The 144,179-nt window shown below is 42.7% G+C and overlaps 2 protein-coding genes across 4 annotated transcripts; both read right to left on the minus strand.

The window, feature by feature from the left end:
* Nucleotides 1–27,454: 27,454 nt before the first annotated feature.
* On the minus strand, nt 27,455–95,974 carry GCGR (glucagon receptor). 3 transcript variants are annotated; one of them, XM_063456215.1, is made up of 15 exons: nt 95,911–95,938; nt 58,807–58,869; nt 51,876–52,001; nt 49,602–49,698; nt 45,989–46,096; nt 45,670–45,791; nt 43,359–43,465; nt 38,936–39,089; nt 38,134–38,287; nt 34,654–34,714; nt 30,987–31,056; nt 30,660–30,748; nt 30,361–30,499; nt 30,191–30,232; nt 27,455–28,421 (listed from the first exon to the last, which is right to left on the minus strand). In XM_063456215.1, exons 3-15 carry the CDS (start codon nt 51,927–51,929, stop codon nt 28,143–28,145), a joined length of 1,476 nt encoding a protein of 491 aa, XP_063312285.1. In that variant the 5' UTR covers nt 51,930–52,001; nt 58,807–58,869; nt 95,911–95,938; the 3' UTR covers nt 27,455–28,142. The 3 variants fall into 3 exon arrangements, with proteins under 3 accessions (XP_063312285.1, XP_063312286.1, XP_063312283.1); XM_063456216.1 differs by lacking the exon at nt 58,807–58,869 and having other exon boundaries at nt 30,681–30,748; nt 95,911–95,974; XM_063456213.1 differs by lacking the exon at nt 58,807–58,869 and having other exon boundaries at nt 95,911–95,974.
* An 18,164-nt stretch (nt 95,975–114,138) lies between these two features.
* SLC25A10 (solute carrier family 25 member 10) lies at nt 114,139–132,685 on the minus strand. The gene is made up of 11 exons (XM_063456219.1): nt 132,551–132,685; nt 129,184–129,303; nt 128,227–128,341; nt 127,260–127,308; nt 124,840–124,881; nt 122,017–122,060; nt 121,602–121,672; nt 118,475–118,567; nt 118,150–118,227; nt 117,175–117,231; nt 114,139–115,120 (listed from the first exon to the last, which is right to left on the minus strand). The coding sequence occupies exons 1-11, from the start codon at nt 132,638–132,640 to the stop codon at nt 115,019–115,021; spliced, it is 861 nt and encodes a 286-aa protein (XP_063312289.1). The 5' UTR covers nt 132,641–132,685; the 3' UTR covers nt 114,139–115,018.
* Between the last annotated feature and the right edge of the window lie 11,494 nt (nt 132,686–144,179).

Below are 144,179 nucleotides of genomic sequence, written 5' to 3' on the forward strand. Positions count from 1 at the left end.
ATTTTTATATAGTTGTCTCTCTTTCTCTATCTTTTTGGCTGGCCTGCTCACATAATGCAACATATCAACAAAATATCATATTTAGAAACTTACATTAACAGTACATATATTGTCTCCTGTCACCAACGATCGATTTCCTTTGTAAGACAGTCAGCAAAAAAGGCCATAATGATCACAGTTTGTATTGTATTTAAATAACTGCATTGAAAAACTCTGAGGTTATTGATGGACATCGTAGGGGTTTATTAACTGAACATTGAACTGGCCACAGACCTACATCATGTATTCCCAAATAACGTCCAGAGTATTGAAAGACGCGGCCTATACTTGCATTGTGATCTGCTTGTCGGCAATGCACTGTTTAGTGAATACACCACTTGATAAAATGTCACTGCTTGCATAAGATGGGCTGATTGGCACCTGCCAGGTGACAGACTGTATGCCGTAGGCACAGACTGCCAAGATAGGAGGGGACTACCAGGGTGGAATCATATGTTATTAAGGCATAAGTGTGTCTTGGGGGTGTGCGTCTCCTGGAAGGGGTTTTATTGCAGTAACAATGACTCAAACGATACAAATAGATGGCAAGCCTCACCGCACACATTACACCGCGTACAGGATAACATGCCCTGGGGATGCATTCAATTACATTACACTCCCATACAGCATGCAGCGTGTGCGACCGCTAGAACCTTATAGGTTTTCCTTGGAACAGTGATGGCCCGTCTCATATTTCTGAATTACAACTACCATGACGTTCAGACATCAGGAGAATATACCTGGAGAAGGGAACGTTGTCTCCATGTAGAAATTATATGGAATATTAACACTAGTGAGATGTTTGGAGAAAAAAAAGTTAAAAGTGTGTTGGGTAACATTTTGGTTTTTAATATTGTGTTCACTGATATGGTTTTATAGGAATCTCAGCAATTTAAATTGTATCCCATTCTGGAAAGAGACCAGGGAAGGTGTAGATATAATATTGTACACGAATGGTTCACCAACATACCTCCTACATTGGAGTCAAACTGGTAATGGGGGCAATCAGGACTATCCCTCTGAAACAGGGAACGTTGGGTGGTATGACCCTGAGGATGATTTAAACATAACAAGGGTCCCTGTAAAAAAAAGAATTCAGTACCACTGGAGAAAATACATTTTATTTTGCTTTTTGTTTTCATTTTTCAAACTTAAATCTGGGCTTGTATTTAAAATAAAATATATATATATATATTGACCATTACCAAGAAATAAAATACATTTTATTCAAAAAGACCCTGTAGTTGAGTTTCCAAACTTGTTGTTTGTTGTTGTTGCAATCTAATCTTTCACCAGTAGGGGTGCGTGTAGGACCTTGAGTAATAAGATGGAGTACCTGGTATAGTATTATAGGCAGACAGAGTCAGTAACTTGTCTGTCAGTTTTAATGAAGCTTACAATGAAGAGAGATAAGATTATAAATAAACACAATAGATTTTCCTGATCATTTTCATTTAAAACTAAATTGTTCTTTGAATCCATCTGTAAACGCCCTGCTATCCCTGCAGCCTGCAGCCCTGGTTTTCTATCTTCAGACAATGATCAGTAGGAGGCGATTTATTTAAATGTCTGTACCCCATCTATTAGAAATGTGTCCCGCGTGATTTGCAACCAGTCACAAACACTCGTAGAACCAAACAATGACATATAGGTGAATCATTTGTGGTGGTTATTGTGTCTAGGTACCAGGTTGAGTTTTCGGCCCAGTTATTTAAGAGTGCTATGACAAAAACCAGGGGTCTCCCTGAAACCTATATACTGCTGGATTGTGGACAGCCGGTAAGTAAAGTTTAGGAAATAGCAGAAATATTTATAGAAATTATCACTCCTGTAGCCTATCATCACGTCCTGGTTCGGTATATAGGGTGTAGAAATGACCCCATTAAATAAAACATTGGAAATCATCTACGTTTTTTTTTTTCATGCGATGCTCAGTTTTCTTTAAAATGCATATTATATTTAGCAAGTGACATCACAATCCAGTAGAATTGTGCATTTGTATTCAAGCAAATTGCTATTCGTCGGAATTTTGGGGCGATTGTCAGTTTGTCTGAATTCCCAAACTCCGAAAAGCTTTATGGACGAATCATGAAGCAAACAAAGCTGACAATTAAAAAAAAACTTTTCATTTGATTCTTGATTCGGAGTTTGGTCTATGGGGCCAAATTAAAAGATGATTCATGGGAAAAGAAGGTGATCGATAGCTGGGGAACGCTGGTCAATTTTCGCACTCCTTTGGTTTGTCCAAATTGTTTTCCCTTGAAACGATTGCATGGTTGAAATTCGTACACATTAAAAAAAAGCCACATGGACAAATCCCGAATCGCTCCAAAAAAGTCTACAACCCAGTTCAGGCAAGGCACAGCCAGGGCACGCAATGCAAATGAAGAGAACAGAAACATGGTTTTCGTTTCTCTTCTTCCACTATGTTGACTGGTAGAAAAGGGCAACATTTGTTATTATGCTTGACAGGAAGCCACAACGGAGACGTCCAGTTCCAACATCCATATAAATATAGCACTGTGGATTTCAGCACTATTGATATTTTCTAGACCTTATAAACACTTAATTTGCAAAATATAGGAGACAAGTAAAGATAATATTAAGTTCCTTGGTAATTGACCATTCCCTTTAAAACATTGTCAAAATTATCCACCTATTCACTAAAAGGTAAATTGTGGGGACGCTTGTGAAGATTTCTCGCCAGTGACAAGAAAACTGAACTGCAAAACTTTCTGTTTAGTGAATAAACCCTTGAGAGAGGGTGCATCGAATTGATGCCAGTCTGGGAGCTCCGATGGAGCGTGTCTCGGTTCAGACTTTGCTCTCCAGCCTTGCACTTTGCCTGGTATTTCACACTACGTCCCGCTGCCTGGCCGGCTGTTTACCGCCTGAGTCTCGTGTTTGTGTATGATTCTGCTAAAAGGGTTAATGAGTAAAAATAATTTGTCAGCCAGTATCCAGCACGGAGAAATAAATGGTTGCAAACAAAGTGTGTACGCCTCTTCAGACGGGAGGAGTAATTGTCGATCTAAGTGCGCCAAGCAGAGACATAATGACTTCTCCAAGATAATGGATCGTGAAGAAAACAACGCTTATCCTTCTGTTTGGAGAACCGGCATTATGACATCACAAATACGTCTTCTTTCCATCCTCACCTGGCTGTGCGAATCACAGGACATGTATGACCACAGAGACTCTCACTATACTTTGGCACATATTGTTAGGAGAAGTGTGCCCAGCCTCAGAGGGAGAGGGTCCTCCTGAGAGGGTCCTATTCACTAAATGGTGACTAACAAGAATGTTTTCACTAAATAATAAATTGTGAAATGGCAAATAAAAGGCCAATAACATCTTACAAAAAGAGAAGTCCTGCGCTCACTCCCATCACTACTGGGCCGGCAGCAAGGACCACAGTACACATCAGCCCCAATATATCGTAAAAACCAAAGAAAAGAAAAAGTTACCTGCGCTCTCTCCTTAATCCCTATGCATATTTAGACAAATGGAGGTCATTTCGTTGCTCCAATGGCCATTGGAGGGAATGCCCGCCTGCCAACGTCAAGGCAGACCCCCCCCTAAGCGGGTCCTAACACTGACCCTTCAGCCTGCTTCCTTGAGCTTCTGGCAAAGACATCTCTAATGAGACAGAGAGGGGTATTTTTTATATGCACCCCTATATACTTATTAACCCTTAATAGGGAACACATGGGATGGGCGGCAGCATTGTAACCAGGCTTTGTGACACAAAGTAAATACAAATACAAAAAGAGAAGTCCTGCGCTCACTCCCATCACTACTGGGCCGGCAGCAAGGACCACAGTACACATCAGCCCCAATATATAGTAAAAACCAAAGAAAAGAAAAAGTTACCTGCGCTCTCTCCTTAATCCCTATGTATTTTTAGACAAATGGAGGTCATTTAGTTGCACCAATGACCAAATAACATCTTAACTTCAGATATTTAGTTCTTAAACTTCTCTGCTCAATGCAACTCATTGCTTAGTGGATAAACCCCTTTGTATGCCTCCGTAAGGCACATGTCAAGCTTTTTAATTGTTTTTAGTTATTTTGTTTTTGTGAATGGCACAGGTTATTACAGGATCGTCCTGGCCTGTCGGTCTTGCTACTTGTGGCACAGTGACGCAGAATTTAGCCACGTCAATGGGGTAACTCTATCCACCTTCCTGTACAGGCCATCTCGTTTCTCCACCTCCGACATTTCCTCGTGTTTACAAACAGCCCTGGCTTCATCTGCTTTTTGTGCAGACAGATAATCGCCCTCTGCAATTATTTAAAGAGCTGTTTTGAGCTAAGTTGTATTGTGGGATTTGTAAGTAGATTGCGAACTGCAAGCGCCGGGCCTGTGGGATTTATATAGCCTTTTGTCTTCCAGTTTCTAAACCTGAATACTCATTGTTCCAGTTGTTTGAGTTTGACCCTTCCTGGGGGATCATTTTTGTGCTTGGGATCAATGAGCGGGCGCTGCACCTGGAAAGCGTCTGATGAGGTCATCCATAGGACCTTGAATTGTGCTTTTCATTTTTCTCTTTCTAACCATCTTTTTTGTTGCGCTGACACACTGTAGGGCGGTTTACCTTTTCTTTAATAAACTATTGTTTAAACAAAATAAATTTGCGCCGTAATATAATCTTATGGCAGTGTGGGGATCCTACTGCTGCTGGGCATCATGGGAAATGTAGTCCCCCGAAGCTGAAGAAGCTCAGGTTAGCCAGAACAGGTCTAATAGCTATATGTACACATTGCAGCCTCCAGCTAAACTGAATGGAAATTACGTAAAATAGCATAGACCAGGTAACAAGCAGCCAAAAACTATTCAAAACCGCAGGTAGGAGAGAGTCGACATAATGGCCCAGCATTAGGGTGGTCTTAGCACATCCAGCATAACACTTACCCACACTGTAACTGGTATCCACTTTTAGGAGAATATTCACAGGTTTGAAGGGAGGTCAGCTCAGGTAGTTCTATCTCACTGGCAAAATAAACACAATGCAGGGAATTCTGCATGTCTTTATATACGTGCCCGAATGAGTTCTAAAGTAAGTTAACCTCTGAATTGAAAATTAAACTTTTTTTTTTTCATGCAGCCTTCGTGAGTCACAGCCAGGGGAAGTGTGACTAGGGCTGCATAAGCAGTGAGATTTCACTAGCATATCTATACACAAAAGCTGCCTCATTACGCTAAAGTTGTTTTGATGCCTAAGGTATCCCTTTAAATTTCTGGCAAATCATGACTATTGTAACAACTTCAAAATCCATTGTGTATATGATCCCCATTCGCCCCTCCTCAATGCTTCTTACAGACCCCATTACAAGAGCAAGGAATCTGTCCAGCAATTGGTGAAAATAGTTGCTATAAGTGCTTTGGCTACCTTTGAAGAAACCTAAAAAATTATTTCTAAGATCATCTCCCCAGGATCTCACATATAACCCCCCTCCTCTCCCAACGGTTAAAACTTGGAGTGAAAGGGAGTAATAATTTGTATATCATGAACAATTCGGTAACCTGCGCCGTAAACGGGGGGTTAACCTTTTCACTGCCAGGAGGCCAATTTCTTGCGTTCTGATCACTTTTAGTGATGTTTGGTGTACGCGTTTGGCAAGGAAGGTGTTAACTAATTCTCCTTATTTTACGATTGAGGCAATTCAGACTTTAGTTGGAGAGGTTTTACTGTTAGACTATTTCAGATCAAAATGTGAAAGCTGTGTCCAAGCCAATCTTTTCCCAGGGTCTGCTTTGTGTTATGTACATAATCCACTGACTGTAGTACTTTGTGAGTACCCTCACATCTTTTTTTAATACCTATACGCTGGCAGAGAGACTTCAACTTCGAGACCAGAACAGCGCCAAACTGACCAGGCCTCGGAGGTCCAAACTGTCCAGCCCATGCTCAGGTTCTCGTCATTGGTCCTTTTGGATCACAAACCACATTTTTGTAGAAAAAGCTGTTTTTAAAACAGCACTTAATGTGCTCGTTTGCATAAACCTCAGGGCATTCTGGGAGAATTGTGAAGACATGATTTCAGATCACTTTTTCCCAAATCCCTGACTTGTCATACGTACGTGATGCACATTAGCAAATTTAAATCCACTTTGAATTCCTAACGTCACAGCGCAGTGATTAACCCTGAATATCTGAGAAGCATTGATCGATAGATTATCTATAGATCATTATTAGATGCTTTCTTCTGTTTGTCCTCTCTCTGTGCTCTTTCTATGCAGATTGGCCAGGAGTCAAGATGGAGGCTCTCCATTTCAGGAAACAGGTAAAGGTAGATGATGGATTTCCAACGTCTATTCTTGTTTTTTATAAAAATGGTGCATAAGTCTTCGTAAAATCTAAATTTCTACGAAATCATGGTTCCCCTTTAAATCCCTCGTCTCTGGCAATAAATTAGCACATCAAACCTGTCACTACAACAAGGTATTTGCCTATCTCTGGTCCTGAAAGAGTTAAAGCAAGTTAAATCTATTTTAGAAATCAGCTAGGTACAGAGTGCATTAATTAATCATTAGACCGAATAAAGGACCTATTCCGAATCTTGAGCCAGTAGGATATAAATACTTTTATTGCAAGATATGTTGTTTATCTTTCTAAGTAATCATTCTGTCTTTCCTTCTATAGCTAATGACAAATTTCAGGCAAATCTTACTGATTTGGAAAAATTCCCCAACCCCTCGACAATCACAGCTTGACTATTTTGGCCTATTTCATTTCCCTTCTGATTTGAGTTCACCATAATTCAGAAAAAAAAACAAATAATACCTAAATTACACAAATATAAATAATTTAACCAAGAAACATCTACATTTTAGAAATAATTTTAGAAGAAAAATCCTTGATTTTATTTTCCCTGTAAGTTTTTTGGGGAACCCCCCTGTGTAAGTTAAGGGGTTCAGCAACCTGTTTTGGACAGGTGAGTGTCTATATAAACTGCAGATTGTTTGATCAGTCGTTTTCACTCAGCAGAGGTATAATCCCGCGTTACCGTGACGATCTAGACAAGATAATAGCGAGTAATTATATTTACCTCACCAGAAAGTGCCTGGTGCAGTGATAATTTACTTCAATTACTCACTTGTATCCGAGAGAGAGCGGGAGAAAGCTTTCTGTGATGTCAGCTCGGCCCAAATATATATTTTTCTGTGTATTCCTCTTAAACTAGACAGAGGAGGGGGGAAGTGGGTATCTATTGGGCAGGGGCACTGCTCCTAACCCTCTAATCGCCACAGAGGAATATACATCGGAGTTTAAAATGGTGAGTTTTATTACAGCCCTACTCATTAGAACACAACTTTTAATAGCAGGGTTTTGGAGAGTACCATAGTAACCGCCCTTGCTAGGGATATGGTGAAAAACATGGCTAGGGTTATCTGGCACACATGTGGTACCCCTCTGATAGGACTATGGGGAGCACCACGCTACCCCCCTGGTTAGGGTTATGGGGAGCACCACGCTACCCCACCCCCTCCCCGGTTATGGGGAGCACCACGTTACCCCCCATTTGGGGTTATGGGGAGCACCACGGTACCCCCTGTATAAGGTTATTGTGATCACCACGCTACCCATGGTTAGGGTTATGGGGAGCACCACGTTACCCCCCATTTGGGGTTATGGTTAGACCACGGTACCCCCTGTATAAGGTTATTGTGATCACCACGCTACACCCCTGGTTAGGGTTATGGGGAGCACCACGCTACCCCCCATTTGGGGTTATGGGGAGCACCACGGTACCCCCTGTATAAGGTTATTGTGATCACCACGCTACCCATGGTTAGGGTTATGGGTAGCACCACGCAACCCCCCATTTGGGGTTATGCGTAGACCACGGTACCCCCTGTATAAGGTTATTGTGATCACCACGCTACACCCCTGGTTAGGGTTATGGGGAGCACCACGCTACCCCCCTGTATAAGGTTATTGGGAACACCACGCTACTCACGGTTAGGGTTATCGAAAGCACCAGGCAACCCCCCTTTGGGGGTTATGGGGTGCACCAGGCTACCCCCCATTTGGGGTTATGGGAAGCACCACGGTACCCCTTGTATAAGGTTATTATGAGCCCCACGCTACCCACGGTTAGGGTTATGGGGATCACAACTGTATCCCTTAAATAAGGTTACGCATAGCACCATGGTACCCCTTGGATAAGGTTATGGGGAACACCACAGTACCCCCTGGTTAGCGTTAAGGTGACACTATGGTACCCACCCAGTTAGGGTAATGGGGAGCACCATAATACTCCCTGAATAGGTTTAAGTGGTAAAACAAAGTCCTCTACCACTACCCTACCCCTTAGTTTAATGCTAAAATAACATAGCAGTGCTTGGTGGGCTATAAAACATCATTACTTCGTGCTAGTCATCCTGCAAGGAAAATGCCACATGTGCAAATCATTCTGGGACGCCGCTGAGTGCACTGCAGAATTCGCTTTGTTTCCCGAAGCAGCCATTACCTAACGATATTATTTAATCTATAACTTGCTATCAGTTTCACTGTGGCAGATAGATACCTGCATTACTTTGTAACAGTTACCAGAAATTACATAGTTACATGAAAAGAGACTTGTGTCCATCAAGTTCAGCCTTCCTCACATATGTTTTTGCTGTTGATCCAAAAGAAGGCAAAAAAAAAACAGTTTGAAGCTATTCCAATTTTGCCACAAACTAGGAAAAAAATATTTTTTGACCCCAAAATGGCAGTCAGATATGTCCTTGGATCAAGCAGCTATTACCCCACTAATTAGAAATGATATCACGGTATGTTATGTTTTTGGAAGTATTTATCCAATTGCAGTTTAAACATCTGTATGGACTCTGATAAAACCACAGTTTGTGGGTGACAGCTCCAATTTATTCTGATTTATAGCATAGCGCTACCTACGAGAGCATTAACCCTGTGTGTGCCAAAAAATATACACCATACCGGGGGAGAAATGACCAGGTCTTCGGGATACGGTAAAGGTTCTCAACTCTTTGAAAGCAGCAAGAGGGGTAAGAAATCCTCTCTGAGTCACAGCATTCTACCCTTCAATTCTTTATGTATAAATACATTTAATTAAAAGATACTGTATCTGTAACATGTAACCCATTCTCTCTCCACGAACGTATTTTTCCCTCTTATTGGAAAGTGTCTTTCATTACCCCGGCACGCACCTTCCCTGGGGCGGAATAACGGCGGGGACATGTCCTTCCTAATTGAATAATCTCCGAGCATACTAGCCCTAATATAATGTTTCCTAAACGCTTTTGGGATCTGAGACATTCTCTGAATTAACAAGGTTACAGGACAATTCAAGCCTCCAGAACAATCTCGACCTGCCCAGTGACACTCCAAGCCGCGAGTCGAATTTAGCTCATACCAAGTACACACATTTTTTAAAGGGCTGGGGAGGGGGCGGTTGGATTGTTTTTCTATTAGAGTCCAGGAAGTGTTCGTAAATCTGATGCCTTTTGTAATTCATGTTTTCAATATATCGGGAGACCTTATGAATTTGTTTTAAAACACAACCAGTTCGATTTGGAATTAGTCAAACTGCTTGTAAACTTACATTTATAATGGATATTTACTGCTTGTTATGCATTGTGGTGTACAAGTGGTGCATCGTGGGAGAACAGGAATTAAAAAAAAAATCTTTTGATCTATACCGTTACTACCAATTTCAGTAACTTAATCTGCAAATCTTTTTTTTACCCCAATATAAAGCGGACATTTAATCATTCGCATTAACACTTAAAAGGACTCTCTAAGCACCATAAAGATTCATTGTATTGTATCGGTTATGGTGGTTTTTTGACTTAGGATAGTCTATCCATTTTTGTCACACTTGCTTGAAACAGCCCCCAAAGACTGGCCCCACTGCTGTCTCTGGTCCACCTAAAAATGTAAGAGGGACTAGACTCATAAGCAATACGATTCAACACAATCTTTTTTAAACTGCATATTAAGTTATTGAAATTGTTGGCAACTGTATAGATCAAATGATAATAAGTCCTGTTCTCCTACAAGTAAAGACATCTGTACTCCACAATTAGTGTGAAGAGCACTTTATTGAGGTTAACCCTCCACACTAAACATGAGTTTATATTCCATTTAGAGCTGAAAGTGCATTCTCCTTATTGTTATATGCCGGGATATGTTTATTGTCATTGAAGAATATTCCCCAATATAAAAGGCCGTGTTTGGGTTTCATAAAATGTGTGTTATCCATCTGTGTTGAAAGGTGTTTAGTTCCCAGCTCAGTCTGCTCTGTGTTAGATTCATTGCCCAGAAAGGAGACGGCAAGTGGAGAAAATTTATCTGTCGCAAAGACGTTATGTCTTAAAAATGTCCGGATCTTATCTAATTGTCTCTAATTAGTAGACGGTTTATGTGCTTTTTGAGAACCCGTCCAAGAAATAAAAATATCCTGCAGTCGGGTTATGTGGTTTTGATTTAAATTGTATCCGTGGCTGCTTCATCCAGACAGCAAATGGAAAAGCTACTTTTGCAAATATATATCTAACTTTGTATTTAGGGTATGTGAAATAAGAATATAGGGGTTGAGAATATGGGGGTTGTCCTCCAGGGCTTTTGAATTTTGGCACACCCAAATGTTGGTTATCTATAACTTCAAAAATTCTCCCTGAGACGAAGACTGGAAAAGAATTATGGGACTTGTATTCTGTTAGTTGGTTTCCATCACAACTCTCGGGAAATGCCCCAACCCCAATTTTTAATGCCTAACATAGACGATGCTTCAAAAATATGTTGTTGTTTTTTTAAATGGAGTAAAATTACTTTCCTATAAAGTTCCTAAAGTTTTTAAAGCTGCTGGAAGACTCCTCCCTCATCAAGCAGATGATCCACCCGCCAGGAGCCTTCCATTACGTTATATTTGGTTTGAGTCTGTGATTAGTCAGTGATTATTCCTCACTCTCAAGAAGTGATAGAAGATATGAGAAATATGAGTTCATGTTCATTAAATGCCCTTTCTGCTTTGATTAAAGATGTCACATCAAAGTGAAATGACTACTTTTATTGACAAAATTAAAAAATGCTACCTCTGTGACAGTACATCACACCTGGACTACTCCTGAACAGGAGGCTGCTGTAAGAACCCAAAAAGGAATGACTTGTCCCTTTTGTCCTGAAAAAAAAGGAGAGTTATTTTAATTATGTGGATTTGTTGCTGTCCGCAATACATTGTCTGATTTATATAATACACTAGCTCAAAGTCTATAAGGACCATGGAATGTTAAGAGCTTCTTAACAGTAAACACCAGCTCTGGTCTTGTTACCCACCTGGCAAATCGGAGTTTAACTGGGACACATCCCAGAGAAACTAATTGGTGACTAATTAGTGTGCAAGACGGCAGATGAAAGGCCTGTTATGTTTGACTTTTTGTTACAGAATTTGCCTAGATAAGGCAAAAGGTTTGCCAAGAAAACCAAGCAGGACACATTGCTAACGCTTGGGTCGTCATACCTACCTTTTAACTGATAACGTTATCGAATAATTCCCCTGGATGTTAAAATAGAACCCAGACGAATAGGTCTTTCATAAACGAATCTGTCAATCTGGTCAGCCTATTAGATGACTGAATAGAAGAATTATGGCCAGGTGAGAAGGTGTCACGTAATCGCATCTCCACCACATCTTAACCTTCCTATATACTCGATGATCTAAACATCTGATGGGCTTTAGGCATCCACCTCAGACTAATGCAAGCTATGATAAAGCATGTAGAGAGGCTCAACCTCACCACCCATAATTCCTTATAACCGCACATGTCTGTCACTTATCAGAACCCATGTCCGACATAGGTTTCAAAGACTATCGTTACACAAACAAATAATTTTGCCAGTTCTGACTGCAATCATACATTTTACGAAAGAGAGGCTAATATTTTGTTAATAACATTTTCAGTTGTTTTTAAGGCATTGAATTAATCATTGAGCCTTTATAATGAGGGTTTCCAACTTGCTCCGACTGGTGATCTGAAGGCCAACGTTGAAGACCAATCATGTGATTAGGAGCAAAGCTTTTTGTAGCCATTTCACAATGTGCTTTCAGGCTGCTGGAGCAAAGGCTTTGTGTGTGGAAACAGGAGGGGAGGGGGGGTCAAAACATAATTATTATTTTGTTAATAATGTTGTAGCGTGCGTAATTTTTCTTGTCTGTGTTCCAAGAGGATGCAGCCTCCATTTTCTTTTCTTCATGCGATTTTTCCATCAGCACGCAAGTCCAAGTCACATGACGGCGGGTCTTTACAAAGTGTTAATCCAGCCGGAAGCAGTTCTAAAAAAAGAAGAGAGGCAAAAGACAGTATAATTAGTTTGTTTATTAGCATGTTAATTAGCATGACACAAGATTTGCAAAGTTGGCTTCTTCACTTTTGGGGAGTGCTTTGTTTTTTGGGGGTTGGGGGGTCAGTACATAGTTTGCAGGTATTTTTTATGTTTGCATTTTGTGATCTATAAAAGTGGATATTTTTTTTTAAAACTGTTTGCATTTTCCACTGGTGTATGCAATCCGCTGCCTACTTATTGAGTTGCAGAGGGTTAACATTGCAGGGTCGGCAAATATGAGCTATTGCAAGACTTCTGAGTGAAATATTAACCAGTTATAACTTATTAAAGAGCAAAAATAGCTACATTTATTCCTAGAGGAAGCTAGGTTTTACCTGGTACTAAAACAGGTGGGCACATCATAATCGCTTTTCCCTTTGGCGTGACAGTGACTCTCTGAAGATGTTATGAATGTGAAGTCGTGGTAGGGTATTCTGTAGTCAATGATGCAGATACGAAGTCACAGGTTTAGAAGTTCGTGAACCGTTTACAAAGTCATATTTGGTCATGAAGTTGCTTGTGCAAATACAAGACTTATCATCAATTATAATACTCGATTTTGTCCACCATGTAATGCCATTCACTGTCAGATTGAAGTGTTGGCCTGTGATCAGAAAAGTTATGGTAAAGTTGATAAATGGTGAAACTGTTGATACTGGACAATTCCAATTCCAGTTGAGAAGATGATGAAAGACATAATTTGCGACCATGGGAGGTCTTATTCCAAAGAGACCAGGGCTTGCCCTTATGTCTGTTGGCGTCCTGTGCAGAAAATCTTCACAGTAGTGAAGTTAGTAGTTAGTGAATGCAGTGTGTGTGTATGTGTGTTTAGTAGTGTATGCATGTAAATGTAATAAAAGTTATTCCCCCCTCCCTGTTTCTTACCTGGTTCAGGGAGGGGAGAAGATTCTATGATCCCTGGTGGTCCAGTGCCATTGTGGGGCCCCCCCGCTCCCTATACTTGCAGAGGGGGCCCAGCGGACTGCAGCTGTACTTTACAGCATTTCCCTCGCTCTAACTCCCGCGAGATGTGGTGTGCGCGCCGCGCGGAGCGTTGCCGCATGTCTCGCTGGAGTTAGAGCGAGGAAATGCTGTAAAGTACAGCTGCATTCCGCTGGGCCCCCTCTGCAAGTATAGGGAGCGGGGGGCCCGCGGCTGCACCTATATATAGCGATCATCGCTATATATAGGTGCAGAGAGTAATTGTGGGGCCCTGGACTGCCAAAGCAGTCAGGGCCCCCCAGGACCGCCGGGCCCGTGACAACCGTCAAGGTTGTCACCCCCTGATGGCGGCCGGGCGCGCTCTTAAAGGGACAGTGGGAGCCGAAATGTGAAACGGTCTCCCATTGGCCCATGTCATTCCACATTCCCCATACACTCACGTTTTGGGGATGTGGATATGACAGGGGCCAATCAAATTGAATACTAGGGTATTTATACTTACCTCTCCCTTAACTCCCTGCCCTATCGTGGTTTCTGATTCAGTTCCCTTTAGTGCTTGTATCGTTCAGTTGTGGTTTTTTCGTGCTTGACCTTGGCTTTATATTTGACTCCGTCTTTCTCTTTATCCCTGCTTTGTCTTGTTTGCCGGCTTACTGATTTCTGTGTACCAGACCTTGGCTAGTTCTTGTTTTCGCTATCTCTCTGTTCCCTTGACCTCGGCTCGTTCCTGACTCTGTCACTTCTCTGTACTACGTTGAGTCCAGCCATTCTAAGGCCCGGTAAGATGTACCTGCTTTATCTTGTCTCTTGTTGGACTAATTCTTGCGTGTTGGGGTACACTACCGTGACACACACACACAGTCGCAATACAGGCAGTCACACACACACAGTCAGAGTTACACACATTTACGTACATACAATTACAGGCAGACAGTCACCCACACACAAACACACAGACAGTAAGGCACACACAGTTACAGGCAGGCAGTCATGGCCCCTGCATGTGTGAACTATGTTGACCGCCTGCTGGGCTGATGGGGTTAAAACACCTTCAGCCACTTACCTTTCTCCAGCGCTGGGGAACTCTCTTCCTCCTGCCGACGTCAGCGCTGAATGCTTATGCTTTTTTATGGACGTCAGCATCTTCTCACTGTGAGAATCGCGAAGCGGCCTATAGTGGCTGTCAGTGAGACAGCCACTAGAGGCTGGATTAACCCTCAAAGTAAATAAACATAGCGGTTTCTCTGAAACTGCTGTGTTTTCAGCTCCAGGGTTAAAATCAGAGGGACCTGGCACCCAGACCTCTTCATTGAGTTGAAGTGGTCTGGGTACCTATAGTGGTCCTTTCATTTAGTGGTTCTGGTGTCTATAGCATATCCCTGAAGGTATTTTAATGCAAACACTGCCTTTACAGAGAACACCTCTGCTGCCTAGTAGCACCTCCAGTGGCAGTCACTTATACGGCCACTAGAGGTACTTCCTGGGTCAGTGCTGAACACTGTGCAGCAGTGACATTCAGCGTCTTCATGCTCTGCATGGAGGTGCTGAATGTTCCTCATAGAGATGCATTTATTCAATGTATCTCTATGAGGAGATGCTGATTGGCGCAGAGTGGTGTTTTGCCGCACATGTGCAATAGCCTTTCAATGCTTACCTATGGGAAAGCATTGGATTGGCTGAGATCATCAATTTTGATGATCTCAGCCAAGGAGACGGAACAAGGACGGAGCCAGCCATGGTGGGCCTGCGTGGTGCTGGAATAAAGATGAGTTTTTTAAACTTATTTTTAAAGGGGGCAAGGTTGGGCCAGCAACCTTAAGTAGGTTTTTAGCACTGTAGTGTCAGGAATACATGTTTGTCCTGACACTATATTGTTCCTTTAACCATACTTTTGGCATTGTCTGCATCAATTGACAATATTGTGTAGCTTTAATTTACAGTCATATTGGGGGGGAAACGATCTGCCCTCTTGTGTCATAAACCCTGAATTCTTCTTCTTATTATTATTTATAAAGCGCCAACAGATTCTGCAGCGCTGTACAACAGGTGGACTAACAGACAAGTAGTGTATTTGCAACAAAACAAGTGGAGGGTCCTGTTTAAACAAGCTCACATTCTAGGGGGTGGGTGGGGTAAAGTGACACAAGAGGTGAGGGTAGGTGTAAATAATTATATTGGTTTCCATGGTAATTGGTGTAAATAATTATATTGGTTTCCATGGTAATTGCCTCTAATTTAGCACTTGGTCCTTGAATAGCACCTCTTCTCCCTTTTAAAAGATAACCTCAGATGTTGAAACCTTTTTAAAATGGATAATCAAGTTTATATTAAATCAATACATTACTGGGAAATCACGTGAGAAAGCCCATTACATTTGTGACAAGGTGACAGCGACGTGCAAAGTTTATATTAATATAACAGAGCTGGGAAAAATAATCTAATTAAACAGATTCTTTTCTAACTTGCATTTAGTCTGCATTGTGCAAATCAGTAGCCAGTCTAACCCCACTCACTGTTTAGTGCTAAAACCACTGAGCGTATAAAAGCAGCATCCTGTTAGAGTAATGTACGTCAGGCAGAACACGGCCTGGCTATAGCAGTGAGTGCGTAAAGAGGACCATTTCCTGCTATTGTGACAGCGGACTGAGGATCTGACATGTAATATGTTCTAATGGATAATTAGGGGTAATTTGAGGTATTTAGCAAAGGAAGATGAACAGCGGCAAATTAAAGGGAAATTATATATTTCTACCGCTTTTGCTCTTTTACCTTTTTAACATGAATATCATACTTTAAAATGTTTTTTTTTAATATAAAGCACCAAGCTACACTGAAGACCTGCATAATATGTAATTTTCATGGCGCCTTCCTCTAAAAACAAAACAAAAATATATACCGGTATATCATATTTTGGAGAAGTTTACTGCTATTCATTGGGCTAGATTGTGGGTCGGTTGCAATACGCCGTTACTTTTTAAAATATATATTTATCGCTAGGTTTGTCAGCTTGGCAGTGTAATAGCAGGGGCGCTGCTAAGTTTAAATTGTCTGCCATGGGTAGATTGTCTGTCTTCTTTTGCCCTTTATGCTTTTTTTGCTGTTTAAAACTTTGCCTATTGTATGTTAAGTAATTACATGATTTTGTGATACAGTGAAAAGGCAGTGTTTACATTGTTGCCTAGTAACACCTCTAGTGACTGTCACTCAGATAACCACTAGAGAGACTTCCTGGGTTCAGTCCTGTATCATGAGATTGTTATTAGCGCAGTGCAGAATTGTGTCTCTCTATGGGAAAGAATTGGATTGGCTGATCTCCGTCAAGAAGGCGTGGTGGCCACTGAGAGACCAATGCAATATGGAATGACAGTTAAGTAAAACTTACTTTTATTTGACTTCACAATAGGGGTCGAACAACTAAACAGGTACCTGGCCACTATAGCATCAGGGATACATGTTTTACTACAACGGTATAATATTATTTTTACTGTGCTCATATAGCATTTAATTGCTTCCAAATATATAGCATTTCATTGCTTACAGTTGCGTGCCATCTCATGTAATTTGGCAAGAAAAGACTAGCATTGCTGGAGTGCCGATATCGTAGCTTTGCATGTGGGTGTTTTCACAATGCGGGCCTGAACAGTAAATTTTGCAGTGGATACAGGGGGGATGTAGAAGAGAAGTAAATAGACAAAGCTGTTCAATTAATTTGTCAAGTCTTATTTTACCATTAGAACGGTAGACCGGGGTCAGAATGAGTGCATGGACCTCATACTGCGAAACATTGAGAAGGATGAAATGGGACAGGGTGGGGGGGAGAGGATTTTGTCAGCCAGATAGCTAACATGGCCTGTCTGCGTCCAGAGCATGGCGTTAGCGTGCGCAGAAATGCAGTACATCAGCATCTCGCTGGGATGCACAATTATTGATGTGCTCGCTGTTATTGTTGGTGGGAAATGCGTGCTGAATCAGGACTGCCCTGCAACATCTAGGACAAGTGGGATGTATGATTCAAGAAGGGAAAAAGTCCATCACGTTTTTTCAATGCCTCATGAGTCGTTCTAGAGAGATACCAGGGGCTGTGATTTCCAGTAAGCATTGAACTAGTTTTTACCAAGAAACCCAACCAGGAATGCTTTGTATAAGATATGTGAAACAGAATCCCTCACTTACAACTAATGGCGCTCAAATTCGATCAGCCTTAATAGAACACAGCAGCTGCTGGATACAGCTTTTGAATAATCAATAAAAAGACATTTATGCTTTTAGAACATTTTTTTCCCCCCCTTTGATGAATTCATGTGTCTCTCTTTTCGATTCCCTGACTCTTATTGCAAATAAGCAGAACGGAGCTAACAAATCAACCGTATTGCACAGTTTTTACAGGAGATCCCAATTTGAGCCCTCAGTCTTACCCCTTGGAATGCAAGCAGGGGTGAGGGGGCCTGAATTTCAAATTTATGTCACATTATTATTATTTATATAGCGCCAACACATTCCGCAGCGCTGTACAATGGGTAAATTCACCTTCTCTTTATTGTTGGACATATTGATTGACTGGAAAAGGAACCGGAATCTATGGGTATTGAACTAAATTTCTGAACCTTTATCCCAGTCCAAGATGGATGTCAGACACCATATTGTACTGAAGCTCATATGAAATGATGCTGTGTACATCGCTAAAATGACAGGGCTGTAAAGATGTGCTATAGAGGCCAATAAGATTCATCGTTAGGACATCTCTGTCCCAATTCTAGTAACACATATTTTTTTTAAATATCTACTTTTACTGCCAGTGACATTTATAGAAGTAATGTATCAGATCCAGCATAAATCATTTCCCGTCAACATTTTAAAGCTAAGTAAGTGGGTGAGTACGGGTTCTTGTTTGTAAGAGAGAAATATATTGAGTGTCAGCATTGGTGCGTGTTATATTATGGGCTTAAACCTCAGCGCAGATAAAAATCTACAGAACGCATCACCACAAAACAGATCCATATACATATATGTCTGGATAGCAACGCGGTAGCTTAGGTTGATAAATGATCTGATACACGATGGGTATATACAAGGATTGCAGGAATTCCTTTGCGTGAGTCTGTAAGAAGAGTTTACAAGGTGATGTTGTCTTTAGAAAGTTAAGTCAATTCACATGGAATGCATGGTCTAAACACATTGTGTAAATAAAGAACATTCGACAATTTGCAGCCCTCCATCCGTACACCTAACACTCCCCACACCCTCAGCCACCCTTCGCTGGTGTACCTGGACCTCTGGTGTTTATTTAATGAAATTGCCTATAAAATATTAGACGTTTTGCTTTTTCTCGTGATCAGGAAAATTGTCTGAATTTGGATGTGTCTTGTCACGGACATTAGTTCGGGACACTTTATGGCGCTACCAAATAGGGCAGGGTATACCGGCTTCTATCGTATTCCAGAGTAAAGGAACATTATTCATCTCAGTGAAGTGATCTGGGTGCTACGTGCAGAACTCCAGAGACATGGACTTGTGAGGGAGATAAAGGTAAGTTAAATCACCTTTTAAACCCTGGTAGCAGGGGTCCGGTCACCTAAATGAACACACGTACAGGAATTTGTATTTTATAACACTATAGTGTCCCTTTAATAATCATGCAAAGAATGAAAGAGTCATGTCTCACATTTGTAAGGTCATTTTAGCAGGGACGTCATCGCCCCTTCTTCAAGTCTGTCGAAAGTATCACCTTATGTTGTAAATCTGTTGCACAGAATATATTGGAAAGACTATGGTTGGTAGATTGGAAATGGCTAGAGAACCCGCAGGTAATCGAGCATTTTCTTTATGTAACACAATACAACTGTAGTCTTTAACCCCTTAAGGACACATGACATGTGTGACATGTCATCATTCCCTTTTTAGTTTGGTCCTTAAGAGGTTAAAAGACAGAAAAATAATCGATCCCCTAAATAAAACAGTTCTCTCAGCCCTGGTGCGGCTCTTGAGCCAGAAGGCGGCAAATCCAGAAGAAATGGCCGAATGTGACCACAAAAGGGGACAGAATTTCTTGTTTTACCTACGTTGGTAATTTGGTTTCCCCTGGAGTAACAAGCTATTATTACAGGATCACGATTATTAAAGGAACACTATAGTGCTAAAAATACAAAATAGGAAGGCAATGACTCAATGCTTTCGTATGGGGGGATTTGAAGACACTAAGTTTCTACGTCCAGCGGCATTTCACAGAGTTAAACTTCGTGAGAAGCCAGGAAGTGCATCTAGTGGCTGTTTTGAAAACAGCTATTAGAGGGGGAGTTAGCCCTGCAATGTGCTTATTGCAGTTTTAATGTGGGATTAAGGGGACAGGGACACTGCACCCACACCACTTTAATGAGCTCAAGTGGTCTTGGTGCCAATAGTTTTGCTTTGGCACCGTAGCATAAAGGGTCACCTTGGCACCATAACAAGTTTGCATACTTGTTATGTTGTACAGAACAGCCCCCACCATACCTCTCAACAATGGGTTGAAGTACATGGGACGGAGGACATGGTGACAGTCGGTGGGTCTGCTTGGGAAAGGGACGGCCCATCCATAAAGCGTCACAAACCCCTATAATGAGAGATTTCGGATTTGTGAAATCCCATTCCTGCACAGAGAGGGGTCGATCATCCTGTGAAAATGCAGCCATTCTAAGACCTTTGAAGGGAAGTATGTTTATATAGATGTATATATTCATGCATTATGTATATAATAGATGTAAAAAAATGGGAGAACCGTAAATACTGCTTTTCAAAAAAATAAAAAAAATCTATTTTTGAAAGGCTTCTATTGAATTGATAAAGAAGCCTCTCTAGGCAAAACGCTCTGCATCCTCATTGTTCTTGTAAAAGGACTGTAAAGAACTCCCTCAGCTGTTGCATTCCCTGTACTGGAGCACAAACAATGCGCATCAATAAATCGAGAAATAATTCGCACTCCAGGTGATCACGGAATGTACGTGCTATACATGATATACAATATACAGAACAACCAAACAGATGGAATAATATAAATTAATGCAGTTACTCGTTGATCCCCGTCACAGAGTTATTTAAAGCAGGAAGGATATTGCTTACCCCAACTGTCACAATATCATCCGCATCGGAGGGGACTGCAAGACCGTAATACTGATGGAGGATGTGGTCCACCCCAAAAATTGTCTGCAGTGTAATAACCCTAAAATACTACCTTTATAATACATTAGAAATAAATGTTTTTATTAGGAGATAAAAGGTGCGTAACTTGTAAGCGACAGCATCTCTTGATGCATTTTAGATCTCTTAACACTCACATTGTTCTTTTACTATATTATTTGTTATATTATTTATGTCCCAATATTTCAAACCAACGGATTCGATGTTGGGCGCATGCCTGATTAGTGGGGTGCATTTCCAGTTCCTCTGCATAATGCTGTTGTTATGCAGAGGGACTGAAAATGTGGTTCCCACTTGCTATGTCAGAAGTATTTACATGTGTTGTTAATCCATTGTACAGCACTGTGGAATATGTTGGATCTTTACAAATAATAATGATTTGAGAGCCCGAGTAAAAAAAAAAGACTTTGCAGCTAGAGAGACTATGGTTGGCTGAGGATTTTGCCATACATTCATACAATGATGGATTCGAGCAGAGTGGAAGAGACTCTGGTCGCATTGAGGGTTTTATATATATATATATATATATGCAGGATGTAATGCTCTATAATAAATCTATAATAAACTTGGTACATGTGTTTTCTGTATGTAGACATTACACTATAGCTTTGTAAAAACGTTTAGTGCAACTTTGTTCCACTCACACACATTGCTTATCACTGTGAGCTTTTTTGTCGTGGAGCTCTGTGATATATGCATGGACCCTGACTTTATTAAGTTGTATTTTGATCTCCCTTGATATCACTTGCTAAAATATTGTGATACAATACTTATCCCTTTGTTGCAAGGTGTGGCACTCTTCCAAGTTAGCAGAAAGTCTTTTAAGATCTAAAACGCTATGAAGATAAGTTGGGGTCCCTATAGGTTTGGTATTTATTTGTGTTCAATGTTTTTGTGTCCCTCTTTTCTAATAGTGCAGTATATTTAGTGTGTCTGCGTGTATAACAGAGCTTCACCGAGCTGCACCCCCAATTTGAAACCGCGTTCCGAGCTGCCTAAGTCACATGTGCCAGGGGTGCAACAAGCCCCCAGCAACCAAAAGGCTGCACATCCAGACTCCTACCACCAGGACAACTTCTAAAAGTAGAAGTGGTGATGGTGGTTTGAGCAATCCTTTAAATTTGAAATTCACTTGGAATTCTCACTCTAGCAAAGTGTTCCTCTTACTTTTTGTCACATTCCGATCTTATTGTATGCTGCTCCAAGGCTTGAGCCCCACCTCACCTCCTGTTTCTGTTCCTTGTGCCACTTTTTCGTTCGATAGACCTCCCCACCTACGCAAAACTATGCACTACTTCTCAGATACATCCTACCGTTTTCCACTCTGAAAGAGGCACTTATAATGATTTTCCTTAAAAGCAAATCAATATTCTATTCACTAAAAGGCTTGCATTTAGCAGAAACCAATACACGCACAGTACATGCTTGCGTTAATAATGCATAATGCGCCCAGATTAATAGAAATGTATATACATATATTATATATACACACACAGTCCAGCACCATATGTATTGTGTAAGTAATGCATACAGTGGTCACGCTAATATTTTTATACATACACACACACAATCCCACACTGTATGTATTGTCTTAGTAACGCACACTGTGTATATTTGGGTCTGCGCCATATACAGGGGTGTAGTAAAACACAGTGCTCTCAGTTTGTATATGCAGTCCTCCACTGTATGTAGGGTTCTAGCAATGCACAGTGTATCTACTCTCCTGCAATGTGTGTATTATTTTTTTTTAAATATTACTAATATTTATATAGCGTCAACTAATTCCGCAGCACTGTACAATAGGTGGACTAATAGACACAGAAACGGGGGGAGTTAGAGGGAGGGAGAGGAGGGTTTGAGGTTCTTGCTCACATGAGCTTACATTCTAGAGGGAGTAGGGTAAAGAGACACACAAGGTAAGGGTAGGGTAGTAAAGTAGGTTGCTAGAATAATTTTGAATAAAGGCTGTACATTTTTTTTTGGGATGGAAGTTGCAGAAGAGGAAGCAAGGTTCGTTAGCAAGGAAATAGATTTCTTTCCCAGTTTAAGGCATAGTTTCATTCATTAAAAAAAAAAAAATGAAACTACTTTACCGGCTAATAAAAGCAAAGTGTTCCTGCAGTAGAGACATTCTGATAAAAAGTTGCAAGAAATCAGTTCAGCCTCGTCCTGTAGTTATCCATCTAAATAACACCCTTTTTGCTTTGCCCTCAGCCCACATCACATCTCAACCTAAAGTGCAAACTCTGCATTTATCCTCCCGTCATACAACCCCCAACTTCTGTCTTTCCGGCCTTGCATAAAGCAGGAACTTTTAACACTTTAATGGTTAAAGAGCAAAAAAGTCTCATTAACTGCAAATCAATGTCCAATTCTTTCCTAGGGAAAGAAAACTCATTATTCAGATATTTTCTTAGCCTCTGAGTACACAGCCTGATCAATGCTCTCATGAACATTGTACTTTTTCCATTTAGAAGGCCATATTTTCTCCAGACCACCCTGCGTAATGTAACTCATGGAATTTTGTCACAAGAAAAGTATTAATGCGACTTTCTCATGACAAACGAGGGAAAGTCTTGTTTTTAAATACATTGAATGTTACCTCTGCATTTCGCTAGTCAAATAGTTAGAACATCAGTAAATACAGGGGTTTAATCCCTAAGTAATGAATTGTATTTACAATCAAATTGAACAAATTGGATTATTCATAGTCCCAGATTTAGTATTTTAGCCTAAATTTTGCAGTTTGGATAAAATGATACAATTCGGGTTTTAATTCATTACAGTTTGGAGTTAAGGAAATCAACTTCAAAGTTTTCAAGCAACATTTTATCATCTACACTTTGATAATAATGACCGATGGGCCGATCCTCAATGGGGAAAGATTACAAATACAGCCGCAGCTGCCCACATGTGTTGCATCAGCTATTTTGGATTAGGAAGAAACAGGCTAGAATTTCAATAAATCTATACATGGAAATCGTGGAAACACAGTCTTCTTTGAGAGATATTTATTAACAATATTCTGCAGAGCAACCAGATTTGTACATAGAAAATTGAACATTATATACTTTAATATATATACATATTTACACATTTTTAATAGGTTTATTAACAGACGAGGCCATACTTAGCAGATCTGCACCGTGCTCCCAAGACCAGATGTCCATGTACAATATATCAGTGTAGGCAACATGACCACTACAGCTTAGTGCATGGGTCCTCAAACTCCAACCCCCCAGATGTTGCTGAACTACAACTCCCATGATTCTTTGGATTACATAGATAGCCAGAGAATCATGGGAGTTGTAGTTCAGCAACATCTGGGGGGCCGGAGTTTGGGGACCCATGGCTTAGTGTATTATTACAGCCTGGTGGAGTGCTTATGTTGGAGTGGGCACCCCGATTATTTTGTTAAATTGTTTGGGAATGGTTTAACAAGAAGCGGGGCTCTCTAATGCACTCAGAGCCTGTCCCCCTTCTCGGTTGCACTGATAATATGTAATTTGCACTACCGCATTAATAATGTCTTTGGTAAATTAGCTGAACATGCTGGGCTAATGCTCCCTCAGCATTCTCTACCTTTCACTGCCATCCAGTTTGGACAGAATAGACACCCAAAATGAAGAATTGTACATTCTGTATTATCAATGCAGCTAAGGAAGGTCTCAATTCTTGAGAAAACAATCTCAACATGTTGGAAAAAGAATTATGAAAAAGTACACACAGATACTTGGCAACATAACCACTACATGGGGCTGTAGTAATGCACCAAGCTGTGGTGTATAAAGTGTCCCATTAATTCAGTAGACACCCTGTGCCCTTACAGGTTTACTTAATTTTGTAATGGCATTGAACCCGGCACCCTAGATATTTAACTACATTCTATATGATGCCCAACCTGAGCTCGGGGTAATTGTTAGGGATGTGTACGGGTGAAAAAAATGTTTTGTTGAAACAATGAAGGTGGCAGTCACAATGTACCAGTTTAGAGAGTTATTTGCTAAAATATCAAAATTAAGAAAAGTCCTGTTCTTAATTTTAATCTTTCAGCTGTTTACTAGACTCCCTGATTCCCTATCCTTAAAGGACCACTCTAGTGCCAGGAAAGCATACTCGTTTTCCTGGCACTAGAGTGCCCTGAGGGTGCCCCCACCCTCAGGGACCCACTCCCGCCCGGCTCTGGAAAGGGGAAAGAGGTAAAAACGTACCTTTTTCCAGCGATGGGCGGGGAGCTCTCCTCCTCCTCTCCGCCTCCGTTCCTCCCCGTCGGCTGAATGCGCACGCGCGGCAAGAGCTGCGCGCGCATTCAGCCGGTCACATAGGAAAGCATTCATAATGCTTTCCTATGGACGCTTGCGTGCTCTCACTGTGATTTTCACAGTGAGAATCACGCAAGCGCCTCTAGCGGCTGTCAGTGAGACAGCCACTAGAGAATTAGGGGGAAGGCTTAACTAATTGATAAACATAGCAGTTTCTCTGAAACTGCTATGTTTATAAAACAATTAGTTAACCCTAGCTGGACCTGGCACCCAGACCACTTCATTAAGCTGAAGTGGTCTGGGTGCCTAGAGTGGTCCTTTAAGTGGGATTGCCACAAGGATACTAATTACCAAATAAGGGAGTTATCTTCTAAACAGATGAAAGAGATTATTAGGAAAAGCCCTTATTTGCTCTCTTTACCAAATCCAATGGGTTTGAAATAATGAATTTCGTATTCATTCAATTAAGTTTCTGTTAAGTCAGAAATGTAGATGTTTTCAAATTCAGAACCAAAAAAATGCACGTTTCTAATAATGGTCAAGTTTGGGTACTTTGCAGTATCGGGGGGGGAATGTAAAAATACAAAGCAAATTTAAGGTGAGCATTCAATTCTGATCATTACTTCTGTGACTTGCGGACTGGACTCCGTAATCCTACTGGATCCGTTTGTCTGTCAAACCTGATATTGTTTTCATACCTTTTGCTGAAGGTATCCAGAGCTTTGGAATGTAGCAGAACCATATAAATAGATTATTGATAATAGATTATTGATAATGGTCTCTGCTTCACCAAAAATGGTTAAAAAGGTTATCGCCTTGTGACCTATATAAAAGGTTTTCAGTGTAGCATTGGTTCATGTTTTATTTCAGCAGACACTGCGCTTGTGAGCTCAACAGCCAGGAACGCCGGGCAATAAGGGCAGTGCTGGCAATCTTCCTAGGTCTTACAACGCAACCCGATATTACTGCCCCCAGAGAAAAGACCCAATGCGAAAAGTTAACTAAAGGGACACTCTTAGCACCAAAACCAGCACATCTTAAAGTAAGGAAAAATGTAGCAGTTTCAGAGAAATGTCAATGTTGAGATTTGAGAATGTGCCTCTAGTGGCTGTCATTGTGTCAACCACTGGAGCCTCTTCCTCAAAAACTGATCGTCGTCATGTCCGGTGCTAAATACATCCAATGATATGAGAAACCTAGACTTGCACCAAGATCATCACAGATGATGGGTTACATCAGGCTCACAATCTTAATAGGGGAAGGGGGACTCATGATGTAAATGAATGGACACACCAAGAGTAGAAATATTTAGACCTAGTCTTGGAATGTTCCTTCAATTTGCACGACATTTTTCAGGAGACGACTGTGATGTCAGAATTTAGTTTTGCCATATGAAATTTTAAACCATGTATTATGCAGCCACACAAGTAATCGTTGCTTATGGTTGCTAATTAAAAACAAATAAAATGCTCTTATCCCTAAGGTGTCAGTTCCTCTTTGGCGGTTGGAAATGTGGTGATGATGTGGTCAGAGTTTAAGTTGATGCATGGATGTACAACATCCTGCAGGCAGTTAACATGTTAAACACGCTTATGCGTTAAAGCCTGAAAACAAGGCAGAAGAGGGTCACGGTCAGTAAAGGGGGGTGGGGAGGAATTGGGAGAATCTGCTGTTAGTTTGGACACCAGTCAAAAAGGTCTTTCCAGAAGTTGCTTGCGTGGTGACAGAATTTACATTTAGGAGATAAAAGGAAGGGAGGGGGTGATATATCTGAGCAGAGCCAGATACAGAATCATGGGACTGATGGAAAAAGCCGAGAGATTCTTAGAAAAACCTGGAGGGGGACCATGCGCGGAGAGGAGGGGGGAAGAGCAGACATAAGGTCAGGAGAAGCGACAGAATATTCACAGAAACAGTGGGAACCGGGGTAAAGAGGAACACTGTATCCAAGTCGGTTCTGTTTAAGGAACAAAGATCAACTAGTGGGTTAGGGAAGGGATGGGGATACAGGATAAGAAATGCCCTTCTCTACCATCCATAAGAAATAAAATACAATTATTTTGGAAAATATTGCAAAATGGTGGAATCTGCAACATCAGACCGGACCTCTCAGATTAGTAAAAATATCAAAGTCAGCTTTTTATAGAGCCCTACCTAACACGACTTCTAGATAATAGGCTAAGTGTATAAAAACATAAATAGGTACCATGATAGGGTAATTTGGTTTAAATTATGTGCCTGACAGAAAAACTAGAGAGGTAGTTTAGATCTGCTTAGGATCCCAGAGCAGGTAAATATATAGTCAGTACAAACTATTCATTAAACATTGACAATGGCCAATGACCTAGAGATCACAGTCTGTTCTTTGTGTGCCATAGAATCGGAGGGGTGCTGGAACACAGACCATCATATAGCTTGCGGGGGGCACAGGGCAAAGAGTTCATTGCAGGTGGCTGGTTGTAATGCGTGTCTTCTCCAATTAAATTCAATTGCTTCTGGAGTTGTGAAGCCACTAATGGTAATCAAGATACATTGTGCCTCTCTAGTTGACTTGTTTGTAATTAGTATAGTATTTTTTTTTTTTTAATTAAGTCAGTTACTCTTCAGTTTAATCTTAGTTGTTGTTGATGTCTAGCTGAAGCAAAAAATAAAAAATATTAATAAAAGTCTAGCAGACATGAGGCTCTCCAAACGTTCATCATTCGTTTTAACTCCCTGAATCCTCTGAGCAATAATGAAATAGCAGTCCAACAATAGATAGCTTATCATAGTTTGTCAACCCTTGAAGGTCATAGAACAAAAGCAAACGTTTATTTTAATCTATGTATCTCCGCACTTTGCTTACAGCTTATTATCTCTTCTCTAAGCTAAGGATAATGGCCCCTGGCAGCGACTCAGTGATGGGTGGTGAAAGGAACATGATTTAAGAAGTTCATCAAAGGGATAGGAGTTTATCCAAGACTGTGCCCAACAGATAGAAAGCTGATGTGATATCAATGCCAGTCAGTTACCAAAGATAGAGCAGGAGTGTGTCCACAGCAGGCGTTGCAGGTTCACGGAGTCTGGAAAACGGGTGGAAAATTTGGTGGTAAAACACAGATGTTGTCCCTGTATTGGAATTGGCAAAAAAAAAATAAAAAATACCAGCTATTTTGATTTCATTGCTTTGTTATCTGCAGCCAAGGGAAAAGATAAAGATTCATTTTCAACTCTTTCTCAGGAATTTCCATATTGGAATGACAGTGCATCGTGGCTTCTTGGACATTAGGAATCGGGCATTTTGGCTATTCCATTTGATATTTTCCCCCATGTTGTGTAATGCAGGACTCGTTCACTGAAATACACAGCGCTCGGCTCTCCTCTCTCCCTCGGCTCACAGAACGTTCTCCGCACTGTCCGGATCGTCATAGCTGAATCGCCTGTCACTCAGCGTGATGTTCTCGGTGATGCTGCTTATCTTCTCGTGGTCCCGCTGGCTGGAACCGTGCTTGGATTTGCCTGTACCGTTCGTACAAGTGCCAACAAGTTTGTATTTTTCACACATGCTGCCCATGCCAGGGCGGGGTGTTTGGCTGTTTGTATGCTTATATTCGTCTTCAATGTCTTTCCCAAGCTTCCAACGCTTCCATTTCTTTAGGAGTTCTGATTGAACCTGGGTCAGAATGGAACAAACAGATCTTTGAGGAAGGAATTAAGAGAGAGCCCTGTCTAACATAATATGTTGCCTGGGAAACTTCAATGAATCAAATCATTGCCAGACATAATATATACAGACAACACTATTGCCTGGGCACTGCTATTCATTTTCTACTTTCTTTGTCCAAACTAACATTGCCCCGTTTTACTTCCTACAACCTCCTGCTCAGAAAGTTTGTCAACACAACCACCACCTACTCAGATGCTCTCCTCTTCTCTTCCTCCACCCTCCTGGCATTGAGATGTTGACCCATATTCTCTTAACACTTAAGAGCCAAAACATTGCCTCACTACTCAGCCTTTCTCAACCGATCTCCCGTTATCTCCTACCTACTAAGATTCTATCCCACGGTTCTCCCCTATACCTCCAGCCTCTAAAGCATCAACTGCCCTCCTGCTTATGTCCCCTCAGATACTGGAGTAGAGTCTGAAAGAAAATGGAACACACATTCTAGGCATTCTTATTTTAACCTCAATTGGACACTTTTTCTCAGATTCTCTCCATTTACTCCAGAGTCACTCTGTCCCTCTCACTCCCTCCCTAGTGTCTTGCTGAGATCTGGACCCCTGTGATTCTAGACAAACTCCACCTCTGGTTTAGACACTGTACCCCTCACCATTTCCATTAGAACTTGGCTTGAGTTTCCAGATAGAGGAAAATGTTATATATTTCTCCATAAATAATGATGCAGATGTTCTGAGCAGGAAGCGGACTCTGTGCACGAGTGACAGTTCAGAGTTATGGCATATGTCGCTTGTGACAGGAGTTAAAGTTGCACTGACACCTAAAAATGAAATCCGGCTTGTGCACATCTAAAATCGCACGTACTCTAAACAAAAGCTTTTCTTTATAGAGGAGTGTGAGTGTTGTGCTCTCACTTCGCTGCTACTGTGGTTATTTGTTTATAGAAGAAAGAAGGCTTTATCCTTGGGAGCAGATCAAGCGGCAAGAGAAATTCTTCCCCCCAGCCCCTGATAATATGTGGGAAACAATACGGAGCAGATCCATCCCCGTCATAAAAATCAAAGTTTAAGGGGCACACTATACACCATAACCACTGCAGACTCTCATAATCCCCATTCGGCTTCGCACAGGTCCAGTACAGCACAGACTGAGGGTGCCCTAGCTCCTCGCTTGATAACTTGAAGAAGTTACACTTTCATATTGAGTCCAAATTTTAACGGCATTCAGCTGACATGCTAAGCCAATGAATGCCTTCCAAGTTTGGACAAAAAATAGTATTGCTAATGCAGAAGTCCAACCCCTGCAAGAGGCCAAGGAAGTGGCTGAACTCCAGGCACCAGAGGGTAAAAGATTACGACTTGAAGAAAGTTGGGAAAATGTCGGCTCTGGCACAATTGTGAAAAACAGCTGTAATATAAAAAATAAATAAAGAAATCACAATTTTATTGTACCAGAGGATGCTGGATGTTCAGTAGCATGTGTCATCCACTTGTGCTTTTTCTGAAGGTATTTATAATGTCAAACTGGCCCATGTCGAATTCACCAGTGAACTGCAAATTTAAGGTCCAAATGGCTACGCTGGAAGCATTTTCCCAGTTTGGCTATTTTGGTAAAACAAAGCTGTATTCCTGGCACTATATCTCCCTCTGCCTCCCCCCTCCCTCGCACTACCCATTGCTAGATTATATTGTCTTTATAGACCTCTAGATATCCCTGTGAAGAAAATATAGATAATACTGACTGTAATACATTAAACTTACCTCCTTGTTCACAAAACAGTACAGCACTGCCACCAGCATGCCCTACAGAAGATGAAAACCATCAGAAATATTTACTGATCACAGACGGACACTAATGGGTTCAGTAGAAGGTAAGACGAATTAGGGGTGGGATTCTAATAGGAAGACATTATTTAATAAGAGAGACTCACCTGGAAGGAACTAAGAAAGAGGTCGAAGAATAATTTGACCATGCGCAGTGTACCCTTTACGTTTTCGTCTGTGGCAAAGGCAAACACCAGTTCGTTGATACCCAGCAGTGGAATAAGAGTCAACGTGGATCTAGCCAATCTGGAGAGATGGAATAAGACAAGCATCTGTCTACACCCACCTCTACTCAACAGTTGCTGCTCAGTGTAAGCGGTGGGCACAGTATGCACTGCCCACCACCCAGTACCACTGAAGAATGCCCGTAAAAATAAAATTTCTTCAGGTTTTGCAAGTCTCTCACCTGAATTTATAGTCTGTATACCTCATCTGATGAGCTCGCATCTTGGACACCAGAATCTGGATAATCCGAACAAAAATTACAAAGTTGATCTAGAAGAAAAAAAATAAAAAAAATAAGAAATTTAAAATGACGGAAAGCATAAATCAATACCCTTATGCTAAAATTAAGTACTTTAGGTATTTCAAGGCCATAACATTATGACAATGTGAAATTCCATGAACAAACATGAAGCACCCAACGCGTTTCACACTGCCTTCATGGGAATGAATTTCACAAATGGCTGGCGCTCAAAACATCCCTTCCATACACAATTTACTTACAACATACCAGAATAGTAACAAAGACAGGAGATCTCAGGATCCACCAGTACGCCATGTTATCGTTCTGGGTCCAACACCTGAAGAAGGGTCAAACAAAAAGGCAACCAGTAAGCTAAACATGTCATTACGTAACAGAAAATCACCTAACTGTCTGAACCGCTTTGAAATCATTGTATAGGAAAGAGGATGACATATTTATATTTAATTGTAATGCCTTCTCTCCCCACTGTTGATATCAATTGAGCATCCACATATGCAAACGAGCTGATAATGTCACTTAGGTACAAAGCAGCCAATTAATGTTGAACTATATTTCCCATGAGGTCTAGCATGAACTGAAGCTCACACGTGTGTGGTGCCAAGATTGCCCATCTGTGCTTTGCAAGAAGCAGCTTGTCAAACCGCACAGTGCCTTTGTGTTATCTGTTAATAGAAAGATCTCAATAAAGGAAACCGGTCACCTAAAAATTGCCATTATCGATCATTAATACTTCAAGAACTAACAAAGGAACTTCTGGGGGTTTCTTTCATTGTATCCATTTGTAATGTCAACACTGGGACTCCCTAAATGGAAAATGCAATGTTAAATATTTAATTTACCTAAAGGGCTACGTGTGTTTTTTTCAAAGACTGCCATGGCTGTAACTTTATACCTAGCCTGACTACTAAATAAGTCATTGACAGCCACGTAGCGATGGGAAATATGCGCTAAAGAAGGGGTGGGGAACCTTTTATCTGCCAAGGGCCATTTGGATATTTAAAACATCATTCACGGGCCATACAAAATTATCAACTTAAAAATTAGCCTGCTGTATTTGGTCAAACTTTTAATTAACTCATTCCTAAGGCTTACTTCACTGTTTTCTTCCTGCGAGCATGGTGCTGTTGGAGCGTTGCCATGGTAACGTTGCCTACTGGGTCCTAGCTCCCTTACTCTCCCTTAACAAACTGCCTGGAGACCGGTGAGGGAGATCCACTGGCCCGAAAAAGCAGACAGCAGGGCCGGCCCAAATGATTTAAGGCCCACGGGCCGGAAGTTCCCCCACTCTTGTTTTAAAGGAACAATCCAAACACCTAAAGTACTATCGTTTACTGAAGTGCTTCATTTGTCCTCTTTTTCTCATTTTACAAAAAGTGCAGATTTCAATCGAAACTGATGCTTTTATAAACAAACCTTTTATAAATGAACACGTTTATAAACACCTCCCTGGCTGTCAATCAGACAATCGGTACTGTTACTTCCTGGTTTGGTTAGTTCAATGGATCTAAATTCAAGAGTCAGGCAATTACCCAGAGCACCTGCCTTGCAAAGACTTCTCATTGAGCTGCATTGGGAAGTCTGTGTTTGGACAGTCACAGAAAGCCACGGAAAAATTATTATTATTTTTTTTTATTTGGGCATTAGGGTGCCCTTTAATAGTTTACCCTGTGGGTACATCCTATTCAGAAAACCGCAAGCAAGGAGTGTCGACTAACACATTATCAGATCAAACTGATCTCACCACAGGCAGCATGCAAGGCAAAAGCCAGGGAAGTTCTCTCTGCACAATATACATATTTTAAACCTTGCTCCTCATTACAGTCGGTGACAGGCTTTGTCGGCCATGTATGTGTGACACAACCTGCAAGGGGTCTAGCTATGGATTACTCTTTTAGATCTGGGGATAAGTAAGTAAAACAACAGCAAATTGGGTGTTTTGCTCAAAACAGCCAAACATGGTTAAGCAAAACAGCCCCAGCCAAAACGCACTCACAGCAACTACAATGACAGGTCTTCCCTGTATGAGCGATACACACTCTCTTTTACAGTCTGTTTGTAAAGAGTTTGCCCTTCCTGCATTTCAAGCAATGTTAAAATACTAATATAAAAGGCCACATTTTCTAAACCTTTTGCCACTCAGAGGGATACTTGTAACCCCCCTTCGTGCTGACACTGATGTGTTATGAAGCAGTTTGCTGGCTGGATCCTCTCCAGGGTTTCCGGAAATTGGATTGTCTCTCTGACAGCAGCTAATGAGTCTTATCAAGAACAGCGTCTAGATAAACAGATGTGATTCCATGTGAGTGGACTAGTGTGATTCTTCACCTGCTGTATGTTTTGCTAATGTTATTTTATAGCTAATTCCTAGTCATACTCCATCTCTTGACTCCAAAAATCGTGATACGGAGCGATAGCTTTAAATTAAGAAGTGCTGGCTAATTACCTACAGATAAGACAATCCCCCAAGGTATCACATGCTAACATTAACCCACACACCCTCGGGATCCTCGCAGTCATTGAATTATAGGGATGGCTCAACTGTTGTAGAACTATACCACCTGTTATGCCAGCCTCAAGACTTGCAAAGCATTGTGGGAGATGGGGGGTATAGCTTTTGGCCATCACTAGTCTTGCAACCTTTGGCATTCTAAGTGCTGGGCATCACTTAATGAATGCCTGCTCGGCATCATGGGAGCTGGAATCCACGGCAGCTGGATTGCCAGAGGCTAAACATTTCTAAGCTAACTTCAACTCTCCTTTGAAAGAATCAGCAAACACTAGAATGAATACATAGGTTACTTTATGTTTCCCCAAGGAGGACATAAAAGCAGCATTCTTTTAAAAAATTGAGCTCTTTATTGCATGTTTTTTTTTTTTTTTTAAGGATAATATTCTTTTTAGTGTTTATTCTGCTGCTAACCTCTAAACATTATAGTTTGCGGCAGAAGCCATGCTAGCAGCGAGCCGTGCTATTTGCGTCTTGCGGTTGATTAGCCCTACTAAGATATGGAAGTTTCGTGACGATGGGGATATGAATACAGAAATGCTAATTTAAACAACTTTATATAAAACATTTAATTCCTGTGTATTTTGAAACTGACCACTTTTTAATGTGAAAACCTTGCGTTTGCATGTTGCTCTGATTGAACAGAGACAAACAGGTGGAGGAAATTATATTATGATAGATTATCTAAGTGATCTGATTCCCCCCACACGCATAGAATTTGCTATCCATGTGAACAACGGTCTCAGATATACAAGTCTTTTCTCTTTATTACAGGATGTGGTGTATATGGTCGACAATGATATGACTGCCTTTCACCTTATTATCAGTCATCTTTTAAAGTTTTATAGCAAATAAACCCATGTTCTGAGAATGTCATTTATCGTTAGTTTGTATCTAAATGAAACTATAAATGTGCATTTTTTTTATTATCTTTACATTTTAATAAAGATAATGGACACATCTATCTTCCGTTAAGGTTCAATATTCATATTCTGCAAAACATCACAAACGCTAACTGTACCCTCTTCTGGCACAGAACCCATAGGCCGTGTTACAGGGGTTCAGGGTAGAGATGTGAGTGAATTTTCTGAACCCATTGAAAAAGCCAATTTGCGAGGGTTCTTTTTATTCAGTAGGAGGCAAATTTTATCAATATGTATTCTATTCATTTCTTATTACAATTAAACGTGAGCAGTATTCTTATTAAGGTGCATGATTTTACAGAGCATCAAACAGTGGCCCAACACAATGTCATCCTCTGTAGATGGTGGTTTTGGCAGAGCCAGGCTCATTAATTGCCCAGCTCAGTAGGCACCTCTCCAGCTTCATAGATTTCCTTAAGGACTTTGCCCTGCAAATTATGCAGATAACCTTATTACCTATATAAACATACATACAGGTACTTACGCTTTATTTTCATACATATATTTCATGACTACCCAAGGGATGATGAACAGCACTGGGGCACCTGCAAGAGAACAGCATAATTATTACTCAAGTGTCAATGGAGTTATTGGGAAAATATTGATACTCACTTATACATGGTCTATTATAATTGCAGCTATGAGGTTATGGTGTAAGGAGGTCCCCTGTCTCCCCGCACACAGTGTATTATAAATGCAGCTATAAGGTTATGGTGTAAGGAGGTCCCATGTCTCCCCTCACACAGTGTATTATAAATGCAGCTATAAGGTTATGGTGTAAGGAGGTCCCCTGTCTCCCAGCACACAGTGTATTATAACTGCAGCTATAAGGTTATGGTGTAAGGAGGTCCGCTGTCTCCCCTCACACAGTGTATTATAACTGTAGCTATAAGGTTATGGTGTAAGGAGGTCCCCTGTCTCCCCTCACACAGTGTATTATAACTGCAGCTATGAGGTTATGGTGTAAGGAGGTCCGCTGTCTCCCCGCACACAGTGTAATATAACTGCAGCTATAAGGTTATGGTGTAAGGAGGTCCCCTGTCTCCCCTCACACAGTGTATTATAACTGCAGCTATGAGGTTATGGTGTAAGGAGGTCCGCTGTCTCCCCGCACACAGTGTATTATAACTGCAGCTATAAGGTTATGGTGTAAGGAGGTCCCCTGTCTCCCCGCACACAGTGTATTATAAATGCAGCTATAAGGTTATGGTGTAAGGAGGTCCCATGTCTCCCCTCACACAGTGTATTATAACTGCAGCTATAAGGTTATGGTGTAAGGAGGTCCCCTGTCTCCCAGCACACAGTGTATTATAACTGCAGCTATAAGGTTATGGTGTAAGGAGGTCCGCTGTCTCCCCTCACACAGTGTATTATAACTGTAGCTATAAGGTTATGGTGTAAGGAGGTCCCCTGTCTCCCCTCACACAGTGTATTATAACTGCAGCTATGAGGTTATGGTGTAAGGAGGTCCGCTGTCTCCCCGCACACAGTGTAATATAACTGCAGCTATAAGGTTATGGTGTAAGGAGGTCCCCTGTCTCCCCGCACACAGTGTATTATAACTGCAGCTATAAGGTTATGGTGTAAGGAGGTCGCCTGTCTCCCCGCACACAGTGTATTATAACGGCAGCTATGAGGTTATGGTGTAAGGAGGTCCCCTGTCTCCCCGCACACAATGCATTATAACTGCAGCTATAAGGTTATGGTGTAAGGAGGTCCCCTGTCTCCCGAGCACAGTGTATTATAACTGCAGCTATAAGGTTATGGTGTAAGGAGGTCCCCTGTCTCCCCGCACACAGTGTATTATAACTGCAGCTATAAGGTTATGGTGTAAGGAGGTCCGCTGTCTCCCCTCACACAGTGTATTATAACTGCAGCTATAAGGTTATGGCGTAAGGAGGTCCCCTGTCTCCCCGCACACAGTGTATTATAACTGCAGCTATAAGGTTATGGTGTAAGGAGGTCCCCTGTCTCCCCTCACACAGTGTATTATAACTGCAGCTATGAGGTTATGGTGTAAGGAGGTCCGCTGTCTCCCCTCACACAGTGTATTATAACTGCAGCTATAAGGTTATGGTGTAAGGAGGTCCCCTGTCTCCCCGCACACAATGTATTATAACTGCAGCTATAAGGTTATGGTGTAAGAAGGTCCCCTGTCTCCCCTCACACAGTGTATTATAACTGCAGCTATAAGGTTATGGTGTAAGGAGGTCCCCTGTCTCCCGAGCACAGTGTATTATAACTGCAGCTATAAGGTTATGGTGTAAGGAGGTCCCCTGTCTCCCCGCACACAGTGTATTATAACTGCAGCTATAAGGTTATGGTGTAAGGAGGTCCGCTGTCTCCCCTCACACAGTGTATTATAACTGCAGCTATAAGGTTATGGCGTAAGGAGGTCCCCTGTCTCCCCGCACACAGTGTATTATAACTGCAGCTATAAGGTTATGGTGTAAGGAGGTCCCCTGTCTCCCCTCACACAGTGTATTATAACTGCAGCTATGAGGTTATGGTGTAAGGAGGTCCGCTGTCTCCCCTCACACAGTGTATTATTACTGCAGCTATAAGGTTATGGTGTAAGGAGGTCCCCTGTCTCCCCGCACACAATGTATTATAACTGCAGCTATAAGGTTATGGTGTAAGGAGGTCCCCTGTCTCCCCTCACACAGTGTATTATAACTGCAGCTATAAGGTTATGGTGTAAGGAGGTCCCCTGTCTCCCAGCACACAGTGTATTATAACTGCAGGTGTAAGGAGGTCCCCTGTCTCCCCTCACACAGTGTATTATAACTGCAGCTATAAGGTTATGGTGTAAGGAGGTCCCCTGTCTCCCCGCACACAGTGTATTATAACTGCAGCTATAAGGTTATGGTGTAAGGAGGTCCCCTGTCTCCCCGCACACAGTGTAATATAACTGCAGCTATAAGGTTATGGTGTAAGTAGGTCCCCTGTCTCCCCGAGCACAGTGTATTATAACTGCAGCTATAAGGTTATGGTGTAAGGAGGTCCCCTGTCTCCCCGCACACAGTGTATTATAACTGCAGCTATGAGGTTATGGTGTAAGGAGGTCCCCTGTCTCCCCGCACACATTGCATTATAACTGCAGCTATAAGGTTATGGTGTAAGGAGGTCCCCTGTCTCCCCTCATACAGTGTATTATAACTGCAGCTATAAGGTTATGGTGTAAGGAGGTCCCCTGTCTCCCCGCACACAGTGTATTATAACTGCAGCTATAAGGTTATGGTGTAAGGAGGTCCCCTGTCTCCCCGCACACAGTGTATAACTGCGGCTATACGGTTATGGTGTAAGGAGGTCCCCTGTTCCTGTCTCCCTGCACACGTATTATAACTGCAGCTATAAGGTTATGGTGTAAGTAGATCCCCTGTTTCCCTGCACACAGTGTATTATAACTCCAGCTATAAGGTTATGGTGTCAGGAGGTCCCCTGTTCATGTCTCCCTGCACACGTATTATAACTGCAGCTGTAAGTTACAGTGTTTTATACCCGCTGCAATTTGGAAAAATTAAATAACTTTAGCTATAAGTCTTTCTCTCACTGAATAGGGGCTTCTTCCATTGCCTAAAATCAAATTTGTTCTTCCACTGCCTGTCTAAATATGTGTACCATGTGTGGACCCTTTTATTATTTAAACAGCACAAGCATATTTTACAGAGCTTTACAATTTTGCAATGGGAATATAAAATAACAAACACGAATTGAACAGATAAAAGAGGGGAACAGATCACAATCTATGAGAACGTGAGATAGAGAGGAGCAGTCAGCGGTGAACACAGGCTAATATCAGACACCCAACAAATTTGTATTTATTTGTATTACGTATTTTGAATGCATTATATATAAAATACATTAAACTGGAGTAATTTCCAGACTGGAGTCCCCCGTTAACAAGTGAGAGGTCCCCAATGCCCCTGTTCAGTTCATTTGGAATGTCGAATGAATAACTCACCCCAACCAATACAGACATAAAGCGCAAAGTAGCTCCTCTCCGAGAAGACCGCGAGAACCAGCAGATTGTGCAGGTAGATGCCCTCCACCAGTAGCCAGCAATAGTTTGCAATAATTCCATAATGCATAAGGACTGTGGTAGCCTGACATCCAGCCTTAGGAAAGAGCACAGAGAGGTAGAGGATAGGACCCAGTATTTAAATACAAAATATCCAGTCAATATAAAGTGTGAATGTTTAGTATGTGCCCACGGGATGACCTTCCTGTTATAAAGCTGTAGGTTCTCTCGTTCTAGGGTTATCAGAATAGAAATAGGTGCAATACACCGAACGGATATAAAGTGCTAGAAACAGAAAGCACGGTTCCTGTACTTCACATGCTGGGTAACCTCTTCTAGTAATAATAATTCAAATGGATTAAACAGAATTCTAAAGGTGACTATGTAGCACTCCGGAATCGTATGGCCTTTCCTATCTGCCCAGAGACTTTTTGAAAATACCCATTTACCCCGAAACCAGATAAAATTAGCATATGTACCCCAACAACCAAAGGATTTGCCTATTTACTCTAACCGCCTTGACAATCCCACCTCGAATGTTTCTCCAACCACCAGCAGACAAAGGAAATGCTCCTACACACTGCCCATTTACCATGAAATCCACCAATTTTATGTGAAACTACAAGCTAAATCCCTGACATCCCAGCTGGGATTGTAAATGGACTTTTTCCATCCAGGTGTTTTTAGGATATATTATTTTATAAGGGCGGTAAACAGTTCACTTAATGCTTTTATAAACTCTCACCTCATTGTCTGACCAGTGCTGTACAGAATTGTCATCCAATATCTCGGTGTAAATATTTTTCAAAAGACTGTCATTTACTAGGACGGAAACAGCCCGGAGGATGAACGAGGAGAACAGGTTAATGTGGATGTAGTTCCTCATACAATGTAGCTTACTGTAGGAAACACAGAGCAGGGAGGTGTTTGGTAAGAAACAAGGAGAGTAAATCAGCAGAATAATCAATTACTACAGCGGAGAAATAAGATGAAACCATAACAGTGAAAATATATATTTTTAAAGATTTCGTTAAGATTACAATTATAATATAGCAAAAAAGGAAAATACAAACAAACACATTTTGCAGTATTATTACATGTACACTACATATTATCAAAGAATGTTGGTAATGGTGGACAGTACAATAGGTTGGGAAGCAAAACTAGGTTAGTGGAAATAGGTTTTCTGGAGGGAATAAATTGATAATTTCCTAAATCACTGAAATAATGAAACAGTCCTAGAAAAATTATATTTTATCAATAAGTCTCCCATGTTGTAATTATTTATAGAGTCTGCAATCCATACTGTCCTTAATAAACTACTATGTCCTTTTATGTCAGTCTGCCAGAAAAATAAAGAAAGGCTTAAGAAAACAGAACTAAAAGTCAAAATTCTCATGTCACGGCAGTGATGTAAAACTGCGTATAATATCACCCCATCCGTGACCGAACCAGCCACACAGCCCATGCCAGACCAAACCATCCATGAGCCAGCCAGCCACAATGCACATGCCAGACCACACCATCTGTGAGCCGGCCAGCCACACAGCCCATGCCAGAACACACCATCCGTGATCCGGCCAGTCACACAGCACATGCCAGACAACATTACCCGTGACCCGGTCAGTCATACAGCACATGCCAGACCACCCCATCCATGACCCGGCCAGCCACACAGTACATACCAGACAACCCCATCCGTGACCCGGCCAGCCACACAGAGGCAGCAATAGCACTTGGCTTAACCAATCAGAACTATAGTCTGGGAGGTCAGGCTCTGGAGGTACCACTAGTCAATGGGAAATGCTTGCGTAACTAAGCTGGACAGCCACCGTGGGAAAAAATGGACTGTACCTTAGAAATTATACAACAGATTGCAACTTGCCGAACCTTAGATTTTTTATTTCCTTTATTTATAACAAAACTATGGGTACACTTCTTTCACGTTTACTGCATTTGGGTAATAATACAATTCTTACATCTATGGTCATTGGGAAGGGACAATACAGAGAGATTATATATAACGCAAGTCTACCACTGCTCTTAAGGTGCAGACTCTGCAAAGAGGACTCCGAGACAATCCAGCATATAGTAGCCGGGTGCAAGATGTTAGCACGGACAGCACATACAGAGGCACAACTGCCGGGATTTTGTACCGAAACATCTGCATAGAATATGGGAGATGCCGCAAAGGGGTAGTTGAGAATGAATGGCCGATATCCTGTGGGACTACCCAATCCAGACAGACAAGCAAGTAATGTCCAACCAAGCCAACATAGTGCTGGTAGACAAGGAACGGAAGACTGCGGTGATGGTGGATGTGGCAATAACCAGTGACCATGACATCTTCAAGACGAAGGAACATGAGATGGTGGACAAATACCAAGTGTTGAAAGAGCAGCTAGAAAGGATGTGGAAAGGGACGGTAGTAGCCCCAGTGGTGGGAGGAACACTCTGGGCTGTAAGATTATAAAATAAGGAGTCTGGAAAATAGATATGGCATGAATGTGAGGCCGCTGAGAGCAGCGCACCCTTAAAGGAATCGCAAAAGCATACGCCCAAGGCAGGCTTGACTTTCAGGCCTACCTCCTTTGATTTATGTGCTTCCACTGTGGAAGCCGGGTCTTCTATAGCACCAATTAACCCTTTCAGACCCATGTGAGTGCAAGGCCAACGCATTGTTTGTAAACAAACGGCTCTACAAATGTTAGAACTGGGTAGACGATTTTAACAAGAATCCTCTCTTGATCAGGCGTTGAATGAAAGCATGCAGCTCACAGTGACTACAAATCATAAATATCTGCCATATGAAAAAGAGGCCGCAGTCCAAGAGATAATTAAAATGCTGCGTGACGATAAAAAAAGTTTGAAAAGCGAAATGCGTTACAGACCAGAGTCTAGAGTATTTTATTTTTATTATATTGAAATATTGGTTTTCAATGCACCTGTCTCCGTCCCTGTCCTGCTAGCCTGAGTATTACTCCAGCTTGTACAGTGTGTCTGCATCTGGAATGTGCGTGACTGCCTATGGATGTGCGGAATGAGTATCAATACAAACAGGGATTCATTTCTGACTGGCGTTTGAGGAAAACTAAAAAAACAAACTAACAAAAAAAAAAAACTTTAATAAATGCCAGAGACCTGAATTGCTTCATTTTTTGGGGGGTCAATCTTTCTTTTAGCGAGGCATTTGAGTATCACAATACAGGAAGAAGAAAGAGGAGTTACATGTCAGGAATCAAAAGATTGTCATAGCACAAGGAAATAAACTCCTGGTTAAGGCAGCCTCATATTTACAATAATACATAACAAAGCAAAACGAGCTAGGCAAACATGTCAAAGTGCGTGGTAGAGGCAGCCAGCCATCGTGAAGATGCAAGACATGGTGAGTACTATGTGGGTGAATGAAGAGGGATGCAGGCAGAAAACGTACGTTGGATCTAGAAGGACATTTCTCACTAAAGTGAATAACCCTGTTGACTAACAGTGATGGGAGTTGCAGCCTGACAGGATCAGAACAGCCACAGGCTTATCCAACCCTGAAGCACACCCAACTGTTCCACGTAAGTATCTTGATACAAATAGAATGAGTCATGTGAATCCGTGTGTTGCCTGGATATAGTGGGGAACCCGCGATTTGCCAACTGTCGATACAACAACAAAGAAATGGAAGCGGGATAAGGCAGATTAGTTGGCTGTGAACGTCCCCAGTCTGGAACAAAGTTGTTTCTGTTTCAGTAAGTCGTCATGTTGCAATCCGCTCTGAAGAGGTCAAACGATCTTGATTGCCAGCCATGTGTTTATCAGGTCACTAGGGTTTTAGTTAGAACACTCAAAAATATCCAAAAGGCTCTGCTCTGCGAGAAACCAGCGAAGACATAATGAATGGGCGGCTTTGGAAGGGGATGGAAAAAAGGTATATCCCCCAACTGCAGCAGGACTATTATCAACCAGAGCCAGCAAAGCAAAATGAGAGTAAACAAATGTATTTTGGATCTTATTGAAGAAAATTCACACCCCTACTCTCCTGAAAGAGAAGGCAGTTTATGTGCGGTTTCTATCATTGATTTCCAAATAAAAAAAACGGCCCAGCACTGTATGTATTGTCACAAATACTGATGGTTTATTGAAATAAATACATGTGATGCTCTGTATCTGGGGGACCCTCGGCTTGTGCGGAACTACACGTTCCAAGATGCTTTGCTAGTCTTACAACCTACCATTAACTAGCTTTTTTTTCAGTTTTCTCCACTTTATAAAAGCAAGTAAGTCTTCCCTTGTATGTTAACAAAAAATGAAAAGTGATTTTTTTCATCAAAGATCCCAAGTGCATTTTAAAAATAACAACTTTTGCATCTAGTGTTTAAAATACTGATTTGGGTTCATCGGCATTTACTTTTTTGGCAAACCCAAATATAAACTGTTTAAACTGAATTAATGACTACAAATGTTCCAAACACTTGCCTTCAGAGTTCAATTTGTAAATGTTGATTTTTGAGCGGAGTGAGTGGAAGAGCACAGTACCATGATAGCTACTTTTACATATGCTAGAGTCGCCACACACAGTGCAAAGCAGTAAAGTAATCATACATCATGATCGTGCCCGGGTACATTATGTTTCCCCGAAGCCATGTGGAAAACTGGATGTCTGAGAGTAATGGGAGTTACAGCCCGAAACGTACTGTGTGCAGATGCATCCTAACCCTAAATCCTCCAGAAACCTTTACTAGCGTAACCAGCATTGTAACCAAAACTGACCTCTTTTAGAAATGTTGCAACTTAACTAGCCGGTATGATGCACTGCGTGATAAACTTGACATTTTTATGGAATGTTTCAAATGCATTAAAGAGGAAAATATGTTGTTTTTTTTGCTGCAGGACACTGGCAGATTCCTATTGACTGTAGGAGTCATCTTAATTTACCCCAGCCAATAGGAATTTGAGCTTACATACATTGATGTCTGGAATTTGCATTATTGATATTTTCAAGTTAGTAAAATACCTAATTATAGTATAATTAGAGGTATTAATAATTATTATATATATATATATATATATATATATATATATATATATATAATATATATATTTAATAATGCTATAACCTATTCCACAGAGCTGTACAATGGGTTACGCTTACTTCAGGCTTAGATATCTCTTGAACTCACCTGAAGCCTACGAGGATGGCCAAAGCTAATATGAGAGATCCCAGCGATACAGAGTATCCAACAGTGTACATGATTTTAAAGCTGTCATAGACTTTGCCGTATCTCTCCTGCAAACAAGACAAAAGATTATTCTCAAACATTGAAAAACAAATAAACTTCAAATTTGCACCAAACTCTTTAAAATCAATTATTTACCTTTTCCCATGCCACTGCTATAAGGTCCTCTGCTTCTAATCTTTGTGCAATGCTCCCTCTCTCCTGACCACTTTGACAGCTTTATTTTTTTATTCAAGGTTTTGCATAAAACCAGTTTCAAATTCATGGGATCTTTCCTGACCTTTGGTTTTTAATTGTAGAAAAAACATTTCTCCAGTCCAGAAGCTACCCCACACCTCTGTATCATAATTCCTATCCATTTCAAATCTGTCTACTCTACTCTCTCTCCCATCATGACCCTATACAGGTCAACTATCTCATGAGGTTTCTTTGGAGACCTCCCAGTCATTATTATTATTATAATCAAACACTAGCTTGTTTCTGACTTATCTACTTTTGCGTCAACCTACTTGAGTGCTGTCCATAGTTTGCCTCTGACCTAGATCGATCTCTCTCTCCTGGCTATTCTACGTGCTACTACGAGTTTCTCATATTTTCTTAAGAGCCATCTTCTGGGTAGTCATTGGAGAACGACCCCAGTATATCACATTACAAAAGTCCTGGGAATGGAAAGCTTGCCCTATGTATCATTCCCATCGGACTGGATATGACATTGTCCCCTTTATTAGTAGAACAGTCTGACAGAGCTTGGGATGAGGGTGGACTGGAGTAGAGATACTAAATGTGGGGCTGAGATAAACATGACGAAGATTCGCTACTTAATAAATTGCTTGTTTAACTCTGCATGTTCTCTCTTGGCAACAACAGGAAGTAAAGACTTAAAACAGATTTTGGCAGCTTTATTGTAGAAGCCTGAAGTCAAGCATCCACCAGGAATGAAGATCGGGAGTGGATATATCATGAAACAGAGCTGTCCACCCATAAGTCCCAGGAGACAAATACCAGCAATGAATAGCTTTCTCATTCTTTCAGGCATGGGGTCAGGGAAGACTCAAAAAAATGTAAAGTAAAAAGTATTAGAGTTTAGTTGACAAAAAAAAAAAAAAAAAGTCCGTTCTCAGAATAGGTCATGTTCAGGGGTCTGCGTACAAGATAAAATAAGGTGAAAGAACTTTTCATGGAGATGTAGACATAAGGCACAGGGCAGAGAAAGAGCTGTGCAGATGGGAAATATGTTTAAATAAACAATAAATAAAAAACACACACACAAAAATAACGGCAGCACTCACGGATCTTTGTCTGAAAACGTTTTTTCTTTTCGTTTTATTGCATTGTCGGGTACATGCAGGTGAATCAAAAATTCAGTCCAGAGACTTTTATCAAGACAATGTGTACGTCACAAACCTCTCATTAAATAACACTAACACAATCAAAATGAGGACAACCCCAATTTAAAAACCTGTGGATTAAAAATGACTAGACCCTCTTACATAACAAAATATATTGATATAACTCTTGTATTTACAATATTTTATGTAAGATAACATTGGCAAAAAATGCTGTTAGGTTTTTTCTTTTTTTTTATTCACCCAAAGAGGGATAATTAAAGGGTTTTGTAATTCTTAATCCAGTACAGTTTTTTATTGCGTTTGGCTAGAAGCCTCAGTGTGAGTATTACTGGAAATTATAATTTGTGATTGACGCAGTGACTTGATAAAAGTCTCAGGATTAAAACATTGATTCGTGTACTTGAGAATGCAATAAAGTGCAAAGAAAAACCTTTTTTTGAAGAAAAAGACCTGTGTGTGGTGCCATTATTTTATTTCTACGACCTGGATGAGCACCTGGGTGTAAACAAGGTATCAATATATATTTTATTATTTAATGTTCCGCTCCATGATAGGTCCACCTTATGTAGAATAGGTCCTCGGAATCCTTCTCATTTATTTTTTGTGTCTGATGATTCTACTGTTGTGGACCTCTAAATGCCAATGGTTACTGCATGGAACTATGGGACTTGTAGTTCACAGACGCTGAAGTGCTTATGATTTGTCTGGCTTGTGGAACTAAAAAGTGACACAGTTATAATGTGATTACAAACTTCCTAATGCACTAACAATGTTACCAACAAGCAGATCTGTACTTCTTATGTAAAAGACTTCTGACAAACACCGAACAATGCTTTAACTTTAATTTCTCATAATCTAATCTCTTGAATACAGTAGAACATACTGAATATTGAAATTAGAAATACCTGGGGGTTCTGATCGTTTATGTCCCGTTCACACTCCCGAGCATCCCGATTTAGTTGTCCATTCACCTTTGGCTGCCAATGCCCATCTGGTCCACAGATCTTGTAGACAAAGCCGTGCTGCACTAAGAGTGGAGCAAAATGTATTAATGGTGCAGAGATGGGTGCATGAGTGGGCTACACAAGAATGGGCTGATCTGTTGGTCCCCAGCTTTTGGGCCATTACTCCATCATGGTCAGCTAGCTTCTGATTGCCCACCTCTGGAATAGTCTATAGGTTTTTGTGTGGAAGTGTAAACTCAATTGTGTGATGGCATCTTACCTTTCTTATACCAAGGCAGGTACCAGGGACAAGACATGTTGACTGTGGTATTGGGTAATGTGTCCGGCCAACATGCAAATTTATCGAATGTTCGGTTACAGACCAGATCTGGGAATATACAAAGAGAGGGTAACTTGCAGTGTCTGTATATTGAGTACATATATGGCTAGTCAGCTGTGAATGTGCATTCCCATACAGGTATATCACTGTGTATTATTAAGCATTTACCCAATTGTCCCCAGATTATGTATGAACCACATCCTCTTGCAATGTAAGCCTAGCAGACTGCAAGACATTACAGTTAGTCTGGAGTTATACGGCCGGCTGCATGCAATGAGTGCCCACAGTTACACTGCCAGATCAGGCTGTGAGTGCCAGTGGACAGGCAGGGATCAGGCAGTGAGTGTCAGTGGACAGGCAGCCTGATCAGACAGTGAGTGTCTGTGGACAGGCAGCCGGATCAGACAGTAAGTGCAAGTGGACAGACAGCCAAATCAGGCAGTGAGTGCCCATGTACAGGCAGTTCCTGTGGACATAAAGCTAGATCAGGCAGTGAGCCCCGTGGATAGGGAGAGAGTTCCTGTGGACATTAAGCTAGATCAGGCAGTGAGCCCCGTGGATAGGGAGAGAGTTCCTGTGGACATTAAGCTATATCAGGCAGGGAGCCCCGTGGATAGGGAGAGAGTTCCTGTGGACATTAAGTTAGATCAGGCAGTGAATCCTGTGGATAAGGAGAGAGTTCCTGTGGACATTAAGCTAGATCAGGCAGTGAGCCCCGTGGATAGGGAGAGAGTTCCTGTGGACATTAAGCTATATCAGGCAGTGAGCCCCGTGCATAGGGAGAGAGTTCCTGTGGACATTAAGCTAGATCAGGCAGTGAGCCCTGTGGATAGGGAGAGAGTTCCTGTGGACATTAAGCTAGATCAGGCAGTGAGTCCCGTGGATAGGGAGAGATTTCCTGTGGAGATTAAGCTAGATCAGGCAGTGAGCTCAGTGGATAGGGAGAGAGTTCCTGTGGACATTAAGCTAGATCAGGCAGTGAGCCCCGTGGATAGGGAGAGAGTTCCTGTGGACATTAAGCTATATCAGGCAGTGAGCCCCGTGCATAGGGAGAGAGTTCCTGTGGACATTAAGCTATATCAGGCAGTGAGCCCCGTGGATAGAGAGAGAGTTCCTGTGGATATTAAGCTAGATCAGACAGTGAGCCCCGTGCATACGGAGAGAGTTCCTGTGGACATTAAAAGCTAGATCAGGCAGTGAGCCCTGTGGATAGGGAGAGAGTTCCTGTGGACATTATGCTAGATCAGGCAGTGAATCCCGTGGATAAGGAGAGAGTTCCTGTGGACATTAAGCTAGATCAGGCAGTGAGCCCTGTGGATAGGGAGAGAGTTCCTGTGGACATTAAGCTAGATCAGGCAGTGAGCCCCGTGGATAGGGAGAGAGTTCCTGTGGACATTAAGCTATATCAGGCAGTGAGCCCCGTGCATAGGGAGAGAGTTCCTGTGGACATTAAGCTATATCAGGCAGTGAGCCCCGTGGATAGGGAGAGAGTTCCTGTGGATATTAAGCTAGATCAGACAGTGAGCCCCGTGCATACGGAGAGAGTTCCTGTGGACATTAAAAGCTAGATCAGGCAGTGAGCCCTGTGGATAGGGAGAGAGTTCCTTTGGACATTATGCTATATCAGGCAGTGAGCCCCGTGTATAGGGAGAGAGTTCCTGTGGACATTAAGTTAGATCAGGCAGTGAGCCCTGTGGATAGGGAAAGAGTTCCTGTGGACATTATGCTATATCAGGCAGTGAGCCCCGTGTATAGGGAGAGAGTTCCTGTGGACATTAAGTTAGATCAGGCAGTGAATCCCGTGGATAAGGAGAGAGTTCCTGTGGACATTAAGCTAGATCAGGCAGTGAGCCCCGTGGATAGGGAGAGAGTTCCTGTGGACATTAAGCTAGATCAGGCAGTGAGCCCCGTGGATAGGGAGAGAGTTCCTGTGGACATTAAGCTATATCAGGCAGTGAGCCCCGTGGATAGGGAAAGAGTTCCTGTGGACATTATGCTATATCAGGCAGTGAGCCCCATGGATAGGGAGAGAGTTCCTGTGGACATTAAGTTAGATCAGGCAGTGAATCCCGTGGATAAGGAGAGAGTTCCTGTGGACATTAAGCTAGATCAGGCAGTGAGCCCCATGGATAGGGAGAGAGTTCCTGTGGACATTAAGCTAGATCAGGCAGTGAGCCCCGTGCATAGGGAGAGAGTTCCTGTGGACATTAAGCTAGATCAGGCAGTGAGCCCTGTGGATAGGGAGAGAGTTCCTGTGGACATTAAGCTAGATCAGGCAGTGAGTCCCGTGGATAGGGAGAGATTTCCTGTGGAGATTAAGCTAGATCAGGCAGTGAGCTCAGTGGATAGGGAGAGAGTTCCTGTGGACATTAAGTTAGATCAGGCAGTGAATCCCGTGGATAAGGAGAGAGTTCCTGTGGACATTAAGCTAGATCAGGCAGTGAGCCCCGTGGATAGGGAGAGAGTTCCTGTGGACATTAAGCTAGATCAGGCAGTGAGCCCCGTGGATAGGGAGAGAGTTCCTGTGGACATTAAGCTATATCAGGCAGTGAGCCCCGTGCATAGGGAGAGAGTTCCTGTGGACATTAAGCTATATCAGGCAGTGAGCCCCGTGGATAGGGAGAGAGTTCCTGTGGATATTAAGCTAGATCAGACAGTGAGCCCCATGCATAGGGAGAGAGTTCCTGTGGACATTAAAAGCTAGATCAGGCAGTGAGCCCTGTGGATAGGGAGAGAGTTCCTGTGGACATTAAGCTAGATCAGGCAGTAAGTCCCGTGGATAGGGAGAGATTTCCTGTGGAGATTAAGCTAGATCAGGCAGTGAGCTCAGTGGATAGGGAGAGAGTTCCTGTGGACATAAAGCTAGATCAGGCAGTGAGCCCCGTGGATAAGGAGAGAGTTCCTGTGGTCATTAAGCTAGATCAGACAGTGAGCCCCGTGGATAGGGAGAGAGTTCCTGTGGACATTAAGCTAGATCAGACAGTGAGCCCCGTGGATAGGGAGAGAGTTCCTGTGGACATTAAGCTAGATCAGGCAGTGAGCCCTGTGGATAGGGAGAGAGTTCCTGTGGACATTAAGCTAGATCAGGCAGTGAGCCCCGTGGATAGGGAGAGAGTTCCTGTGGACATTAAGCTAGATCAGACAGTGAGCCCCGTGGATAGGGAGAGAGTTCCTGTGGACATTAAGCTAGATCAGACAGTGAGCCCCGTGGATAAGGAGAGAGTTCCTGTGGACATTAATCTAGATCAGGCAGTGAGCCCCGTGGATAGGGAGAGAGTTCCTGTGGACATTAAGCTAGATCAGGCAGTGAGCCCCGTGGATAGGGAGAGAGTTCCTGTGGACATTAAGCTAGATCAGGCAATGAGCACCTATGGACCTGCAGCTGGTTCATAAAGTGAACACATGTGGATTTTCATCAAACGCCTACAATCAAAGTGCACCAACAACACAGCATTCAGTTATGATGACCAAAGTCCAGAAAGAAAGCATACACCAGTGCCAACACAGGCAGCTGTAAAACACACTACAGCAAGTGCTGCGGCCCTTTAATTACCTGTCGGTGGTGGCACCAGGGACATGTTCAGCTTACACTCATTGTCATACTTCTTCCAGCTTTCCAACACTTGATCCGAAAGCTGAGCAGAGGAAACCTGAAAAGAGAACACATGTACAGCAACTCACATCATATGAACACACGCATGGCTACTCACATCATATGAACACACGCATGGCTACTCACATCATATGAACACACGCATGGCTACTCACATCATATGAACACACGCATGGCTACTCACATCATATGAACACACACACGGCTACTCACATCATATGAACATACGCACGGCTACTCACATCATATGAACACACGCACGGCTACTCACATCATATGAACACACGCATGGCTACTCACATCATATGAACACACGCATGGCTACTCACATCATATGAACACACGCATGGCTACTCACATCATATGAACACACGCACGGCTACTCACATCATATGAACACACGCACGGCTACTCACATCATATGAACACACGCATGGCTACTCACATCATATGAACACACACACGGCTACTCACATCATATGAACATAAGCACGGCTACTCACATCATATGAACACACGCACGGCTACTCACATCATATGAACATACGCACGGCTACTCACATCATATGAACACACGCACGGCTACTCACATCATATGAACACACACATGGCTACTCACATCATATGAACATACGCACGGCTACTCACATCATATGAACATACGCACGGCTACTCACATCATATGAACACACGCATGGCTACTCACATCATATGAACATACGCATGGCTACTCACATCATATGAACACACGCATGGCTACTCACATCATATGAACACACGCATGTCTACTCACATCATATGAACATACGCATGGCTACTCACATCATATGAACATACGCACGGCTACTCACATCATATGAACACACGCACGGCTACTCACATCATATGAACATACGCACGGCTACTCACATCATATGAACACACGCACGGCTACTCACATCATATGAACACACGCATGGCTACTCACATCATATGAACACACGCATGGCTACTCACATCATATGAACACACGCATGTCTACTCACATCATATGAACATACGCATGGCTACTCACATCATATGAACACACGCATGGCTACTCACATCATATGAACACACGCATGGCTACTCACATCATATGAACACACGCACGGCTACTCACATCATATGAACATACGCACGGCTACTCACATCATATGAACACATGCACGGCTACTCACATCATATGAACACACGCATGGCTACTCACATCATATGAACACACACACGGCTACTCACATCATATGAACATACGCACGGATACTCATGATTAGTATAAGACTCGACCTACGCTGAGACCAACATGGTCAATTACTACAGCAGACTTTACACAACGTGCAAGAAGACTTCTACCACAACATAAAACCACTGATGTTGTTTCTCTCTACTTGACACACTTTTTGTGACCTAAATTTCAAACACCTGACAGGCCTCAATTTTCTTTAGTACAGGACACAACATTTCCAGTCGCCTCTCGCCACCGAGGAGTAGAAATTTTCCCCTTGTGAGTGTGCAAGGGACTCTCCAGGCTTGCAGTGGCAAGTAACTTTTCAGGTCTGGATAGAAGCATAAAACTTGTCATTTTAACCTTGCTGCAGTAACTGTGTCCTACTTAGTAACGAACGGCACATGGGGTCAGAAATGCAAACAAACGACCAAATCAATTACGGACATGTAGAGGTGGCTCTCAAACAAACAACGTCATTGGCAAACTTTAACTTAGCCACCTGTACTGCAAAAGGTAAACCCCCTCTGGTATGCCATATTAAAGGAATACTCCGTGCCCCATAACCACTGCAGCTGCAGTGCAGGGCTCAGCTCATTGGCTGAGAGTGGTCAGCTGAAGAGCAAGCCCTCCATTGCAAGGCTTACATTAGGAGTGCCAATAGAAGTTCCTGTCTAAAAACTGAGCACCGCATTTAAAAGGTTGACACAGGTTATAGGCAATTTTCTGTGACAGTTTCCATTTAACCCCTTAAGGACACATGACATGTGTGACATGTCATGATTCCCTTTTATTCCAGAATTCTGGTCCTTAAGGGGTTAAACAGCTTTGAAAGATTGTCTGAAAAATGCTTAAAATATTTTCTGTGTGTGCATCAAGCCACACTTGCAAGATGCAAAAAAAAAAAAAAGACATAACAGGTCCACAGAATACAGAGAAGCCACGGTTAATTGAGGATTGTGTTCGCGTACCTGCCACTGCATTACCAGCACCCAGAGTAATCGAAGGAGGAGAGGATGGGGCATCCCGGGGCACTAGTAACCTCATCTGGAGAAATTTGTAGTCCCGCTTTACAGAGATCGCAGAATGAGCAGATGCTGTAGGAAAAACAAAACAAAATAACATGAATGGGTGGCACAGATAGGGCTGTAATAACAGATTGAACTCCTAAATGGAAGAGAACTGAGCAGTGAGACAGCAGGGGCCAAAACTGCTTCTTTAATTTAAAGTTGTTTTGGTGATTATGGTGTCCCTTTAATATTAAATTGAAACAGTTACAAACTAGGAATTTTGTGTTTTGTGTTAGATGAATATTTAGATACTTTGTCGTTCTTCCTGTATAAAAGGAGTATCAATCTACATCAAATCCTGCATGAATGCTCCATCCCCCCCAAAACCTCCCCACAGTACTGAATCCGGTGGGATCTCACTCAATTTTGAGGTCCTGTCCAACTGTCCAGGATTTGTTTCTAGATGCGGGACACCAGGAATCTGTCCACAAAAAGCACATCACCAGATGCGCTTTTTAAGCAGGTCCACCTATGTTGGACAACAGTGGCATACACTCATAGTCTCGATTTCATAGCCAACAGAGTTATGTGAATGCCTTCACCTGCGCATCAAGGGGAATTAAGGAGTCCATCCTTGTAAGCAGCACGGAGGTGTCTCAGCTTTAGATTACTTTATGCCTCATTTTTTTAAGTATTTCATAAAATCTTTCTGAAACACTCATATTGATTGTGTTGGAGAGATGAGGAACTGCCGCAGGGGAAGGGGTCAGAGAAAGATACCCTTTCATCAACAAATTATCCTAATGGCCCTGAACAGACTCCCAAGGCAGCTAAACCTTTTGGAAAGTGAGTTGAGTGTTCTCTACCTGCACTGTCAGTGTATCTATTAGATAAATAACCTTTACCCAGATGGAACTTGTAACCATGATTGTCCTAGTGCTGTTCTTGCCACTAGAGTGATCTTGTTTAGAAGTTTATGTTCATATTTTTCATTGGCCAAGACAGGAGGAAGACCCAAGGGGTCCAGGGCAAGTTGCCTATAGAAGATGGTGGGAACCAGAGTTTGTATCTCATCCCTACACCAGGGAAATTGCAATTTTTAACATACTGCATTATCCTGCTATTTTGATTATTTATGCTGTGTTTGTTAACCTTCATCCATATTGCATTATATTATATCAGTACTCTTTTTTGATGGCAAAATCAAAACTATTTTACTCAATTTTGTGCTCCTCCTTTTTGAAACCTCCTATGGTCATATCTCAGAATGGTCCCAGTCATTCAGAATTCACCATAAAAGAGAGAAGGGGGAGAAAAAGCTTAAAAGTATGGACGTTTCCCCCCCCCCCCCCCCAATCTCAACCAATGCCAAGACCGGGACTACACATTTGAGAAAACATCTGTTGAGGTTACCAATTCTAAATAAAAGTCTAATCAAAAGTAGGACTGTGCCACACAACATTTACAGCTGCCCACACTGCTCATAGTAAATAAAGATTTCTAAATAAGTAAAATGAAGAAGCCATGGGTTTGTGACGTACATGGATCTAGATCAGACTGGCTCCTGGACAATAATAGCCCATCCACCAACACTGATGACAACTCTGCTAATGTCCGTGATATTTTACCCGCAGGATCAAGGATTTAAGCCCCAAAGTTCAAATATGGCACCTGTCACCACGTCGACCACATGATCACACAGACCTGCTATTGCCATTAATAAAATAAATAAATTTAAAAAAAATAAATAAATATATATATATATATATATATATATATATATATATATATATATATATATATATATATATATATATATATATATATATATATATAAATAAATCTGAAATTCGCAATCATAAAATAATGTTCCAGAGATATTGTGATTAAGTATCAGTATGCTTGCTAGAAAGGTTTGGTGAATATGCCGTAAAATGCATCGATACAGATTATATAGTGCTTACACAGTCATTGTGGTTACATAACATTTACATTTTAACCTCAATGTGCTCTCAACAGAACGTCAAAAGGCAGGACACAAATGTCAGATAAACTTATTTTGATAACAGGTTTCACAGGGTGTTTCTTTTCATAAATCACACAAGGCATGAGGCCAAGGGGATGTGGTGAAAATAAATATAAAAAAAAAATTGGTAAGACAATGTCATGTAATAAATGTAGATAGGTCATTGTATACAAGCGATGAGTAAGTTAGGTAAGGAGAAGGCCATACTCACTGGAGGAGGCCATTGTATACAAGCGATGAGTAAGTTAGGTAAGGAGAAGGCCCAGACACTGGAGGAGGCCATTGTATACAAGCTATTAGTAAGGTGGGTAAGGAGAAGGCCATACACACTGCAGGATGGCGTTGTATACAAGCTATGAGTAAGTTGGGTAAGGAGAAGGCCCAGACACTGGAGGATCCCATTGTATTCAAGCGATGAGTAAGTTAGGTAAGGAGAAGGCCATACACACTGGAGGAGGCCATTGTATACAAGCGATGAGTAAGTTAGGTAAGGAGAAGGCCCAGACACTGGAGGAGGCCATTGTATACAAGCTATGAGTAAGGTGGGTAAGGAGAAGGCCCAGACACTGGAGGAGGCCATTGTATACAAGCTATTAGTAAGGTGGGTAAGGAGAAGGCCATACACACTGCAGGATGGCGTTGTATACAAGCTATGAGTAAGTTGGGTAAGGAGAAGGCCCAGACACACTGGAGGAGGCCATTGTATTCAAGCGATGAGTAAGTTAGGTAAGGAGAAGGCCATACACACTGGAGGAGGCCATTGTATACAAGCGATGAGTAAGTGAGTAAGTTAGGTAAGGAGAAGGCCCAGACACTGGAGGAGGCCATTGTATACAAGCTATTAGTAAGGTGGGTAAGGAGAAGGCCATACACACTGCAGGATGGCGTTGTATACAAGCTATGAGTAAGTTGGGTAAGGAGAAGGCCCAGACACTGGAGGAGGCCATTGTATACAAGCTATGAGTAAGGTGGGTAAGGAGAAGGCCCAGACACTGGAGGATCCCATTGTATACAAGCGATGAGTAAGTTAGGTAAGGAGAAGGCCATACACACTGGAGGAGGCCATTGTATACAAGCGATGAGTAAGTTAGGTAAGGAGAAGGCCCAGACACTGGAGGAGGCCATTGTATACAAGCTATGAGTAAGGTGGGTAAGGAGAAGGCCCAGACACTGGAGGATCCCAATGTATACAAGCGATGAGTAAGTTAGGTAAGGAGAAGGCCATACACACTGGAGGAGGCTATTGTATACAAGCTATGAGTAAGTTGGGTAAGGAGAAGGCCATACACACTGGAGGAGGCTATTGTATACAAGCTATGAGTAAGTTGGGTAAGGAGAAAGACTTGTAGGTCAATAGAGCTAAGCTAAAAAGCATGGAGGTCTCCGTAGACATGACCGGCCACGTGAGACCACACAAAACCTACACATTGCAACCACATAAATGATCGAATACATCCTTGTACATTATTATCTTATATGAGCTGTTATGTGACATGTAAATGTTATGTTATACCATTGTATTGCCTATGAGTGAATATACTCTTCCTGAGTTGTAGACTCACACTTCAATGTTGTTCAGGGCCTGCGCGCCCGCACTGCATTTTACTTACCTGATAATAAAAATTATTAATCAAAAAAAAAAAAAGCATGGAGGTTAAGCTAGGAGAAAATAAAATTAAATTAAATCAGGAGGGACCTTAAGGAAGATGAAGTGATTTACAAGACTTGAATAGTTCCTTTAAAAACTACTAAAATCTGGATTCTACGTCTTGGTTAGCCCCCGTCTACAGCAGAAGTGTTAAAGTGAGAACTCTAACTTGAGAAGAGGTTCGTGCAGAGAGTGAGTGTAACGGGTGTATTTTAATCTGATTTGAGCATTGTGATTTGTAATCAGGAAGAGTATTAGTCCCCCAAATCTCAGCCTGCAGAGCCGTAGACTCAAATAAAACAAGAGACTTGTTGATTAGGCAGAATAAACCCTCTCACATTTTTACAAGTAATCCGTCTACGGCTTGTGTTTGTTAAATAGAGACACATAACATTTTCACAAATTCTGCACAGCCCCAGGGGCTGCATTCCTGCTTCAGATTGCAACACAGACACCTGCAGCCAGAAATAACCTTAAATAAATACATGTTCTAAGTAGAAGCCCAGTTTTATATTGTGTTGTATAGAAAAAACTAATGTGTGCTTTGGTTTTTGTCATTACAATAAGCTTACTTTGATAAACTTGAGCTCATTGCTATGTTTATAGTGATGACCAAGCCATAATCTAGCAGCAGAGTCAGTGTGGGAAACCCACATTATTCGAGTGACAGAGTACACATACATTGTTGGAGTTTGAGACGCTTCTCTGCTCAAATCACTATATAACCTCGTCAAGTTCGGGAGTATCTCTCCCTGTTGTGTGTAGTGCAGGGCTTGACAAACGTGCCTGGAATCTAGGAGCCAACTAAAAAAAGATAGAAACTAACAAAGTATTATTTACAATGATGAAAATACAATTCTTAAAGGGACATTATAGTCACCAGAACCACTACAGCTTAATGTAGTTGTTCTGGTGTATATAGCCTGTCCATGCAGGTTTTTCAGAGAAAAATGCAGTGTTTACATTGCTGGCTATTAACACCTCTAGTGACAGTCACTCAGATGGCCACTAGATGTGGTTATTAGTCCAGTTCTGCACGGTCAGTGCCTCCACGCACTGCATGGAGGCGCCAAATGTTCCCCATAGAGATGCATTGATTGGATCCTAGGAGAAAGTCTAATAGAACGCATTGCACAAAAAAGTTGCAGCCCCGGTGAAGTCCTGTAGATGAGAATTAGCAGAAGAAGACAAGAAAAGGTCATTGGTGGAGCGAAGGGAATGAGAAGAGTATATTTGTGGGTTAGAGAGGAAATATTATGACACCAGCATTTATAACAGATTGTAACGGGACTTTGTGGGGAAAGCCAATGAGGAGTGAGTTACAATAATCAAGGCATGAGATGATGAGCGCATGATGGAAAAGGTGGTAGGTGCATGTATCGTCAGCATACAAGCTATATTGAAACCCAAAGTGCTCAATTGGTAACACAGAACTTGGGATATTTACTAATCGTCACATTCAATGGCATATATCAGAAACAAAAAAAAAAAGGGCATATAGCGTTATTAACCCAACAGGTGAGTATAAAAATGTCATGCTACAAAGCCAAAAAAATTACATAACCTACAACAACATTATCGCTGTAAGAAATAAGTAAAGCAGAGTGCAATGAAGAAAAAAAAGAGGTGGGGGAAATATTAAAGAAAGAAAATTGCAATTGTGCCCCTTTGTGTTTACACGTATAAAACCCATTCGGCATTCGGTTATCTTAGCACATACCATCGGAGTGCTGAAGCAAGAGAAAGACCAAGAGAGGATCAAGCAAAGTGTTAGAAATAGCGTCATTATTTAAACATCTCACCCAATGTTTCAAAAAAATCTGACACTGTTTATAATTGGAACAAATCTACTGTTAAAGGCAGTTTATAAAGTGCTACTGATAGTAACAGGGGGAACAAACGGATTCTAACTTTAGCCCTACTAATGCTCGCTGAGTACGTAAAACGTGCTGCGATGCATACCCTCACTGAGAGTTATGGGATTTGACGACTCCGTTCCCAGTCGGACCTTGTCCAACTATAGGCACTGCATGGCATTGTGACAGCTAAAGGTCATATGGAAAGCGCACTCTGGTATTAGGTTTCTCTGACATGCAGATCAGCCGTCACACTACAGCATAAAGGAAATGTTGTGTACAGACCAATTCTGGGGCAAATTCCATTTGTGGAACAATTGTCAGGAATAAACCACTGTTCTCCACTGAGATTGCTCACATTTTAGAACTTTGCCTCATGTACTGCTCTGTAAATATAACTTCCACCACCTACTACTCCACAAGCCCCCAATCCCCGTGCTGCCCACCAGTATATTAACATTATCATCCATTTAAATGTTGTGTCATTTTTACAACACAGACACTCGTATAGCCAAATTATTAGCAAATGTGTTGATCATATTCAACAACAGCACACTATGAATCGGCACACATACCTCCAAAGCAAAAAGCGGTAAGTACACGTTTGATAAGATCATTTGATTTAGGCGTACAATGGCTATTTTACTTTCCAATTATACTGATGAACACAGATATGTCAAGTTTTTTTTATTGAGAACGTAATAAAAAGTCACAGGTTTTCAAACTTTGTGTACTTTAGAGACTATCTCATGAGTCACTTGCTTTGACGATCTCTAAGGCTCTTGTGCCTAAACCCTCCTGAGCCAATCACATTATACAGCAAAAGAGACCAAGTCACAATCTAATTTTGCAACCAGTAAGACAAGCCCAGGATTTTAAATACATTTGTACAATTACTTGAAAGTGGGACATGTTAGAAAAATGGGGGTGAAGAAACAAAAAACATCATATACATAAAACTAGGGAAATCATTTTATTACGTAAGCATACGACAGGTCAGCTTTAGATTGTTTTAATTACTGCATATTTAATAATCCCTCACACATTGTGTGTGTGACATGTCTACATAGAAATATTCAATGTTGCCAAAATGGTGGAGAATTCCATAAACAGACCTGTATGTGTGTAAGCTTTAACCAAAGACAAACAATGTATTTCCTTTTTGTGTACAGTAGGATTACATTGTATTTTCTCCTATGTTATTCCAATGGCCCTTTAAATAAAAGGGGGATAATCTGATTAATAAGGAGACTGCAGCGGGGGGGGAAATCTCAGGAAAAGGTCATGACACGAGCTGCTACCTTTTACAGAGCGCACAGGAAACAGTTATAATTGCTAAATAATTACAAGAGTTTTCAGTACCAAGTATGACCTCTGATCTCTCGGTAGCTCAGTATCTAAAACCAAAGCAGCATGCCACGACACCTGGAGAGATGAAAAAAAGATCGCTGAACTGCGTTCAGTGCACATTCCACAGAGATTAAGGGGACTGCGGCGCCTGACTGCCAAGCACACATTAGCAGAACATCCTGTCACCCGATTACACTGTAACCCTCTTTTTATAACCGGGAAATCTAGAACATAGGACTAACTCGGGTGTCTGAGCATTCAAAATGGCCTACAGTGGCATAACAAGATCTACTGTATTGTGATAATGCTCATGCCACTGTACGTACATACAGGGCCCCCGATTTACATCGCCTGCCTGTAAAAACAGAATTCTCAAGTGCCCCCCAATTCCCCCCCTCCCCACAAAACCAGCAAAAAACCAAACAAAAAAATATTTACACTTGTACTATATTGGGTTAGCACCTTTGAGTATAGTAAGTGTATGCAACTGTGTAAATGCATGCCGTGGTTAGGATAATGAGGGATTTATTGTTAGAGATTGGTTAATGCCAATGTTAAAGTACACAGGGTGTTTATGTTAAAAGGATTACAAGCTTTGAGAGGGATTATAGTTGTTGTATAAGGGGAGCTTAGAATTATTGGGTTTAGATTTAGAGTAACGCTTTAATGTAAACATTGTAGTTTCTCAAAAACTGCAATGCAGGGTTAGGAGAACTGGGACACTGCACCAGACCACTTCAAATAAATGAAGTGGTCTGGATGCCTATAGTGTCCCTTTAACCTTCCTTTATTTGAACCTAGCCAAAGGTTTAAGGTACCGAGTCAAACCTAGCCAAAGGTTTAAGGTAAAGGTTTTTCCAGGTTTAGACATTAAGTTTTTTTCATCTAAGGGGAGGGGCCATGCACAGATCACTGTGTTCAGTCTAAGGGGCTGGCCAGGCACAGATCGCTGTGTTCAGTCTGAGGGGGCGGGGCCATGCACAGATCGCTGTGGTCAGTCTGAGGGGGCGGGGCTATGCACAGATCGTTGTGTTCACTCTGAGGGGGCGGGGCCATGCACAGATCACTGTGTTCACTCTGAGGGGGCGGGGTCATGCACAGATCACTATGTTCAGTCTGAGGGGGCGGGGTCATGCACAGATCACTGTGTTCACTCTGAGGGGGCGGGGCCAGGCACAGATTACGGTGTTCAGTCTGAAGGGGCGGGGCCATAAACAAATCACTGTTCTGTCTGAGGGGACGGGGCCATGGACAGATCATTGTGTACAGTGAAGCCCTCCCTTTATGTACAGAGGGCTATTGGTCCCTGAAGAGGATGAAAACGCATAGACTGGCTTTTTGATACCAGATCGTTTGACACCGCTCCTTTAAGGCAGCCGCGGCCTTTTTTGAGGTTACCGTCCGCAGCACACCACGAGATCTCAGCTGTTTGTGCTCCCCAGACATACACCTCATGTACGGTATAGTGTTTTTAAATATTTTTTCATCAGTGACATATACCATATCCTCCCTGCTCGCTGAGATCTCTAACTTTGACAGCCTCATTTAGTTTTATTATCTGATATATCAGCATCCCTTGGATCGGTGGCCCCCATGGCCATAGAACATCTATGTGATCCACAGGTGACTTTGTCTTATATATGCTAGTTTTAGGATGCTATTGTTTCTCTGTGGTATTATGTACTGATTTTTCAAGCTGTTTTATCATAGTTTTATTTATATCCTGTTCACTGTTTAGTGAACTTTCCCTCTTTTTTATATATATATTTTACAGTGTATTTTTTGTTTCTATGGTGTATTAACTGATTTGATACATCTTGTTACACAGGCTTTAATGTTGTAGTTCTCCTTACGGCATTGCAACTTAGCCACTGTGCAGACTTGTATCTATGTATATATAACGTTTTATCAATAGAGCAGTGTTTCTGCTCTACACTTGTGAGTATTACTCTTATCACTCTTTTATACTCTATTTTATCACAATTGAGAGCACTATTGTTGCCTTTTATCTTCCCTTTGGAGCTCTGGATTACCAGACGGTGCTTACGGACACATCTTCCCATATCCCATAAGCGGGGATTATACCGCTGTATGCTCTTCACACCAGAGCTGGCCAAAGCTGTTTTAAATGTGAGTTCTCTACCTCTTGTTACTTACTGCACTTTTGGACTCTAGACATACTGCACTATTGGTTGTTTTCTGCCTCTTCTCTGTTTCATATCTACGAACTAACACTCTGAGACGTATCCAGTCCCATTGAAGAGAATACGTCTTATCAAGTTTCCCTGATTATCTACTGCTACTTTAGCGAGACCTCCTACCCTCTCTAAGACTATTTTATTCATATTGGCGCAGCCCTACTCCATTTTTTTTTGTGTTGTATTTGATCCATTGAAGGACTTGAGGGGTTTCCTTCGCTTGGGTTTCTGTCCATTATGTATGTATTGTGTGTTGATTAGCGCTGAATTCCTGCTGTATTCTGTTGTATCTATGTATGACTGACGATTTTTACTGCTTTGGGTTGATGTGTCTTTTATCTGGTGGTACTATTAAATGTTATCTTTATCATATATAAGATTGCTTTACTAATTCATTCATTCCCCTATAGGAGCGCTCACACAATATTTGTTTTTAACTTATTACCTCTATTGATTGGATGAGTAAAATAATGTTGATGTAGAGCCAAAGGGTGGAGTTACTTAATGACACACGTTGCTGTAAACAAAAAGCATTAATAATATAAGATATTATATATAAAAATTCCATGCTATGCTTCGCGACCTGGCTAGTAGGTTATTTCACTTTGGAGAAATTAGAGAACATCTAAAGACACATAAGATCACAAAGCTCAAAGAAATATCAGGCAGCCAACGTAACATATTCTGGAGTCATGTGAAAAGCCTACTTACTTCCTGAGGAAATATAGAAAACAGTTAGAGAGCATAGAGGTATATTACCCAACCTTAGAGGTGGTTGGATTTAATGTGAATACCTGAACAGAGGTGGAAAGTTACGAACACCTGAACACAGGTAAACTGGAGTAATACCAGAATAAAAGGATGTGATCGAAATGCAAAAATAACTATACAACAAAGCAGTAATCAGGAACCAGAAATAAGAAAGTCAAAATACAGTTATTCACAAAACTATGAAGTGTAGTGAATTAAAATCCGAATTCCATATTAAGGCTTAGATAGAACTTTATCGGAGACAGTGTGTGGACAAACTATACAGGAGATATTTAGTAGGTGGTCAGGGCTGGATCAGGACACGTTATACAGAGAGATATTTAGCAGACAGTCTGGGCTGGATCAGGACACGTTATAAAGGTTATATTTAGTAGGTGGTCAGAGCTGGATCAGGACACGTTATACAGAAAGATATTTAGTAGGTGGTTAGGGCTGGATCAGGACACGTTATACAGAAAGGTATTTAGTAGGTGGTCAGGGAGGGATCAGGATAAGTTATACGGGAGATATTTAGTAGGTGGTCAGGGAGGGATCAGGATAAGTTATACAGAAATATATTTAGTAGGTGGTCAGGGAGGGATCAGGATAAGTTATATGGGAGATATTTAGTTGGTGGTCAGAGCTGGATCAGGACACGTTATACAGAAAGATATTTAGTAGGTGGACAGGGAGGGATCAGGATAAGTTATACGGGAGATATTTAGTAGGTGGACAGGGAGTGATAAGGATAAGTTATACGGGAGATATTTAGTAGGTGGACAGGGAGGGATCAGGATAAGTTATACGGGAGATATTTAGTTGGTGGTCAGGGAGGGATCAGGATAAGTTATACGGGAGATATTTAGTAGGTGGTCAGGGAGGGATTAGGATAAGTTATACGGGAGATATTTAGTAGGTGGTCAGGGAGGGATCAGTATAAGTTATACGGGAGATATTTAGTAGGTGGTCAGGGAGGGATCAGGATAAGTTATACGGGAGATATTTAGTAGGTGGTCAGGGAGGGATTAGGATAAGTTATATGGGAGATATTTAGTAGGTGGTCAGGGAGGGATCAGTATAAGTTATACGGGAGATATTTAGTAGGTGGTCAGGGAGGGATCAGGATAAGTTATACGGGAGATATTTAGTAGGTGGTCAGGGAGGGATTAGGATAAGTTATATGGGAGATATTTAGTAGGTGGTCAGGGAGGGATAAGGATAAGTTATACGGGAGATATTTAGTAGGTGGTCAGGGAGGGATCAGGATAAGTTATACGGGAGATAGTTAGTTGGTGGTCAGGGAGGGATAAGGATAAGTTATATGGGAGATATTTAGTAGGTGGTCAGGGAGGGATAAGGATAAGTTATATGGGAGATATTTAGTAGGTGGTCAGGGAGGGATCAGGATAAGTTATATGGGAGATATTTAGTAGGTGGTCAGGGAGGGATCAGGATAAGTTATACGGGAGATATTTAGTAGGTGGTTAGGGAGGGATCAGGATAAGTTATATGGGAGATATTTAGTAGGTGGTTAGGGAGGGATCAGGATAAGTTATACGGGAGATATTTAGTTGGTGGTCAGGGAGGGATCAGGATAAGTTATACGGGAGATATTTAGTAGGTGGTCAGGGAGGGATCAGGATAAGTTATACGGGAGATATTTAGTAGGTGGTCAGGGAGGGATCAGGATAAGTTATACGGGAGATATTTAGTAGGTGGTCAGGGAGGGATCAGGATAAGTTATACGGGAGATATTTAGTAGGTGGTCAGGGAGGGATCAGGATAAGTTATATGGGAGATATTTAGTAGGTGGTCAGGGAGGGATCAGGATAAGTTATACGGGAGATATTTAGTAGGTGGTCAGGGAGGGATCAGGATAAGTTATATGGGAGATATTTAGTAGGTGGTCAGGGAGGGATCAGGATAAGTTATATGGGAGATATTTAGTAGGTGCTCAGCGAGGGATCAGGATAAGTTATATGGGAGATATTTAGTTGGTGGTCAGGGAGGGATCAGGATAAGTTATTCGGGAGATATTTAGTAGGTGGTCAGGGAGGGATCAGGATAAGTTATACAGGAGATATTTAGTAGGTGGTCAGGGAGGGATCAGTATAAGTTATATGGGAGATATTTAGTAGGTGGTCAGGGAGGGATCAGTATAAGTTATACGGGAGATATTTAGTAGGTGGTCAGGGAGGGATCAGGATAAGTTATACGGGAGATATTTAGTAGGTGGTCAGGGAGCGATCAGGATAAGTTATATGGGAAATATTTAGTAGGTGGTCAGGGAGGGATCAGGATAAGTTATATGGGAAATATGTAGTACGTGGTTAGGGAGGGATCAGGATAAGTTATACGGGAGATATTTAGTAGGTGGTCAGGGAGGGATCAGGATAAGTTATACGGGAGATATTTTGCAGGTGGTTAGGGAGGGATCAGGATAAGTTATATGGGAGATATTTAGTAGGTGGTCAGGGAGGGATCAGGATAAGTTATATGGGAGATATTTAGTAGGTGGTCAGGGAGGGATCAGTATAAGTTATACGGGAGATATTTAGTAGGTGGTCAGGGAGGGATCAGGATAAGTTATACGGGAGATATTTAGTAGGTGGTCAGGGAGGGATCAGAATAAGTTATATGGGAGATATTTAGTAGGTGGTCAGGGAGGGATCAGGATAAGTTATATGGGAGATATTTAGTAGGTGCTCAGCGAGGGATCAGGATAAGTTATATGGGAGATATTTAGTTGGTGGTCAGGGAGGGATCAGGATAAGTTATACGGGAGATATTTAGTAGGTGGTCAGGGAGGGATCAGTATAAGTTATACGGGAGATATTTAGTAGGTGGTCAGGGAGGGATCAGGATAAGTTATACGGGAGATATTTAGTAGGTGGTCAGGGAGCGATCAGGATAAGTTATATGGGAAATATTTAGTAGGTGGTCAGGGAGGGATCAGGATAAGTTATATGGGAAATATGTAGTAGGTGGTTAGGGAGGGATCAGGATAAGTTATACGGGAGATATTTAGTAGGTGGTCAGGGAGGGATCAGGATAAGTTATACGGGAGATATTTAGCAGGTGGTTAGGGAGGGATCAGGATAAGTTATATGGGAGATATTTAGTAGGTGGTCAGGGAGGGATCAGGATAAGTTATATGGGAGATATTTAGTAGGTGGTCAGGGAGGGATCAGGATAAGTTATATGGGAGATATTTAGTAGGTGGTCAGGGAGGGATCAGGATAAGTTATACAGGAGATATTTAGTAGGTGGTCAGGGAGGGATCAGGATAAGTTATATGGGAGATATTTAGTTGGTGGTCAGGGAGGCATCAGGATAAGTTATATGGGAGATATTTAGTTGGTGGTCAGGGAGGAATCAGGATAAGTTATACAGGAGATATTTAGTTGGTGGTCAGGGAGGGATAAGGATAAGTTATATGGGAGATATTTAGTAGGTGGTCAGGGAGGGATCAGGATAAGTTATATGGGAGATATTTAGTTGGTGGTCAGGGAGGCATCAGGATAAGTTATATGGGAGATATTTAGTTGGTGGTCAGGGAGGGATCAGGATAAGTTATACAGGAGATATTTAGTTGGTGGTCAGGGAGGGATAAGGATAAGTTATATGGGAGATATTTAGTAGGTGGTCAGGGAGGGATCAGGATAAGTTATACGGGAGATATTTAGTAGGTGGTCAGGGAGGGATAAGGATAAGTTATATGGGAGATATTTAGTAGGTGGTCAGGGAGGGATAAGGATAAGTTATACGGGAGATATTTAGTAGGTGGTCAGGGAGGGATCAGGATAAGTTATACGGGAGATAGTTAGTTGGTGGTCAGGGAGGGATAAGGATAAGTTATATGGGAGATTTTTAGTAGGTGGTCAGGGAGGGATAAGGATAAGTTATACGGGAGATATTTAGTAGGTGATCAGGGAGGGATCAGGATAAGTTATACGGGAGATATTTTGCAGGTGGTTAGGGAGGGATCAGGATAAGTTATATGGGAGATATTTAGTAGGTGGTCAGGGAGGGATCAGGATAAGTTATATGGGAGATATTTAGTAGGTGGTCAGGGAGGGATCAGTATAAGTTATACGGGAGATATTTAGTAGGTGGTCAGGGAGGGATCAGGATAAGTTATACGGGAGATATTTAGTAGGTGGTCAGGGAGGGATCAGAATAAGTTATATGGGAGATATTTAGTAGGTGGTCAGGGAGGGATCAGGATAAGTTATATGGGAGATATTTAGTAGGTGCTCAGCGAGGGATCAGGATAAGTTATATGGGAGATATTTAGTTGGTGGTCAGGGAGGGATCAGGATAAGTTATACGGGAGATATTTAGTAGGTGGTCAGGGAGGGATCAGTATAAGTTATACGGGAGATATTTAGTAGGTGGTCAGGGAGGGATCAGGATAAGTTATACGGGAGATATTTAGTAGGTGGTCAGGGAGCGATCAGGATAAGTTATATGGGAAATATTTAGTAGGTGGTCAGGGAGGGATCAGGATAAGTTATATGGGAAATATGTAGTAGGTGGTTAGGGAGGGATCAGGATAAGTTATACGGGAGATATTTAGTAGGTGGTCAGGGAGGGATCAGGATAAGTTATACGGGAGATATTTAGCAGGTGGTTAGGGAGGGATCAGGATAAGTTATATGGGAGATATTTAGTAGGTGGTCAGGGAGGGATCAGGATAAGTTATATGGGAGATATTTAGTAGGTGGTCAGGGAGGGATCAGGATAAGTTATATGGGAGATATTTAGTAGGTGGTCAGGGAGGGATCAGGATAAGTTATACAGGAGATATTTAGTAGGTGGTCAGGGAGGGATCAGGATAAGTTATATGGGAGATATTTAGTTGGTGGTCAGGGAGGCATCAGGATAAGTTATATGGGAGATATTTAGTTGGTGGTCAGGGAGGAATCAGGATAAGTTATACAGGAGATATTTAGTTGGTGGTCAGGGAGGGATAAGGATAAGTTATATGGGAGATATTTAGTAGGTGGTCAGGGAGGGATCAGGATAAGTTATATGGGAGATATTTAGTTGGTGGTCAGGGAGGCATCAGGATAAGTTATATGAGAGATATTTAGTTGGTGGTCAGGGAGGGATCAGGATAAGTTATACAGGAGATATTTAGTTGGTGGTCAGGGAGGGATAAGGATAAGTTATATGGGAGATATTTAGTAGGTGGTCAGGGAGGGATCAGGATAAGTTATACGGGAGATATTTAGTAGGTGGTCAGGGAGGGATAAGGATAAGTTATATGGGAGATATTTAGTAGGTGGTCAGGGAGGGATAAGGATAAGTTATACGGGAGATATTTAGTAGGTGGTCAGGGAGGGATCAGGATAAGTTATACGGGAGATAGTTAGTTGGTGGTCAGGGAGGGATAAGGATAAGTTATATGGGAGATATTTAGTAGGTGGTCAGGGAGGGATAAGGATAAGTTATATGGGAGATATTTAGTAGGTGGTCAGGGAGGGATCAGGATAAGTTATATGGGAGATATTTAGTAGGTGGTCAGGGAGGGATCAGGATAAGTTATATGGGAGATATTTAGTAGGTGGTCAGGGAGGGATTAGGATAAGTTATACGGGAGATATTTAGTAGGTGGTCAGGGAGGGATCAGGATAAGTTATACAGGAGATATTTAGTAGGTGGTCAGGGAGGGATAAGGATAAGTTATATGGGAGATATTTAGTAGGTGGTCAGGGAGGGATAAGGATAAGTTATATGGGAGATATTTAGTAGGTGGTCAGGGAGGGATCAGGATAAGTTATACGGGAGATATTTAGTAGGTGGTCAGGGAGGGATAAGGATAAGTTATATGGGAGATATTTAGTAGGTGGTCAGGGAGGGATCAGGATAAGTTATACGGGAGATATTTAGTAGGTGGTCAGGGAGGGATTAGGATAATTTATATGGGAGATATTTAGTAGGTGGTCAGGGAGGGATAAGGATAAGTTATATGGGAGATATATAGTAGGTGGTCAGGGAGGGATAAGGATAAGTTATATGGGAGATATTTAGTAGGTGGTCAGGGAGGGATCAGGATAAGTTATATGGGAGATATTTAGTTGGTGGTCAGGGAGGGATCAGGATAAGTTATACAGGAGATATTTAGTTGGTGGTCAGGGAGGGATCAGGATAAGTTATACAGGAGATATTTAGTAGGTGGTCAGGGAGGGATCAGGATAAGTTATATGGGAGATATTTAGTTGGTGGTCAGGGAGGCATCAGGATAAGTTATATGGGAGATATTTAGTTGGTGGTCAGGGAGGAATCAGGATAAGTTATACAGGAGATATTTAGTTGGTGGTCAGGGAGGGATAAGGATAAGTTATATGGGAGATATTTAGTAGGTGGTCAGGGAGGGATCAGGATAAGTTATATGGGAGATAATTAGTTGGTGGTCAGGGAGGCATCAGGATAAGTTATATGGGAGATATTTAGTTGGTGGTCAGGGAGGGATCAGGATAAGTTATATGGGAGATATTTAGTAGGTGGTCAGGGAGGGATCAGGATAAGTTATACGGGAGATATTTAGTAGGTGGTCAGGGAGGGATAAGGATAAGTTATATGGGAGATATTTAGTAGGTGGTCAGGGAGGGATAAGGATAAGTTATACGGGAGATATTTAGTAGGTGGTCAGGGAGGGATCAGGATAAGTTATACGGGAGATAGTTAGTTGGTGGTCAGGGAGGGATAAGGATAAGTTATATGGGAGATATTTAGTAGGTGGTCAGGGAGGGATAAGGATAAGTTATATGGGAGATATTTAGTAGGTGGTCAGGGAGGGATCAGGATAAGTTATATGGGAGATATTTAGTAGGTGGTCAGGGAGGGATCAGGATAAGTTATACGGGAGATATTTAGTAGGTGGTTAGGGAGGGATCAGGATAAGTTATATGGGAGATATTTAGTAGGTGGTTAGGGAGGGATCAGGATAAGTTATACGGGAGATATTTAGTTGGTGGTCAGGGAGGGATCAGGATAAGTTATACGGGAGATATTTAGTAGGTGGTCAGGGAGGGATCAGGATAAGTTATACGGGAGATATTTAGTAGGTGGTCAGGGAGGGATCAGGATAAGTTATACGGGAGATATTTAGTAGGTGGTCAGGGAGGGATCAGGATAAGTTATACGGGATATATTTAGTAGGTGGTCAGGGAGGGATCAGGATAAGTTATATGGGAGATATTTAGTAGGTGGTCAGGGAGGGATCAGGATAAGTTATACGGGAGATATTTAGTAGGTGGTCAGGGAGGGATCAGGATAAGTTATATGGGAGATATTTAGTAGGTGGTCAGGGAGGGATCAGGATAAGTTATATGGGAGATATTTAGTAGGTGCTCAGCGAGGGATCAGGATAAGTTATATGGGAGATATTTAGTTGGTGGTCAGGGAGGGATCAGGATAAGTTATTCGGGAGATATTTAGTAGGTGGTCAGGGAGGGATCAGGATAAGTTATACAGGAGATATTTAGTAGGTGGTCAGGGAGGGATCAGTATAAGTTATATGGGAGATATTTAGTAGGTGGTCAGGGAGGGATCAGTATAAGTTATACGGGAGATATTTAGTAGGTGGTCAGGGAGGGATCAGGATAAGTTATACGGGAGATATTTAGTAGGTGGTCAGGGAGCGATCAGGATAAGTTATATGGGAAATATTTAGTAGGTGGTCAGGGAGGGATCAGGATAAGTTATATGGGAAATATGTAGTACGTGGTTAGGGAGGGATCAGGATAAGTTATACGGGAGATATTTAGTAGGTGGTCAGGGAGGGATCAGGATAAGTTATACGGGAGATATTTTGCAGGTGGTCAGGGAGGGATCAGGATAAGTTATATGGGAGATATTTAGTAGGTGGTCAGGGAGGGATCAGGATAAGTTATATGGGAGATATTTAGTAGGTGGTCAGGGAGGGATAAGGATAAGTTATATGGGAGATATTTAGTAGGTGGTCAGGGAGGGATAAGGATAAGTTATATGGGAGATATTTAGTAGGTGGTCAGGGAGGGATCAGGATAAGTTATACGGGAGATATTTAGTAGGTGGTCAGGGAGGGATAAGGATAAGTTATATGGGAGATATTTAGTAGGTGGTCAGGGAGGGATCAGGATAAGTTATACGGGAGATATTTAGTAGGTGGTCAGGGAGGGATTAGGATAATTTATATGGGAGATATTTAGTAGGTGGTCAGGGAGGGATAAGGATAAGTTATATGGGAGATATATAGTAGGTGGTCAGGGAGGGATAAGGATAAGTTATATGGGAGATATTTAGTAGGTGGTCAGGGAGGGATCAGGATAAGTTATATGGGAGATATTTAGTTGGTGGTCAGGGAGGGATCAGGATAAGTTATACAGGAGATATTTAGTTGGTGGTCAGGGAGGGATCAGGATAAGTTATACAGGAGATATTTAGTAGGTGGTCAGGGAGGGATCAGGATAAGTTATATGGGAGATATTTAGTTGGTGGTCAGGGAGGCATCAGGATAAGTTATATGGGAGATATTTAGTTGGTGGTCAGGGAGGAATCAGGATAAGTTATACAGGAGATATTTAGTTGGTGGTCAGGGAGGGATAAGGATAAGTTATATGGGAGATATTTAGTAGGTGGTCAGGGAGGGATCAGGATAAGTTATATGGGAGATAATTAGTTGGTGGTCAGGGAGGCATCAGGATAAGTTATATGGGAGATATTTAGTTGGTGGTCAGGGAGGGATCAGGATAAGTTATATGGGAGATATTTAGTAGGTGGTCAGGGAGGGATCAGGATAAGTTATACGGGAGATATTTAGTAGGTGGTCAGGGAGGGATAAGGATAAGTTATATGGGAGATATTTAGTAGGTGGTCAGGGAGGGATAAGGATAAGTTATACGGGAGATATTTAGTAGGTGGTCAGGGAGGGATCAGGATAAGTTATACGGGAGATAGTTAGTTGGTGGTCAGGGAGGGATAAGGATAAGTTATATGGGAGATATTTAGTAGGTGGTCAGGGAGGGATAAGGATAAGTTATATGGGAGATATTTAGTAGGTGGTCAGGGAGGGATCAGGATAAGTTATATGGGAGATATTTAGTAGGTGGTCAGGGAGGGATCAGGATAAGTTATACGGGAGATATTTAGTAGGTGGTTAGGGAGGGATCAGGATAAGTTATATGGGAGATATTTAGTAGGTGGTTAGGGAGGGATCAGGATAAGTTATACGGGAGATATTTAGTTGGTGGTCAGGGAGGGATCAGGATAAGTTATACGGGAGATATTTAGTAGGTGGTCAGGGAGGGATCAGGATAAGTTATACGGGAGATATTTAGTAGGTGGTCAGGGAGGGATCAGGATAAGTTATACGGGAGATATTTAGTAGGTGGTCAGGGAGGGATCAGGATAAGTTATACGGGAGATATTTAGTAGGTGGTCAGGGAGGGATCAGGATAAGTTATATGGGAGATATTTAGTAGGTGGTCAGGGAGGGATCAGGATAAGTTATACGGGAGATATTTAGTAGGTGGTCAGGGAGGGATCAGGATAAGTTATATGGGAGATATTTAGTAGGTGGTCAGGGAGGGATCAGGATAAGTTATATGGGAGATATTTAGTAGGTGCTCAGCGAGGGATCAGGATAAGTTATATGGGAGATATTTAGTTGGTGGTCAGGGAGGGATCAGGATAAGTTATTCGGGAGATATTTAGTAGGTGGTCAGGGAGGGATCAGGATAAGTTATACAGGAGATATTTAGTAGGTGGTCAGGGAGGGATCAGTATAAGTTATATGGGAGATATTTAGTAGGTGGTCAGGGAGGGATCAGTATAAGTTATACGGGAGATATTTAGTAGGTGGTCAGGGAGGGATCAGGATAAGTTATACGGGAGATATTTAGTAGGTGGTCAGGGAGCGATCAGGATAAGTTATATGGGAAATATTTAGTAGGTGGTCAGGGAGGGATCAGGATAAGTTATATGGGAAATATGTAGTACGTGGTTAGGGAGGGATCAGGATAAGTTATACGGGAGATATTTAGTAGGTGGTCAGGGAGGGATCAGGATAAGTTATACGGGAGATATTTTGCAGGTGGTTAGGGAGGGATCAGGATAAGTTATATGGGAGATATTTAGTAGGTGGTCAGGGAGGGATCAGGATAAGTTATATGGGAGATATTTAGTAGGTGGTCAGGGAGGGATCAGTATAAGTTATACGGGAGATATTTAGTAGGTGGTCAGGGAGGGATCAGGATAAGTTATACGGGAGATATTTAGTAGGTGGTCAGGGAGGGATCAGAATAAGTTATATGGGAGATATTTAGTAGGTGGTCAGGGAGGGATCAGGATAAGTTATATGGGAGATATTTAGTAGGTGCTCAGCGAGGGATCAGGATAAGTTATATGGGAGATATTTAGTTGGTGGTCAGGGAGGGATCAGGATAAGTTATACGGGAGATATTTAGTAGGTGGTCAGGGAGGGATCAGTATAAGTTATACGGGAGATATTTAGTAGGTGGTCAGGGAGGGATCAGGATAAGTTATACGGGAGATATTTAGTAGGTGGTCAGGGAGCGATCAGGATAAGTTATATGGGAAATATTTAGTAGGTGGTCAGGGAGGGATCAGGATAAGTTATATGGGAAATATGTAGTAGGTGGTTAGGGAGGGATCAGGATAAGTTATACGGGAGATATTTAGTAGGTGGTCAGGGAGGGATCAGGATAAGTTATACGGGAGATATTTAGCAGGTGGTTAGGGAGGGATCAGGATAAGTTATATGGGAGATATTTAGTAGGTGGTCAGGGAGGGATCAGGATAAGTTATATGGGAGATATTTAGTAGGTGGTCAGGGAGGGATCAGGATAAGTTATATGGGAGATATTTAGTAGGTGGTCAGGGAGGGATCAGGATAAGTTATACAGGAGATATTTAGTAGGTGGTCAGGGAGGGATCAGGATAAGTTATATGGGAGATATTTAGTTGGTGGTCAGGGAGGCATCAGGATAAGTTATATGGGAGATATTTAGTTGGTGGTCAGCGAGGAATCAGGATAAGTTATACAGGAGATATTTAGTTGGTGGTCAGGGAGGGATAAGGATAAGTTATATGGGAGATATTTAGTAGGTGGTCAGGGAGGGATCAGGATAAGTTATATGGGAGATATTTAGTTGGTGGTCAGGGAGGCATCAGGATAAGTTATATGGGAGATATTTAGTTGGTGGTCAGGGAGGGATCAGGATAAGTTATACAGGAGATATTTAGTTGGTGGTCAGGGAGGGATAAGGATAAGTTATATGGGAGATATTTAGTAGGTGGTCAGGGAGGGATCAGGATAAGTTATACGGGAGATATTTAGTAGGTGGTCAGGGAGGGATAAGGATAAGTTATATGGGAGATATTTAGTAGGTGGTCAGGGAGGGATAAGGATAAGTTATACGGGAGATATTTAGTAGGTGGTCAGGGAGGGATCAGGATAAGTTATACGGGAGATAGTTAGTTGGTGGTCAGGGAGGGATAAGGATAAGTTATATGGGAGATATTTAGTAGGTGGTCAGGGAGGGATCAGGATAAGTTATACGGGAGATATTTAGTAGGTGGTCAGGGAGGGATCAGGATAAGTTATATGGGAGATATTTAGTAGGTGGTCAGGGAGGGATCAGGATAAGTTATACGGGAGATATTTAGTAGGTGGTTAGGGAGGGATCAGGATAAGTTATATGGGAGATATTTAGTAGGTGGTTAGGGAGGGATCAGGATAAGTTATACGGGAGATATTTAGTTGGTGGTCAGGGAGGGATCAGGATAAGTTATACGGGAGATATTTAGTAGGTGGTCAGGGAGGGATCAGGATAAGTTATACGGGAGATATTTAGTAGGTGGTCAGGGAGGGATCAGGATAAGTTATACGGGAGATATTTAGTAGGTGGTCAGGGAGGGATAAGGATAAGTTATATGGGAGATATTTAGTAGGTGGTCAGGGAGGGATAAGGATAAGTTATATGGGAGATATTTAGTAGGTGGTCAGGGAGGGATCAGGATAAGTTATATGGGAGATATTTAGTAGGTGGTCAGGGAGGGATCAGGATAAGTTATATGGGAGATATTTAGTAGGTGGTCAGGGAGGGATCAGGATAAGTTATATGGGAGATATTTAGTAGGTGGTCAGGGAGGGATCAGGATAAGTTATACAGGAGATATTTAGTAGGTGGTCAGGGAGGGATCAGGATAAGTTATATGGGAGATATTTAGTTGGTGGTCAGGGAGGCATCAGGATAAGTTATATGGGAGATATTTAGTTGGTGGTCAGCGAGGAATCAGGATAAGTTATACAGGAGATATTTAGTTGGTGGTCAGGGAGGGATAAGGATAAGTTATATGGGAGATATTTAGTAGGTGGTCAGGGAGGGATCAGGATAAGTTATATGGGAGATATTTAGTTGGTGGTCAGGGAGGCATCAGGATAAGTTATATGGGAGATATTTAGTTGGTGGTCAGGGAGGGATCAGGATAAGTTATACAGGAGATATTTAGTTGGTGGTCAGGGAGGGATAAGGATAAGTTATATGGGAGATATTTAGTAGGTGGTCAGGGAGGGATCAGGATAAGTTATACGGGAGATATTTAGTAGGTGGTCAGGGAGGGATAAGGATAAGTTATATGGGAGATATTTAGTAGGTGGTCAGGGAGGGATAAGGATAAGTTATACGGGAGATATTTAGTAGGTGGTCAGGGAGGGATCAGGATAAGTTATACGGGAGATAGTTAGTTGGTGGTCAGGGAGGGATAAGGATAAGTTATATGGGAGATATTTAGTAGGTGGTCAGGGAGGGATAAGGATAAGTTATATGGGAGATATTTAGTAGGTGGTCAGGGAGGGATCAGGATAAGTTATATGGGAGATATTTAGTAGGTGGTCAGGGAGGGATCAGGATAAGTTATACGGGAGATATTTAGTAGGTGGTTAGGGAGGGATCAGGATAAGTTATATGGGAGATATTTAGTAGGTGGTTAGGGAGGGATCAGGATAAGTTATACGGGAGATATTTAGTTGGTGGTCAGGGAGGGATCAGGATAAGTTATACGGGAGATATTTAGTAGGTGGTCAGGGAGGGATCAGGATAAGTTATACGGGAGATATTTAGTAGGTGGTCAGGGAGGGATCAGGATAAGTTATACGGGAGATATTTAGTAGGTGGTCAGGGAGGGATCAGGATAAGTTATACGGGAGATATTTAGTAGGTGGTCAGGGAGGGATCAGGATAAGTTATATGGGAGATATTTAGTAGGTGGTCAGGGAGGGATCAGGATAAGTTATACGGGAGATATTTAGTAGGTGGTCAGGGAGGGATCAGGATAAGTTATATGGGAGATATTTAGTAGGTGGTCAGGGAGGGATCAGGATAAGTTATATGGGAGATATTTAGTAGGTGCTCAGCGAGGGATCAGGATAAGTTATATGGGAGATATTTAGTTGGTGGTCAGGGAGGGATCAGGATAAGTTATTCGGGAGATATTTAGTAGGTGGTCAGGGAGGGATCAGGATAAGTTATACGGGAGATATTTAGTAGGTGGTCAGGGAGGGATCAGTATAAGTTATATGGGAGATATTTAGTAGGTGGTCAGGGAGGGATCAGTATAAGTTATACGGGAGATATTTAGTAGGTGGTCAGGGAGGGATCAGGATAAGTTATACGGGAGATATTTAGTAGGTGGTCAGGGAGCGATCAGGATAAGTTATATGGGAAATATTTAGTAGGTGGTCAGGGAGGGATCAGGATAAGTTATATGGGAAATATGTAGTACGTGGTTAGGGAGGGATCAGGATAAGTTATACGGGAGATATTTAGTAGGTGGTCAGGGAGGGATCAGGATAAGTTATACGGGAGATATTTTGCAGGTGGTTAGGGAGGGATCAGGATAAGTTATATGGGAGATATTTAGTAGGTGGTCAGGGAGGGATCAGGATAAGTTATATGGGAGATATTTAGTAGGTGGTCAGGGAGGGATCAGTATAAGTTATACGGGAGATATTTAGTAGGTGGTCAGGGAGGGATCAGGATAAGTTATACGGGAGATATTTAGTAGGTGGTCAGGGAGGGATCAGAATAAGTTATATGGGAGATATTTAGTAGGTGGTCAGGGAGGGATCAGGATAAGTTATATGGGAGATATTTAGTAGGTGCTCAGCGAGGGATCAGGATAAGTTATATGGGAGATATTTAGTTGGTGGTCAGGGAGGGATCAGGATAAGTTATACGGGAGATATTTAGTAGGTGGTCAGGGAGGGATCAGTATAAGTTATACGGGAGATATTTAGTAGGTGGTCAGGGAGGGATCAGGATAAGTTATACGGGAGATATTTAGTAGGTGGTCAGGGAGCGATCAGGATAAGTTATATGGGAAATATTTAGTAGGTGGTCAGGGAGGGATCAGGATAAGTTATATGGGAAATATGTAGTAGGTGGTTAGGGAGGGATCAGGATAAGTTATACGGGAGATATTTAGTAGGTGGTCAGGGAGGGATCAGGATAAGTTATACGGGAGATATTTAGCAGGTGGTTAGGGAGGGATCAGGATAAGTTATATGGGAGATATTTAGTAGGTGGTCAGGGAGGGATCAGGATAAGTTATATGGGAGATATTTAGTAGGTGGTCAGGGAGGGATCAGGATAAGTTATATGGGAGATATTTAGTAGGTGGTCAGGGAGGGATCAGGATAAGTTATATGGGAGATATTTAGTAGGTGGTCAGGGAGGGATCAGGATAAGTTATACGGGAGATATTTAGTAGGTGGTCAGGGAGGGATCAGGATAAGTTATACGGGAGATATTTAGTAGGTGGTCAGGGAGGGATCAGGATAAGTTATATGGGAGATATTTAGTAGGTGGTCAGGGAGGGAGCAGGATAAGTTATATGGGAGATATTTAGTAGGTGGTCAGGGAGGGATCAGGATAAGTTATACGGGAGATATTTAGTAGGTAGTCAGGGAGGGATCAGGATAAGTTATATGGGAGATACTTAGTAGGTGGTCAGGGAGGGAGCAGGATAAGTTATATGGGAGATATTTAGTAGGTGGTCAGGGAGGGATCAGGATAAGTTATACGGGAGATATTTAGTAGGTGGTCAGGGAGGGATCAGGATAAGTTATACGGGAGATATTTAGTAGGTGGTCAGGGAGGGATCAGGACAAGTTATGCGTGAGATGAGGTGAGATTTGTTAAAAGAACTCCAAATAATTTTACAACATAGTAAAGGCTTGCAAAGGGGAAATGTGTGTATTAATTACCATTAGTATTGAAACATAAATATGATTATGAAAAGAGGAACCCTTCAAATGGCATTTGGTTAATAGAGATAAGGTGAGAAGGAAGAGGGTGCTAATGAACGTTTATGTAAAAATGTACCCATATTAATACCATGGATAAATAAAATGTAGTGTTGTGAGGGAGTGGTGGGGGTTGAAATAGGAGTGTAACGGACCGCTGTCACTGTGTACCATGCCCTCTTCTTATTTGCGTGTTTTCCCCTGTGCAATGTACGGTTCCCCATGTATTTCTATGTATTTTGTGTTACATACCCTGTTGACCATTCATGAGTGCTCATGCGAACGGAACTCGGTCATCTTCCGAACGCGGACCCCCCCGGTACCCCAGTAGAATGTTCACACTAATCAATCCGAACGTTCGTGCCTGCAACATAAGTGTGATACCGCAAGGGAAGTAATTAATAAGTGCTCCCCTGGGTGGCCGCCGATCATATAGACGAACGCCCCCCAGGGGGAGCATTTGTATCCCGAAAGGAGATGTTTCCCTTGCGGTGTCTTCGCACTGGAGATTGGTGGGGACACTGTTGGGGTACTGGTGGTTTGGATTGTCCTACCTGCTCCTAACAGAGTTATAATCACTGCTTTCCCCTCCCGGGAGCTGCGAGGCCATTTCTCCTGATTGGGAGGCGAAACCCCTCTCCTCCCTGAGCACTGATTGGCGCAAATTGGTTTCCCGCCTTTCAGGTGATTGGCTGTTGTTTGGTTTAGGCGTGAAGTTTGAATTCACCAGACTAAACCAAGCAACGCTGTAAAACTATTTTCGAGAATGCACAGAGCCCCCAGACTTTTGTTGGATGGTTTCTCGGGCAGGGATTTGCAGGGATCCTAGTTGGGACCTGGGGCTATCCAGGGATATATGTTTTACATGTGTGACCTCTTCCCTTCCCGGGGCACAGAGCCCCTAAGTTTCCCAACCGTGTGTAATATGTTTTAATGTATAAAACTGTGTCCTTTTGGTATCTCGTAGAGCGGGAGATGGTTATCTGTAACCCATCCCCCTCCCCTGCCTGGGATAAAGGAAAGTGTATTGAAAGAGTGAAGACCCCCTGTGGGGGGTTTTATTGTCAGTGTTTGTACCTCCAGATCTCAGTCTTGTCCAGTCACTGGGGGGAAGAAAGGGTTAATCCCTGTGCCAGCTTGTCGCAGCCGGTGGAGGATGCAGCAGGGAAAGTCCTTGTAAGGACTGAGAGATAGTTCCACTATAGGTTTCCCTGTTCCACCTAGGAAGTGGTCCCTTTGGCGCAGGTACCCAGGAGCTCCGCTACAAGGAGTAGTAGCCAGTCTTCTGACCACATTCTCGAAAAGTTGATTTTGGCTGAAAGTAATGGTCAGCCTGAAGGTAATCTGGTGCCAAGAGGTTCTTATGTCCAGGACCTAGGCCATGTCCAGGGTCCAGGACACCTACTGTGACTGTGCATTTTGAGTTTACCTTACAGATATATTTTGATATATGTTTTTAATTTTGCTATGAGCTAATTGCATTTTGTACCTGGCACTGAAAGGGTTAACACCTAGCTCCTAGCTGAGTCCTGCTTACTCTCATACGCGCATTTTGAAAATTCACATCACGTGCACTAAAATGACCGAAACACAAATATATTGAACCCCCCCCCCCCCCCCCCATTCCCATCTACCACCACAGTAAAACACATGGTGATCTGAATCTCTCCACAAGTACAATAAAACATGGCACCGTATACACACCATATTTATTACAGGGATTCCACCTTTGCCACTGTAAAACTATCTCGCCCTTCAAAATCTAATTAGAATCAAATAATAATGTGAAATTGTAGAATTAAAGGGACACTATAGTCACCAGAACCACTACAGCTTAACGTATGGGTCTGGTGTCTACAGACAGTCAATGCAGTATTTTCAATGTAAATGCCGAATTGGTAGAGAAAATGCACTGTTGACATTGTTCTCTAGTAACACCTCCAAGTGCTGTCACTCAAACGTACACTAGAGGCACTTCCTCATTTCATATCTTCCAACATTTCAAATGGACAAAGACGGGCACTTTAGTTTAAAAGATGTGAGTAAGTGTGAGGCCAGAGGTGGGGCTGTTCTGAGAAATTTTAGGTGACTTGCTGATAACAGAAACTGCAATGTAATTTACAAAAGGAATAATGTATATTATTTACACAGACTGATTTCTAAAACACATTAATTACAGTTACTGTGTATTATTGATGTGAAGCACGGACTTAAATTCTGATACACTAAGAATACTTAGCTCCCAGAAAAGGAGTTAGGATAGAAAAAATGGACAGAGGGATCTGAGCCCAATGTAGGGACTGTCCATTTTAAACAGGGGCACTTGGGAGGTATAATTTCAGTCCAGCAGTATTTTCAGGACACATGTTCGACGTCTTCAAGCTTTGACTGACATTAAACAAAGCATTAGGACATTGCAGGCACTGTGAGCGGTGAGCAATAAGTGATTCATTGGACGAAAAAAAGTCACTCTGATTAAATACTAGGTGTTTTGGGCTGCGGATCTAGATGCTGGATTAGAGGTAATTTTTAAAAAAAAAATATAAAACAATGTCGGAATGGAGCAAAGTGGGGGGCCCATATATCTAAAAGAAAAAAAGAAGACGTTGACTAGAAAAAGTTTTGCAAATGTGACTATTGTTTCCCTTTAAGAGGGTGTTATAAGATCTGGGGTTCATTTATTCTGCAGGGCAAGGGGATCTTGTTAGCATTTATAAATCAAACAGCATGGGTGAGGTTTAAAGGGTGTGGATTATTGCAAAACATTACGTCACAATGGGGCATTCCAGCTTGCCAGATGTTATTCCAAACACTATGACCACTTCACTGACTTGAAGTGGTCATGGTGCCCCGAGTCTGTATGTGCAGAGGTTTGGTAAGCAATGCTACACTTACAGAGCTTAATCCCTCTGTAACTCTACCTGCAGCCGCGTCATTGTAGCGTCATTAGTCAGCCCAGTAAAGAGTTCTTGGTCACTAATGTGAATTTGGCATCACAAAATTAATGTGATTTGCAAAATTGAGGCTAAAATAGGCTAGCTGTAATTATAGAGGACTTGGAAAACCTTTTTCATCATCTATTTAATCCTTAATTTTGCTATTTGTATTTATTTCACCAAAATTCAGAGTTTGGTGAATATAATATTACTGTGATGGTGTCCCACTGGCTGGTAAAAAACCAAATGTGCTCACATCAAATTGTGTCCAGATAATGAGGACCTTTACTTCTTTATTATCGTTACTAATCCGGTGACATTTTGGCAGTATTGACCAGATGTGATTATTGAGGCAGCCTAGCATAGGTAGAAATAAACTGGTTCTAACTCTATTCGACTAAACTTCCTCACGCTCCCAAAGTCAAAGACAAACTCACACCCCACAAAAAAAGATATTTCAAGGACTTAGTGAAATAGTGAAAATATATCATTGGAGTGCTTAGTGATATACTGAAAGCAAGATTGTTTCTTTATTTCACTTCATAAATAAAACGATTTGACAGACTTTGTAACTTTCCAGTTGCACAAACAGGTGAAATCTACAGACAGACAACATTGAAAACGAAGCAATATCGGAGGCCTTGACAGTGGGAAACATTGATCTCCCGCAGTTCACCTTTATTTACTAACCCTCCTGTATGGTAGGGGAGTAACTGTGAGCTGAAGCCTGCCTTATCTCGAGTGCACTCCACTCCCAACGGTTGCCAGAGCACCTAATGCTTTTATTTGTCACTGAGAAACCTTGACTTTTCTAGACACCTCCAAAACAGAGACAGCCCCTCAACCGAGCTGAATTTGGGGAATCTCGCAGATACCAAATCATGCCAGCAAGACTCCCTCAAACTGTGAAACCCAGAACAGGTGGGATTGGGAATGTTTTCCATAATGACGGCATTTAAGAGAACAAGGAACACCTTCCGAGATTAACTCCCAGTGTACGATGCAAATAATGGTGATAATTATCTATGTTTTAAATTCATAGTTGTCACAGTTAGGCTTCTTTCAATTCTTTCTTTTCAAGAATTTCTTAAATCCTGTCTCAGTGCTATTTAGCTGCCCACTGACTTCAGTAACCGCAAGACTTGGGGTTCGCATCCAGCAATAACTGCAAGACTTAGGGTTCACATCCAGCAATAACCGCAAAACTTGGGGTGCACAACCACCAATAACTGCAAGACCTGGGGTTCACATCCACCAATAACTGCAAGGCTTGGGGTTCGTATCCACCAATGACCGCATGGCTTGGGGTGCACAACCACTATAACTGCAAAACCTGGGGTTCGCATCCAGCAATAACTGCAAGACTTGGGGTTCACATCCAGCAATAACAGCAAGACCTGGGGTTCACAGTCACCAACGACCGCAAGGCTCGGGGTTCGCATCTACCAATGACGCATGGCTTGGGGTGCACAACCACCATTAACTGCAAAACCTGGGGTTCACATTCATCAATAACTGCAATACTTGGGGAGCACATCCACCAATACCTGCAAGACTTGGGGTTCACATCCACCAATAACTGCAAGACCTGGGGTTCACATCCACCAATAACTGCAAGACCTGGGGTTCACATCCACCAATAACTGCAAGACTTGGGGTACACAACAACCAATAACTGCAAGACTTGGGGTGCACAACCACCAATAACTGCAAGACTTGGGGTGCGAATCCATCAATAACTGCAACACTTTGGGTTTGCATCTGCCAAAAACTGCAAGACCCTGGGTTCGCATGCACCAATAACGGCAAGACTTGTGGTGTGCAGCTACCAAGATTCTGAAAGTGTCAAAGTTCTAAAATAGGTGCAATCGACAGAATCTAACTGGATTCACTGAGATTTTTCCAGTGTTAGAAATGTCACATATTTCTATTTGTATAAATCTTCCCCTTGGTGTAGAATGAGTTTGTGTATTTACTGGCGCAGTCTGGAAGACATACCCCCCACACAGATACTGCATGTAGACACTCTTAATACACACATTACGCAGCTCATTAGTTGCTGACGGTATTATTTGCACAACCAACAAAATGTGCTATGAACCCTTTCACTGCCAAAAGCTAAAAATGATTCAAAGCATTAATGCCCAGGCTACACTGAAACTACATGACAAAGCGAGTTCTGATCCCACTCAAATTACCGAGTTGCTGGAGACTACTTCTGTGTTTTGCAGTTTGAGTTGGAGCCCAACGGACAGAGACTGCTGATAACAGAGAATACACAGACACCATCTCGGAGATTGCCGGCTCCTGTGGACGTCATGCCTGGCCACTGAATGTGACTGGGACGCACATTACAATGTCAGCGCCCTGGGAGGTCCAATGGGAGAGGAACTCTGTTTGTGACCATAATTATGCCACAATGGGAGAAGGGGGGCAGAAGACAACAAGGATCTACACATTGCCTGTACCTCACAGAATTAGGGGATGTTAACGCAGTTCCTTTGGGGGGGGGTTCCAAAATCGTACATCATATACTGAGCCAGACTAACGGAGGTCTTTTTGCATTCTATAGTATAGAACTCTTATTGTATTCGTTAAAGTTCGAATTGTGGAGCAAAATGGCAAAAAAATAATTAACAAAAAACCCTGTTATTATCCAGCTCATCTAAAATGTTCAATTTAACAGTAATTTTCCCGTTTAGTGAATAAATGTTATATGTCAGTATATTAATATCCACAGATCACAATGGCTTGAAGCTACTGCCAAGGCTCAAAACATTGCTTTACGCAAAGACCTCATTAAAGCGTTATACACTCTACTGATCTATGTAGTACAAAAGCAGTGATTAGTCACCTTTGACACTTCATTCACTAGACAACTGTACTTGGGATTTTCAGCCAGACAGAGAGGGTCACCCCCGTTTTGGGCCAACTGTGGAAGATCTGGTTGATTTCCGCAGGCCATATATAACTCTCCTCCACTAACCTTGATTTATGCACAGATTATAAAACTAGTTTGGATGGAGGATTCCAAAGAGAACATTTAGCCAAGAATTCACTTCTGTGGAACACCTACATTATAAATATTAAAATGAAACAATTCAAGAATAAACAAATGATACAAAATGCACAAAAATGTTGCTAAAACATGCAAAATATATTGACCTTTAGTGAACTGACCCAGTGGGGTTACACAGCTTAGCAAGAACCGATTCTGCAAACTGGCATTACGAGATAAGGAAGATGGTTTCTTTCCCCCAAAATAGAGAAGGAAGTATAAACACAGGGTTAATAAAAAGGGAGACTAATATCTGGGCTTTTTATTTAAAGAGGCAGAATAGGCATTGCAGCCACTACCAATACTGAAACATGATCAGCCCAGACATAGATGGTCAGATATACAGTGATTGATCTTAGGATCTGACAGTGAATGACAGAAAACATTTATTAACGAATACGAGAATTATAGAAAATCAACAAGATTGTTGGAATCTGTTGGCCAGTTTAGTAAAACAAAGTGTTTTGGGATTTTTTTTCAGCTCAGCAACTGTGAGTTAAAATTAGCAATTCCTTTGGTGATTTGCCACAATTTCCATTTAGTAATTAAGCCCCTAATACTAGTTTACCTTCTATCACTGCCCACACAATGACTGAACAAACACTCTCCACTTTATGATACTTTCTTATCTAATGAAATATTTTCTAAAATGCTTCTCCGCTACCAAGACTCCAGTCGTCGTATAGTTAGGCTTTACAGTTATTCCGCTAACAGTTACCTTCTATGGGATAAAAACATAGCAGCCAAATGTCCCTATTTAGGAGGGATAGTCCCTATTTTGGGCTCAAATCCTACTGCCCCTCTTTTATATCCCAATGTCCATTCTTTTCAGAAAACTCTGTTTGTCTGAGTGATTGAATACCAGAGCTCCACAGCAATAATATCTACAGCAATGTGTCTTTAAACTACAACAAATGTAAATAAATGTTTAGAAATCAGTCTGTGTAAATATAAAATGCGTGGATTTCGTTAAAATTATTCTTTAGTTGCATAAATTGTTATTAATGATTACCTAAAATTTCCCAGAACAGACCTTGTAGTGCTTGTAGTGTTCCTATAAATAGTAACATTAATATGGTTCTAGTGCAGAAGATATTGGGGTATTGATTAAGTGTGAGCTGCTGTGCTCACTGAGTATTCTATACACAGCAATAAGCAGGTCTAACTGCTTGGATCAGTGGCAGCAGCCGAATACGCACTGCTTAGAGAAGGGATACTGACCTGGACTCACTGATAATAAAAAGGCCTGATCGAAATTAAAGCCCTGGCTTTACCGCTTTACCTTTTATAACATTGCTGTGTAGCACGTATGAATATATACAATGAATAAAAACAGCCAAGCACTATAGATAATTCCGCTCCCACACATCTGCAGTGCCAAAGTTAGCCATCATTGCCCTACAACCATCATTACGGATAAATGGCATGCAATGGTTTTAACAATGGATGCTGTAACATTCGATGAGAGATAGAATTTTAGCAATAAATACCAGCCGTGAATATTGCCATAACAATAAAAAGGATCCGTTCAATCAGAGGCAAAGCAGTTAAAAACCACACAAAACCAAATCCGTATAGTACCCCATGTATTCTGGCCACACACAGAAATATGGTGTCACGCCTGGGTGGAAGCGTTAAAACTCCTCTCTGGCTAAAGTTTTCCTTTAGAGGTTTCAGTAAATGGTTAATATCTCCATTTGGTACTGGATTACATTTCCCAGGAGACATTTTATATACAATCACTTTATTAGCAAAAGTATTGAAATACAGGACACGATTACTTTAATAATGCGGAAACGTACCTAGACATGGACGCTCAATTCAATTAGCCAGGGATATACACAGATATTGGCCACTTACCCCGATATCAAGAGGAATGACCCAGACATAAACTTTCCACTCAAATTGTCATCAATACACTCTTTGGGGTTTAGTCACTAAATCAAAACTTCCACAATCCCAGCTAATCTTAAAACAGGGAACCTCATCACCAATCTCATCTAATCCAACAGTAATGATACAAACCTGATTCTGATCTAACTTTACCATACATAACCTGGTCCCAATCGGATCTAACCCTACGATACATAACCTGATCCCAATCTGAGCTAACCCTACCATACATAACCTGATCCCAATCTGATCAAACCCTACCATACATAACCTAATCCCAATCGGATCTAACCCTACGATACATAACCTGAACCAATCTGATCTAACCCTACAATACATAACCTGAACCAATCTGATATAACCCTACGATACATAACCTGGTCCCAATCTGATCTAACCCTACGATACATAACCTGGTCCCAATCTGATCTAATACTACGATACATAACCTGAACCAATCTGATCTAACCCTACCATACATAACCTAATCCCAATCTGATCTAACCCTACCATACATAACCTGAACCAATCTGATCTAACCCTACCATATATAACCTAATCCCAATCTGATCTAACCCTACCATACATAACCTGATCCCAATCTGATCTAACCCTACCATACATAACCTGATCCCAATCTGATCTAACCCTACCATACATAACCTGATCACAATCTGATCTAATCCTACCATACATAACCTGAACTCCAATCTGATCTAGCCCTACCATACATAACCTGATCCCAATCTGATCTAACCCTACGGTACATAACATGATCCCAATCTGATCTAACCCTACCATACATAACCTAATCCCAATCTGATCTAACCCTACCATACATAACCTGATCAAACCCTACCATACATAACCTAATCCCAATCTGATCTAACCCTACCATACATAACCTGATCCCAATTTGATCTAACCCTACGGTACATAACCTGATCCCCAATCTGATCCAACCCTACCATACATAACCTGATCCCAATCTGATCTAACCCTACCATACATAACCTGATCCCAATCTGATCAAACCCTACCATACATAACCTGATCCCAATCTGATCGAACCCTACCATACATAACCTCATCCCAATCTGATGTAACCCTACCATACATAACCTGATCCCAATCTGAGCTAACCCTACCATACATAACCTGATCCCAATCTGATCTAACCCTACCATACATAACCTGATCCCAATCTGATCTAGCCCTACCATACATAACCTCATCCCAATCTGATGTAACCCTACCATACATAACCTGATCCCAATCTGAGCTAACCCTACCATACATAACCTGATCCCAATCTGATCTAACCCTACCATACATAACCTGATCCCAATCTGATCTAGCCCTACCATACATAACCTAATCCCAATCTGATCTAACCCTACCATACATAACCTGATCCCAATCTGATCGAACCCTACCATACATAACCTGAACCAATCTGATCTAACCCTACCATACATAACCTAATCTCAATCTGATCTAACCCTACCATACATAACCTGATCCCAATCTGATCTAGCCCTACGATACATAACCTGATCCAGATCTGATCTAATCCTACCATACATAACCTGATCCCAATCTGATCTAACCCTACCATACATAACCTGATCCCAATCTGATCTAACCCTACCATACATAACCTGATCCCAATCTGATCGGACCCTACCATACATAACCTGATCCCAATCTGATCTAACCCTACCATACATAATCTAATCCCAATCTGATCTAACCCTACCATACATAACCGGATCCCAAACTGATCGAACCCTACCATACATAACCTGAACCAATCTGATCCAACCCTACCATACATAACCTAATCTCAATCTGATCTAACCCTACCATACATAACCTAATCCCAATCTGATCGAACCCTACCATACATAACCTGATCCCAACCTGATATAACCCTACCATACATAACCTGATCCCAATCTGATCTAACCCTACCATACATAACCTGATCCCAATCTGATATAACCCTACCATACATAACCTGATCCCAATCTGATCTAACCCTACCATACATAACCTGATCCCAATCTGATCGGACCCTACCATACATAACCTGATCCCAATCTGATCTAACCCTACCATACATAATCTAATCCCAATCTGATCTAACCCTACCATACATAACCTGATCCCAATCTGATCAAACCCTACCATACATAACCTGAACCAATCTGATCTAACCCTACCATACATAACCTAATCTCAATCTGATCTAACCCTACCATACATAACCTGATCCCAATCTGATCTAACCCTACCATACATAACCTGATCCCAATCTGATCTAACCCTACCATACATAACCTAATCCCAATCTGATTGAACCCTACCATACATAACCTGATCCCAACCTGATATAACCCTACCATACATAACCTGATCCCAATCTGATCTAACCCTACCATACATAACCTGATCCCAATCTGATCTAACCCTACCATACATAACCTAATCTCAATCTGATCTAACCCTACCATACATAACCTGATCCCAATCTGATCTAACCCTACCATACATAACCTAATCTCAATCTGATCTAACCCTACCATACATAACCCGATCCCAATCTGATCTTGCCCTACCATACCTAACCTGATCCCAATCTGATCTAATTCTACCATACATAACCTAATCCCAATCGATCGAACCCTACCATACATAACCTGATATAACTCTACCATACATAACCTGATCCCAATCTGATCTAACCCTACCATACATAACCTGATCCCAATCTGATCTAACCCTACCATACATAACCTAATCCCAATCTGATCGAACCCTACCATACATAACCTGATCCCAATCTGATCTAACCCTACCATACATAACCTGATCCCAATCTGATCTAACCCTACCATACATAACCTGATCCCAATCTGATCTAACCCTACCATACATAACCTAATCCCAATCTGATCTAACCCTACCATACATAACCTGATCCCAATCTGATCTAACCCTACCATACATAACCTGATCCCAATCTGATCTAACCCTACCATACATAACCTGATCCCAATCTGATCTAACCCTACCATACATAACCTAATCCCAATCTGATCTAACCCTACCATACATAACCTAATCCCAATCTGATCTAACCCTACCATACATAACCTGATCCCAATCTGATCTAACCCTACCATACATAACCTGATCCCAATCTGATCTAACCCTACCATACATAACCTGATCCCAATCTGATCTAACCCTACCATACATAACCTGATCCCAATCTGATCTAACCCTACCATACATAACCTGATCCCAATCTGATCTAACCCTACCATACATAACCTAATCCCAATCTGATCTAACCCTACCATACATAACCTGATCCCAATCTGATCGAACCCTACCATACATAACCTGAACCAATCTGATCTAACCCTACCATACATAACCTGATCCCAATCTGATCTAACCCTACCATACATAACCTAATCCCAATCTGATCTAACCCTACCATACATAACCTGATCCCAATCTGATCTAACCCTACCATACATAACCTGATCCCAATCTGATCTAACCCTACCATACATAACCTGATCCCAATCTGATCTAACCCTACCATACATAACCTGATCCCAATCTGATCTAACCCTACCATACATAACCTGATCCCAATCTGATCTAACCCTACCATACATAACCTGATCCCAATCTGATCTAACCCTACCATACATAACCTGATCCCAATCTGATCTAACCCTACCATACATAACCTGATCCCAATCTGATCTAACCCTACCATACATAACCTGATCCCAATCTGATCTAATCCTACCATACATAACCTGATCCCAATCTGATCTAATCCTACCATACATAACCTGATCCCAATCTGATCTAATCCTACCATACATAACCTGATCCCAATCTGATCTAATCCTACGATATGGAACCTTATCCCAGTCCTTACTATAGTAAACCAAATTCTTAATCTGATCTAATTCTACAATATGCAACTTGATCCAAATACAATCTAATCCCAATCTGATCTAATCTTACAATGGGGAACCTAATCCACAATCTGATCCGAATAGGATCTAATCACACAAAAAGGAACAAAATCACAATTTCATCTAATGCTACGATAAGGAACTTTATCTCAATCTGTTCTAATTCTACAATGCATAACCAAATCCCAAATCTGATCTAATCCTATGATAGGGAACCGGAATCCAATAGGATGTAATCCCATGACATGAATCAAACCCTATAACAGGTTTACAGAGTCTAATCTCAGGTTCCAGTTAGTTCAGACGCTCTACGAACTCCCAGGGGGTTCATTCAATAAACATGGAATTTTAGTGAAATGAAAATGGAATTGCAACCTTTAGGCCACAATAGTTGGTTTGGAAAAAACAATCTGCGGCTCAGCTCCTAAACAGGTTCAAGAGTACGATTTTATTTTTTTTACCGTTTCTAATGCTTCTTCTTAACAAACTCAACATTTACCATATTTTTCCAGGGAAGTTCTCCCAATTACCACCTTTATCCAGGAAATTCTATTTCTAAAATGTAAAATCTAATAATAGCATTCCTGGCACACTCGGTGTCCAATACTCCATTAAACTCTGCCAGCATGTTCCCCAATTACACCAAATCTGTGCTCACGCCGAAAATCCCTTCTACTCCCAGTATACGCACTCACAGTTGTCAACATTAATAACATTCACCATTCACACTCCCATTCTTATTAATATTATATATTCCAGTAACGTACCCCCGTTTTCCATGTTTATCTATTTATTGAGTCAGAATGCCTTATATTTGCTGTATTTCTCATATTTGCTATCGCTCTATATACCATCCCAAATACTCATGAAAGATTATTCACTAAAGTGTAAATTGATGGGAATTCATAGTAAATTTAAAATTCTGAGGCAAAATAGGCAACTTGAGAAAATTCTCCTATTCAGCTATTCTTTCAATTCTGCTACGTTGGCCTTAAATTTCACATTGACTTTGAATTGAATTGCTGGCAATTCTCACCCTGTCTGTATCCCTCTACACCCAGTCCACCAATACTCTCTCAGAGGTTCTTCACAAAAATGAGAAAAAATAATTAGCTGCCATCTCCATATTGGAGTAAAAATCAGTCCTCCAATCCAATGTTGCTCTTGGGAGAGTGGCATTTTGCCACGCATGCACTCTCCAATCCAATGCTTCTCTATAAGAGGCATTTTATTGGGCAAAATCTCGGGTAATGTCAGTATTGTTGCTATCATCACCAGAGGCGGACCTGGAGACTATAGTGGAGGAGTCCCGGGACTGGAAACAAGGTGAGTAATATTTATTTAGAAAAATTTTTACAAGGCAAAGGGGTTGGACAGTGTGCCCATTGCAAGAAGGAAGCCTGTAGTCCCAAAATAACAATTGTTATTTTCGGGACTAGAGATTCCCTTAAATGTCAATATAGCCACAGTGGAAACAGTGTGTAAATCAGGTACGCTTTCAGTTGTTCTACTCTGAACTTAAAGGAACACTATAGGGTCAGGATCACAAACATGTATTCCTGACCATATAGTGCTTAAAACACTCTATGCCCCCCCCCCCCGCCCCCCCCCCAAACATCAGAAGTGGTGATCTTAGCCAATCACAATTCTTTCCTATAGGTAAGCACTGGATTGACTGAGATTGCCAAGAAGGTGAGACGGTACGGATCCAAACACCACCCTGGCCAATCAGCATTTCCTAATAGAGATGCATTGAATCAATGCATCTCCATGAGGAAAATGCAGCGTCTTCATGCAGAGGGTGGGGATACTGAATGTCAGTCACACTGTGCAGCACTGCCCCAGGAGGCACCTCTAGTAGCCATCTGAGGAGTGGCCAGTGGACGTATGAAAAGACAGTGTTTACTGCAAAAAGCCTGCAGGGACTGACACTAGAGGTGCTTCCCGGTTCACTGCTGCAAATTGTGCAGCGCTGACACACACTGGTATTAGGCAGCATGAGGCATGTATTCAGTTCAATCTAACTTTTTGTTTATCTCCTTAAAGGAACACTAGAGTCACTAGAACAACTACAGTTTAATGTTAGCTGTTCGGTTGTCGATAGCCTGTCCCTGCAGACATTTTAATGTAAATTAAATTGTCAAGAAAAGGCAGTGTTAACATTGCTGCCTAGGAACACCTCTAGTGACCGTTACTCAGAGGGCCACTAGAAGTGCTTCCTGGGTCAGTGCTGCACAATGGGCAGCAATGACGTTCAGCGTCTCCACGCTCTACATGAAAGGAGGAGATGCTTACTGGCACAGTATATTGCCTTGCATGCACGATAGTCTCGCTGTGGAAAAGCATTGGATTGGCTAGATCATTATGTTTAATGGTCTCAGCCATGCAGGCAGTGCAGGACGGCGCCAACTGATAAAAAAACAGTGTGGAGTGGGAGAAAAGGTGAGTAAAATCACCTTTTACTCCACTGACCTGAGCGGTGGGTTTAACACTATAGTGTCAGGAATACATGTTTGTGTTCCAGAAACTATAGTGTTCCTTTACATTTGAAATTCACTTTGAATTCTCACTTTACTAAATATCACTCTCTGTATTATTTCACACCTAGACCCCCAATACTATCTGAATCCCCTCACACCCAGTCCTCAATAATATATATATATTACCTCACAACCAATCCATCAATACTCACTGTATCTCTCCACAAACAACCTTCATTGCCTCACACTCAGTCCCCCAATACTCACTGTATCACCTCCCACCCAGTCTCCAATACTATCTGTATCACCTCATACCCAGTCCTCAATAATATCTATATTACCTCACACCCAGACCGCCAATACTCACTGTATCACCTCCCCCCCCAGTCTCCAATACTATCTATATTACCTCACACTCAGTCCCCCAATACTCACTGTATCACCACACACCCAGTCCCCCCCCATACTATCTGTATCCCTTCTCGCCAGTCACTCAATACTGACTCACACCAAGTCACCCAGTACTCTCTATATTACCTCACATCTAGTTCCCCAATACTCTCTGTATTACCTCACACCCAGTCCCCCAATGCTCTCTGTATCTCTCCACAAACAACGTTCATTGCCTCACACCCAGTCCCCCAATACTTACTTTATCACCTCACACCCAGTCCCCCAATACTATCTGTATCACCTCCCCCCCAGTCTCCAATACTATCTGTATTACCTTACACTCAGTACCCCAATACTCACTGTATCACCTCACACACAGTCCTCAATAATATCTAGATTACCTCACACCCAGTCCCCCAATACTCACTGTATCACCTCACACCCAGTCCCCCAATACTCACTGTATCACCACACACCCAGTCCCCCCCCATACTATCTGTATCCCTTCTCGCCAGTCACTCAATACTGACTCACACCAAGTCACCCAGTACTCTCTATATGACCTCACATCTAGTTCCCCAATACTCTCTGTATTACCTCACACCCAGTCCCCCAATACTCTCTGTATCCCTCCACAAACAACGTTCATTGCCTCACACCCAGTCCCCCAATACTTACTTTATCACCTCACACCCAGTCCCCCAATACTATCTGTATCACCTGCCACCCAGTCTCCAATACTCTCTATATTACCTCACACCCAGTCCCCCAATAATCACTGTATCACCTCACACACAGTCCTCAATAATATCTATATTACCTCACACACAGTCCTCAATAATATCTATATTACCGCACACACAGTCCCTCAATACTCACTGTATCACCTCACACCCAGTCTTCAATACTATCTGTATCCCCTCACACCAAGCCCCACAATACTCACTGTATCACCTCATAACCAGTCTCCAATATTAACTCACACTCAGTCCCCCAATACTCACTGTATCACCTCACACACAGTCCTCAATAATATCTATATTACCTCACACCCAGTCCCCCCATACTATCTGTATCCCTTCTCGCCAGTCACTCAATACTGACTCACACCCAGTCCCCCAATACTCTCTATATTACCTCACACCCAGTCCATCAATACTATCTGTATCCCCTCACACCCAGTCCATCAATACAATACCCTCACACCCAGTCCATCAATACTATCTGTATCCCCGCACACCCAGTCCATCAATACAATACCCTCACACCCAGTCCATCAATACTATCTGTATCCCCTCACACCCAGTCCATCAATACTATCTGTAGCCCCTCACACCCAGTCCATCAATACTATCTGTATCCCCGCACACCCAGTCCATCAATACAATACCCTCACACCCAGTCCATCAATACTATCTGTATCCCCTCACACCCAGTCCATCAATACTATCTGTATCCCCTCACCCCCAATCCATCAATACTATCTGTATCCCCTCACACCCAGTCCATCAATACTATCTGTATCCCCTCACCCCCAGTCCATCAATACTATCTGTATCCCCGCACACCCAGTCCATCAATACAATACCCTCACACCCAGTCCATCAATACTATCTGTATCCCCTCACACCCAGTCCATCAATACTATCTGTATCCCCTCACACCCAGTCCATCAATACTATCTGTATCCCCGCACACCCAGTCCATCAATACTATCTGTATCCCCTCACCCCCAGTCCATCAATACTATCTGTATCCCCGCACACCCAGTCCATCAATACAATACCCTCACACCCAGTCCATCAATACTATCTGTATCCCCTCACACCCAGTCCATCAATACTATCTGTATCCCCTCACACCCAGTCCATCAATACTATCTGTATCCCCTCACACCCAGTCCATCAATACTATCTGTATCCCCGCACACCCAGTCCATCAATACTATCTGTATACCCTCACACCCAGTCCATCAATACTATCTGTATACCCTCACACCCAGCCCATCAATACTATCTATATTACCTTACACCCAGTCCTCAGAGCACCATCTACTCACTCACAGTCCTGTACTCAGAGCACCATCCACTCACTCACAGTACTGTACTCAGAGCCCCATCCACTCACTCAGAGTACTGTACTCAGAGCCCCATCCACTCACTCACAGTACTGTACTCAGAGCCCCATCCACTCACTCACAGTACTGTACTCAAAGCCCCATCCACTCACTCACAGTACTGTACTCAGAGCCCCATCCACTCACTCACAGTACTGTACTCAAAGCCCCATCCACTCACTCACAGTACTGTACTCAGAGCCCCATCCACTCACTCACAGTACTGTACTCAGAGCCCCATCCACTCACTCACAGTCCTGCACTCAGAGCACCATCCACTCACTCACAGTACTGTACTCAGAACACCATCCACTCACTCACAGTACTGTACTCAGAGCACCATCCACTCACTCACAGTACTGTACTCAGAGCCCCATCCACTCACTCACAGTACTGCACTCAGAGCACCATCCACTCACTCACAGTACTGTACTCAGAGCACCATCCACTCACTCACAGTCCTGCACTCAGAGCACCATCCACTCACTCACAGTACTGTACTCAGAGCACCATCCACTCACTCAGAGTAGTGTACTCAGAGCACCATCCACTCACTCAGAGTACTGTACTCAGAGCACCATCCACTCACTCACAGTACTGTACTCAGAGCCCCATCCACTCACTCACAGTACTGTACTCAGAGTACCATCTACTCACACACAGTGTAATGTCTTCCTCTGTTCCCTCTCCGGTACAGTATACAAACCCAAATCCCGTGTAGCCAACACTCATAATCAGTGACTAAATGTACCCTGCTGCACTCTCTCTCATTCCAGCTCAATGCGATCCTTTGGAATCTTGACTCTCACTCATTGAACCCTGTGTCACACTCACTGCATTCTAACTCACACTCACTGAGCTCCTTCTACTTACTGCTTTCTGATTTGGATTCAAGGCATATTTCTTATTACTCACTGAACCTTCTTTCAAAGGTAAAACAACAAAGCATTTAACATACCCAGCCTACCTCACACTAAGTGCCCACTCACCTCCAAGACTCCACTCATTGCCCACCCACCTTATACTCAGTGCCCACTCATTGCTTACCCACCTTATACTCAGTGCCCACTCATTGCTCACCCACCTCACACTAAGTGCCCACTCACCTCCAAGACTCCACTCATTGCCCACCCACCTTACACTCAGTGCCCACTCATTGCCCACCCACCTTATACTCAGTGCCCACTCATTGCTCACCCACCTTACATTTAGTGCCCACTCATTGCTCACCCACCTTACACTTAGTGCCCACTCATTGCTCACCCACCTTACACTCAGTGCCCACTCATTGCCCACCCACCTTACACTCAGTGCCCACTCATTGCCCACCCACCTTACACTCAGTGCCCACTCACCTTACACTCAGTGCCCACTCATTGCCCACCCACCTTACACTCAGTGCCCACTCATTTCCCACCCTCCTTACACTTAGTGCCCACCCACCTTATACTCAGTGCCCACTCATTGCCCACCCTCCTTACACTTAGTGCCCACTCATTGCCCACCCACCTTACACTCAGTGCCCACTCATTGCCCACCCACCTTACACTCAGTGCCCACCCTCCTTACATTTAGTGCCCACTCATTGCCCACCCACCTTATACTCAGTGCCCACTCATTGCCCACCCACCTTACACTCAGTGCCCACCCTCCTTACATTTAGTGCCCACTCATTGCCCACCCATCTTATACTCAGTGCCCACTCATTGCTCACCCTCCTTACATTTAGTGCCCACCCTTTGCCCACCCACCTTATACTCAGTGCCCACTCATTGCTCACCCACCTTATACTCAGTGCCCACTCATTGCTCACCCTCCTTACACTTAGTGCCCACTCATTGCTCACCCTCCTTACACTCAGTGCCCACTCATTGCTCACCCTCCTTACACTTAGTGCCCACTCATTGCTCACCCACCTTACACTAAGTGCCCACTCACTCTCCCCAGCCTGCCCTCATTGTTGACTTACCGTCCCCATCCTGCCCTCAGTGCTCACTCACCCTCTGCAGCCACATCCTCCACTCCGCTCTGAGCTCAACTTTCCGAACCGGAGCTCCGAGCCCCGCCCACTCGGTGACAGCACAGGCCACGCCCCCCGCAGGTGGCTGAGACAGAGCGAGAACCGGCACCTACCGACTGCACGGGGCACCTACCGACACCACGGGGCACTTACCGAAACCACGGGGCACCTAGCGACCGCACGGGCACTTACCGACAGCACGGGGCACTTACCGACCGCACGGGGCACCTACCGACAGCGTAAGGTACTTACTGTCAGCACGGGGCCCCAGCACACTCACCCTCCCCGGCAATGACCATCCTCAGTAACCATCCCAGCCAGCCCCATCTCTGCTGGGAGTCCCTGCCCTGCACCCACTGACATTACTGTCCAAATATTCCTAACCCCCCCCCGACCTCACACCAATACCCCCTGACCTCACACCAATAACTCCTGACCTCACATTGTGCCCCTTACTGTGCTCTGTAATACCCCCTGACCTCACACCAATACCCCCTGACCTCACACTAATACCCCTGACCTCACACCAATACCCCCTGACCTCACACCAATACCCCCTGACCTCACATTGTGCCCCTTACTGTGCTCTGTAATACCCCCTGACCTCGCACCAATACCCCCTGACCTCACATTGTGCCCCTTACTGTGCTCTGTAATGCCCCCTGACCTCACTCTGTGCCGCTTACTATACTCTGTAATACCCCCTGACCTCACTCTGTGCCCCTTACTGTGCTCTGTAATACCCCCTGACCTCACACTGTGCCCCTTACTGTGCTCTGTAATACCCCCTGACCTCACACTGTGCCCCTTACTGTGCTCTGTAATACCCCCTGACCTCACACTGTGCGCCTTACTGTACTCTGTAATACCACCTGACCTCACACTGTGCCCCTTACTGTACTCTGTAATACCCCCTGACCTCACACTGTGCCCCTTACTGTGCTCTGTAATACCCCCTGACCTCACACTGTGCCCCTTACTGTACTCTGTAATACCCCCTGACCTCACACTGTGCCCCTTACTGTGCTCTGTAATACCCCCTGACCTCACTCTGTGCCGCTTACTATACTCTGTAATACCCCCTGACCTCACTCTGTGCCCCTTACTGTGCTCTGTAATACCCCCTGACCTCACACTGTGCCCCTTACTGTGCTCTGTAATACCCCCTGACCTCACACTGTGCGCCTTACTGTACTCTGTAATACCACCTGACCTCACACTGTGCCCCTTACTGTACTCTGTAATACCCCCTGACCTCACACTGTGCCCCTTACTGTGCTCTGTAATACCCCCTGACCTCACACTGTGCCCCTTACTGTACTCTGTAATAGCCCCTGACCTCACACTGTGCCCCTTACTGTGCTCTGTAATACCCCCTGACCTCACACTGTGCCCCTTACTGAGCTCTGTAATACCCCCTGACCTCACACTGTGCCCCTTACTGCGCTCTGTAATACCCCCTGACCTCACACTGTGCCCCTTACTGCGCTCTGTAATACCCCCTGACCTCACACTGTGCCCCTTACTGCGCTCTGTAATACCCCCTGACCTCACACTGTGCCCCTTACTGTACTCTGTAATAGCCCCTGACCTCACACTGTGCCCCTTACTGTGCTCTGTAATACCCCCTGACCTCACACTGTGCCCCTTACTGCGCTCTGTAATACCCCCTGACCTCACACTGTGCCCCTTACTGCGCTCTGTAATACCCCCTGACCTCACACTGTGCCCCTTACTGCGCTCATTAATACCCCCTGACCTCACACTGTGCCCCTTACTGCGCTCTGTAATACCCCCTGACCTCACACTGTGCCCCTTACTGCGCTCTGTAATACCCCCTGACCTCACACTGTGCCCCTTACTGCGCTCTGTAATACCCCCTGACCTCACACTGTGCCCCTTACTGTGCTCTGTAATACCCCCTGACCTCACACTGTGCCCCTTACTGTACTCTGTAATAGCCCCTGACCTCACACTGTGCCCCTTACTGTGCTCTGTAATACCCCCTGACCTCACACTGTGCCCCTTACTGCGCTCTGTAATACCCCCTGACCTCACACTGTGCCCCTTACTTTACCCTGTAATACCCCCTAACCTCACACTGTGCCCATTACTGCACTCGGTAATACCCCCTGACCTCACTCTGTGCCCCTTACTGTACTCTGTAATACCCCCTGACCTCACTCTGTGCCCCTTACTGTGCTCTTTAATACCCCCTGACCTCACACTGTGCCCCTTACTGTGCTCTGTAAAACTCCCTGACCTCACACCGTGCCCCTTACTGTACTCTGTAATACCACCTGACCTCACACTGTGCCCCTTAGTGTACTCTGTAATACCCCCTGAACTTACTCTGTGCTCCTTACTGCACTCTTTAATACCCCCTGACCTCACACTGTGCCCCTTACTACACTCTGTAATACCCCCTGACCTCACACTGTGCCCCTTACTGTACTCTGTAATACCCCCTGACCTCACACTGTGCCCCTTACTGTGCTCTGTAATACCCCCTGAACTCACACTGTGCCCCTTACTGTGCTCTATAATACCCCCTGACCTCACACGGTGCCCCTTACTGTACTCTGTAATAGCCCCTGACCTCACACTGTGCCCCTTACTGTGCTCTGTAATACCCCCTGACCTCACACTGTGCCCCGTACTGCACTCTGTAATACCCCCTGACCTCACACTGTGCCCCTTACTGTGCTTTGTAATACCCCCTGACCTCACACGGTGCCCCTTACTGTACTCTGTAATACCCCCTGACCTCACACTGTGCCCCTTACTGTACTCTGTAATACCCCCTGACCTCACACTGTACCCCTTACTGTAATCTGTAATACCCCCTGACCTCACTCTGTGCCCCTTACTGTAATCTGTAATACCCCCAGACCTCACACTGTGCCCCTTACTGTAATCTGTAATACCCCCTGACCTCACACTGTGCCCCTTACTGTGCTCTATAATACCCCCTGACCTCACACGGTGCCCCTTACTGTACTCTGTAATAGCCCCTGACCTCACACTGTGCCCCTTACTGTGCTCTGTAATACCCCCTGACCTCACACTGTGCCCCGTACTGCACTCTGTAATACCCCCTGACCTCACACTGTGCCCCTTACTGTGCTTTGTAATACCCCCTGACCTCACACGGTGCCCCTTACTGTACTCTGTAATACCCCCTGACCTCACACTGTGCCCCTTACTGTACTCTGTAATACCCCCTGACCTCACACTGTACCCCTTACTGTAATCTGTAATACCCCCTGACCTCACTCTGTGCCCCTTACTGTAATCTGTAATACCCCCTGACCTCACACTGTGCCCCTTACTGTAATCTGTAATACCCCCTGACCTCACACTGTGCCCCTTAGTGTACTCTGTAATACCCCCTGACCTCACACAGTGCCTCTTACTGTACTCTGTAATAAATACTTCCCCTGCTGTCTGAATAATTTAATCCCAAAAACATACTCTGCTGTGTGCTAACACAGAGCTCCACAGCAATACAATTTACAATGTGCATCACAGAGCTCCACACAAAAAAACTCACATGTACACGCAATGTGTATGCAGACATCATAAAGCTTCAACAGAAATTAAACTCACTGTAATATGGAGTGTGAGTCGATCACAGAGCTCCACAGCTATATAACTTGCATCAATGTGCAGTGTGTGTGAGCTCCACAGAGTCCACAGAGTGCAGAGCTCCACAGCTATATAACCTACAGCAATGTGCAGTGTGTGTGAGTGACTCGCAGAGCTCTGCAGCTATAGAACTTACAGCAATGTGCAGTATATGTGTGAGTGAATCACAGAGCTCCACAGCTATAGAACTTACAGCAATGTGCAGCATGTGTGAGTGAATCACAGAGCTCCACAGCTATATAACTTACAGCAATGTGCAGTGTGTGAATCACAGCGCTCCACCGCTATATAACTTACAGCAATGTGCAGTGTGTGAATCACAGAGCTCCACAGCTAAATAACTTACAGCAATGTGCAGTGTGTGAATCACAGAGCTCCACAGCTATAGAACTTACAGCAATGTGCAGTGTGTGAATCACAGAGCTCCACAGCTATAGAACTTACAGCAATGTGCAGTGTGTGAATCACAGCGCTCCACAGCTATATAACTTACAGCAATGTGCAGTGTGTGAATCACAGAGCTCCGCAGCTATACAACTTACAGCAATGTGCAGTGCGTGAATCACAGAGCTCCACAGCTATAGAACTTACAGCAATGTGCAGTGCGTGAATCACAGAGCTCCACAGCTATAGAACTTACAGCAATGTGCAGTGCGTGAATCACAGAGCTCCACAGCTATAGAACTTACAGCAATGTGCAGTGTGTGAATCACAGAGCTCCACCGCTATATAACTTACAGCAATGTGCAGTGTGTGAATCACAGAGCTCCACAGCTATATAACTTACAGCAATGTGCAGTGTGTGAATCACAGAGCTCCACAGCTATATAACTTACAGCAATGTGCAGTGTGTGAATCACAGAGCTCCACAGCTATAGAACTTACAGCAATGTGCAGTGTGTGAATCACAGAGCTCCACAGCTATTGAACTTACAGCAATGTGCAGTGTGTGAATCACAGAGCTCCACAGCTATAGAACTTACAGCAATGTGCAGTGTGTGAATCACAGAGCTCCACAGCTATATAACTTACAGCAATGTGCAGTGTGTGAATCACAGAGCTCCACAGCTATATAACGTACAGCAATGTGCAGTGTGTGAATCACAGAGCTCCACAGCTATAGAACTTACAGCAATGTGCAGTGTGTGAATCACAGAGCTCCACAGCTATTGAACTTACAGCAATGTGCAGTGTGTGAATCACAGAGCTCCACAGCTATTGAACTTACAGCAATGTGTAGTGCGTGAATCACAGAGCTCCACAGCTATTGAACTTACAGCAATGTGCAGTGTGTGAATCACAGAGCTCCACAGCTATTGAACTTACAGCAATGTGCAGTGCGTGAATCACAGAGCTCCACAGCTATTGAACTTACAGCAATGTGCAGTGCGTGAATCACAGAGCTCCACAGCTATTGAACTTACAGCAATGTGCAGTGTGTGAATCACAGAGCTCCACAGCTATTGAACTTACAGCAATGTGCAGTGCGTAAATCACAGAGCTCCACAGCTATTGAACTTACAGCAATGTGCAGTGCGTGAATCACAGAGCTCCACAGCTATTGAACTTACAGCAATGTGCAGTGCGTGAATCACAGAGCTCCACAGCTATAGAACTTACAGCAATGTGCAGTGTGTGAATCACAGAGCTCCACCGCTATATAACTTACAGCAATGTGCAGTGTGTGAATCACAGAGCTCCACAGCTATATAACTTACAGCAATGTGCAGTGTGTGAATCACAGAGCTCCACAGCTATATAACTTACAGCAATGTGCAGTGTGTGAATCACAGAGCTCCACAGCTATAGAACTTACAGCAATGTGCAGTGTGTGAATCACAGAGCTCCACAGCTATTGAACTTACAGCAATGTGCAGTGTGTGAATCACAGAGCTCCACAGCTATAGAACTTACAGCAATGTGCAGTGTGTGAATCACAGAGCTCCACAGCTATAGAACTTACAGCAATGTGCAGTGTGTGAATCACAGAGCTCCACAGCTATAGAACTTACAGCAATGTGCAGTGTGTGAATCACAGAGCTCCACAGCTATAGAACTTACAGCAATGTGCAGTGTGTGAATCACAGAGCTCCACAGCTATTGAACTTACAGCAATGTGCAGTGTGTGAATCACAGAGCTCCACAGCTATTGAACTTACAGCAATGTGCAGTGCGTGAATCACAGAGCTCCACAGCTATTGAACTTACAGCAATGTGCAGTGTGTGAATCACAGAGCTCCACAGCTATTGAACTTACAGCAATGTGCAGTGTGTGAATCACAGAGCTCCACAGCTATAGAACTTACAGCAATGTGCAGTATGTGTGAGTGAATCACAGAGCTCCACAGCTATTGAACTTACAGCAATGTGCAGTGCGTGAATCACAGAGCTCCACAGCTATTGAACTTACAGCAATGTGCAGTGTGTGAATCACAGAGCTCCACAGCTATTGAACTTACAGCAATGTGCAGTGTGTGAATCACAGAGCTCCACAGCTATAGAACTTACAGCAATGTGCAGTATGTGTGAGTGAATCACAGAGCTCCACAGCTATTGAACTTACAGCAATGTGCAGTGCGTGAATCACAGAGCTCCACAGCTATTGAACTTACAGCAGTGTGCAGTGTGTGAATCACAGAGCTCCACAGCTATTGAACTTACAGCAATGTGCAGTGTGTGAATCACAGAGCTCCACAGCTATATAACTTACAGCAATGTGCAGTGTGTGAATCACAGAGCTCCACAGCTATATAACTTACAGCAATGTGCAGTGTGTGAATCACAGAGCTCCACAGCTATATAACTTACAGCAGTGTGCAGTGTGTGAATCACAGAGCTCCACAGCTATTGAACTTACAGCAATGTGCAGTGTGTGAATCACAGAGCTCCACAGCTATTGAACTTACAGCAATGTGCAGTGTGTGAATCACAGAGCTCCACAGCTATATAACTTACAGCAATGTGCAGTGCGTGAATCACAGAGCTCCACAGCTATAGAACTTACAGCAATGTGCAGTGTGTGAATCACAGAGCTCCACAGCTATATAACTTACAGCAATGTGCAGTGTGTGAATCACAGAGCTCCACAGCTATAGAACTTACAGCAATGTGCAGTGCGTGAATCACAGAGCTCCACAGCTATTGAACTTACAGCAATGTGCAGTGTGTGAATCACAGAGCTCCACCGCTATTGAACTTACAGCAATGTGCAGTGTGTGAATCACAGAGCTCCACAGCTATAGAACTTACAGCAATGTGCAGTGTGTGAATCACAGAGCTCCACAGCTATAGAACTTACAGCAATGTGCAGTGCATGAATCACAGAGCTCCACAGCTATTGAACTTACAGCAATGTGCAGTGCGTGAATCACAGAGCTCCACAGCTATAGAACTTACAGCAGTGTGCAGTGTGTGAATCACAGAGCTCCACAGCTATTGAACTTACAGCAATGTGCAGTGTGTGAATCACAGAGCTCCACAGCTATAGAACTTACAGCAATGTGCAGTGTGTGAATCACAGAGCTCCACAGCTATTGAACTTACAGCAATGTGCAGTGTGTGAATCACAGAGCTCCACAGCTATTGAACTTACAGCAATGTGCAGTGTGTGAATCACAGAGCTCCACAGCTATTGAACTTACAGCAATGTGCAGTGTGTGAATCACAGAGCTCCACAGCTATAGAACTTACAGCAATGTGCAGTATGTGTGAGTGAATCACAGAGCTCCACAGCTATTGAACTTACAGCAATGTGCAGTGCTTATGATGACATATGAATGAATAGGGCACATTAAACCTTGAGCTTTTCCTTTTAAAACATTAATTGTGTCAACTTCCTCCTGCAATTTATAACAGATGCCCCTGTCTGACCACAGCACCAAATTTAGTAGTAATTGCCCCAAAAGTGGCATCTCACTAAATGATATTTTATTAAACCTGTCCAATGAAGAACAGATATTAACCCTTTTTTATGGGTGATGATTGGCCTTTAGAATAACGGAGTTTGTGCTCAGCAGGGAATGGCTGGGAAACTAAAACCAGTGGGAGTTTAGATTTACGTACAATACTTCCCTGCTCACAGCCTGTCAAAGAAACCCAGTGAGATACGGCCATAGTTCACATAAACAAAATTTGTTTTTTCCCCCAAGCGTTGGCTGTTTGTGTTAATATTGTTATCGTACAACTTTGGCACGGTTGCACCATCTATGGTTCAGGGCAAAGATTACTGACAACATGCCAACAGGAGCTCCTGTAAACACTGGTTTTAGCCTTCCGAGCTTCCACCATTCTTTAAAGTAACGCTGGACAAACCGAAGCTCCTATGATATTCCAGCTTCTATGATTTGCCATTCTAAAAGCAGGCAAAGCATCATGGTAGTTGTAGTTCTACAAATCTGGCGGGTTACCTTTTGCCCAGCACTGCCCTCGTCCTGTAAGGCAGGCTTGTTGACTGACATCCTCAATGTGTGCATATGTTCAGAATTCAAAGAGATTTTTTTTTATTCCAAAGGTTTTTTATTAAGCATTGGTGTGTACATCCGAAAGGCATATATGTGCGACAAAGATAATGTAGCAAGATAACGTCATAGTATAACATCGTACTGAACGGCATAATAATGAAAGGCAGGTAAATAATAGGTAGCTCTACGGTTGCACGATAAGTTGGATGGTCGATGGTAGCACAAAGCAAAACATGCTCCTATTTAAACATGTCAATATAACTCCGAACCCTGCAGTGTCAAACACCAACAGCCTAAATCGCCTCATCAAGCACAGCCTCTAAGTTTAGTGATACAATATTAAAATGAAAATAATATTACAATTAAGGTTATCAATTAAATGAAAAGATAAATATCCAGACTCTCCGTGGAGTCAGGAATAGGGTGAAGGGATTATGTGGAGGCCCTCGCGTGAGCTGCAGAGTATATTTATCTCCGGGTTCCCTTGGGTCTGGTTCGATGCACGTATCTCCAGGCGTTTCATCACGCCAAAGTAAAAGTGGGGTAGGTTGAACAAGGCGGTTCAGCGCATCTGAATAATAGTGCATGTGTACCTGTGCCTTATTTTAAAGTTGGTCGCGTGAGTTAGGCCTAGTGAGCAGATTGTGGTCAGTGCATATATCGCCTGCATGGCGACGAGCGGCCTGCGCATGGATAGTATATCAAGAAATCAGCGGTCAGTGGCTATGCAGCCAGAATGTCAGGTGGTCATGCGTGAAAAAAGCGCTGGCGTTAACTGTGTATTATGGCGAGTATCCGATGGCCTGTATGTCGCGTGGCGCGCGGTGGCATGACCTTTACCATTTACTTTAGCCTGTGGATAGTGCAGTGTATTGAGACCACTTTATGGGTCATTAAAGTAGCGGTAATGCATGTGATGGTGCACCTACATAGCTCAGGCAGTAGCCGAAGCTGGTCTTCACTATGAGCAAGCGTTATACTTTAGCATGCAGTATTCAACAACAGTAAACGGGGGCCCCCGGGGGCGGCGTTAAGCAGGAAATAATAATAATAAAACTTGTTCGTATGAAAACGGCATTAACTAAGAACATAAATAAAAGCCCCTAAGTAATCATTATGCATATCTAAGCATAGTTGTGGAACTTCTCAAGAGTCCGGATTTACACGTGAGCTTGCTTATAAGAATAGTCCTGGAATTTTCAGCTGTGCAGTAGGGTCTCATGGCAGAGACTGCGTGTTCGTTGTTGAGCGAAATCACAATACGGTGTAAGCGTTTAGATTTGTAAACAAGATAGTTGGCATGGTTAGTCCCGTAGATTGTCCCGTGCAGCAAGATCCCACAATATAGGCAGCGTATCTGATGTTGAGCCGAATTATAATACGGTAAGCTGTCCGCACACAGGGTCAGTGAGGTCTTTTAGGATGCCAGTCCTCCGTCTGTCCTCCCCTAGGACCTGCTCCCCCGCGGAGCGCTCCGCGATGCCGTGGGCACTCGGGGACCAGGCCAGTCCAGGAGACCCCCCCACCAAAGGTCCCAGCACCCGCTGTCCCCTGCACCTCCCAGAATCACTCACGCTGCCTGATAACACCTGGGCCCACGAGTCTCACCCAGTACAGGCCTCACACTTAGAGCCGGTGCACCTCCCCCCTCATGGCCACCGGTATACCGGAGGGGGTCGGTGCCCTCTAGCCCCACAGGACTCGCTGCGCCAGGGACATCCTTCTCTGGGCCCCCCTCAAATCCAGATGCATAGTCCAGAACTGTTACCAGGGGGCAGGCCACCCGGGGTGTCCGTCCGTGGGCCGGCAGCCGTCTGGGCCCCTCGAGCCGCATGCAGAAGCCTCCGCATAAAGGTAGGTAGACCTCTCCGTGCTTGCTTATATTCGGTCTGCACTTATCTGCTGAAGCCTTTGCCAGTGTAGGCGATCGACTCACGGGGGCTTCCGTTGCTGCGAAGGTCGTCACCATGTGGCCGGGATAACCCCCACCGGCCTGGGGGGGGGAGCGGGGCCGCGCCGCCGGCAGGGCCTGTCCGCGTGGAATCGGGTTTGGGTCTCTTACTTAACGTCCGCCCTGCTGGGCCGCATCGTCTTTCCAGGCTGCCGGTCATGTGCGGCCATGATTGCCTACTTTCCGCTTCCCGGTGCGTAATCGGTGCCTTACAGGTGTCTTTCTGGTGCAGGGTGCGTGTGCCACCACTTAATTACCGGGATGTGCCCTTTAGGATGTCTCACGACCGCTTTTTAAGTCGTTTTTTGGTATCTTGGGCCAGAGCTAAAGCTCGTGGCTGCCATCCAGCTCGGCGGCCCGGCCCCGCCCCCCCCCAAAGAGATTTATTGGCTAAACTCTGGATTGTACTAACAAAATTCAACTAAAACAGTCAAGATGTAATTATAGCCGAATTTCTCAAACTCAGCTATTTTAGCCTTAATTTAGCTTAGTTTAATTAAAAACTATAAAAGTGAATTTTGAGTTTAAGTCTAAACTACCTAAATAAAAGACGTATGTTTCACTATAGTGAGGAATCACAGTGAAGTTAAAGTGAATTTCAAATTTAAGGCCAGAATAGTGGAATTGAAAGCATAGATCACTTAGAGAAATTTTCCAGATCAACTTTTTTTTGTTTTTTTTGTTTTGTTGTGCCGGTGAGTACAGATAATCAACAAACGCCACAACAGCGTACACGGATGGATACATGCAAGCTACACAGTGTCATGAAAATGTGCACATTTTTTGTTTTATGAACAGGCTGAACGTAGCGGACATGTCTCAGTAGTGAGTAGGGTGGCAGTCAAGATGAGGGAGACATGCAGGTGATTCAATGGTAAATTAAAGTAAAACATGTATAAGTCAGGCTAGGTCAAATATCTAATAGTTATAGCCCCCAGGGGAGACCCCCCCTTTGGCTATGTGTGAGGAGTAACACAAGAAAATGCAAAACGTGTATCAGGAAAAGCAGCCCTGCCAGGCTGCCAGGGAGATCAAGCTTCAGATTGGGCAGTATATGCAGGGTAGGCAATGAGGTGGTACAATGCCAGGGATAGACTCACTCCTATGATCCCGATCAGCCCACTCCTTGTGTGGGTAAAGCACAGTCCTGTCCAGATGAGCTGCAGCTTGGGCTAGTCAGTCCACTTGAATACAGACTCTTGTTTCTGGGTCCGAGGTAGTGGGGGTTTGTGTGTGTCGGCGCCACGCAGGGAATTGGCGTCAGGCGCTCGCTGCCTCTCGAGAGACCCCTCTTTGCCACCTTCATGGTGGGCTCCTGCCAGTTCCGTCTTCTAAGGCAGGCCGGTGGTGAAGATGAGTGAGTGGCCTTCCGGTCGGCCTTACGAGTAGAACTTCACGGTGAGGCGTCAGGTAAGCTCTCTGGGGCTATGGGGTGTAGGAGTGCTTCTAAACTCACCCAGAATGCATGGAAGATCTTGTCCAGCCGGAGCTCTTTTTCAGACTTTTTGCCTCCAGGACTTAGGGAGCAAGCTGCCTCCGCCATTTTGAGAGCAGTGCTGGCACTCGGTTCGGACCTCTGCGGCACTGCCGCGCTTTCTCCGGGTCGATCTCCTTAGTGTGGACCAGGATCACCTCCGCCGGTCCAGGGGGGGGGAAGGAGGGGGACGAGGGCCTTTGATCACGTTTCCAGCAGTGTGTGTCAGCGGGGGAGCTGCCAACTCCCACGTGCCGACCAGGCTTGTAGGCCGCACTAGATGGTGAGGGTTGCATGAAGCGTAGCTTGTGTGGCACCATTCTGTGCACCGCAGTATCAACTCTCCCCAGGTAATCTTTCTGTGAGGTGTTGGTCTCGTGCTCGATGCGGATTTCGGCTTTATTTGCGTCTTAGAGCTGGAGCTGCTGGAGCTTGCATCCACTCTGCTCAGCGGTCAGGCCCCGCCGCCTCCAGATCAACTTTTTTTACGTTAAAGTGGCACTGTCACAACTTGGGGACTCTGCATAGTTTGCAAAGACCCCAGACGGTGATTTCGAAGCTGGGGGTTCTGTGGTTGGGGAGGCAAAGGTGAGTTTAACTTACCTGAACCCTTCTCTTTGCGCTGCCAACCTCTGCTGGCCTGTCCTCTTCTGAAGTGCCAGGAGCTGACGCCATTGCCGTACTGTTGCACATGTGCGAGAGTACAGCTTTGAGGTCTGTGGAGGATCCAGGGAGAACGTCTTGATGGCTTTAGCTCTGCCTAGTGTCTGGCTTTGGCAAAATACTGAGACAAAGCAGGCCCTTCAACACAGTCAATACTGAGTATTTTATGGAGATTTTATCTTTATGAAACACTCAATTTGCAGAAAGCGGTGGTGGGGACAGCGCTGCTTTGAATTCCCACATTAGTGAGTAACCCTGATAGATAACATGGAGAATGCTTTCAGTTTTCATATTTTGCCTTAAAATTGTGAAATTAATTTTAAATTGAACTTCATAGTAAATAACCCTCTGGCTTTTATTTGTTAAAGTAAGAATTGTGGGGAATTCAAGGTGAATTTTCTAAATTACCCAAACTGGAAGCACAGCTGACTCCAATAATGTTTCCAGTTTTAGCTGTTCGGTCTAAATAAATAACCCTGAAAAGAGATTTATTTACTAAACTCTGAATGGCAAAACGTAGGGTAAAATAGCCGATCTGGAACAATTCTCCAACTCCGCTATACTCACAGTTTGGCTATTTTAGCCTAAGTCTTGCCATTCATATTACGATTTATTACAATTTGAAGTTTAGCGAATAATCCCTTATGTGTAGCTATGGCAAAATGTCGGCAGGATTGTGGCTGTGGCAGAGATGGAGAATCTTTCTGTGATCAGCTATGTAAGCCTGAATTTTGCCACATTTTAATTTTTAACTTACCCGACGCTCTGCTTGCCAGCACCACCGTCTGACTTCAGCTCCTGGTGCTTCATCTGCTCCTCTGAAGAGGTCTGTGGACAATGCTACAAGACACGGAGCCTGACTACACAGCTATCACATTTATTTGCATTGACATTTCAGTAAAATCCCTGACCATCAATATGAACATTCCATAACAATTAGACTTATACAGGGGTCCCTTTAAGAGGACGCCCAAGGCCTCAGACAACTGGTGTACTCCTAAACCAGGGGTTGGCAACATTCAGCTCTCCAGATGTTATGGACTACATCACCACTTGGCTCTAAGAGCATTATAGGAAATGCAGTCCACAAACAAAGTATAATGGATAGCCAGCAATGTATTAGTGGGTAACCCATCCCCTAACAGTAGTATGCGTCGGCTGAGCATACTGGGGGTTGTACATCACAAACACCAGCCGTGCCAAAGCTAACAATTTCTGTCCTAAACGCTCCGCCCTGCCATGAAACATACAACCATAACGTTCTCTGTACATTTAATTTGGGGTGCATAGCATTGTTTGCTTCTTACACACTATTTTGATAAAATGCTCCTTTGCACGCTGATAACAACCACCCGTTCTCTGGCGCAGCAAGTGGAGAGCATTGCGTTTCATGTTTCCCACGTAGGATCACTTGGGGTCCGCCTGCGCACTGGGCAGTGATTGGAGGATTAGACGTACTAAACCTGAAACTTTATAGTGAATTGAAATCCAGATTGCTAAATTAAAGGGACACTCCAGGCACCAAAGACCACTTCTGCCCATTGGAGTGGTCTGGGTGCCAACTCCCACTACCCTTAACCCTGCAACTGTAATTATTGCAGTTTTTTTTTTATAAACTGCAATAATTACCTTGCAGGCTTAAGTCCTCCCCTAGTGGCTGTCTACTAGACAGCCACTAGAGGGCACTTCCGTGTCTATAGCACAGGTTTTCTGTGTTAGAGCGTCGCTGGACGTCCTCACACTGTGTGAGGACCTCCAGCATCGCTCAATTCCCCATAGGAAAGTATTGAAAAGCATTTTCAATGCTTTCCTATGGAGAGCTCTAATGCGCGTGTGCGGCATTGCCGCGCATGTGCATTAGGTCTCCCCGGCCGGCGGGATCAGTCTCGCCCACTGGCTGACGTAAGGAAGGGGAGGAGCGGCGACCCGAAACCATCGGCGGGGGCCTCAAGTAAGTGACTGAAGGGTTTTTCACCCCTTCAGCAACCGGGGATGGGTGGTGGGAGGGAGAGGGGACCTGCAGTGGCACTGGAGTGTCCCTTTAAGGCAAAAGTAGCCAATTTGGATAGATTCTCAAAGTGAGCTATAAACTCAGGGTGGCTATTTTAACTTGCATTTTGTACTTTGCCGCTAAATCCACAGCAATTTTATGTTTACTAAATGAACCCTGATAGATTTATTCAATTAGGGGCTAATTAGCTAAATACTGAATTGTAGAAAGCTTAAAAAGTTAATTGGAAATTTTAGACCAAAATGGCAGATTTTTAAATAAACCGCTACCTTTGCAATGGTCATCACAGCTTGGTGATTTGAGCCTGAATATTGCACATCGGGTATTAATTCACCTCAACTTGCTGTTTAGTGAGTAAACCCCTAAGGTGTGTTTTGTAATTAGTTCGAAGTTAATTTTCAATTTTAGACAAAAACAGCTGAAATGGAAAAATTATCCACATTAGCTTTGTTTTCAGATCAGAGAGTTTGACCTAAATTTGAAAGCTGAAACGTAATTTCACATTTTACTGAATACCTAATTGTGTATATAAGACAAGGAACCTATTAATTAGTTACAAATGAGGATTAAAATGGAATAAACTGGAGTTATCACTGCTTAGAAAATCCAGGCCTCCCAACCTTCCCGATTTCAGAGTGACAGTCCTGATTTTAGGGTCCTGTCCCACCTTCCTGACTTTGTTGCCTAGAGTCCTCAAAATTGTCCCCAAAGATCATAGTGTCAGCACATCACTGGGCACATCCGCTGGTCTGCACCCATTTTACTTTATCCACTAGCGTCCCGCGTCACAGAACGCCGACATTGGGGGTATGTAAACCTCCTTCTAGCTGGGTTATTCTCTAAACTCTCAATTATAGCAAATGATGTCTGAATGGCAAAATAGAGCCTAAAATAATCAATCTGAGTCTCCGGCTGGATTAGAGCATTTTTCCAAAACAGTTATGTTAGCCTCCATTTTGCCATTTGGATTTAATTTGCTAAGATTTGGTGTTTACCTGAAGGTGTCTACGCACCACGTCCTTTTCCACCAGATATTTTTTTTTTATCGTCTTCAGGCCAGAGTGTGAGCCAGGAATTTGTTATGAGTATAAACATAACATGCTTTGGTGTTAATAGTGAACATAACTCGTGGAAAGTTTAAATGTGCACGTCACCTTGGGCTATGTATAAAACAAAGACTGTTGCAGAATGTAGTTCAGGGAAAATTAGATTTTATATAGCGTACCATTTCCTTATAAACTTAGTCTACTTAAAACATGCGAAAGCTACTTAAGGCAGGTAGATTAGATAGTAAGCTCTGCAGGAGAGGGGCTTTCAATGCAATGCTGTATACAGGTGGAATGTCTGGGCAGCTATCTTGCCCTGCATCTACTATATATTATTTAACTTTCATGTTGTTAGACTAGACGTGGGATATAAATATGTTTTAAAATGAGGGGTGGAGGGGTTTAAAACTAGCATACAAGAGGAAAAAGGAAATGAGTGGAATTATGGTGGGCTCTGGTCACAATTCTTACATGCCAGGACTACTTGGCACTGGGCTACATTGGCAGTGATATGTGAGGTAATTAAGGGGTTCCTGTTATTGTAATGGAGCCTAGGCAAGGCCCAATATTTCAGGAATTCCAAGTAAACATTCATAATTGCAGTACTGTGTGCGTGCCGGGCAACAATTAATTTGTTGTTAAATTTCACAGCCATTTAAAGAAGAAATTAGGGGAATTTGGGGACGGTCAATAGGTAGGTTGCCATTTTGAACTAAATCTCCCAGAATGCTTAGTCAGCATTGAGGTACTGCATTATGGCCATCACATTGCCTAAGCCATTTGCATCATGGGACCTGGAGGTCTACTGTTTAAAATAGGTATTATTTTTTATACAATAATACTAAAAGACATGTTGCATTTGTAAAACTGTACGTTAGAGGATATGGTGAAGAGATTAAATTCAGGGACAGAGTACCCTCTACTTGCATTGTTGGGAATTACACACAGACTGCACAAATCATTTTAGAATTTGTCAGATTATATTTGTAACCTGCTAAACTCAGGGAGTTACGTATAAATATTGGCGCATTCACGTTTACATTTGCTCCAGTTTATGAATCCGCCATTTTCTTATGTTTATAAATGTTTCCACTTTTACTGCAATTCCACAAAATGAGTAGAAGATAATCTTTCTGCCAATTTATATTAGTCTTTTTTTCTTTTTAATCTTTATGATTTTTGAAAAAACAAACAAAAAACACATTTGCAATTTGAAAGATTTTGCCTTGTTTCAGAATATCTGCCGCTGTCGGTGGAGAAAAGGTTTTTGGGGGGGGGGGGGGGGGAATGAGTTTACATGCTAGAGGGAGTGGGGTAAAGTGACACAAAAGGCAGGGGTACAAATGTAGGTTGGTTGAATAGTATTCACTGAAGACTAAGTGTTTATTTTTATTTTTTTTAATGTTTGTTTTAATGTCAGTTGCAGGAGAGGAATCAGGGTGTGGGGGGAGCTATTAACAGTTTAGTTTATACGCTTTCCTGAAGAAGTGAGTTTTCGATTATGTTTTTGAAGGAGTGGAGACTGGGTTAACGTCTAACGGAGAAGGATTCCTGATTAATTTTTAAATTGTTCAGGACTTCTCTCCCATGCAGTCAGCAGCGATGGTAGGGGAATTTAGTCCATTTTGGCATTTAAAAACTGAATTTCCACTTTTATCTTACTAAATTTAGCTTCATAATCTGCCTAGTTCCTTAGTGGAAGGGGGTGGGGAGTGGCTTGGTTAGATAGTTGGTTAAATATTTTCTACCAGTGTTTTTCCCAGCTTTGCACCATTATCATTCGATCTATATGTACCTACTTTTTGTGTCACTCCAGGTTAAACATCCTTCCTGTCTTAAAAGGTCTGCAAGACAAGAGTTCTGCAAGCCGTTTTAGATATACATTATTTCATTGGGGGTTTAGTTATATGCACGTTTGTTTATATTGGGGACATATTTACGAAACCATAATTTCCAGGTTTCTGTTTATTTGGTCTGTGGAGTGTTCCTTTAAGATCATAAGCTTTACGGTATCCGTTACAGAGCTTCGCAGGAGCTCCAGAGTCCTCTCGACCCACAGGAAGGTCCTAGAGTCACAGCTCGCCTAATCGGGAGAAACCTCCAACTCCTCTCGACCTCCGGATCGGTTCGCGGAGTGGCTGTGGTCCGGTAAAAACTTTGTTGAGGGCGCTCTCGTTCCCAGAGTCCCCTATTATAGCACTATTTGGATGGGTGATAGGAGAGGTTGTGAGGCATCCAACGGTACCCAGGATGTGACGGAGCTCCATGTACCAAGCGAAAGCACCATCGATTTAAGTGAATTTTCGCCCAAGCACTATGGAACTCTGCGCCAGATTGGCAGACTGCCATGGCCTGGTCAAAACTTAATTTCCAGTGAACTCGGGCCAGCCACCTCCAAACGGACTCCTTTTGGACAGAGTGGATTCTCAGAAAAAAAGCTTCAAGGGGGCAGCATTTGTCAATCGGCACCAAGGTATCTGGTGATTAAATTATCTGATCAGAAACTGACACCTAGGAGCTAAGTATGTCAAAATATGTATTCTACTGGGGACCTCCTTTTGAGAACCCAGGTATAAAAGTGTGTCGTTTTCCCCAATAAATATAGTTCTACTTCACTACAATAAGCCTTGTCTAGTGCGTGTGGTAAGTTTGCTTTAACGGCTATAATACACTACTAGACTTACTCCCTGAGCTATCATCACTGAACGAAAGGGAGTTCTGTGGAAAAATACAAACATTTTTTGTTCATTTATGTACATTTTTAGGTAATGATTGCGTTTGTTAGCATGTATACAATTATATACTTTCTAAAAGTGGGATCTGGTATCAAAAAGACTTTCAGAAGTATCCTAAATACTTTTGTATCCAACCAAAAACCCCACAACAACCGAAAACCACACATAGCAGACACTCCATTAGATTTCAGTTTTATTCATTTTAATGTTTATTAGGCACAATTCTTCACATTTTGTTTTCTAATTTACAAATACGTTTCATATTATATCTATGACATCACATCAGGAAGTCGCCTGAAAGTGTTACTCCATTATCAATAAACTATGTCCATTATTTGTATTCATTACATTAAAAAAAAAATTACACAACATTAAAACGATCAGACAATTAAAGCAATTTTTGTAAAATGTGGCTGTGTCAGTGGTGTGGGGCAGCATGGTTCCAAAAGCACAGAACGTGGAGTGGTACTCACACCAACACAAAAAGGTTAAAAACTAAAATGTTACGAACCTAAAATACTAAGAGAGAAACCTGAGTAATATCAATCTAAGTGTAAAGGTTCCGAACGTTTCTAGAGTTTAAAGGGAAAAGAATCAGCATTTTACTTGTCCAAAATGGATTTTCTTTACCATTAGCCGGCTTCACAGTTTTCTTCACCCCCCCACCCCAAGGTTTTTATAGCTATAAGCAGATCCAACACCTTTCTGTTAATTTATTTTGTGTATCTGTGGTTAACATCTGCAAGCTAAAGAATCACTTTTTATTAAGTTTGCATTTTATCCATAATTTTCAGTTTACAATAGGTCATGATTAGATATCTACTTTGAACATGGTTTATTCCCCAGCAATCTGTGAATTAGGGGTTGCTGGGGGTTAAAGGGATAACTGCATTATTCATCGTGGCTGGATTCCAGTTTAACACTGACTTTCCCACTTGTCCCAGTGGAGTCCCCGATGGCCCAGCTTGAGCCCCCAAAGCAGCTGTGATTACAGGGAGTTACAGGTGGTCCCAGTGATCTACTCCGTAGTTACGATTTAAAGATGGACGTCCTGCGCCCCAAACGGACGCTACGCAGGGACCCGGATCCCAAAGTACTTTCTCAGCTGCTCCAAGAACACGAAAGTTAGAACAGTATGTGGAACGAGTCGGATCCCAGCTGGTACAAGACCCTGGAACAGAAAGGGAAGGGGGAGATTGAAGTGAGACTAGGGGTGTGCAAACATGTGACTTCTTCAGATAATACATTAGGAGTGTTCCATCTAAAGAATGCCACGATTTCTAACAATCATAATCTGCTGACAATTCTAACTTTGCTCCAGTGCAGTATTAAGATATCTAAATGGAATTTATACAGGAGAACACAACATAACACATAGGGGGATATTTTCAATTCTCAAATTGTCTGCATTTTAGTAAAATAAACCAAGGATGGCTTTTGCATTTATTTCTATATATAATCAGCTTTTTCTGCTTTGTCCAAGCTGGTGTATAGCTGCATATTTAAAGCACATAAAAAAAATAAATTCTTGTGTAGCGGACTAGCCCCTGTACAAGAGTCTGCCCCGGTTTCCTGGAGGGGACTGCTTGCTCGCCGCCTGCCCAGTGATTATAGTCCCGGGAAGATGGGACCCTTTAAACACAATGGAGGTTGACATGGCACTGCTGGCCCTTTTGAGAGCCAGCCAAGGACATATGGAATATCAGAGACATATTTAACTACTAAGACTTCCATACGGATTTGTCATAAGGCTTTAGTGTGGATTTAAAAAGCCTTCGTTTGATTGTTCACCTAAAACTGTACTGATTACCTGCATTCGGTATACGAACTAAATCTACCGAACACCGGACCACCCTGATGCTTCAATCTACCTCCCTGTTCATCTAATACATTCTTATTGAAACCTGCGAACGTTTTGCTCAAGTCCCTGGGTGGCCGCGGCCATCTTAAACTCCCGAACAGCAGTGTTTTGCCATCGAGTGTCTGGAACTAAAAATCGGACACTCGACTAGGCAAACACCGCTGAGACCTCAAGACTTCCATAAATTCGTGCCGAAACTACCGAACGAGCCGCCATTCGGTAGAAAGACTAATGCAAACATGGGGATTCACACGAACACCAATATAGCCACGAATGACAAACATTTCGTGACTTTTATTCCGCGAACGGAGACCGACCGCAAGGCCAAAACTTATGGCCTGGTCCGATCTTGGTGATTTTTGAATATGTTATTCACCCAGATCAGGGCTATCAGAGGATACCACATTTAGGGGCGTACCCTATGTATTTGGGGTACATCTAGAACTTGGGAGAAAAAAAATTACATTTTAATTCTGTTAACAGATAAGCTGATGGGAGGAGATGTGTGGGTTGTACCTTGTACTTTATTGGTTAATGTACTAATTATAGTGGGTGGCTCCCTTGCACGGGAGCATTGCATAAAAGCAGGGGTTGTGTGATTAAAAGTTAGGTCAGTTCTACTCCTGATACGGTGTGTCGTCCAGTTATTGGGAAAGGTGATGGGATATTATTTGATTGTATTGCTGATTGTGCTTGCTACGCTGTTGGATTATTCTATTACTGTGGATGTTTCTCCTGGGGTTACTACTTGTTCCTGAGCCACACCTGGACTACCAGCGGAAATAGTCTGTAAGAGACCAGCGTTCCGCTACATCTTGAATGTACCCACGACAGGGAGTACCCAATAAACTACAGTAACATGGCCATGTGACTCTTTATGAGAAGTATGTGAGCATAAATCTCTCTGTGAAGACAAGGTATACGACAGTATATAACATTATATTGTTAAACCAATTATTTAATGCAAAAACAAGAGTTAGGCAAAAAAGTATCGCTTTAAATTTCTCATATCCTTCACTTAACGTGTGATACACAATCAGATAATCCATGTACGAAGCACTCACATGGAACTACTCCTGCCCACTCGCTCACTGATGCGCAGTGTATAACCAATAACTAATTATGGAGTAAACTGCAACTGTCCCCACCGCGTATTTTAATCATGGTGTTGCCTGATATTACGTAGTTGAAGCGGCAGATTACTGAATCTCAAACCAGCCCACAAAGACGACAACCAATAGACCTGGGTGTTAGGGGTCAGCCAAGCCTGATTAAATTGGGAGATTGATAAAACGTGGCGCATCAGTGGTTCATGGGAAGTGGTTTGAGAAACCATGAAACAGACTATTCAGTGCAAATCTTACCTTGTAGAAAGCCAGCGGTCCCAGTTTAGCAGTTTCCAAAGCACAGTGAGCAACTCCCTAAAAACATATAGAAATAAGAGTATGGTGAACAAAGCAGTAAAACAAAAACATTAATTATACAAAGGTGGGATGTAGTACAAGAACACTATTACAATTACTTATATAGTGGCAACAGATTCCATAGCGGTGTACAATAGCTGAACAAGACAAACATTTAATTCTAAGAAAATATGATTAATATACTGGAGCCGTAGGTGAAGGGGGTTCTGACCAAACAAGCTTACAATCTAAAGGGATGAGCAAGACATACACAAATAACTGTATGTACCTGAAAGATGGGTGTGGGTGAGTTAGGGAGAAGGAGGCACAGTGGATAACTAAAATAATAACTAAACAAATAAAATCAACGGAGACTTTGCTGGGTTATTTGTAACCACTTAATATCCTAGAGGCCAGTAACATATTTATAACAAAAACCTCAAATGGGTTTCTTGGCAAATGGCAACACGAGCAGGGTTTATATATCATTTATTAACAGCCTTATATCGGAAATTTCTAACTCAAATTATATTCTGGGAGTCGTTTAGTGCATTCTTGGAAGAAAAAGAATAAATAGAGAACCTTTAACCAGTCCTTGTATTTTTGTTTCATTCAATAGGAGAGCTATACTTTCTGAAGAGCACGCTAGTTAGCTTAATCAGGGAACTCAATGGCTCAAGAAACTCCTATTTCAATTTCAGGGCCCGACCTGCTGAGTTTACCAGTCGAGGAGTAAAGTACACAATAAACAAACCCAGCATTCTAATGATGGGTCCACAATACTGGGTCCCACCATGGATCCTTGCATAAACTCTACAACACCAATATTTTATTATATCATTTTAATATGGAATTTAACTAGAGGATTTCTCAAGTCCAGGTTAATCTCTATCCAGATCGCAGACTTTATTATAGAGATCTCAGAGAATAACTCACTCTGTATTCGCCCTTGGAATTCATTAGTCGCGTCTTCATGACGTCGAGCGGCTGGCACAGGAATGTGGCACATCCTCCCTATGGGGGAGAGCAGGGTATTGGTTGGGGGGAGAGCGGAAACACACACAAAATGTAAACATGACGTTAAAATAGTGACAGGCTAGTGACAGCCATGAGCGCGCTAGACACGGGTTCTAAAGATAAATTTAGAAAACATTAATTTGCGAACACCTTCTCAGTTATGTGGTGATAAACCGTACTCAAGGTTAAGATTGTAATAAATAATCTAGTAACAGGTAAATAAAGATTACTCCAAAACACTTACCGCAATGGAGCTAGCCAAGAAGTGGGTGAATATATTATCAGTCAGGAAGCCTGTGGTCAGAACCAGCTGTTTTGCCTGATCATAGCACGCCAACTGCAAACACGTGTAGAAGGATCAGAAAGAGAACTAAGACTATGGTAAAGTGGGCGACAAGGACGAGGCTTTTCAGGAAGACAGAAATGAGACCGAGAGGTACTTCGAGAAGGCAGAGGATTAAGGTGACATAGTATAAAGACTGGTTGTAATACACACAGGAGAGCATGCTTTTTTTTTGCCAAGCCATAGCACAGTTCTACAAAATGCACAAGAGAAACCTATATAAAATGCTAGATGATGTAGAAGAGAGGAGGGTAAACAGTAATTTTATTTTTTCTGGTACTTTATGGTGTTTGGGAGAAAATGGCCAGAGAAAAGATCCTAGAGGACAGAGCAGGGGGTAACCCCAAGTAATGAGGAGAAACAAGAAGAGAACGGAGTCTGTCCTAGAGTGTACAAGTATATACACAATAAATCGTAAAATAAACTTTATTACGTAAGTGAGAAACAAAAAACTGAACTATATACAAAAGGGGGAGGGGGGAGAGGGAGATATAGGGTGCAAAGCACCTAGGTAAGTAAAATACCACTTTCTAACTGAAGGGCTAGAAAAGAGATCACTGACTACAGGGTATTCCAGTGGTAACAAAGTGTCAGATCGCATAGGATACAGATATCATCAAAGCTCTGGTCGGTACAATGCCTAATATGTTGCTATTGCCGAGAGAGAAACAAATGATGATATGTGACTGTACACGGCGATCACCTTGGTGAGTGTGCCTGTAGTGACAGAAGCTATAGTAGATTCAGTTGCCACAGTTAGTTCAAAAGAAAATGAATCTATACAATAGCGCTCTGGTTCATGAAGAAGCAGAGAGTGATAGGCAACAAAGGTACCGTAATACTAAAATAGGAACACAATGGGGCTGGAATATTAAGTACACCACTGCCTATTTGAAATTGCTGCAAATGGTGACGGAATCCGCCTACAGGGGTATGTGTGCTCATACGCAAAGCTATGGTAACGGGGTACGTTGCTACTGGGAACAGTGAATGGTAGGTAGCTGTCCCAAAATGCAAACAGATTCCCGTATAATAATTAGCCGTGCTCGTGGAGAAATATCCCTAAAGTAGGCAAAGTTAGATTAAACAGGAATGTCAATACCTGAGTTATAGCAGGCAAGTAATAGGTAACCGGGTTCCCCCCCAGAGTAAAGGTAAGTATGTATAGTACACTATGAAATGCACCCTCCTACTATGCCAGTTGGGCTATAGAATAGGAGCCTTCAGAGATGTAAGTTTAGTTCCAAAAGGTCATTATTTACCAGCTAGTCTTACCGAGCCGGATAGCAAATAGAAAAGAATGGTGCCTTCGTGGATACCAGGTATAGGAAAGACGTGTAAAGGGAGGATAAGAGAGGGTGCAGCGCTAAGTGCAAGTATACCAATAACCCGTACGGGTTAGGTGTATAGTAATCGTATGGGGGAGAGCCCCGGAGGTTGCCTAGTTACTAGGATGCCCGGGAGTTAAATAGTTCCCATTAGAATCTATGCGGTAACCTATAACTTGCCCTGGTAAGCAAAAAGGTTCTGTTCGTAAGCGATGGGGTCTAGGAGGTCGGGTAGGAGTTTTGCCCACAATAGGAATCTAAAGTCAATGTAAGTGTTAGGCAGAGGTATCCCAACTGTTAAGTCCAGTGGGGTGGGTGAAGGTCTCACCCGAAGTCGGTATTAGTCAACAGAATTGGATAAGATCTCCCAGCTGTCTTGCCCCTAGGGCAATTCTGTCTACTAATACCGACTTCGGGTGAGACCTTCACCCGCCCCACTAAACTTACATCTCTGAAGGCTCCTATTCTATAGCCCAACTGGCATAGTAGGAGGGTGCATTTCATAGTGTACTATACATACTTACCTTTACTCTGGGGGGGAACCCGGTTACCTATTACTTGCCTGCTATAACTCAGGTATTGACATTCCTGTTTAATCTAACTTTGCCTACTTTAGGGATATTTCTCCACGAGCACGGCTAATTATTATACGGGAATCTGTTTGCATTTTGGGACAGCTACCTACCATTCACTGTTCCCAGTAGCAACGTACCCCGTTACCATAGCTTTGCGTATGAGCACACATACCCCTGTAGGCGGATTCCGTCACCATTTGCAGCAATTTCAAATAGGCAGTGGTGTACTTAATATTCCAGCCCCATTGTGTTCCTATTTTAGTATTACGGTACCTTTGTTGCCTATCACTCTCTGCTTCTTCATGAACCAGAGCGCTATTGTATAGATTCATTTTCTTTTGAACTAACTGTGGCAACTGAATCTACTATAGCTTCTGTCACTACAGGCACACTCACCAAGGTGATCGCCGTGTACAGTCACATATCATCATTTGTTTCTCTCTCGGCAATAGCAACATATTAGGCATTGTACCGACCAGAGCTTTGATGATATCTGTATCCTATGCGATCTGACACTTTGTTACCACTGGAATACCCTGTAGTCAGTGATCTCTTTTCTAGCCCTTCAGTTAGAAAGTGGTATTTTACTTACCTAGGTGCTTTGCACCCTATATCTCCCTCTCCCCCCTCCCCCTTTTGTATATAGTTCAGTTTTTTTGTTTCTCACTTAATAAAGTTTATTTTACGATTTATTGTGTATATACTTGTACACTCTAGGACAGACTCCGTTCTCTTCTTGTTTCTCCTCTTTATGGTGTTTGGATTTCAGTGGGAAGCAGAGGGCGCACATGTGGCCTGATGGTGTAACCCAGTTTCTATTCACCAAACCGTGAGATCAGTCAGAAGCATCTGAGCCTACTGTCCAGGGAGCGAAGAAAAGCACGAGTTCATGGGCAGGGAACGTGTGGCACAGATGGGAACGTAGTGAGATAAATGAACCAGGGCTTAAAATATAAAATTTCTATATCAGTAGCCAGGCCCTAAAATAATATTAAATTAACATGTACATTTCTACTCGCCCGGGCTAAAACAGAGTAAAGACTAACTTTTATGCTGAACACCTGGCATAAAAAGTGCAGGGGCCAGGTCGGACAGCAGGGCTTATACATATTGAAGTAGTCTTACCTGCCCCACCGTCACAAGAGCACCACGGCTGGAAGCCATCGTAGCCCCGGAGAATAACTTCCTGAAGCCCTCTAATGAGACCGAGAAGAGTAAAAAAAAATAAATAAAGTGAGTGGTGGAAAAGACACAGCAACCGACTATAAAGAACACCATTTACAGACCGACTCTAATGCTTAAAGGACAAAGGTCACTTCCAAGGATTTCTAATATTATGTTAACTGGTGAAACCGACCATATTAGTGGCTCGTCAGGAATGTAAGAGTTGGACACACAAGGCTCTAGCCCAGCATTTAGTAACCAGGCACCCCAAATACTTCTAAACTACCTTTCCCAGAATGCTTGGTCACATTTCAGGAAATCTAGTTAAAGAGCACCCAGGTTAGCCTTCACTCCTCCAACTGTGGGAAACACTGACCTTCGCGTATGACTCGTACCATCCCATCCAGGGCATGAGCATAGCTGTAACGAGAAAGAGGGAACGGCGGGTTAAACGAAGACAGACATTTAAACAGACGGCACATTGGGGCCACCGATGTGGAAAGAGAGGGTCTGTTTCAGTGGGCTGGGCAATGCATGCTCGGGTACAAAGATAAGGAATATAGATCATTCCTCTTTATATAGCACCAACATGGTCTGCAGACTAGTGTAATACCTAGGTATACTAGCTTTGTGACAAATCATGGGTTAGCGCGTATTGGTCTGAGCATGCACAAACTGGTTTTTTTTTTGTTTTTTTTTAATTCTTTATTTTGGGTGTGCACAGAATAAACAGGCAGCCGGTATGCGCCACAAAAGCGACATCCAGTAAAATCAGTAAACATAGGTAGTACAAGTCATGGCATACGTTATACAGGCACATTTTTATAGTTATTATAGTTTTACGATAGTTTAAGATGGCGTTTAGTTTTCAAGATGGTAGCATAACGCACATTCCATACAGGAAGAGGTAGGAGAGGGACAAAAGAGGGAAAACATGGCTCGTGCAGAGAACTTACATACAAGAACATTTGAAACAATCAGGTTATTAGTATTAAATCGCGCTTGTTGCCTATGCCGTAAGAGACTGGGAATTTGTATATTCCGTGTAAGTTTTAACTAGCTTAGACATCTAGATTGTGAGAGTACGAGTAAACAAAACATGTGATAGCGCCCGAAGGCCAACAGCTGTAGCTTAGACACCCCATGACATATAAGACTGCCCACTGTTACAGCAGAATAGACAATGCTTATGATTAACCAATGCTTATGATTAACCAAGATCACAGTAATAGGAGAGTTGGTTGCCCTCTGGTCAGGTCAGACCGCTATTCAGGATATTAACTAAGTGATTAAACAATGCGACTCTATGTGATGAAAAATATTGAACACTAAGAAATTATTTGTGTGCATTATAGACCTGCATACTTATCAGTGGTATGGTGTAGTGGATTGGAATCAATGTAATCACTAGCCTTTAGTATTACACATATTAGAAACAAGTTGCTTCTGGCACAGGACAAAGTCCCCTGTGGCTGCAGGTTCGTAATTGCGTGGCCACAGGTCGGGTCGCCGTGTATCAGTGGGGATCATCCTACTCCTACTGTCGGTATTGGAACGGCACCGCCCGGAAAGTCTCTTGGGATCCCTTCCTCTGCTGGCTGAGAGTGGGCTCTTCGCCGGTTTAGTCCGCCGGGCCATGGCCCTGGAGCTTTGTGGTCTGCTCTACAAGCTGCACTGATGTCGCTAGTGTGCTTCAGGGGGTAGTTCACCCTATAACCCCTCGTGATGGTTTGCAGCAGGTTCCACCTACTCGGTTTTCGGCCCTCCGGTTTATGCCAGGTTGGAGTGAGGGCTGCGTTCGTGCCATGCTGGCATCCGGCTTGGGTGTGAGCGGTGGTCGTCCCCGAGCAGGCTGTGGCTCGTACGTTGCGATGGTCAGCGGTTGTCGGTGCTGCTAAGCAGTAGTTGAAATGGGTCTGTTTGGTGGATCCGCTCAGCGAGGCGTGTGGGTAAGTGTAGGTGCTTTCAGGGCTTGATCTCGTTTCCCACCATTTGGGTCGCCAGTCCGTTCTCCGTCTGCAGGCTGCTCTGGGGGCACGGTCTGAATAGCTGCACAAGCCGCGCCGGGTGGCAGGACGAATCCATGCCGCCATCCCCGTCACAATTAGCCGGAACGACTGACCCTGGAGGCGGTGTTTTGCCTTTAAGATGGTGCAAGCCGGTTAAAAGATTCAGGGGTTAGTGTGGGCGGTTTCATGAGGGTGCATATTGTCGTGGGTCTCGCTCGAGCCGCCATCTTGCTTGGGCTCTGGCAGGCTTGGTTAGCCGGTGGTCTATTCGTTTGGTGAATTCGAGTGGTGGGGGTAATCGTCCCCAGCGAGGACCGGGATATCCCCCGCCGGTCCAGAGGGGGGGGCCGCGGGGCAGCGTCCGCTTCTTGCTTACAGGTGGGGTCCGTGCAGGGGGATCGGCCGCCTCCCTCATGCCGCAGGCCCCATTTCTGTGTAGGCCGCATGGCCTGTTCAGGCGTTTGCTTTGCTTGTCGGTGCTTAAAAGATGGCAAACTGTTCTGTGTGTTGTGCTGCATCTCTCTATGGGCTCCGTGTGCTGCTTGCATGATGTGGTTTTATAAAAACCTCATTATTATGCCCGTTGGTGCAGGAGCTCTCAGAGAGCACGTCCGGCCATCTTGGCTGTCAGGCCCCGCCCCCCAAACTGGGTATTTAATGTACAGTATGCGGGCACAATGGAGCAGGACAGTTAAAGAGGCTGTGCACGAGTAAAGGAAGACAGTGGAGGCAGAAAGGGGGAGATAGAGTGGTGGGTAAATAAACGTTACCCAAAGATTTCGAGGGGGGGTGGGAGAGTGGTGGAGAAATATATGAAACCCATAGATTTAGAGAGGGATGGGAGAATGGTGGGTGAATATAACATGCCCTTAGATTTAGAGGGGGGATGCAAGAGTGGTGGGTGAATATACGATACCCATAGATTTAGAGAGGGGGGGGGGGGGGGGGAAATATACAATGCCCATAGTTTTAGAGAGGGGGGGATGGGAGAGTGGTGGGTGAATATACAATGCCCTTAGATTTAGAGAGGGGGTGATGGGATATTGGTGGGTGAATGATGGTTTCATGATTTATGTTTCCAGAAACCCTCAGCTGCATTATTTTCCCATAATACACAGATCAACAATGTATTCGCTACATAGAAGTGTATATACACAAAATACACGCAGTATATACACACGCCATCTTACTTGCGTCTCAGATGTGCTGGAAGTTTCATGTCATTCTGCATCCTAAAAAAATAAATAAAACGACATGAATATAAACAAGAAATCACTACGTTTACAAACCACCTGCCTTGCTCATGTCCACATTAGAATATTAATGAAAATCAGGTAGGGGCATAATTATAATTGGAGTGTGACCATCAACTGAGCATTTATTTCAATCAGTTTAAGACATTAATGCACTAGATGTGACAGTCTTAGAATGGGCGTTCTGGACCTACATTTATATTCGCTGCTCAGTTAAACGGAAATAGCTCTTTGAATTCTCTGATGATGCCAAGCATGCTCAAAGATAGCTGGATTTATTTATTTTTTTATTAAAAAGAAAAAATTAAACACATGCCAAATCGGCACATGGTACAGAGGTTTTAATGTGCAATGATAGAACAGAATTGCCAAGAATAGTTTTGGTGATCCACGACGTGCAGGCTCGGAATATTAAAAAGCGCTCGCCGCCAGATTGCTACAGGAACTGCAGGTGCATTCAATTCTACTAGAGCCGGGACGGCCAGCAAAAGTGGGTTCCGTCTGTTGCAGAACTACAAATCCCAAGAAGCTTTGCCAGACTTTCGCTATCCCTTTACTAGAAGGAACGAACGTGAGTCACACCCAAACTAATCAGATGTTAACACAGGTCTCGCATTTCCTGATGAGAGTCAAGGCACACCTAGAAACTGCATTGTGTATTAACAGTTTGAACATGCTGATGCACATCAAAACACAGGGAGATGAAAGGTTTTGCCTCAATTTTTTTTTTTTACACACACACACACACACACACACACACACACACACACACTCCTCCTCCTCCCCCCCCCAATTCGGGAGGTCACTATAAAGAGAAGACAGGTTATGCACACTTAAAGCAAAGTTACTTACATTAGTTACTGCCTGTAGACATTCCATAAGTTATTACAATGAAACTAATATATACACATACACACAGCAAATTAATAAACAGTGTAACAATACTTTAATATTAGTTGTATAAGCCCAGCTTTGAGATATGCATGTTTTAGCTGTAGTGTTAATACGCATAGCGCCACCTATTGGGCATTTGCAGGATGGATTCCCTGTCCTCTACTGCCCCAGCTACACAGACAGTGGTGTGACAAGGAAAGCCAGTCTGTACATACAGGTTTGTGAGATTAGGCATCACACGTGTGCTGTCTGTTAGCAAGGAAGTGGTAAAGAGCTGAACAAACCTCTAACGGACACTAATATTTTAGATAATGAACTACAACACAATTCAAACAAATAACATCAGAGACGTGCAAGAAGCCAGGGCCCCGGGTACTCTCCCGTGTCAGTAATGAATTGGCAGGTGCCGGCCCGTGTCTGTGCTGGTCAGTGACAAACCAGAAGTTAAAAAAAACTCCAAACACACCGTGTACAGTGTGTATCTCACAATCACATATCACAGCACCCAAAGACTTGGATTCAGATCCACCACATGGCCATACCGTGTAAGCCCACCATTATGTCACAGTATCCCCAGTATTGCTGGGGCCTACGCTAATTTTAACATGGGAGATATGCTAACTGCAATACTTACAGCTTTGTGTGTGCGCGCACGGTTCCTTTATTCTGTATATAATTTGTCCATTACAGCAGCACCATGTTCTGGGTGTGCCCCCACTATCCCCCTTTTTTCAGGGTACACATTTACCCCTGGTGATTATGCAATGCACTCTCCAGGCTCGCACTATTTAGTAGCACAGGACTGGACAAGATTTAGAGGGTCCTTTATTACAGCCACCATTGCAGGATTGACAAATCATTTTAGAGACAAGTGTTGCTAGCTCAACCCTTGATGGTTGTAATAAAGGCACATCGGCAACTTTAGAAAGATTGAGGGTGTTCTGAATGGTGATCCCTTAAAGTGGGTCAGTTGTTGCTTCTCTGCGCATGTTGTGAAATCAGAGGGGAATTAGCAGGGGTGTCTAAACTGCCAGCACATGAATCATCACTGCACAGGCAACACAATACACACGCCTACAGCATTACAGCATTACAGAGCAACTCCATTGTAAAAATCCTATTTCTCAACTACACAGCTTGTCACAATCGTATTGCTAAATACTATCAAAAAAACGCAGTCACTCGCTCTTACAGTGCCCTACACAAAAAAAAAAAAAAAAAAAACACCCACTCCAACAATTTATATAGAAGCACAAATCCCAGCAGAATTTAACATGTCCTAGAATCGCACTCCCCCTTCTGGTCAATGATAGAAGTACAGGTCCAGAATCAGTCAGAACCAGGTTGCTGTCCATTAGAGGGATACAGTGAAATACATTGTGGCAGATTAATTCCATGGGGGATTTTCTCTGATTCATTCTACAATACGTGATCATTTGAGAAACAACCTCCAAAAGACTCACCGGACGTTCACCATATCTGCTGGGGTCCCCACAAATCCACCAGTAAATCCTTAAAAAGAAATAATATAGAATTATACAAAGATTGATTTATTTAAACTGGGGAAAATTGATAAAGCCCAAAAAAAGTAAATTCGAAAAAAAATATACCAAAATTAGTTTTTATAATTTGCCATTTGACCTAAAGCTTGCGTTTTTATGGTCAATTCTCCACAGCTCACAGTTTACCCAATAAATCCCTTTTATTTACCAAAATCACCAAGAATGACCTTCCCCCTCATTCTCCAAGACAGCTCTCACACACACACGACCTTGAAGGCTTCAAACTCAACAGTGCCTGTAGATGGCCTGCGAGTAAAATGGAGGAACCGCCACCCTTTAGTGTTATATTTAGCTTGTCTCACACTGCAGGGCCCTGGGAACAGCTTAGAACATGTATATTGATCGAAAAAAAACTGATTTAAACTATCATTTTTTTTTATTTCAGAAAGTTAGGGATAAGTCAAAATGATTTCAAACTGTGAAAGGTCGACAGGACAGTGTGGGTTCTCAGGGGCATGTTAACCAAGCCGTGAACATGGAATCAACAAAGACACACTGAAATCTAGACAAAACGATCAGGCAGGGTGGTAATAACACAGGGGTAATGGAGCTGCAGCTCCAGGCTTAGGCCCATGAAATAGACACAGCCAAGAAAGGATTGAAAAATCCACCGAATAGCACACTGAATTAGGAGTAGCACAATTGAGGCTAAAATATTCAATCTGTGACTAGAGCCAAGTTGGAGAATTATTACAGATCAGCCATTTCTGCCTGAATTTTGCTTTTCAGATTTCGATTTTCTGCTATACGGAGTTTAGTGAATACATCCCTAGATACCTATTTGCAGTAGGATATAGAACAAACGATTTAATATTAGCCATCACACAGCCAAGATGTGCTTACAATTCCCCATCATTACATTTCTCACCCCCAAATGCTCCTAGAAGCACCTTCTGATAGAAAGGAAGTGGGCCTTTGCTGTCCTGGGCTAGACGGTCTCTCACAGTCTCATAGATCGCGAAGCGCGTCATGGAATAGGTGATCTAGGGAAAACAAACAAAAAAATTTAAACAAAACAACAAAACAAAACAATAAAAAACCCACAACCACAATAAGCGTAAAACAGAGAAATTAAAGTGACACTGTCACCGCCTGGGGCAGGAGGGCAGGTAAAGGCGAGCTTTACTTACCTGAACCTGTCCGTCGCGGACACGGCCATCTTCCTGCCATGGATCCTCTTCAGCCCTTGGAGCAGACGTCATTGCTGTACTCTCGCACATGCACAAGAATACAGCATTGAGATCCATGGAGGGTCCCTCGAAAGAGCCAATTCCCTGCAGCAGTCACTGGTGACAGTTGGAGAGATTGATACTTCTAGATGGCAGTAGCTCTGCCCAGTGTCAGGCGTAAGAAAAAATTAAAAACTGAGACAAAGTGACAGTGCCGCTTTAAGACTAATAAACAAAAATTAATGAATAAAAGGATATTAAAAAGTGACACTGCTAAAGGACTAATGCTGTAACACACATAGGCCTCTCGCACTTTAAACTTTGCAGAGACTCATGGGAGCTGTAGCTCGGACTTTGTAATTATTCAGCTGAAAACTTAGCACATTATAGAACATAATTTGTTTTGGCCGGTGCACTGAGTAACAATGTAATCTTATCCGGTGTTTGTGCAATACTGAGTTATTACCACTAATCCAGGAACGCGGCCCGCGTTAACAATACAATAGATCATTTAGCTTTACCCAGATATACAATATCCTAACCAGTACTGCACTCTGGGGTTTATGCACTAGACGGAAAAAAATAAAAATCACCGCACAACGGATAAATCAATGTATTTCTAGTTTGTCAGGTCTTCCGACAGACATCCCGCTTACCTGTCTGAAGAGCGACGCGCTTAGACCGTTATAAAGTGCAAAGAAACCGTCATTTCGGATCACGCTGATCGCCATCCCAGTCATACGCATTTTCACCTCCTGCTGAGTTTGCAGATGGACCTGGTAAGAGGGACAGATAGACATGCTGGGGGTCAGAAGACATGCAACGTAATTAGCAGAGCATGAGGGATTTAATTACCAACACAAAGTTCACAAGACAGAGAGAGCTAGCACTGTTCATGCTCCGGATGCCAGTATCACATTTCCACACCGCAATCACGTACGCCACGACTGCAGGTGGGCGCAATGCTGGGGTGGGTAGTGTAATGAAATCTATACAACAGAGATCATTTACTGGGCTTATACTTTTTGGGGAATTGACAAGTTGCAGATTTGCATACTGGTTCAATGTCTCAGGTTAATACTCCCCAAACAATCTAATAAAGATTGAGATTTCTTTCCATGTTGCAATCTTTGGCCTAACTTTTTAGACTCAACTGTCAGCCTGGCAGAACTGATGGTTTGGTAAATAAACTCCACAATAGACAGCCACTTTGGGTTGCAGTCTGCAAAGCCAAGCAGTTAATAAATCCTCAATCTGACATATTTGGGAATTAAAGATCTGAGGGGATTTTGGGCCCCATGTCCATTCACGGTGTAAAGAATACAAATTCCAAAAAGCAGTGAAGCGCGAAGGAAGCGATATTTGAAAGATTTTATAAAAAGTTACGCAGAGCCTGACGCACGGTCCCTGCAGTCCTAGGCCATCACCTGCAGTGGGCCTTATTGCAGGAATTGTGGTCTCTCCTAATAAACATAAATTGTGATATTGGTGTGCTCATGAAATATATACACACACTGCTCACTATAAACAATGAATAGAGTGGAACGAATGTTGTATTTTAGAGCCATTCGGCTAGAATATAAGCTCATTTGAGCAGGGCCCTCAGCACCCTCCGTTACGGAGCGTCCAACCCGACTTGGAAATACTTGTCTGTTAGTATAGGGGTGATGATATTTTTTGCCAATTTATAAATAATAATAATCATCTAGTATACACATAGGTTAGTTTGTTACATTATGTAATAATATCAACTAAACAAGGCATACAGAACTTCGCTACCTATAGGATCCATCTCTGTCTATAAACCACGCAGCACACACCTTGAGGAAAACACTCTGCCCATGTAAATGCCACATACCATGCAGCACACTATGTACACACGCACACACACTATAAGTAGCACACTACATACCATGTAAGTTGCAACACATATCTCACACTAGATACACACACCATGTGAAGGTATACCATGTTGTACGCACCATATATACATACACAAACACCATGTACACACACTATACATATACCATGCTGTACACTACCTACACACACATACCACATTGAGGTGTCACTATGCAGTGTACAATTTTATATATATATATATATATATATATATATATATATATATATATATATATATATATATATATATATATATACATATATACACACACACATACATACATATACACACACACATACAATATGCACCCAGTGTACCATGTGGAGGTGTCCCCATGCAGTATATTCAGTATACACACACACACACACTATATATTTACACCCAGTGTACCATGTGGAGGTGTCCCCATGCAGTATATTCAGTATACACACACACACACACACACACTATATATTTACACCCAGTGTACCATGTGGAGGTGTCCCCATGCAGTATATTCAGTATACACACACACACACACACACACACACTATATATTTACACCCAGTGTACCATGTGGAGGTGTCCCCATGCAGTATATTCAGTATACACACACTATATATTTACACCCTGTGTACCATGTGGAGGTGCCCCCATGCAGTATATTCAGTATACACACACTATATATTTACACCCGGTGTACCATGTGGAGGTGCCCCCATGCAGTATATTCAGTATACACACACACACACACACACACTATATATTTACATGTCCCCATGCAGTATACACACACTATATATCCCATATACCATACATTATATATACAGTATACACCCTGTGTACCATGTGGAGGTGCCCCCATGCAGTATACACACTATATTCAGTATACACACTATATACCATACATTATATATACAGTATACACCCTGTGTACCATGTGGGGGTGTCCCCATGCAGTATACACACTATATATCCCATATACCATACATTATATATACAGTATACACCCTGTGTACCCTGTGGTGGTGTCCCCATGCAGTATACACACTATATTCAGTATACACACTATATACCATACATTATATATACAGTATACACCCTGTGTACCATGTGGGGGTGTCCCCATGCAGTATACACACTATATATCCCATATACCATACATTATATATACAGTATACACCCTGTGTACCATGTGGGGGTGTCCCCATGCAGTATACACACTATATATCCCATACACCATACATTATAGATACAGTATACACCCTGTGTACCATGTGGAGGTGCCCCCATGCAGTATACTATCTATATTCAGTATACACACACTATATATCCCATATACCATACATTATATTTACAGTATACACCCTGTGTACCATGTGGAGGTGCCCCCATGCAGTATACTATCTATATTCAGTATACACACACTATATATCCCATACATTATATATACAGTATACACCCTGTGTACCATGTGGAGGTGCCCCCATGCAGTATACTATCTATATTCAGTATACACACACTATATATCCCATATACCATACATTATATTTACAGTATACACCCTGTGTACCATGTGGAGGTGCCCCCATGCAGTATACTATCTATATTCAGTATACACACACTATATATCCCATATACCATACATTATATATACAGTATACACCCTGTGTACCATGTGGAGGTGCCCCCATGCAGTATACACACTATATATCCCATATACCATACATTATATATACAGTATACACCCTGTGTACCATGTGGAGGTGCCCCCATGCAGTATACTATCTATATTCAGTATACACACACTATATATCCCATATACCATACATTATATATACAGTATGCACCCTGTGTACCATGTGGAGGTGCCCCCATGCAGTATACACACTATATATCCCATATACCATACATTATATTTACAGTATACACCCTGTGTACCATGTGGAGGTGCCCCCATGCAGTATACTATCTATATTCAGTATACACACACTATATATCCCATATACCATACATTATATATACAGTATACACCCTGTGTACCATGTGGGGGTGTCCCCATGCAGTATACACACTATATATCCCATATACCATACATTATATATACAGTATACACCCTGTGTACCATGTGGAGGTGTCACCTTGATGAGGTCCAGCGGGTGGGTGCAGCAGGCAGCCCCGCACGAGGCCAGGCCCCCGAAATACCAGCGGGAGACCCTCCGCTCCGCCATGTCCGCCGCTCTGACACTCACCGGGCCGGGAGTCCGTACTGAGAGCGGGGGCGGGGCCTGCCTGCATGCTGCCACCAATCACAGGCCGCCAAGAGACAGCCACGCCCACACAGCGCTGCCATACCACGGGATCGCCAGCCAAAAGGGCGGAGCTAGGATGGGGGCGGGGTTAGGACAGGGCGGAGCCACTGGGGGAAACGTGCTGCGTCCGGGGTCACTTTATTCAGTCTGTCATTCAGATACATTGTATTCTATATACTAAATATTCTATATATTCTATTCTATATACATTGTATTCTATATACTAAATATTCTATATATTCTATTCTATATACATTGTATTCTATATACTAAATATTATATTCTATTCTATATACATTGTATTCTATATACTAAATATTCTATATATTCTATTCTATATACATTGTATTCTATATACTAAATATTATATTCTATTCTATATACATTGTATTCTATATACTAAATATTCTATTCTATATACTGTGTGTTATATGTCATTTATTGCAATCTGATAAATTGTATTCTATATACACTATGCATTATATATTATACATTATATATATATATTACTTTTTAATACTAAATGTTACATATTATATTCTATATACACTATATACTGTTTATACTATATTCTATATGTTATATACATTCTACGTCTACAATCCTCTTGCCAGCTATCAACAATCTCTGCACCCTTAGCGAAACACTCACTACACCTTAATCCACAATAACGCTCTCTGCACTCTCTTACATTCACTCTCATTGCTCTATAAATCACATTCACTCCCTCCAATCTCAGCCACACACTCATTGCACTCCCAGTGGCACACTCTCTGCACTCTCAGCCACACACTCATTGTACTCCCAATGGCACACTCTCTGCACTCTCAGCCACACACTCATTGTACTCCCAGTGACACACTCTCAGCCACACACTCATTGCACTCCCAGTGCCACACTCTCTGCACTCTCAGTTACACACTCATTGCACTCCCAGTGGCACACTCTCTGCACTCTCAGCCACACACTCATTGCACTCCCAGTGGCACACTCTCTGCACTCTCAGCCACACACTCATTGTACTCCCAATGGCACACTCTCTGCACTCCCAGTGGCACACTCTCTGCACTCTCAGTGGCACACTCTCTGCACTCTCAGCCACACACTCATTGTACTGCCAGTGGCACACTCTCTGCACTCTCAGCCACACACTCATTGCACTCCCAGTGACACACTCTCTGCACTCTCAGCCACACACTCATTGTACTCCCTGTGACACACTCTCTGCACTCTCAGCCACACACTCATTGTACTCCCAGTGACACACTCTCTGCACTCCCAGTGGCACACTCTCTGCACTCTCAGCCACACACTCATTGTACTGCCAGTGGCACACTCTCTGCACTCTCAGCCACACACTCATTGCACTCCCAGTGGCACACTCTCTGCACTCTCAGCCACACACTCATTGTACTCCCAATGGCACACTCTCTGCACTCTCAGCCACACACTCATTGCACTCCCAGTGACACACTCTCAGCCACACACTCATTGCACTCCCAGTGGCACACTCTCTGCACTCTCAGCCACACACTCATTGCACTCCCAGTGGCACACTCTCTGCACTCTCAGCCACACACTCATTGTACTGCCAGAGTTGCACTGGTGTGACACTGTGCCCTGGCAGGCCCTGAAACGCACACGTGTGAGGGAAACTGACTGCTATTATATTACAGTCAAAAAAGTGTTTTGTTTTTTTTAAATGCAAGCTATTGTGACACCAGATATGAGTGGTGGCACTGGGACCACCTTAAAAATATTGGATATCGCTAAAAATCATGATCACTATATACTTTCTCTACAAACCTCTAAAACGAACCAAACTACTCATCCATCCGCTATACCACTTTATCCCACCTAGAACTAGTGCCCAGTTAAAATACTTGACTCTTACTTACCTACACTCAGTCATGCCACACACATTTCACCACTACTCTCACTGAATCCCTCTGACTATGGCTAAATTCATCTTCTACATCAGAACACTACTCCATGTCTCGGGTCTTTCATTTAGAATAGGGGCAGCTTCGGTCTCCTTCAACACTGACACTCCAGTGCATATTATTGAAAGATTGGGCAGATGGAAATCCTCAGTCTACAACCGATATATTCCTCATCCCGAGAAAGAAATGAGGAAAGCTTTTAAAAGTTTGGCTTTGTAAATTTGATGCAATAAGTGTGTTTTTCTTTAATACCTTTTCACCCTCTTTGCATGAACCCGATTTACATATATTACTAATATGTTTCTGAACATATATATTATATTATTCACTCACTCTCTGGGCCGGCCTAAGACATCATGCTGCCTAGGTCCAACGATAAATGACTATGGGGGATAATGTATAATAAACACAGGTTACTGGTTGTGGGGGGGATAATGTATAATAAACACAGGTTACTGGTTGTGGGGGGATAATGTATAATAAACACAGGTTACTGGCTATGGGTGAGATAATGTATAATAAGCACAGGTTACTGGCTATGGGGGGGATAATGTATAAATACATTATACTCAGAGATAATGTATAATACTCATTATACTCAGAGATAATGTATAATAAACACAGGTTACTGGCTATGGGAGAGATAATGTATAATAAGCACAGGTTACTGGCTATGGGGGGCGGATAATGTATAAATACATTATCCCCCCCATAGCCAGTAACCTGTGCTTATTATACATTATCTCCCCCATAGCCAGTAACCTGTGTTTATTATACATTATCCCCCCCCACAACCAGTAAACACAGGTTACTGGCTATGGAGGATAATGTATAATAAACACAAAAAAAAAAAAAATGAATGGAGCGTCAGAATTAATCTAAATTGTATGTTGTCTAGGAGGTGGGAGGGTCTGGGAGGGAGGGTCTGCTGCTGATTGGCTGGAATGTGTCTGCTGACTGTGAGGTACAGGGTCAAAGTTTACTCAATGATGACGAATAGGGGGCGGACTGAACATCGCATGTGTTCGCCATCCGTGGCGAACGCGAACACGCTATGTTCGCCGGGAACTATTCGCCTGCGAACCGTTCGGGACATCACTAGTCACAACACGCCCACCCCCTCTGTACCCACAATCACACCTGGGCTGGCCACAACACGCCCACCCCCTTTGTACCCATAATCACACCTGGGCTGGCCACAACACGCCCACCCCCCTCTGTACCCGCCATCAAAACTGGACTGGCCACAACACGCCCAACCCCTCTGTACCCACAATAACACCTGGGTTGGCCACAACACGCCCACCCCCTATGTACCCACAATCACACCTGGGTTGGCCACAACACTTTCAACATTGGCGGAGGAGGATCAGGATGAGGGGAGAACTTGGCCTTGGCGGAGGTACGTTTTATCTTTAGTTTCGTTTTTTTATTCCTTTAATGATCCTCACAGAAGCCTTACTTGATTCTTGGACAGAGGTAACTTGTATGGAACAATGTTGGAACTATTCTCTGACTCCCCTAAACCCCACTCCTAATCACAGCAGCCATGCCGCTCCAACATACCACCACATGTGCCTCTCTCTACAGAAAATCTCTCAGTGTCAGAATTTGAAATGTTGCCAGGCATTTAGGTCCCTTGTTTTGGGAACAATCAATTCGCCCCCTCTAAGGCTCTATTAGTTCATTCAAACGGAGAAGCTTAATTCCACAAGAAAAGGTGTCTTTGATAAAATGTCCTTGTATACTGCTACTTGGTCGTACTGGCTCCTGGTTACTTATACCAAAGTATTCCATATTTGTTGTTGTTATAAAGCTCCATTTCTAAAGATTATGGCTCCTACTTGTGACCTTGACCCCTTTACGTGGCAGTACTAAGGGGTCTGCGTTATCCTCGCCTGGGACATCTCTCCCCCATCCCAATTCCAAGTTGGCCGACGTGTTGACTTTACAATGTAGAATGTACTCTATATACGCTGTTGAACGGTTTGCGGAGGTCTGCGTATCTACTATCATTGTTTTACGCACACAGTTTTTGGGACCTCACTCTGTCATGTTGCCTTTTAAAAAATTGAGAAACGTAATGGATTTATTTTTACAGAAAATATAAAAGATTACCAAGCTATGACTATAGGAAAGTTAGAACGTGTTTCCAAATCAGCCATGTTTTCCTTAATTTCGCAAATCAGTTTACAATTTAATATTCCTTGAATAATCCTGCTCGGGTTACAGCTCAGTTGTACACCTTACTATGACCTAAAGAGAGCTCTGCCGTGATCTGTCCTGGGTACGACCTGTAGAAGCAGCAGAATTACTCAACAACATGTTTATTTGAGTTCAATGTAAAGGAACCGCTAAACGTTGAAAAACAACAAATGCTTCTTTTCATGGAAGCAAAGGTTAGTGTGTCAAAGCCTTGGGCATTTTAAGGAATAAAAACATAATATTTGTCCCACACCAGCCCGTAGGTTTCAGTATGGTTATTACTAATTACAGAGTTATTTACTGCAATGTGGATTGTCGAATTCAGTGGGGTACAGTCAGTAAACACCCAATTGTATTGAAATAAAAACAACTCAGAACAACCCAACGGTAACTACAATTTACTGCTGCAGAGGTGTCGTAAGCGGCATGCTTGTTCAGTGACGCTACCCCAAAGATAATACACCGGCCACAGCAGGGAGAGCATCCCAAATGCCAAATTCCACATTCTATTATTCTTACTGTGTGTAGAACCCATTCCTATGATGTGGACTAGGGGTAGTCAACCTATTAATAGCTACCGCCCACTTTTGTATCTTTGTTGATGGCAAAATTTCCTTACTTTAAGTGCGATTTTAATTTTTTTATTTTTAGAAAGGAGGGTTTAAAAAAAAAATTACTTAAATTTATCTATTTGTGAGGTCTGTGAGGTGCTGTGTGTGTTTGTGTGTGTAGGGTGCAGTGTCTGTGTGAAAGGTGCAGTGTGTGTGAGTGGTGATGTGTGAGTGGTTCTGTATGTGTGTGAAGGGTGCATTGTGTGTGAAGAGTGCTGTGTGGTTTGCTGTATGTGTGTGAAGGGTGAAGTGTGTGGGTGAGGGGAGCAATGTGTGCATGAAGGGTGTTGTGTGTTAAGGATGTTGTGTGTTAATGGTGTAGTGTGTGTGTGTGTGTGTGTGTGAGAGAGGTGCTGTGTGTGTGTAAAGGGTGCTGTGTGTGGGGGGGCAGTGTGTGCATGAAGGGTGCTGTGTGTTAAGGGTGTAGTGAGTGTGTGTGTGTGTAAAGGGTGATGTGTGTGTGGGGGGGCAGTGTGTGCATGAAGGGTGCTGTGTGTTAAGGGTGTAGTGAGTGTGTGTGTGTGTGAGAGGTGCTGTGTGTGTGTAAAGGGTGAAGTGTGTGTGTGTGGGGGGGGGCAGTGTGTGCGTGTGTGAGGGGGCAGTGTGTGTGTGTGTGTGAAGGGTGCTGTATGAGCTTGATAAAGACCACACTGGTCGAAACGATGTTTTGCACATTGAGGTGACAATAAATTGCCTGAAATTGAACCTTTGGAGTGCTCTTATCCTTTCTTTTGAAGTATTACATTTGGGGTTTGGTGCTGAACCCAGATCTGGTTGCACCCTGGTTCTAAGGTTGGAAGATTGAGTGCAGTTCCTGTGTTATTATTATTATTATTATTGCCATTTATATAGCGCCAACAGATTCCGTAGCACTTTACAATATTATGAGAGGGGGATATAATTATAAATAGGACAATTACAATAAAACTTACAGGAACAATAGGTTGAAGAGGACCCTGCTCAAACGAGCTTACAGTCTATAAGAGGTGGGGTATAAGACACGTTAGGAAATAGCAATCAAAAAAGGTGGGATTGAAGCAGAGCTGGAGGAGAGAGTAGAGACAGGTATGTGAGGTAGAGGTTACTCTGGGAGGCCATAAGCTTTCCTAAAGAGACGGGTTTTAAGGCAACGATTCTTAAATGATTGAAGACTAGGGGAGAGTCTGATGGGGGTAGGCAGGATATTCATTTTTAGTAAGGTCAGTCTCCTTTACTCACACATTTTTACTTTTAATTACTGGAGAGGGATTTTATTGCCGACTTCCAGGTTCACAATTGATTTATTTATTTAATTTTTAAAGACTTGTTACCCTCTGCTTGACAGGCTTTCGGTTTAGTTTTGCTCATTTTCTTTTAACGTGGTTTTATTAATTTTATAGGGGGTCATAACATTTTTTACATGAGCAATAAAACAAAGTGAGTCCCTGGATCTAAAGGGTAACTATCAAACAAAAGAACGTAAATCAATGACAGAGCTTTTCACTAAAGTGTGAATCGACTGGAATTCAGAATTAATTTTACATTTTGGACAAAATAGCTGAATTTGAGAAAGCCTTATGGTGTGGCTCTCTTTGCATTGGCTTCCAGCTACTCTTGATTTACCAGGGATTTGCCGAAGGGCAAGCTCCTGAGTTTCTCTAAGTTCTCCTATACTTTGTTTTTGTTGCAATGCATTAACTTGGCTCTCCCCAACTTAAAAATGGTGGACCACGTGCTCACAGCGCCTAGAGGGGTATCAGTTACAACTCACTGACGAGGTTTAAAGAAGGCCGAAACGATTGTCTGGGTTGCTGTATCTCTTGTGAAGAGAAAATTTCCCATCATTTCGGTTCTGGACTGCCCTTACGGGTGGAATCAGTCTAAAATGCTTCAGAACATGTTCTATCTGTAATCGCACAAGTGAGCAAAAACTATTTTGAGGTCTGCGCTGGGATTTACCGAAGGGCAAGCTACTGTGTTCCTCTAAGCTTTTGTCCGTTCTCAGAGGTCTCATATATTTTGTTGTTGTTGCAATATAGAAATGAATAAATATGTATTTTCCAAGTGTGTTTTTTGGCTGACCAATGATCCATGGGGACAGTCATCTCTGACTTGCTTGATAGGAAGCCCTATTTATCCAATCAGAGGGAGACGCTGGCAACTGAGAGCTAGTGCTCATTCGTGAATCTTGACATCACATAAAAAGAACATAGTCTGAGCGAATATCGGGGCGCACGCTCTTTAGTCGGATAAGCAGCGAGTTTTCCGACCAAATATCTAAGACAAAAAGGGAATTGGGGGCACACCCGGAACATGCATTTTGCAGGAATGGTGCTGCCGTAGAGTCCAACATTTATAGATAATACCGATTATGAAACAGCACACACATAAAAATACAGTTTTCAATTTTATAAGGCTACTTAAAATCAGCTATCTCAGCAAACAAGTATGGGGACTCAGTTCCACCGTATGGCCATATACACTGGGTATTAGATGGCTCTGATTTTCTGTGAAGTAACGGCCAGCAAATAAACTCCCAGAAACTACAATTCAAAGAGAATTTCAATATTATGCTAAAAGTCCAAGATGGTCGCTTCCATGAAGGTCAATTCTTTAACCCCTTAAGGACACATGACATGTGTGACATGTCATGATTCCCTTTTATTCCAGAAGTTTGGTTCTGAAGGGGTTAAACTATTATCAGAGGTAAGTTTGATGAAAATCCCATTAACCCCTTAAGGACCAAACTTCTGGAATAAAAGGGAATCATGACATGTCACACATGCCGTGTGTCCTTAAGGGGTTAAATCGATTTATGTAAAGAAATATCCAAGCGAGAGAGACACTCTAAAAACTCTCGCTTACACCGTCACCTCCCGAGATGGGAAAATAAGAAGAGCTTCTGACCTCTGTTGCAACATACGAGTATGTTCTGCCTGTCAGATTTGTGAAACATTGTGTTATTCAAAACCGCTCACAGACTGATTATTTGTGTTAAAGATTTTCAGATTACTGATCTGCCAAGCGTACCGACGTCATGTTTTATGTAATCCTGATCTAGTGTAAAAACACTTCCCGATTACAAACATGGCATTACTAAACACAATGAGAAACGTTTCACAATTTAATGTTTAACTCGCCATTGCACAGCATGCCAGGGATTTGTAATTTTACAGCAATCAATAACTGCTAGAAAGCTCTCTGCTGCTTACTGAGCAATGCAGGGGACAGAACGATTTACCCTGGAGTATATACATTTAGGATTACACCACCTTCCAATGCCCGCTTCCCTTTAAGTCTACATTATGAGAAACATTTCGATGTATCAATTTAATATAAAAATGTTAAAAGGGCATTGTGAATGAAAACTGATACAATGTCTCAAAGTTTACTTGAAAGTGTAGTAGATACCTGGAATAGCCTTCCAGTGAAAGCAGTAAACACCAGTCATAGAAAGGGTAGTAGATACTTGGCACAGTATTCCAGTGAAGGCCAACAATGACATCACAGCAAACGTTTTAAAGAACGATTGGGGTGTGTATAAGGATATCCTGAAATTAAAATAAATAAGTCTAAATAAGTCCCAATAAGCAGATTGGATGGGCCAGAGAGCTCTTATCTATCCATAACAATGGACATTGCTTGATAAAGACACACAGTCGAAACATTGCTGTATTGCCAATAGAGGGATATCATTTTTTCACAATCAGGAGTGCTGGGCATCTTTTTTGTTTATTCTTTGGGTTCCTATCTATCAGTATAATGTAATAATCACAGAAGTATAGGCAGGCAAGCTAAAGGCGGGTCTGTCCGCATTACAATAGTGTGTATTAAGGCAAACACCCAGGGAAGTGAGAGTATTTCTACTATACAGGAAAATACTGAATTACGCAATCATTATAAACCTCAACACAGACATGTCATATTTATTTTACTGGCTGTGATAATACACATCTATCAATTGGCGAATACTGTGAAATGTTATCCTGAATGCTTACATTGTATCTGGAGTGGCAGAGTGGGCACAATGTATCCACAATCTATAGATAAAGATTGTAAAGCATGATCAAGATCAGTTGCATTATGGGAGTCCATATTGTACGGCACCAGCCGTGTTACTGGTTGAGTACGCACGTTACGTTCTGCACGTACAAACTGCTTCTTCTCTGGAGCAGCCCTCGAGTGCTGTTAGATTGGCCCGAGGTAAGTGGAGTAAAGGATCCAGTGAACCAGTTTTTCTTGTCGTGATGGTGTAGAGGACACGTAAAGGAAAACTGACAACGAAAAATAAAAAGCATACAGGAACCAGGTCACGTTCCTACATGCAAAACAAACATGTTCCTCCCGTGTGCATGGATAACCAGGAGCTGTGGAGACTCACTGACTAACACTCCAGTAACTACTGCTCCAGGCCCGCTCCCAGAACACAGTCTAAATGTAAGGCAAAGGACACATCATTCAGGGTTATTTACTAACATGAGAATTCAAAGTGAACTTCAAATTTAATATCAAACTAGCCAAACGGGAAAAATTCTCTAAGTCAGCAATGGTTTCCGTTCGGTTACTCTGGGCTCCAATTTAAAGCTCACTTTGATTCCTGACTTTAGTAAAAAAAGACTGCAAATGTCGTATTTATTGGAAATCAGCAAGTCACTTAATAAAGGAAGGAGGATACACAACAAACGCCCAACTCGTTCTGAATGTCTTTTGATGTGTTGCTTTGAACAGGGTTTATTTAGATGCAATCTTCATGTCACGGATTCTGAGATTCCTTTAATTCTACTTATTAGAGTTGCGAGATGCATCATGTTTTCCTGGACATTCAGGCTGATGGCCAAGGCATGATAACTGCTGCCCCTCAAACTCTCATGGAACTCACTCTGATTTTCTAGTGAAAGAAAGTTTTTACAATTGTTTGAGAATCGCCTATCATTGCTTTTCCCATCTCCCACATTATACAGAAGAAACAAAAATAAAGGTAAGGAACGAAAGGGAAAGCAATCTTCTTGATTGCTGGTTTTTGCACTTGTCTGAATTCTACAAACTGCAGTTCAGCACTTTCCACGTCCTGATCATCAGAATGAATGTCCGGTGTGTGTAGCAAGTCATTGTTAACGGGGAAATCTGATCACAGTGCTGGAACGCTTATACATCTCAGATGGGATAGAATCCAGGACTCTGAAACCTTAAAGGGACAGTATAGTCACCAATACAACTTTAGATTAATGAAGCCGTTTTGGTGTATAGATCTTGCTCCTGCAGTCTCACTGCTCAATTTTTAATCACTTTAGTTCTGTTTATGCAGCCCTAGCCCCACCTCCCCTAGCTGTGACTGACACAGCCTGTATGAAAACAATATGGTTTCACTTTAAATCAGATGGTAACTTACTTTAAAAGTTTTTATCTCCCATCTCTGTAATTTGAACTTTAATTACATACAGGAGGCTCCTGCGGGGTCTAACAAGCTATTAACAGAGCAGGAGATAAGACATTCTAAATTAAACAGAATTTGTAATAAAGGAAGTGTAAACATTAGATGACTCTTTACAGGAAGTGTTTAGGAAGGCTGTGGAAGTCACAGTCAGCAGAGAGGAGTGACTAGGGCTGCATAAACAAAGTGATTTAACTCCTAAGTGGCAGAGAATTGAGCAGTGAGACTACAGGGGCATGATCTATACACCAAAACTGCTTCATTAAGCGAAGATTGTTTTTTGTGGGTATAGTGTCCCTTTCAATTAACCTGCCAAGCGCCATCACTACTGTGCTGCTCTAGCAAGTCCCCATAGAAATGAATGGGAGCACCTTGTCACTATAAGAGTTAATATGTTACCAAAGAAAGGTCACAGTGATGTGCGCTTTTTTTTTAATTTATTTTTTTAAACATTCTGTGCTTATTGAAATTTCGTAAGCAAAAGGTAGCATTACAGAAAAGAAACGGTTGTTATGCAGATCATTTATAGCGTTAAACCGTTTCTGTTGTCAGGGTACCGTGGTTATACAGTAGGTTGATATGTCTCAGTAGCCTATGGTCTGTGTTTGGTGGTCTGCGTATGGGGTTTCCATCATGTGGTGAGGTTGTTTGGCTGTTTTGCAGTTCTGAGGTCATTGTCGTTCAAAACATATCATATATACAAAATATAATAAAACCAAAATTATACAGTAACAAACAATTGTAACCTTTGGTCTCGGAGACTGAGTCGTAGGCCAACTAGTCGCTCTGGGAGCCCCAATTTGGGGTCTCAACTGTGTGTGTGGGTATGGTGAAGGTCAGCCTCTTGTGAGTCGCGTAAGTGGGTCAGGGAGAGGTCTTTTGTGTTAGGTTTATGAATGGTTCGCCAGTCCAGGCTCATTTGTGGGCTTAGAGCCGTGACCTGAACCAGGGACTGCAGTGTTGTTGCCTAAACATGTGTCTCCCCTTGTGCTTGCCCTCGGCAGGTGCTTGGGCTTCCCTCCACCACCTGTTTTTTGTTGGGCCTTCTTGGGGTCAAAGTGCATGGGGTCTAAAAGTACCAAGGCTTCACTCCCCTCCCCATTCCCATAAAGAGCTATTCTGCTGTGGGTCAGTTACGATAGAAAAGGTTCATTAAGCCATGGTTCCCAGATCTTGTAAAAATGGAGATCCTATCCATTTCTATTGCGTCTTTGGTTTTACGAATGACCGTTGGGAATGTGGGTATGTTTGGAGTGCCCCAGAGTTCCGTATTTGCTCTTCTCGTTGCT

The sequence above is a fragment of the Pelobates fuscus genome, chromosome 5, assembly GCF_036172605.1.
Source record: "Pelobates fuscus isolate aPelFus1 chromosome 5, aPelFus1.pri, whole genome shotgun sequence".
Lineage (NCBI taxonomy): Eukaryota > Metazoa > Chordata > Amphibia > Anura > Pelobatidae > Pelobates > Pelobates fuscus.

Bases quoted from the DNA above. Each gene is read 5' to 3' on its own strand.
- SLC25A10 (XM_063456219.1), bottom strand. From the start codon at position 132,640: ATGGCGGAGCGGAGGGTCTCCCGCTGGTATTTCGGGGGCCTGGCCTCG. The intron at 118,568-121,601 runs GTAAGACTACTT...ACGTGTTTGCAG, and splicing joins CTCTTGTGACGGTGGGGCAG to TTGGCGTGCTATGATCAGGC. The intron at 117,232-118,149 runs GTGAGTTATTCT...ATATGTTTTTAG, and splicing joins ATTCCAAGGGCGAATACAGA to GGAGTTGCTCACTGTGCTTT.
- GCGR (XM_063456213.1), bottom strand. From the start codon at position 51,929: ATGCCCCATCCTCTCCTCCTTCGATTACTCTGGGTGCTGGTAATGCAG. The intron at 49,699-51,875 runs GTACGCGAACAC...TTCTCTTTTCAG, and splicing joins TGCTGGTAATGCAGTGGCAG to GTTTCCTCTGCTCAGCTTTC. The intron at 43,466-45,669 runs GTATTTCTAATT...TCTTGTTTGCAG, and splicing joins TAAACGATCAGAACCCCCAG to GAGAGATACGGCAAAGTCTA.